Source organism: Athene noctua, unplaced genomic scaffold (assembly GCF_965140245.1).
Source record: "Athene noctua unplaced genomic scaffold, bAthNoc1.hap1.1 HAP1_HAP1_scaffold_194, whole genome shotgun sequence".
NCBI lineage: Eukaryota > Metazoa > Chordata > Aves > Strigiformes > Strigidae > Athene > Athene noctua.
This window is the reverse complement of record NW_027437664.1, coordinates 114,840-237,197: the sequence shown is the minus strand read 5'-3', so window position 1 is coordinate 237,197 and position 122,358 is coordinate 114,840. Positions and strand designations below refer to the sequence as shown.

At 48.6% G+C, this 122,358-nt stretch overlaps 1 protein-coding gene across 1 annotated transcript; it reads right to left on the bottom strand.

Annotated features, from left to right (window-relative positions):
* Positions 1-674: 674 nt before the first annotated feature.
* Positions 675-76,672, bottom strand: LOC141955380 (hydrocephalus-inducing protein homolog; the record flags this gene model as incomplete). Its single annotated transcript, XM_074895213.1, has 24 exons — positions 76,535-76,672; positions 71,748-71,879; positions 70,455-70,580; positions 69,420-69,539; positions 65,290-65,424; positions 59,804-60,003; positions 53,831-53,955; positions 44,592-44,793; positions 41,730-41,901; positions 37,167-37,266; positions 34,592-34,710; positions 32,408-32,631; positions 28,116-28,183; positions 25,927-26,162; positions 25,018-25,118; positions 23,631-23,766; positions 22,966-23,130; positions 20,560-20,712; positions 12,644-12,882; positions 10,254-10,509; positions 5,216-5,349; positions 3,583-3,775; positions 1,578-1,694; positions 675-884 (listed from the first exon to the last, which is right to left on the bottom strand). Coding segments are annotated over exons 1-24 (3,801 nt in total), but the record flags the coding sequence as incomplete, so codon positions are not given.
* Positions 76,673-122,358: the final 45,686 nt, after the last annotated feature.

Here is a 122,358-nt window from a genome sequence, read left to right as displayed (position 1 = left end):
GCCCTACGCAGGAACAGACACTGATGGTGGCACGCAGAGGGGCAATGCCAACCACAGAGATCAGTCATAAGGAAAGCAAAGAGGAGACAAGCTCTCTGCACCTCATGGTGTGTCATCTCACACCCAGCTGGGACAAAGGAGGTGCCATCAAGACACTGCAGAAGAAAAAGCACCTGCAGTGACAGCAAAATGGGAGACAGGGCCAACAGCTGGAAATATCTGTGGGGTTTTTGACCGAAAAGAAGTGGGGATTATTCTAGGACATTCTCTCCAGCTACAGTGACTGGGAAGCCCAAGTTAACTTCCTCCCTGGTTTATTTTGCTGATTAATCAAGAACATTAAAAGAGAGCACCTCCTGGGACCTCAGGCTTTAGGAGCAGATCAGCAGATGGACGTCTTGGGGCATGTCCCTCTGGAGATCACCACTGGGACCCTGCCTGCCCCAGGAGGCGGCGTTAGTTACCTTGAGGAGGAGGAATTACCAGATGGAGGGGGGCGGACATGGTTATTAAAAACCAGATTGGATGCAGAACATATCACTCCAAGGTTGTACTTCCAAGCCATAGAGCCAACAAAGTAGTTGGGAAGGGGAGAGAGCCCCAGCCCTAGGTGGCAGCAACACGCCGGTGATGGTTTCACGGCAAGGACCTCTGCCAAGAGAAGCGTGCGGTACCTGCAGCCCGCAGTCGATCTCCGTGACATCTAGGAGGTAGTTGATGAGCGAAGCCTCCCCGCTCAGCGCGATCTCATAGGTCGGGCCTCCTTCCACCCTGCACAGCGCCGTGACGTGGGCGACGATATTTGTGTGGCCAAAGAAGGTGAACATGACCCGCTGGCTCTTGCCTGGCTGCAGCACACCGCAAAGCGGCAGGACATCGAAAACCTGGAGGTAGGCGAGGAGAGATCAAGATGTCAAGCATGGAAATTGATGCAGAAGAGCAGCCACGGCTTGGAGCAAAGTACAGATGTGGCTGGAGGGGGCTCTTCCTCAAACACAGGCAAAATCATCCTAATCTCATCCTGTACCCATTCCACTTACCAGTGGAGGGGCCACGGGGAAAACCTTCTCCCATGCTCCCTCATTAATTAATACACTACATATTAAAAGTAATTTGGGATGTCGCCTGGCAGCAAGAAATTCTCTCCACTGCAGAACTTGCCTTTAAAAGCACCTTTTACTGCCCTAAGCAAAACACCGTATTCAGAGGTGAAAGCTCTCAGAGCTGGGGGGAGGATTCCAGCCCAGCTCATCTGACTCCTGATGCTTTCCACTCTCTCCAATTCGCATGCTGCGCGCTCTCAAGATGCTACAGCAAAAGCTACCGCAGAAATTTCCTGTTGACCACTTGATTAGCAACAAGATGAAGAATGCCCTCCATAGCTGCTGCACAGGTCAGCCCTACGACACGTCCTGCGTGGCCTCTCCAGTGACCGGTTGCTTCAGCAGCGCTGTGCGATGGGCTTGGAGGGACGCGAGGCCACTCTGCGAGCAGCATCGAGGGCCACCAGTGGGGAGGGGGGGCTACAGAACTGCTTGCCACACCGGAAACGTGGCACAAGATGGATTCCCACTTACCTCCTCCATTCCCAAGCTGACGGGCTCTGCCTCCACAGACTGCATCAGTCTGTTGATCCCCACCAGGCCCTGTGTCTCCACAGCCCCTTCCAGCTCCTCAGCAGGGGATGGCAGCACCTGCAAAACAAGCACCATGGGCTGCAGCGAGCACCTGGCTGGTCTGGGCGAGAGCACTCTGCTGCAGGCTCCGCCACCTCACCCAGCCAGGAGCAGCTGAGATGGGACCTGGGTGCAAATCAAGTACGGGTATGTCCGTGCCATCCGTTGAGTGGGTCCAGCCCACCCACAGGTGAGACACGGGCTCCGCCTGCGCTTCCTACGCGCAAGCGTGCATGGGGAAGCTGAGTGCACCCAGCCCTCAGTCCTGGCAGAGACCTCAAGGGCATTTTGCACCCTTGTGCCAGACCAGCTTCGCTCACTCCTGCCCAGGGAACGTGCCCAGAACCCCATGCCTCGACAGGTTAGGTTCTTCAGGACAAAAGCAGGAGCACAGCTGCAAGCGAGAAGTATCAAAACAGGAAAATAAGGGCTTGGCACAAGTATCCCATTTCAGAGAGTGCTTAGGTTTCATCTCGCGCACCCATCAGTGCTGGAGAGCTGAGGATCTCCACCAAGTCACTCTCTTGAATGACACCTTCCTGAAGAAGGCGGCAGAGATATTCTTCTGTCTCCCAGCAGCTGAGAGCTGGTGTTTGACCTCAGCGGTGCCATCTTTCAAAAGGAACCTCATCCCCTATTTAATAAGCGAGGGCTTTGTGAGTGCTTTTGAAGTGTGGCAATACCTGCTTCTTCAGTAACGTGAAGAAGGGCTTTGTGCTGGGGCCTTGGCATCAGCAGAATCTGCAAGAATTTTTATGGGACATCTTTACACCTAATCAGAGGCTACATCTCCCCGGTAGATGAAGCTCAGAATCAGAAGATTCAATGCTCTTTCTCTCATCTCCACATTTTCAAGCCTAGCAAAGCTTTGCCAAGTGCCTATTCCCAAAGATTCTAACCCGCACCTTTCCTAGGCCTACGGTCTCCCGCCTCCCCAGGGAGGTTATGTGGGTATTGCCTTGACACAGTCACACAAGCAGAAGGGGAAGCTGCAATCCAGGCGTATCCTTTGAAGCCTTTTGGATCCTACTTAGCCACACCTACTGGATTTTCCCTGGTTTGTTTCTGCATACATGGCAACAAAGCAGGAAATAAAGAAGATTCCACGCTTCTATCCAAAAACATTCAGCCACGCTATTCTTTACGTCTACGGGGTATCATTTCTCCTGATCCAGAAAAAATGTGCCGTTATAATGTTAAAATGACCGAAGTTTGGATGTGAGCAGGTGCAACCCCTCTCCTTGACCTTAATGTCAATGCCAGTGCTTTCAGAACTTCCCATGCTTTCTTGCATCCTCTTTTATTGCCCCAGGAGCAGCCTCTGTCCCACACGATGCAGAACAAGGCGCCAGTTCCCACTAGCACGGACATCAAGCTCCAAAGCACCGAGGTTCACCAGGAAGGTCAGCAGACCAAAGGCCATTTTTCATGCCAGGAGGAAGAGACAATGACCTTGAAAAGTCTCATTTTATCAAAGATGGCTCTGTGGCCATCCCTGTGATACTGCAGGTCTCGGGTGAAGGCAGAGACATAAAAACATGCAGCTCCAGCTGGGGGTGAGAAGGTGGTACCTGGAGATCACAGTACTTGGCACAGCTTGATACAGGAAGGAAACTGGAAGCCTTCACATCATGATGCAGATAAAAGGCTCATTTTACAGTGTAAAAACGAGCTAAAAAACCCCAAACTCAGCATAGGTCTGTAGGATCTCAGTGGGCTTCTCCAAGCAAAACTACCCGATTTCTCCCTCCCCAGAAGCCCCATGTCCAGCCGCTGGCCCTGCTGCCCAGCCCACCCTCAGGGCACATGACAGCAGGGCAGCAAAAAGGGGGACTGGCACAAGTACGGCTTTTCAGTGGCAAGATGGGGGAGGCAACGCAAGCGGTAGGTGTACAAGAAAATCTACCTTTGCTTCCAGGGAGTCATCTGCACCTGCTGGCTCTTGGGCAGGATCCCCTGCGGCTCCCAGGGCTTCAGCTGGCTCCTCCACACCTCCATCCCTGCAGCTGCTCCCTGCAGACACCGAGCGCTCCGACCAGGCTCCCTCCTTTTTTGGTGGTTGGGGTTTGGTGAAAAATTTCGGCACCGGAGGGCTGAACCTGGAAAATAACATGACTTTGATTGTGGACCTGCAGTGGGAGGGAGGGAAGCCTGCACGAGCAGCTCCTCGGCAGGATGCGGCCCCCGGCTGGGCACTGCGGGTGTGAATTCAGTAACGGGTCTGAGCCAGCAGCTCCCAAACCAGGATGGAGCAGGTCAGCATACGGGGCTGCCTAGGGATGACGCTGGTGTAGCGGCGGCACAGGCAGCTGGCAACCGGTTGCAAGGAGAAATGGAAGAGGACACGGGTGAAAACCTTGTAGGGAGGTAAAAATCACAGCAGGAAAGGAAGAGACACACAGACTGTGCAAAAAGGTGAGCCTGAGACACAAAGGGGCAGATCCGGAGAGCAACAAGCCAGTGCAGAGCCGCCAGTGCCCTCCTGAAAGCACCCACAGCTGCAGACTGGGCCTCCCCCACCCAGAGGGCCAAGGCGAGAACTTCTGCAGCTCCACCAGGTGCTAACCCGGAATATTTCCCCTGACACCACCCGCAGCTGCAGGGCAGCACAAGCAAGCAGCAACGCCCGAGGCTTTCTCCAAGCACGTAAGGCAGGAGCAGGGATAGAGCCCGGAGCCTGCTGCGCCCTAACCCCGACAGAGCCCAGCGCCGTGCGGGGCACCCACGGAGCCCGGCACGGGACACCCCACACACGCGGGGCAGCGTGGAAAGACCCGCTGAGAAACTCCGGCAGAGACACGGCTGAACAGCCCGTTGATCCCTGAGGAGCGCCGAAGCAGCAGCGATCGGTGCTCCGGGGAAGGGAGCTGGTAAACCACAGCCCAGCGCTGGCTGGCCCTGCTTCCCAGGACGTTCAGACAAGTGCTCCCACCAACGCCTACAGCTGCACCCACAGCTGCAGCAGAACCTGCCCTTTCCCTGTAAGACACTAAATGGCTGTTTGGGGAATGTGATGTGCAGTTCAACAGATGAAAACTCACTGCACCAGTGTGGTGTTCGCCTCAGGCCACAAAGGTCTGAGAAAGCAGCTTTCCAACCCCAGCCTTCCTTCCCAGGGGAACCAGTATGGGGGCTACAGTAAAGCAGCAGCAAGAGACTGTGTAGGTTCTTAGTGTAAAATGACAACACATAGGGTTGGCAGGGAAGAAAAATCATGTATCTGCTTGTCCCAGTGCCTAGGTATGGGTTTGTAGCTCCAGAAATAAAGCAGGACTCTAGGTTATGGACAATGCAGGAAGTGTTGGTAGCATCTCACAGCCCCAGCTTGGCTGGAGAACGTTGTTTCCTTCCCAGCGTCAAACTGGTGATCACTTATTCCCTGAGCACCTAAGCCCGACCACGGCTGGGAGGTGTTACTCCCCCAGGGAAAGTTGAAAGCAATTTGTCAGATCACAGGCAAACAGCCTTGGTCTTTGCAAAGCACAAACAGGACACGAGGAAGGAGAAGAGCTTCAAGGAGAGAGCAAAGGGGCACATACCTCATCTGGCTCACGCAGCTGTCCATCAGGAAGGACCAGTGGTACTGGACAAGAAGCGGGCTGCAGTTGGTCAGCTCGATGTAACGCACATCTTTGGTGTCGTTCAAGATGCAGCCGAAGTCCAGGGCCGTGGGCTGGATATGGAGATTTGGGAAGTAGACTTCTCCCCGAATGGTGACCTGCTCCTCATGAGGATGCTCCAGAAACTGTATCTTTAGAACCTTCTCCACTACCCGGCTACACAAATCCTCTTTATAAGCAGGGTTAAATCTGATGGAGAGAAGAAGTTCCTCCCCTATCTCCAGCTTCATGGGCTGCAAGGAAATGAAGAGTATTAATCACCAGTGTGATGAAGTCCCAAGGTCTGGCAGCACGAAACGTGGAAATGTTCAACGTCTGACCCCAGCATAGGCTTCTCAGTTCATCCTGTGTTTTCTTCACAGTGTGTGCCTGACTGCAAGCCCCACCACGCTCTGTCTGAGACTATCTCAGGCTCATCTCACTGTGCTCTGCATCAATACACGAGGAAAATAAATATTCTACTGCTGAATTCGGGACCCCCAGGAGCGATGTGCTAAATACACAACTAAATCAGCATTTGGCACACCAGGGCCTTTTGCCCCAGCTCTAGAGGAACTGCTTTGCCCTCCCAGCACAAGCAGCATGGCACTGCAGCCTCGCCCTTGCAGGGGCTAGTCACTGGCACAGCACAGAAGCGGTGGCCGTGCCTACAACGTTTAGCAGAGCCCATGTCCAACCCCTTCCTCCAACAACAGGGCAGGGGCCAGGCAGCGGCTGGAGGAGCCTCCTCAGCCTTCCTGGAGGCAGGGCTGCCCCTGAGGAAAGCCAGCTGCTCTGGAGGGTGTCTGAGAATGGCTGCTGGAGAGCTCAGTGACTTCCAAGAGACACCGTTATACACGGCTTGCCCAGGCCTAGCTGCCTGCTCCCCTCTCCTCACGTCTTAGAGCCAGGATGTATTTCCCCAGTTCAGATGATATTTCGTTTCCTTCAGCAGCTTGCTTCAAATCTGACTTAGTTCAGGCCAGTCTACTGCTGAGTCTAAAGAATAAACTTCTCTGCTAGAGGACCTCCCAACAGAAACGTACCACCACACCCCCCTCTTCAAACCCCACAGCGGGAGGGCCCACGGCTGCTCACCTGAGCGTCTGCAGAGAGGGGCTGCCGCTCCGCGTCACAGATTAAGAAGGGCTGCTCTAAGGCCAGGACGACGCTGAGTGGCAGGGCCGAGGCGTTTCTTAAAGACAGAGGCTGGTGCTGCAGAGTTAGGACATCACCAGGTTGCTACAGAAACAGGACACAAGGGGAAAAAACAACATGAAGTAGCCACGGAAGTCCTTCCCTTTCTGATGCATTTCAAGTTTTTCAACCCCAGAAGTGCATACACCTCTATTTACTATTTTTGTTAGTTTCTATCCTTCTAGGTGGTTTTTCTCTAAGTATATCAGATCCTTCCATGTTTAGAAACCACAGCATCCCCCGGGGACAGGGAAACACTCTGGCACACAGAGGAGGGAATAGGACCCTGAGAGGAGGCAGCTGCATGAACAAGACCAATAGCAGAAAGTGAACCCAGAGCACTTGTCTCCATTTTCTATCCTCTCGAGAAGAACGGCACAAGATGATTTTCACTCACATAGTCATTTCTTACAACCTTGTCAGCTCTAGTAGCCTCATAAGAGCAGTGATGCTGGTCAGAGGAGAAAAGCGAGCAGGATTTGGCCCATAGCAGAGAGCCTGCAGCAGCCTAAGGTTGGCTTTGAGCATCTACAGGCACACACAGCCAGGAGAAACCTCAACAGTCGGGCTGCAACGGGTGTCCTGCTGCCCCTGCTCCAGTGACAAGCTGTCTGTAGCCTCAAAGCTCGGCTCTGCCTAAGCTATTTCTTCCTGTTTATGCATTGCTCTGGGCTTCCTGCATGGTTTATATAAACTAGACAGTGTTTGGGCAACTTGTTCTGGATGTATTGATATCAAACAGCTGCAGTGTCATAACACTCAATAAATCCGAGCACATGGCATCAAGCAGACCACAGGCAGACATCAGGGATAGCTGAAAAGCTTCTAATTAAACCTGAACTGCCTGCTCACAGGATTTTGTGCTTCTCTGGAAGCCTGGGAACCAGAGGAGAGGCCTGAAAACACAGAAACTAAATAATGAAGTATCTTCTCTTTTTCAGACACCTCAAGGGAGAAGGAAAGGTGATGCAGGAGTCAGGATCCAGAGGCTAAGGGGCACCTGCTTTGCGCTGGCGCTATCATCACTGCAGGTGAAGGATGTCTGCGGGTCCTTTGAAGAAGGTGAAGCTTGGGGAATTGCAAAGGGCTACCATCCATGCCAAGAGCAGAGAAGGCAAACAGACAAAATGACAGGTTTTTCTCATCAGCCTGAAGAGCTGACAGGAATCTCAGTTCTTCTCAGCTTCCCTACAGGATCGGTGTTCAGACATCACCGTGCCTTGGAGGATCCCCAGAAGCCTCCCTTCACCCCGAGTACAGGAACTGGTGTCTCTCTAGAAGTAGCCATGATCCCCCTCGGCAGAGCAGCTGTTCTCTCTGTTTTACTTGGGTGAAGTTAAAAACCAGTCCCATCTCTGAAAACACCCTCGCTTACTTTACGAAGCCCCTCAGGAAGGGTGAGGAGGGGGTTTAGCATCGCTCAGCTGCAGCACTCTGCTCGCCCACCTCAGCCCCAGCACACGAGGTGGCTGTGCAAAGCCCACGCTGTTCTCGTGGGTCCCACACATCTCGCCCTGTGCCCTTGGCTCAGCAGCTCAACTCTGTCTCCACATCAAAAAGGCAGAATACAGCTGGTGGGACTGCTCCCGATCCCAGAGGGGCGAAATATTGATCTCAGTGTTAATGGCAAAATCTTGGTCCCGCTCAGCCCAATAGTCAAAGCCCCAGGGACTTGGAGAAGCCATTTAACTTCCTCCTTCGAACACAAGCACACGCCCCACCAGGCTTTCAGTCACCAGCCATGCTCTTCAGTGCCAGGATGAAATCCAGAGACTTACCTTCTCCACCCGGAAAGTGATTTCCCTGGAGGACATTTTCAGGACGGGAGCGATGAACTCGCAGGTGACATCCACTTCCATTATCGGAGCCTTCTCTGCCTTGCTCCCCACGACGGCGTGGCACAGCAGCCGCTCCTTCACCACCTGCACGGAGGAGTCACCCGTCACCCAGCGGGGCCCAGCAGGGCGTCCCCAAAACGCACTGTATTTGCTGCCCACCCAACCACAGACCCTGTTACCGCCATCAAGTTACAGCCACTGGGCTCCTCAACAGCCCCCTTTTCTTTTTATGCTGCATCCCATTTATTCTGCTCTCAAACGTCCGTAATGCCACACCCCACTATCCACAAAAAGCCCTCGTGAGTCATGTGCTGCCTACAATTGTAACAGTCCCTGCCCCAAATTATTACTGTTTTGATTTGTCCCACTGCCAGGCATAATACTTACAGAAAGCTGTAGGAATTAAAAAAAATTTTTTTAAATGCAACTATATTAAGGGAAACAGGTGACAGAAGGGCCAATGCTAGCAAACCCTCCCTCGGAAGCTTAGAGGACAGGATCCATGTGAAAAACCCAAATAGGCAGACTGCCTTCAGGTAAAGAGGGGGCCACTCATTCCTAGCAGGTACTGTGCCCTCCTAGAGCTGGTTTTAAAAGAAACCTCCCCAGGAAAGAAAGGTCTTGCAGTTTACATGAAAACCCTCTGCTTAAGCTGGATGCTCTTAAGACTTTTTCCTGATTTCTCATGGTTTCAGTTCCCCAAAATCCTCCCTTCATTTCTCACTCTTCCCTCTGCTACAACACCACAACTCCTCCTCAGAGCCTACAGACTCAAAACCATCTGTGCTGCATGTGCGATGCAGGGAGTTGGGCTTCTGACCGACATCAAGAGTATTAAGTTCTCAAGACCCGAGGAAGGTGGAAAGCCCACTCCCAGGGTCTTGGCTTTGACTGCAGGAGCCAGGTAGCCACAGCTCAGCTCACAGATCCTCTTTCGGCTTTCCCGGCAGGACAGCCTCTCCAGCACCCTGATCACTTTATTTCCTTTCTTTTCCCTGCTTCAACAAAACCTTTGGGCTCCGAACTGCACAGGGACAGTCCCATTGCAGTCAGTTAGGTGAGTAATCAAGTATTCCTCAAGCTACCTACCAAGGCAGCCCTTTAAAACACCTTTCAAAACACAAGTATCAGCAGGAGCTTGATGCAGATTTATTCCACATTCGCCTAAACATCTGTGCCCAGCAGTCTTGGAGAGAGGGAATGCACACCAGGGTTAGCTGGAAGTTTCTCTGCAGAGTAGGATTTCCCCTGGAAATAAGAGTCCAGGGAGGAGAACACCCCGTGACCCTGCTGAAATCTCCCCCTGAGCTGCCATCCAAGGGTGCTGCGAGACCTGGCTGCCCTTGGGACCCTGGGACTGGCTGAGAGACTGAGGTGAGCCGTTATGGAAATACTGACAAAGTCAAGCTGTCAATTGTAACGATCCCTGCAAACAGTTTCCCACGTGGATGAACATCACCCGATCACTACAGCTGACACACTGTGTTCATTTTTCTGCTCCAGGACTCAGTGCTAGATGAGCCCTCTGCCCATGCTTGTCTACGGAGGAAAAATGATGCTACTCCCAGACACTCCCTCCCTTCACAGGTGTTCTGTTTTACTCACTGCTTCCCCCAAATACATTACTTTGCACTTTGTTATTTACTTTCTGCCTGTGCTCCTAGTCTAAGCGTAACTTATTTTCTCTGCCCTTCCTTTCTGCCTCAGCACATGACACCTTGTAACCTGCCATTTGCCCCTGAAGTAGCAATATCTCCTTCAGTCCGTGTTTTGGTATCAGCAGGTTGGGTTTACAGTAGCCATGGAAACATGAAAAAGCCTTAGGAACTGACAGTGGCCAGCAAGGAAAGCTGGTGCTGCCATGGTAGCTTGTGCTGTTAGAACAGTTTCTTGAAAGCACTTGCTCCTGATGGGGAAGGCTCAGCCCTCGGCGGGGACCTCACCTGAGGAGTGCTGGAGAAGCATTCCAGCACCATCTCCGTAGTCTTGCCCGGCATCAGCTCCACCCTCAGTGGCTGAACCTTAAACCCAGGGCAGGCAGGTCTGGGGCTCTGGGAGGAACCTTGGCCCTCGGTGGTGCTGACAGCAGGGACACGATGACGCCGGCGGAACGAGCCAGAACCTGCTGTTGACCAGTAGAGCCAACGGGTGCGCCGTCCTTTGTTTGTTACCTTGAAGCGGTAACAGCAGGGATCCAGGCTGGAAGGGAAAAGAGATGGAAAAAGTCACGGGAGCTGCTATCTCCCAGTGGTCACCCGGCTTCAGCACCCTGATGGCGTTACCCGACTGCACACGCAGCAATAAAAGCACCTCCAAAAAGGCTGACCTAGCTCAAAGCTTCAGCAAAAGCCAGACCTTGGTTGCCCCTAAGTTTATCAGCATCCAGCAGCTGCTCTGTTTGCGTACAGCAAGGAAGAGCTGCATGAAGATCATCATCTCAGCTGCTGCAGACAGAGCATCACCAGCCTAGAGACCCTCCGGTGACCTGGGCACCCCCTGCCTCGCTGACGGGGCCCCTGCCCTGGCACCCCCAGCCCCTTAGGGAGCATCCAACCTCATCACCCCCAACACATCGTCCTTTGCCTGAACAGTGCAGCTGCTGTTGTGGTTTAGGAAGATAATGCACTGTGAGAACACAGGATCAACAGAAGTTTCCCCAAATCAAACATGGCAGCAAGACCAGGTCTGGCTGCTGAGGGGATGGAGCAACGATGAGAGATGAATAACTAGAGCTAGATATAAACCAAAATGAATATTCAAGGGAAATTGATTTCTTCATGTAAGGAAACACTAACTGCAGGCTCATCTGGAGTAATTATTTTACCCTCTATAAATCTGAGCATGACCAGGACGTGAATTGTTCCTGGAACAGTTACTGGTTTTTTGAAAAGGACAGAATACACGGCTTACAAAATGCATGCCTGCCCCAGGCAGCTAAATGCACAGACCTGAGCCAAGAATAGAACAAACCAGCCGCTGAAACAGACTGTTAAAACATGATGCGTACAAGCTTAGTGTGAAATGGTTTCTGTGGTGGACAGCACAGACGAAAGCCTGGAGAAGCTCTGCGTGGATGCAGAATCTGTGGCTCTGGGAAAGCCCAACTCATCTGAGATGTTACCTGGGTCCTGTCTCAGCTCACCTGGGGCAGCTCTGCAGCCGACAGCAAAGGCAACAACTCCAGAGTCTGCAGAGCAAGACGTGAAGGGGGGCAGAGGACCATGACACAAATCACACTGACATCGCCCACTCCGTTGGGTAGCCAGTCTGTGGCTGCACAGAGCACAGGACACGCTGGACAAGCACCAACCCCCTGCAATGTCCCTGCGTATGTGGGTGGCTTGTGCATGCATATTTAACCCCCCAAAATCTATACTAAAGAGTAGGATCAACCTGCTTTTTCTACCCCCAAATTTAGGGATTGGACCGCTGTGGACACTCTGCAGCCAGGGAAAGGAACAGGTACCTCAAAAAGACTATTCTTCTCATCCTAAGAGGTGTCCAACACAAAGCAGGCAGCACTTTGAAAAGGCTTATTTTTCTCCCATTTACAGGAACAGGCCTGGTCAGATAGACGCGTTAGGACCAGCGAACCCCCTCCTTTGAGCCAAGCTCTTTAATTAACACCTTCCATTTATCCTGCCCAAACTCAGTGGACTTCTCCTCCTCTCCCTTCCAGAGCTGGTCCAGTGCCACCCTCGCCTGCCCGCACCTCAGGCTCCGCTGCGGCGGTGACGCCGAGGAAAGCCGGTGGGAGAGACGAGGGAAGAGCGACTACGTCTGATGAAGAGCAGCCCGGCAGGGGAGACGGGGAAGGCGAGCAAATGAGGGATGACACGGGGCAAAGAAGTTCTGCTGCTCCTCAGGACCGCTGGGCAGAGGGCATACAAAACAGCACCATTAATTTAGTCAAGGACCTGCTAACAAGCTACCACAAAGGTGTTCCGCTGTTGCGAGATGATACTCCACAGGGAAGGGAAAAACAATCAACATGATTGCAAAGGGAAATGTGTTTATACTTGTAATGTAGCATCTTCCACCCAGAGGCTTCCAGGACCTGCTGTTTTCCTCCAAATCTCTTTTTGTTCAAGTGAGGAAATAGATGTATTATAACTAAAGACAAGTCAGTGACAATTTAACAACTGGTTTCCATTTTGGTGGCTTTTGAGGGTATCTAACAACTTTCAAATGGCCACAGAAGGTTTCTAAAGGAAGCCCTGGGGCTTCAGGAAAACAGAGCCAGGACCTTGAGCGCTGAAGAACAACCAGCCTGAAGGACTACAGCAAAACTGCCCCTTGCTGAGCCCACGGCAGAAGCTGAGAGATACCCTACCTGAAGTGGGGTCCCAAGTTGAGCTCCGGCGCAAAGAGTTTGTCAGTGACAATCGTGGTGCCAGTGCCAACAGCCCGGACGGGGATCACGTAGGTGTGGCTGTTCTCGATGAACAGGTTCACCTCGTCCTTTAATTTCTCCGTGTCATCCAAGCTTGCTACGACAGCTACTGACACCTCTGTCTCAGGAGGAATCACTCCTTCACTGGGTTCAATCCTCCAGCACGAGCATTCACGAGCCTGTAAGACAAGCCGAACACTAACTTAGCATGGAAACCACGGACCCTGGGCTCTTGTGAGGTGCAGGAAAAGGAAGGACTGAAGATACGAGGATAAAAACCAGAGAGGCTCCATTTCCTTAAATCCAAGCTGGAAACAACAACTATGCAGGAGCTTCTACAACCTGTATTTTACCTTCCTTTAACAGACTCACTTCATTAACCCAGTGTTGCCCAACCCAAGGGATGCTCATCCTCAGGAGGAGGTTATTCCTCCTCCAGTCTCTCTTTCGGAGCGCACGCCAAGGGAAGCTACTTCACCTCTCCTGGCTTCCTGACAATGGTGGCTGGGCTGGCATAAAGGCTCAAGGCCAGAGGAAGCCAGGACTGCTCAAATCCCACCGCAGCAGCCACACGGCTGGGGAATACTGCTGAGAGCCTGAAGAGTAACTCTGCAAAACCGGCTGATCAAAACCCTGACACCAACGTCTTCTTTCCCAAGAGTTACTCAGTGCTTCTCAACAGCCCCCGAAGAACTGAAGCACTCGGTTCCCACTGATCACCAGCTGCAGTGAGGTGCCCCAGTGCCTTCTGCTTTGGAAAATTCAGCTATAAATGTTCATAGCAGGGCACTAAAGCAATAAGCAGAAAGCAAACTGGAAGGCACGTGCCCTGTAGGCATGGCCCGAGCTTCCAAGCACTCTCTTCCCTCTGGTTTCTCATGGACTTCCCTCCACAGCTGCGGCAGTGAAGGTGCTGGACCCCAGCCCCTCTAAAACCACGTTCCCAGGGAGCAAGCCTGCAGAGAGGAAACACACACCGTGCTCCTTGGCCAGCGGGAAATGCACAGGGAGGCAGATGTACAGCTTCCAAGTGTCCATCACGGTGGTGGTGGTGCCTGCACCCCACACTTCAGTGCCGTGTTTGGGGTGACAGGCACTACTCACCCAAAACCCTGCAGTATTGTAAGAGAAGAGGTTTCCCCCCGCCTTTTTTATTTTTTAATGGAAAGCAACAGTGTGCTTGGAGGCCTGACACGATCCAAGCAAATGCTCGATCCAGATGAGGTTAGCTCGAGTTCCCATCCATCAGGCTGGCAGCACTCAGCTCTAACAGGACACCAGCCAGCCCAAGGGAGAAGAGTGTCAGAAAACCAAGCAGCACTTTGAAGTCCTGGGAAGCATTTTAAATAACCCCCCAAAGCGACCTCTGCTAGCAAGGGTAAGACTTTCTGCGGCCAGGGAAGCAAAAACTTGCTGACAGGCAGCGTCCCAGCAGCGTGTGTAGGATGCCCCAGCTAGGATAGCTCCTTAGGCTGGCTGTGCCCTGCATGGAGAGCAGGTCGGGTCTGCACGCCTGCGTCCCAGGTGGAGCATGCCAAAGGCATCAACATTATTCCAAGTGCTGGCAAAATCAATCAACTCTGCTCCATTTAATTTGTCCTCTAGAGCTGCAAAAGAAAGTCTTTAAAAAAGCAAGATGAGAATGGGATGAAGGAAGGTTGTTGGCACAGGGTAAACTCTGGGGCCTCACACAGGATCCCACCACCCCTCCTCTGCTGCCCCTGCATCCCGTGCGCAGCCCATCACTAGCCTCAGAGGATCCACTGCGCTGCCACCAGCCGAGGGCTACCCAGCCAAGGCGTTCACACCAAGCCGGTGGCTGTTAGCTTTTCTTTGCCCTCTGATTCATGGTAGCTCACTGGAAAAGGAGACCTGATAGCTCCACCCCAGAGGTGAACCTGCATGTCTGCTATCTGGCAAAGCTCATTTATCAAAGCTTGGCAACAAGCCAGGCAGTAAACTGTACCCAAGAAACTATGACTGAGGAATAATGACAGGCTGTCTCGATGGAGCCAGACTTTGAATTTCCCAGGGTGAGCCAGGGCCAACAGCCCACTCCAGAGGAGCAGGAATGGCATCGTGTCCTCATTCTTTCCGTTAGCATTTGGTGTGGGTCCAAGGGGCAGCACGGGGCAGCACAGTGCACCACTGAACAGGAGACCTGCCGGGACCAAAAGGCTCTGCCGGGCCAGACTCACTCAGGCTTCCAGGTCAGCTTCTGCCTGCGTGGATCCAGGCTGCGTCCCAGAGACGCTAAAATTTAGCGTGGAGCCACGCTAAAAATTCCCCCCACTTTGAAGACCACGATCTAACTTCTGATAACGTCCCTGCTACTCGCTTATCCTTGAATGCTCCAGAACACAACCCAGCAGCCCTGTGCACTGGATAGACAAAAACAGTGGCTATTTCTGTCCCTGCAGGAGCTTGCACAGAGTCCCTGAGTGCTGGGCAAGGGTGGGGATCAATCACTTACTCAAGAAGCTCAATGCTGAGATCATTAGCTTCTCCCAGGACAGATTTCCACTGCGAATAAGAGCTGCCAGAATTTGGATATAAGACACCACTGTGCATCTAAGAGATGGATGGATGGATGGATGGATGGATGGATGGATGGATGGAATGGCATTGATGGCTGGGATGGGATGGATGCCCTAAGGGACGACTGAGGAGCCACCACACTCAGTTCTCTTGAAGCTGCATAAAGCTAGTTAATTAAGTGATCTGGTCATTCTGGCCTTGCACAAGTGAAAGAGGAAGTAGAACTCAGTATTAAAATGCAGCTGTACTTTACCAAGCCACAGCCCTAGCAAGGGAGCATTCACACCTTTGTCAGCCGACCCATCGCTCCTCACGGAGGCTGCACATGAAGGGGGAATAAAACCCCGTCCCACATCAGTTGTGCACAGAGCCTCCTCCCGGGTGTTTCAGCAGTCCTGAGGTGGGGGACCCCGCGTTCTTCATTTCAAAGCTACTCTTTATCCGCACAAACTGCCAGTGGCAGAAGAGAGCCCCAGACGGCCCCGAGCCCCAGCAGGAGGTGGAGGTCAGGGCACGAGGCTGGCTGGATGCTCCCACCAACCACCAGCCGCCTCCTGGCACCTCAGCACCAGCATCTCCTCGGCGAAAGCACGGATGGGGACCACTTTGGTTTAGCCTCTGCCCCAGAGCACCATCAAGGGGATGTTTTATGAAATCAAAAGGCAGAGCCTCTAAAAAAAAAAAGTAGTGTGGCACTCACTGCCACTGACAACAGAGCCTAACTTGTCAAGCTTGGTTCAGCCAATAGCAGACTGCTGAGCGAGCTAACTAAACTTGTCTCCATTTGTGTCCCTGGTCCAGAGCTCACCCCTCCAGATCCCATCTGCGCTTCCTCGCTGGGCTGGGGAGATCAGGGCCACCTGGTTTGATAACCAAACTCCTCCTGCTTTTCCTTTGGGAAAAGCACCCTCCTGAGTCACTCTTGCTTCTCGGAGCATAACTGCCTTGAAGATTCTACCCTTCTTTAATTCATTTAGCCAACAGGTACAGCATGATACGACAAGTTTAATTTCCCTAGACAAGCAGGATAATAATTTCTTCCATTACTAAAAACAGCAATTCTGAAAGGGCATGAACTCATAGAAGATACCTCACGTGATAAAAACCAAACTCCCCCCTGTGGCCAGGTTTCAGGCACCTTTTCCAAGGTCTCCTCCACACCTCTGCTCCCCTTTCTAAGAGCCACATGCTCTGGACTTAAGCCTGCTGGACCTAAGCCTGTGCGACACTGGGAGGGACGCAGCCTTCCACCTTCCTCAGGTTTTGGTACAACCTGTCACCAGGGCAAGACTGACGCTTCTGGCCATGACCCCTGCTCATGACTGATGCCGTGTGTTTCCAGGCACAGGTGGCTACAACGAATGGTTCCCTCCAGCTCTGGCAAGACCAAACTGGCTGGAAATCAGCAAATTGGTACTGCTGTATTAGCAAAACATGGCCTTTAAAACCTAAACTAAAAGGTGAGCTTTTGGAGCACCATGAGGCTCTGGTGAGACAGCTCTGGAAAGAGTTAAGCCTGTGCATCTGTTCCCGTGCTGGGCCTGGCTCATCCCCATCCCCCACTTTGCCAGCTGACATTCTGGTATATTTTGTTTTCTGTATCGGGGCGACTGACGCTGGCACTGCCTGGCTCTCTGGCCCAGTCGCTGTGCTGGTGGAGGCGACTGATACTGGTTCTGCCTGTTCCCCCGGCCCGGATACTGTACCAGTAACTTCACTCTCAGGTTCTGTAGACTTTTCTCCCCCCTGAGGGCAGTGGGTGGTATTAAAGAGGACACGGTAGGCATGGGCAAGTCCCCAACACATTGCAGCGATTTGTGTCTCCTGGGTTTTGCCAGTTTGGTAACACACCCTTTCTAAGCACTCCATCAGCTTCTCAGGGCTCTGCATTTGCTCAGGAGTGAAGTTCCGAAGCATTGGGGGTGCCCACCAACTCAGGCCTTCGCCCATCTTTTCCCACACCCCTTGCCACTCACTATCATCTGACCACAGGGCAGGTTTCCAGGCACTGCTATTGTTAGAGAAGTGCCGCATGGCCAAAACCAGATCTGGCAGGCATTCAGAAAGCATTGTGCTGCAATCACACTGCCCTGCAGGCTCCAAGGATAACTGAAACTCTCAAAAACCGAGAGGATCTCTTCCCCTGGCTCACCCACAGAGGGGGTGAGACCCCTAACAAAAGCCCAAACGGCAAACAGGTACCGGCCCGCCCCCCCCCCCCCCAGCAATACAAACACATTATAAGCAGTCAGGAGCCAGTACAGCAAAATAAGACCCTTTACACATTTTCCACTGATAACAAACACCAGCACTGGGAACACACAGTGGATATAAGGAATAATCCAGCTCCACCACGCAAGCAAGTGGGCCAGCATTGAAAACATTGTCTTATCAAACCGTACAAATACAAACAGAAAAATTGCACCCAACAGATTGCTCTAGCACACTCTGGTCAGGGTCTGTCCCTTTTTTGATTCTTATTTCAACCCTCTTGTGCCCCACGTTGGTGCGCCAAAAAGGCTGTGATGGTTTAGGCCCTGCCGGGACCGGAGACCACGTTGCTGTTGTCACTCCCCCACCCTTGGATACAAGTAGGGCACAAACCCCGGGTTGAGATAAGAAGAAATTTAATACAGCAGTGTAATAAACAATCTGAACAACAACAGTAGCTATGATAACAACAATAAACAGTAATAACAGTAAACAAGACAAAAGATATACAGAGAAATACCGCAATGGTTACAGACAGCCCCGTGCTCCCCGCGACCAAAGCCACAAAGGAAAAAGAATTCCCACGCTCCCGCGCCTGGACCTGAGGTCAGCATGGTATGAATAACCTGGCTGGAGATTCCTTCCCCCTCTCTGCTGGGGAAAACTTAACCCTATCCTAGCTGAACCAGGACAGCATCTTATCTTCAAAAGTTCTGCTCACCTTGGAAGAGACCCCATATTCAGGGCCAGTGTTGCCCATATCCTGGAAAGTTAATTCAACACTCATTTCTAAATAGCATTACAGATATCATTTGAAGGGCACAGCACTGTTACCCACAAAAAAAGCATCTTGCCTTGCTCAGATAATGCTCTTTTCTCCCATAGAGCAAGAAGAAATCTTGACTTGACAGGAACAGCAATTTGCATGTGATGGTTAATACCACCACCAAGGTGGCACCATGGCCATCTGCATTACAGCATTTTCCTTTCCTGTTTCGAACAAGATACTAAACTTATACTTGCCCTGTTGCTGTCCCTTTATTAATCTTGTTCGGTTTGTTGAGCTGCCAGTCAGTGTGCTGTAACATTGCTGATGCAATGCTGCTGTGAAAATTTCAATCACAGCTCCTTCCTTTGAGCAGGGACCGTGATCTCTAAGCCTAACTGCAAACAGCCACGGTTTTGAGATCAGCCATCAAACAGGAGACAGGGAAATCACAGCTCACCGTCCTGCAGCAATCTCCAGGCAGGAAATCAAAGCAGCAGCTTTTCTGTCTTAGAGAACACAAGACTTGGGCTCAGGGGCACAACTGGATGCAGGATGCCCAAGTCACCCACCAGCAAGGCTAAGGGACTGCCTCTGCTCTCAGAGGTACGTGTGCAGTTCACCCTGGCACCTGACTGCATCTCAGATCTTATCTCCAAAATTATTCAGTCCTCTCTTCTTCCCCTCAATAAACGGCCAGGCAGCCTAAGGCAGCAGCAAAGGGCGAAACTTCAACTGAGGCAGCAAAGCAGCACCAAAGGAGGCAGCTGCTGGGGGCAGGGAGCAGCTGGAGCACACCTCGCCTGCCGCAGTGCTGCTCCCCTGGAGCTCAGCATCGGGGGGATGAAGAGTCTGAAGAGCCTTTGCTGAAACGACTGATTGAGCAGGTTCTCAGGACCTGCTCCCTTGAACACCTCCGTGATAGCAGCAGCTGTCCTGAAAAGCCGAGATGCTCACCGTGGGGTAAGTCAAGCCTGTGGGGTCAGCAGGGGGGACTACGGAGCAGCAGAGCCCACCCTTACTGCAGGGCAAGAAACCATCCCTGACCCCCCTGCTATTATTGTTCTATTTATTGATTAGCCACAATATTTGCAGAGATGGCAGTGAAGCAGGATAGGACTCATTGCCCAGCCCCACGCCTTAGGGCCCTGAGGCAATGCAGAGGCAGAGACACCCTGCGAGCCCCCCGGGACACACAGGCTGCCCGGGGAGGGAGGGCAGGCGTGAGGCCGGACAGCAGTGCCGGAGCAGCTCTGCGGGTCAGGGCCTGCTATGAGCACGCAAACCCCGTCCTTCACACACCAGCACCACCCACCCCAGGTGGCTTGCTCTCTGCAGAGATGGAAAGCAGGTTTTCATTGTGGAATCAAAGCAAGCTGCCCTGGGAATCCCCCACTTTGAGGTTACGTTTATCCCCCAAACAGCTGGAAAAGCCGCGTGAGGGAAATTCAGCCCCATCCTTGGCCCAGGAGGCTGAGCCTGTACTCTCACACACTGCCTGATGCTCCATCCACAACACCCAGTCCACACTGCCAGGCCTGGGCTAACCAGCCCCAGGAGCCTGACCCACCTGGCACGGAGAAGAACAAACCCCCTCCGAACCCTGCTTTCAAGCCCCTCACAGATCCCCCCTCCAGTGGGGAGCACACCCCACCCGGCCTCAGCGCACGAGCCCGCGCTGGCTGCATCAGCCCTGCTCCCCCTGCCAGGAGCAACCCACCCTCCCTGGGCCGTGCAGCTTCTCACCCTACGCAGCCTCCAGGATTAAAGAGCCTTTCTCTGCAGCCAGTCTCCAGAGGTGCTCTGCAACGCGACGGACTCCACCGTAGGTACACCACCATTACACGTACGTTCTTGTGCAACAACCCAGCTGGTTTGACACCCAGCAGGTGTGAAACTCACCTCACTGCGAGCAGTTTGAGGCCAGACCTCACACCCTAGTCTCTGTCATTACCAGCAGTTCGGCACAAAGCAAATGCAGATCTAACAGGGAAACCGTGTGGAAACCCATGCCCTTTCAGGAGCAAAGGGCCACGGCGTTCTCTTGGTCTCAGAGCTCCAAACACATGAGTCTTAAGAGCTAAATACCTTCCACAAAATAAAGGGAGAACTTGCAACACTGATCCAGACTCATTTCTGCTCAAGCACCTATGCAAATTTTCTGTTTTACTCAGGGGTCCCCCAGCTAAAACTGCCCCCAGACCAGGCTCCTCTTGCTGCATTGTGATGGAATACATTGCTTTCTCAATCATCTAGTGATATGCAAATGTTGCATATAATAATTAAGTCACAGGTTGCTTGTCAGTCATTTTTGTTGGAAAATAGCTCCACAGACACTTACCATCGTTGCCCTGAAGGATGCAGGGATGACACTCTGATTGGAGAGGTGGAGAGTTCGGGAGGCATCTTGCAGAACTTGGATACTGCCAAAATTTATTTTGCTTGGATGCACGTAGACAACTGGTCCTTCTCCAGTGCTCACTAGATGGATTTTCTGCTCCAGAAAGCAGGTAGGAAAGATCAAAAAAAAGAAGAGAGAAAGTTTAAAATGATTAAACGGCTCTAAGGGTACTCCTAGACTGGGGGATAATTACGGCTGTTTGAAGTTTTCAGTGTTGTAAAACTGAAACCAAAGGCCTGGAGCCAGTGTGGGACCGGGACTGATCCCATCTGAAAGACACAAGCTCCCGTTATCAGGGGATAAAGAAACCCTGTTTCCCATGCTTGCTTTTTCACACCTCCTCCGCACTGGTAACTCTCCTTCCTCTACCTTGTGCCTGCTCCCACTCCTTCTACTGCTCAGTCTTGCCCCAGAGCACCCTCCCTGACTCCTGCTGCTGCACAGCACACTGGGACAGTGGCTTTAGTCCCAAAGCTACGCCTGTGAAAGCCAGCACCAGCCAGAGGCAAAGCAGGCCCTTCAGAGTAGAGATCACGCAAGTTAGTTGCTCTGATTTGCACTTACGTCTATTCCTGGTATTATACGGATAATGGGCATTAATTATTAATAATACAAGCAGTATTTTTTCCTTTTGACAGTCTGAGACCCAAAAGTTCTGTTCTTGAAGAACTGTCACAGACTACTGGGGAAGGAATGTGGATCCCTTTGCTAAACCACCTCCTCACATCAGTAAAAACATTCAGGAGGCATTCAGGAGATTTAGCAGCATCATTTCCACTTGTTTCATTAAAAGTTTAAATCCCTGTAACTACTTCCAAAATGTCAGCCTTTCTTTCTGTTACAGAAAGCTTAAGGCTCACAGGAACCCTCTGACATCCTCTTTCATGCTCAGAGATGAGAAGACATTTTAAAACAGCTGCTTCAAAAGTTGATATCCTTTTAAATTAAAGCTTAATTAACTGTATTTGATCTTGATTTCAGCTAGATGAAGCCAGGACACTACAGACAACATTCTCTTGCCTACATTTTGTGGTCATTGCTGCTGTTGTGCATGCCTGACTGTGAACATCAGCCTTCAGGAAGCTTTAGTCCAGGAATGCTTTGCCTCATCCATTTCCAAGCTTGGCAGAAAAAAAAGTGTCTCTGTGCTCCAGGTGCAAGCGGCGTGGAGACTCATGAGTCTTTGGCTGGGGCTCTCTGCAAAGTGCTATGACGGGCGTTCCTCAGACGCGATGGGCCTGACTTTCAGCACGGCCTCTTACACAGCGCTTGCGTTAGCAGGATTCAGGGATGTCCCTGTGTGCTCCTGAACAAAAGGCCTAACGAAGCACCAGAGCTCTTCATCTAATCGCACAGCAGAGTACGAGACCCAGGGGTTGTTCTGGGCTTCAGACTGGCCTTCTTATCCTGTCTGACCTAGCTGTAATTAAATGCTGTGTCAGACACTTAGATTACCACCTGGGATGATACCATCCTTCCTCTTCTCTAGGTGAAGGGGAGTGGCTGCAAGTCTACTTGAGATTACAAGACTCCTGACCTTGTTAATGGATAGGAACCAGTAAAGTAGGATGCTTAGTTTTAACGTTAACCATCACTTGTGTTTCACTAGCTTTTATTTTTCCTGTATTGTACTGCAGTGTATACTATTTCATTTATACTCTTTTCCTAACTACCCTCTGACATCTCACCCACTTGTAAAACATCTTGAAACCTGTAAACCCTTGCCTAGTGGAGACAAAACAGGCCTTAGACAGCCTGGTAAACTCCCTGAGTACCTCCCTGATAACAGGGACCTAAGAACGCAAGACAAGCGCCTGAGAAGACGCCAGTGTCACGAAAAGCGACTGGGAGCGGGTTTACACCAACCCCCTCGGAACAAACAGGAGCTGAAGGATGGTGAGGTCACTCCACGACCATGCATGGACACGGGAAACCTCAAGTTCAGCCAGCGGGCAGTGTGAGGAAGACGATGTGGACCACCAGGGGGGAGAAGACCCTCAGTCTATTTTTACAATGCACGCTCATTTACTACGTAAATGAATTCTGTATATTAGTCAGAGAGCTTTGCTAGTAGCTGTGGCACTTGTGGTGGAGCGATCCCCAGCGCTGCCCAGCGCTGCAAATAAAGAATCCCTGCTGAACAGTCATAATTCTGACTGTGAAGCTCTTTGTTTCACAGGCATTAGCTGTTGCGTATGCCACAAACCCCTTCTTTCCTTGTCCGCACCAGCATATATTACAAGTTCTTGTTTTCCCGGGAAGGATCCCCGGAGTTAGCAACCCTGCCTGAGGCTTCACACCCCACCAAGAGGAGTCGCACCAAGGCCCACGTCCCCCAGAACTCACCAGAGGGGATCCGTCACTCCCAAACACTGCAACATGAGCAACAGTGTCCTGCTCTCCCGTCACCTGGGCCTCCAGCGTCAACGGGACCTCCACGGAGCTGCGAGGCTGGACAATCCCCCACGGCACGGGGCTGGAGTACCACACAGAAGCGTCCTCCTTGTGCTCCTGTAAGGGACAGAGTCAAACGCAACACACAGGAGTGACCTTGGGGGAAACTATGAACTCCTCAACATCTACCACAATGGCAATTCACACACATTTTCAAAAACCCCTAGGAGAAAGCAGAAAAGTACAAAGCAAGATACAAGACTTGTATGGGCTTAGCATCCTCAGAGGGTCCAAAACCTGCTGCACCCACAAACACCCACTCCTGTGCTGGCAGCCTCCTTGCAGAAGCTTTTCACAACCCTCTAAGTTCTCCTGCATGAAAGCACCCCAAAGACTAGAATATAAACTGCTTCCTAAAAAGTTTAAACTGCTTCCTGACGTTTATATTCAGGTAGGTTCCTGTTTAAGTGCTTCCTGAAGTTTATATTCAGGTAGCTTCCTTTTCTCAGCAACCTTTAGGTTTCAATATAAACCAGCAAGGCCTTATCCAAAACCCTTTTTTTCCCTAATAAACCCTTGGTAACGTCTGAGGGCAGGAGGCGGATGCAATGCCAAACCTGAGGAAGAACCCTGTAGCAGCCTGGGAGATCGCTGTCATTCACAAGGGTCAGCATCTGCTGGTAAGGGTATTTTAGAGAGCACCGTCCGAACACCATGACAGGGTTGAGCACTCGCAGCGCAGGAACCACGCATCTAGGCAAAGAGAGGACCGAAAGGGAATTAGAGATACGAGAGAATGTGGAGTTCGTTTACTCCCCAAGTAGCATGAAACAGAGCATAGCACATTTGCCAAATAGACACTTAATACCCCTACAGCGATAAATGGCCTTTAACTGCTTCTGACTCCACCACCCCCTGTAAAGCTGGGGCAAACCCCGGCACTCGGCCTCGCAGAGGCTGCCAGGTGCCCGGGCAGCGCACGGTGCCCTGTGCCAGAGCTGCCTGATCAGCTCTGCCCGCTCTTTGCCCCAGGAGGCTTGCAAGGACCCTCCCAACAGTCCCGGCAAGGCGTGAGCTCTGGGGCAGCCTTCCCCCCGAGTGCTCACCAAGGCTCAAAGGGCACAAGACCCCAGTGTCTCAGTGAGAACGACTGCCTCCTCTCCCACACCGCTGTTGCCCTGCCTGAGAACTCAGCCCTTTGCCCGGCGATGGAGGGCACAAGCCACCCCCTGCCTCAGGCAGTGGGGGATCACCCTCTCCCAGCTCCTGCACCCCACGGCTCCGTGCACTCTCTGTCCCCATTTGCACTTGTTTTACAAAACTGCAGCCCAGGCACTGACTGGATGACTCTGCCTGGGAGAGGGAACAGCACAGTGAACTCATCCCTCTTGGAATTAAACCGACACCCACCGCAGCACAACAGGGCTGAATCTGGCGGCAGCAAGAACAACTTTCGGCTTAAGTCTGAGAACATTAATGCTCAAAAGAACCAGAGGGAAGCAGAGAAATCTGACCTCACCTTCCACATCAAGGACTATTTTCCCCTTCATAAGATCTTGCTTTGAGCTTCCCCTCACCAGTCCTGCCATAAGCCCCTTTCCCCTTCCCATGCGCCTTCGTTAAGTGACCCAGACACCAGCTCTCAGCAGGCTGCTCACTGCGGCCCAAATGGATGCTGTATTTTGGCTGCAACCCAGCACAAGTCCACCACTTGCAGGAAGGAGGAAAGATGGCCCTTTGGAAATTTGTTACACCTCAAGCACCAAAACCCAGGCCAATAATGAATAGAATGACTGTTCCCTTTGGAAAAAGGCTCAGGGCCACGCCTGTCCGTGGAGCACAGGTGCTGCTTTCAGAACACTGCCCATCTCACATCTAGCTGGGCAGAACTACCTCATTAAGCAACACTTGTCACTGGGAGATGGAGCCAGCAAACCACGTGCAAGGCAGCGTGGTGCTGGATGCACGAGGAGAGACGATGAGCTGCAAGGAAAGCGCCGATACCTGGCTGTGAGGAGCAGCGCCGACACCGCCCTGCCAACACCGCACACGTCCACCACCAGAGCCAGCTCGTAGCTCTGCAGAGTGTTGGAGCACAGGGTGACCTGGTGGAAGAGAAGAGCATCGAACACTTCATCACTCCCAAAAGCCACCGTCCACCTGTGCTGTCCTCCGGTTCTCGTTCCACGGGCAGGAAAGGGAGGATTTTGCCCTAACTCTTCTGCTGGTCCACAGACAGAGCACAGTTGCTGGGAGTAACAAAAGTCTTCTGACATATCTGCGTTGTTAAATACACCTTGCGCTTACCAGGGCACATGTAACCACGATTAGATTAATGCTCTACTCCCCACTGTATTAAAATAAAAGGACTAATTTTTAATCTCAACTACAACAGCACAAATGCAGAGGCAATCTGTTGAATTCAACAGATTCAGCTTTACACTGGGAAGCTGAGGGCAAAATGCAGCCCAGCAGGTGCTGTCAGTTCATGGCTGCCAGAGATTTTTCAGTCCCCACTGGAGATCACGGCAGTGAATACAACTCATTCTGCTCATCAGGAGGGGACAAATAGGACCAGGAAGAAAAGCAAAGTGCTTTATACAATGACATCTCTCTTTTTAACAGCCACCTTCTGTCCTCACCCTTCCTTCACCCACTTTAAATCAAAGAAACTGCTCCAAGCAGCTCTCAGAAACAGATGAATGGCTTCTGCACTTGACCATATGGGACATGATCTTCAGCTGACCATTCTGGGAACAAAGCAGTGGTCCTCCAGAAAAGCCCCAGAGTAACCCAGCTAACAAAAGCCCAACACCAGTGCAGATATCCTCCCCGCGTTACGCTCAGAGCTAGCGGTGCTAAAGCCCTCCCATCCCTCAGTGAAGCTCCAGCTCCACCCGCTTCTTCCCATACCTGGATATCCAGGAATCCCAGGGGGCGGATGGTCCCTCTGCGGGGCTTTATGCTGAATTCTCTTGGCCTGAGGTGACGGTGGGCTCCCTTTCTCTGGAGTAGGCGAGTGTTTTCTGTGATCTGAGCAAGACTGCTGACACTGGGCTCTCCCAAGCCGTCCCCAGGAATGCGAAGGTTGAAGGTGAGGGGCACCAAGGAGTTGTTGGTGAGGCGACATGACAAGGTGTGAGGAAAGCCTAGGAAAATAACACAAATATGAATTTATGCACCAACTGTCCCATGATTCCTGATGTGAATAGCCTGTTACGATAAAACCGGGCTTGGAGTTTAGCTCTTTTCAATCTGAAGTACAGCTAACTGAGAAGTTACGCCAGGAATTAATTGTCACTTGAGCTCCCTTTTACGCTGATCGCAGAGATTCCTTCCTTGGAAATGGCCACTCTTGGCGATGCTGAACCCCAGAAGTTTCTCTCTCTCTAGCTGTGAGGAGCTCTCTCGCCTGTCCCCAAACCTGCACCAATTAGTTCTCACTTACAAGTGTCCATCCAGATAGATCATTTATTCTCAAAATTCAATGCCCTGTTGACTCTGGGAACACTCCCACAGTTTTCAGTATATAAAAGCGGGTATTGTCATCGAGGAGAAGCTGCAGTAAAAGGAGGGAAGGATGAAACTGGGAACAACAGCATGACGCAAAGCACTCTAACGCAGTTTCTCGAGGCAGGACCCTTAAGGCATCTCCTGCCTGGGGCTACCAGACTGAGCACGTGACAACTCATGGCCCCGCACTGGAGGCAAACCTGATGCTTGCTCAGAAATCAGCAGGAGCCATGTTCCACCCCACCTAACAAACGGGACACGGCTTCCACACTGCACACTGCCCCGCACAGGTCGGCATCACTTGAGCTGTGATACTCGCCTTCCCTCATGGAAAAGCAGTGACACAGCCACACCTGGGGGGGTGTTCTGCAGAGACAGGACATCAGCCCACAGCCTGCTCTGGCCTGGACATCTGGCTCAGCTGGCCAGCTCTGCGAGAAGGAGACATCTCCCGTGGCCTGCTCACCAAGCGTTGTTTGAATACAGATGGGGAGGAAAACCAACTGCAGCCACAGCGGGGGGGTTCTCCGTGTCCAACAACAGTGACCACTGCCCACCTCCAGCAGTTACTCCAGCAGGGAGGCAGGAGGGGCACAAAAAGGACAAACACAGACTTCACAGTTCCAAATGAGACCAAAGTCACCAGATGCAGGTCAACAGTCAGCAGCACAATACAATAGCTGCCTTCAGCTGAAAAGCCCTTATTAATGAAATTACATTAGGGAGGATGAATCTCCTGTTACATATCCACATTTCTGTCTGGTGTGTTTCTTCTTGTTTTATTCAAAAGAAAATAAAGAAGTAGCAGAGTGGTGATGGAGGGAGGAGAGAAGCGGCTCAGGAAAGGCAATGAGTCTTCTTAAAAAGTCCATGAACAGCATGAAAACACAGAGGCATCCTGGGCACAGAATGATAATGGCCCTTCAATCAATCCACAATGGATTTCACATTTAAACTGTCGATCATCTCAGTCAAAAGCCTTTTGTGAGACTGAGATGGAGAACCAGAAGCTGCATTTCAACGGGGACGCTCTGGATGCTCAGCCCCAGGCTCTGTCAGCAGAGCTGGGCCTGTGGTGGGGAAGGAGGAGCCCGTGGTCCGAGGACATCAGTGCCTGATTCAGAGCTACTGCTTGGGCATGTTACCTGGTGGGTGACAACGAGGGGCCCTCACAGCGCTAATTAACATCTGGCACTAAAGGTCAGGGGGGTAAATGGTATCCCTGCCTTGAAACAGGAACATTGACCCAGAGCAGCTACAGGCCAGTATGTGCCTTAAACTCCCTTCTGCTGCAGTCCCGTCCCCTGGGCCCTCTGGGACAAGGACTTTCACAGTCATTCTGCTGTCAAGGATTGAGAGGTTGGGGCTGAACAGACTACAAGGACACCAAAAAATACTGACTTTCTATCCCTTTGGTCCTACTGATCTCACGATGGCACAGGACTGCCTCGGCAACCAGCAGCCCTGGCTTTAACACCCTGAAGGCTGCTATGGAGGAGCACAAGTGACAGATGGTCTTATGTTAAAATGCTCCATTTTGGTAATTCCCAGAGCTCTCAACCCGTGGACCAAGCCCAGGGCACACTCACCGAAGGAGACATCACCGAAGTGGAGGGCAGGGACGTCGAAATGAAAAGTCGGTCCAATGACGCAGCCCCTGCAAGGACAAAGACAGGCAGAGGAGATGTTGGCTCGGTTAGAGAGAATGGCAAAGCGCTCAGCTTTCCGTACCGCTCGGGTGGGTAAAAGCTGCTCTCAGAACCATGGTGGGTTTCAAATCAACCTGTCACCCCCGTGCTCAGCACAGCACCCATGGGGACAGCAGGCAGCCAAAGCAAAGTGGTCAGCACCCGACAGCTGCTGCTGAGGCTCAGGGCACCGCGGCAGGGTGTGCCCCCAGGCTGCCGCTGGCCCCAGGAAGGTCCCGGAACAAGCGATGGCTCTGTGCCTCGGTTTCCCCACCCGTGATGTGATGGACAGAGGTGTCCACACAAAAGGGGACTCACTGTAACGAGCCTTCCCAGCCACGGGTTCCCTGCTTTGGTATTTCTTAGCTGGAACTGGTGTTTCCACGGAGTATATGAACACCTTTCTCAGAAGACCTGACGCACACAATCATTACACATGCAGGACACATGAATCCAGGGGAGCCCCAAACATCCATTGAGAAGAGCAGCAACAGTTCTACGCAGAGGACAGTTTGATCTTGGAGGGAAGTATCAGCTTGTCACCAGTGCACCAGCTGACACACCCAAGGGCACCACCTCGCCCGTCCCTCAACTCAGCAGACAGGCTCCAAACTCCAAAACTCACTCACATCCACTGAAATCCGTACTCGAAGCTGCACAACAAACATTAATTGACTTCATGGTTGATGACAATCCATGCCAGCTCTGCCTCAGTTAAAAATCAAGGGCCACAGTGAACAGTGCCTTCTCATTTTACTCACAGGACTGCCACTGTCATTATCCACAGGTTCTGCACACAAACAGACCCCAGCAGCCCGCGGGAGGGACCTGCGTCCATCCCTGCTGTCCCATTTCCAGCATCCCTTTCCAAACACCAAGGAAACAAGCATCCAGCACCTCGTAAGGTTGGTTTCCATGTAACGAGTAATCACCTATGGTCTTGACGCCTTCTGACCGCATAGTCAAAGAGCACTCAAAAACTGACTTTCAGGAGTTTCAATCCAACGCTACTTCTAGATTCTTGCAGTTGAATCAGCTCCTAAGAATAAGCCTGGTACCAAACCCCTGCTGATGGTGAAGTTCCCTCTCCAGGGACCTCACATAACCAGACTTGACCTCCCAAGCCCTAACAGCTTACTCCAGACGGAGCAAAGGGAGCAGATATGCTTTCCATCACAGCATTTGCCAGGAGATGATGGAAAAATACCTCCAAACCAGCCACAACTGGGGATGACATAAGGAAACTGCCAAGGATGAGCCTTGCCAGGCAAGTGGGGAAATGACTGCCCCTTCTCCTGAGTGCACCGAATCTGTGCTCTGGGAAGTTAAACTGGAATGACCGCCCAGAAGGCTCAGGCAAGGAGCCAACCCAGAGCTGGTAACAGTACAGCTTGCAAGAGAAGGGGGGAATAGGCAGTGGTTTTGACAACAACTGTGTTTTACAGTAGCATTAAGTAATGCATGTGTGAAGGGAGATCAGGGTCCTGGCAGAGCAGGAAGAATAACTACACAAGGTGGGAATGGAACTGCTTGAACTCTCATCCCCGTTCCTTCCTTTGCATCCCAGTGTCCCACCAGCCAGCTTTCCTCTGTTCAAAACAACCAGGAGCTTTTCTCCATGGAGGATGAAATCCAGTGCACAAAACCTTCCGAAGAGGGAGGCTCAGCTGGACCTGGTGGGTGGACATCTCAAGGGCATCTGAAAACAAACAGTTTGAGCTGTGGGGCTGGAGAATGACAGAAGGGCTGGAGAGGGATCCTTGAAAAGCAAGACATTGCTCAAGGAGGCAGGTGCCATCTCAGGGAGGAGAGGACTGCAATGGGAATTGCTGCTGAGGGACAGCTGCATGGGAGCAGGCGGGTGTGCTGGGCTGCCATCAGATGGGCTGCATAGGAGCCACCATCCAGGGAGGAGGAGTACAAGGATGGGGAAGAAATAAATAAAAAAGGACCAGCAATCCTCTTTCACTGAGACAGAAGGTCTACACTGAGCCCAGGGGAGTGCTGGCCAAACAGGGCAGAGAGTGGCCACAGAGAAGGGGAGGGCATGATGGGCACTGAGAGTCAGGGCATCACTGGGCAAAAAAGGACCACTTCATTTGGCTGTGGGGAAGCCAAAACACAACCGTCCCTCTGACAGCTCCTTCCTTCCTTCCCCAGGAGCAAGGCCACTGTGAGGCAGAGGCAGCGGGCGCTGTCCAAGCAGTATCCAAGGGATAAATGCATCCTTACCAGCAAAACCTGCCCTGGCTCAAGGAGAAAGCTGCTCATGCAATAACACCCTGTGACCAGTTTGGGGGAGGAACAGAGGAGAATAAATTATTTGATTGTGAAATGTTCCCTTTTGATTTCCAAAAAAAAGCAGCACTTTCCCTCCAAACACAAAGCCAATGTAATTCTTTCTTTACTGAGCTCAACAGACCTATTCACCACTCTTCTCTTGCAAAGTAATAACCTTTCTGTTCTTTTTTATCCATTTCCCTCATTTTATTGGTAAAGTCGACGGCAGAGTCCTCCCATTGCTTTACTGCCTTCGTCTAGAGCCTCCCAGCAGCGGCAGCCCAGGAGGCTGGTTGCCGAGGAGGCACAGCCAGCCCCACAGCTCCAGGGCTCCCAGCACCAGCTTTCCTGCCTACACCACGTCATCCCACCAGCCCGCGGTTAAAGACCAGCTGGGACAAGTTTGCATGCTGCTGCGGTCCTGACAAGTGAGCTTTGCCTCTCCTATCATCAGCTTTCTTCCCCCTTCTCCCTTTTGCTTGGTGAGGATTATCTCTTGCCGTGGCACCAGCCGCAGAGCTCCCCGTCTGCCCCGTCAGCACTGCTCTGGCTGCAGAGAGGAGGCACCACCACAGCGCTGGCTGCACAAGAGGACAGCCTGTCCCAACCCATGAGCATGAGAGGTGATGCTGAGGCTGCTGCTGCCCATTTGGGATGGATTATTAACAGATTTTAAAAACACTGCCTCTGGCTGCAGCCACCCAGGCTGGCCCATCCCCAAAGCCCTGCTGGCCTTGCTGTGTGTTCAGGGGGGTGGCCCAGACCAGCTACTGCCCAAAGCTGATGCCATCCCGCTGTCTGACGTGGCCCAAGGGGGAATGAGCTACCTGTAGGAAGGAGTCACTCCAGCTCCTGGGTACCCGGACTGGGCAGCAGGCATCTCCACACCTTTCCTGTACAGCCTCCAGGCAAACTGTTTTCCAGCACAGGTAGTCACTTAAAGCCCCGGGGCTCTCACACAGACACGTGTTGGAACCTGCTGCTGCCAAATTCTGTGCAAACAGCGTCCTGCAAAGTCACAGAGCCACCCGCCCAAACCATGAAGGCAAAGCTGCTTCCCAGAGGAACCCAAGACTTTGAAAGATAAACGGGCACAGGAGGCATGGTCACAGGTGGCAGCAGCTCGAGGGAGCTGATCCTGCCCCTCTGCTCCACTCTGGTGAGACCCCCCTGCAGGGCTGTGTCCAGCTCTGGGCTCCTCAGCACACGGAAGACATGGACCTGTTGGAGCGGGGCCAGAGGAAGCCACCAGAGTGACCAGAGGGATGGCACGCCTTTCCTGCGAGGACAGGCCCAGAGAGTTGGGGTTGTTCAGCCTGGAGAAGGCTCCGGGGAGACCTTACTGTGGCCTTTCAGTACTTCAGGGGGGCTGGTAAGAAAGATTTTGACTGGGTTTTTAGTAGGGCCTGTCACGATAGGACAAGGGGTAATGGTTTCAAACTTAAAGAGGGAAGATTCAGACTAGATATAAAGGAAAAAATTTTTACAGTGAGGGTGGTGAGACACTGGCACAGGGTGCCCAGAGCAGTGGTAGATGCCCCATCCCTGGAAACATCCAAGGTCAGCCTGGACGGGGCTCTGAACAATCTGATCGAGATGATGATGTCCCTGCGCATTGCAGAGGCGTTGGACTAAATGATCTTTAAAGGTCCCTTCCAACACAAACTATTCTACAATTCTACGATTTCCTCTCGCAGATAATTACGCTTCATTTGCTGCTGCAACTGCAATGTTCAGACTGGAGTCAAGGTTAAAAAGCCTTGACTCTTAGCGTGAGGATGCTAGGATCCAAGCCAAGACTAAGACCTTAGACAACACCTTTTTTTCTCTGTTTCATCCTAAAATGAGGTAGGTGGGAGATGATTACCCAACAGCTACAGATGCATACACTAAGCTCCTATAACCCTCCTCACCTGATCGTCAAGGTCACAGGCTCAGGGGATCCAGTCACACTGAAGCTGAATTCTTCTGTGAACTTCCCCAGGACGGTGGAACTGAAGGAGATCCGGACGACCTGGAGCCCGTCTGGAGAAATGATGCCCTCCTGGGGGAGGAAGGTGAAGCAGGAGCCCAGAGCTGTAGCTGGAGGGACCAAGTTGAAGGCAGCGTCGATGGCTCCTTTGTTAAACAAGACCACCTGCAGCAGCAAGAAAGCAAAAGGGAAATACATAAGGAATCTTCCTTTCTTACAGAAGGCTGATTTGTTTTCTGATTAACCAATTAACATCTGTAAAATGCAGAAGATGCTGTGTCCTTCTGCTTGGCAGAAGCCAAAGAAAATGCAACAGGACAAGTTCTGCCTTTGGGTTTTTCATGCAAAGCAGTGACAGCTTCATAGACACAGTCACTCGGGATTTATTCCACTGACACAGAGCTGCCCACTTCGACTTGCAGCGCAGAGGAGCTGCTCAGCATCACCAAGCCGATTCAGACCTGTCCCTAAGAGCAACGAAGGGCACTTGCAGCTTTACTAGTGAATCATCACACAGCTGATTCTGCTCCCGACGAGTTCGATCCTGCCGAGGGCACAACACATTGCAGCCAACAAGTTTACTGCATGGAGAAGACACCTCAGGGCAGCACTATCACCAACTTCAGAAGCACTCCCCAGCTCTCCTACGGTATGTCATTTAGGATTCTTATTTTGTCTTTAATGGGATACTTTCTTAGTCTTTGCTCAGACAGACGTGTCAGGAAAGGATGAGCGTGCGGTGCACAGCAGCTCCGTCTACTCCAAAGAATTTCTCTTTCCTAAACATTCACAGCCACCACCTAAGACTTTACCATTATCAGAATAAACTACAAATTTAAAACTAAGCTGTATTTTGTTGAACACTCGAGAGATCTACTGCCTCAAACAAGTGACATAATCCCGCAGCACTTGTTGAGATTCAGCTCTTCTCACGTTGGGCGAGCAATGCCCACAGCTGCTGCCAGTCACCAACACACCCACCCAAAGCAAAGCAGTAAAGTTTCTGATTGCTGCAGGGTCAAATCCTGCCATTTCCATGGAATTAACTATCTGCTTTGGATTTCTTTTCCCTAAGTTTTGTCCTTGTAAAACCTGGTAGAAAAATTGAGACAGAAGCATTTTTTAATTTTGCAGCTGCTGTTAAAGATATTCACGTATTCAAGCTCTGCAAGGCTAACCTGGAAACTACTCTCTCCTCTCACGTCTTTTACACCTCAGTTACAAATTGCACTCAGGGATCCTGTGCTGAGCTGAGGTTTACCTTCAGTCAGCACAGCACTAGCAGTATCATCTACTCAGTCACATTTTCTCAAGTAATGAAAATAATAAAAAGATAATCAATAAAGTATCACCATTAAAAATGCATAGAGAGCACAATATTTTGGTAAGAAAACACCTTAATGCATCCTTCCCTGCCCAGTCAAGCTTTTGAAAGTATTGCCTCATTTCCTGCCTCTTTCAGTTGCCCTATCTCATTTTTTTGCAGAAGACACCATTGGCAGGGGAGGCAAATACGTAGAAAGTTCCTTTGCCTCATCTCCAGAAATGCTTTGCTCTTCACAGAGATGCAGCAAATCTGAAGAGTGGCAAGAGACTGGTCAGCAAGGGGAAGCACTCCCAGTTCCGCGGCCAGACCCAGCTCTGAGCCAGAGGCTGGACAGATTTCCTCCAGCTCCCAGGACCGGCAGCACGCACTGACCCGAAAACTGGCTGCAATGGCCTGGAGTTCAAACTCAGTACATTTGTTCCAGCTGCTTTTTAACAGCCCGAGTACAAAGGTGCATTGCATCCAGGGCTGAAACAAAAGCCTCTGAATATTTATCTTTTTATCCCAGTGTTGCTTTCATCTGTCAAGGGGGTATTTTTTCACATGAAGCCTCCCAGCTGATCCCCAAGGAAGGTTGCCAAAAAGCAGGGATTAAGACTTCACAAACAGCATAGGCACCTTTCAGATCCCATCAGAAGTATCCAGATTCTGGGAAAGCCCCCAGACTTGACTAGTATGTCAAACAGTCCCTGCTGACAATGACCCGAGTTGCCAGAAATCCCACAGACCCACGAGGCTCACTGCTGCCCCAGGAGCCATCAGGATCCCCCCCAGCCCCTCAGAATCCCGACTACTCACCTCATAGCTGTGGTTTAATCCAACAAACACCTTCCCAATGTCCAGCTGCTCACAGCTGAAGCGGAGCCGAGGCCCTATGCCTTCCCCTTCGATGCGCAGGGGCAGCCTGGTCTCGCGGCCTGCGGAGAGATTTCCACTTCAGTACAGTAATTGCCTCTGTTATCCCGGACTGTCCAGGCTGCCTCAGTGCTCCTCCCTGACTCTGGCCTGGATGGGAACAGCTCTAGGTGCTCCAGGAGGAGACACAGGACTCTTCCCTGCCCTCAGGAGATATGCCTTGGGGCTGGCTTCTAATTTCTAACCAACCCCTCGGGCTGGTTTCTCATTTAGCCATCATTTAGCGATGCTGAGTTTAAAACACAATCTGAATTTCTTCCCATGTTCTTAGATGAGCTCTGAAATCCATTCAGTGAAGGCACAAAGCTCATGAAACAGAACTGAAGATCTGCCATCTGTACTGATGCAATTGGAGACAAGAGCACAGGAGCCGACAAGTACGAGCCCAGGCAAGGCGAAGCTCCCTGCTAACGGCGCTGTGCACGTCTGAGAGCTGCCTAGAGCAGGCAGAGCATCCCAGCACTGACACACAGCTCCGTGCCCGGGGCTCCAGGGCTCACCTCCTGCAGCAGCACCTAAATACGACAGGGCTTTGTGATCTCCAGAGAGCAGCACTTGCCTGTGCCCACCATGATACCGAGAGCTCAGCTTTGTAAAGACACCTTACCTGAGGCATGCTGAACAGGTATGGAAAACCTCACTGCTGAGGTCAGAGAAGCCATGAACATACTGCTAATACACACAGCCCTTGCTGCAAAGGGAACCGAGATGGCAAGGCTTATAGCTAAACTCCAAGATGATCATTTTCTTCCATAAGAAGATGCTAAGATGACAGGGTGGGATCCTGCAGTCCGAAGGCTGTTCTGAACCACTGCAGCAGCCTCAAGTGCCTGAACCCTGGCTCCAATTTGGGCTTGGGTCTCCCTGCCATCCCATCCTACTCTGCACAGAAAGCAAGTAGCACAAGGGGAAAAGAAACGCCCAGAAGTTGTATCTAACCTTCAGTGTAGCTTTTGTGCAGAAATATTCCTCTCTCCTTTTGTGTAATGCTCACCATTCATTAAAAATTAGGGATTGAAGGTTGATTTTTTTTTTTTTTAATCTGCTGCATAGTTGTTCCAGAATGTCCAAAACTACTTCCTATTGCAAAGAGCAGCCCAGGTGGGACAACACAGTGACTCGATCACAACTTGAAAAAACTCTCCCTGGGAACAGCCCTTTCAGTGATTGCTGACTTTCTGATCTTGCAACCACGGAAGGAGGATGTTTGATAATGTCCAAGCCAGAAAGGAAGAGCGTGGGAGCTTTTGTCGAATTCAGCATTTTTTAAGTGGATCCAGACAAAGCCCAGCTGACAGCAGACATGACAGGTTGCACAGCTCAGGCATTAATTGGAAGGCTGTGTATTTCTATTTCCCAGACACCATAAGAGAGGCGGTACTGGGTGCTACCTGTCAGAAGATCACCTTGCATCACATGTGGCTTAATTTTCATTAAAAACTCTAGGTCTAAATAATCAAAGCTCTTAGGTAATGGCAAAGATTTCCAAGTGACAAGCTTTTGTCCATGATCATGCTGAGACACACACTCCCTGGCCACTGCAATCAAAAAATCAGTGGCGGTTCTTCCCCTTCTGCAGCAGGCCCTCACCCTCTCCAGGTGGTCTCTGGAAACCATCCTTTCTTCTACCCCTACGCTGAACTTAAAACTTTAGGAAATCCCAGAAATGTTGCTCTTCCTCCTTCCAGGTGAACCGCAGAGCGGGCTTTTCCCAAAGGAGGAGGAGCAGACTCAACTGCAGGCAGCATTCAGGAGAGCTGAGAGGGTAAAAGAGAGAGTATGTCCTCCTGCTCGCTGCGGCTTCCAGGAGCATCCAGCCTTTGCCCAAGGCCTGGCTACAGCTGGGCTGTGGCCCTGGGACGCTCCCACCGGAACACGTCCCCGAGCACACAGGCCAACGGCATGGAGGGGCTACAGCCTTGTCCTCAGTCCCAAACCCACCCCTGGTGCTGTGGAGCGAGCACTGGGATCTCAGCAGGAATAACGCAGCGGCGGGTCACAGTGTCGGGGTAGTGAGAGGGGATCCAGGCTCTGGAAGCACATTTGTAACTCAGCTCCTACCGCCTCAGGAGTCTGATGATGCATCCGTGTAATAAAGACTCCTCCTGGAGGCAATGCTCTACGGGGATGTGGTGCTCGCCCACTGAAGCTGTTTAGCTCTGGAGCTCTTTGGCCTCTACAGGTACCTGGCAGCAGAGCAAATGCTGGCAAACCCACGGCATGAGAACTTATCCCTTCACTGCCTTGGTTGTTCTGGGATCAGTGATCCAGGCTTGTAGCCACACATCCTGAGGGCTGGCCTTGGACAGGAGACCACCTGGAAACCGCAGGGGCAGTGGGCACGTGCCAGCACCCTGCTGACCACTGACCCTTCCTACCAACTAGACAAGAACCGAGGGGGCTGCAAGACTCTTGCGCCTCCACGGTGGGGAACAGAAGCAGGAGAAAGGAGCCGTACCTGAGATGTCACAGTAGACTGTTTGTTGATAGACTCTGGCTTCTCGGGGTCTAAAGATCACGTTAACTTCAGCTGAAGAATTTGGCCAGATATCTCCCTCCTGAAACAGAAGGAGACAGCAAACCACTTAGCTTCAAATGTCACATTTCTTGTTTTCAACCACAGCTCTATAGCCTTTATTTAGAGCATCAATGAAGAGCAGGGAACAAGCAACACTTACCAACAAAATTTAGGGGGGTTTGGAAGCAGCTTCAAAAGAACTTTCTAAGTCTCTTACCTTTACTGGCATCTGGTAGAGGCATTTTGTTAAATTAGGGCTATAATGAAGCCACCAAACTGGCTCACGCTCCAGTGAATCCAGTAGGATTTCTCCAGAGATGCCAGCCAGTTTAAGAAAAAGGTCCCTCTCGCCTCCAAACCTTCCCATGTATCTCTGTAGCACTATGGCTACATGACGACTTTTACTCAGGTCAGGAGAGATTTAACAAATCAAAGAGAATTTCCCATTCTTAGTTACAAAGGTGCTGCCTCTTATAGCCTTCACCTGTACATGCCCCTAAGTATTTAACGTACTGCGGTGAGTGGGGCACGCAGCACCAAGCAGAACGAGCCCTCCTGCCTGGGGATAGAAGAAGAACAGGCTCCTGCCCGCTGGTGGCTGCTTCTGCCCCGAGCCGTGAGCAGCCAGCCAGCACGCAGGCTCCTCCAGCTGACGGATGATCTGGGAAAGGAGTTGAGAGACAGATGCACCCTGTTTCTCTCTGCGAGGTGCACACGCTCCTGTGTCCCTGAACACAGGCTCAGAGAAGAAGAGATGGGATTTGCTTACAGCTCCACACCTCTTTCAACCAACAGGCTCTTTTCCGTGTCATGCTCTTGCTCAGGGATTTAAGTCTGGGCCATGCTACCAGTGTGTCTGCAGCTCTCTGCTGCTTCCTCGGGGTCTTCTCTCTCTGCTTCTCGCCCAGAGAGTCCTGGCACTGGCGCTCAGTCCCAGGGAGCCTTGTCGCACAGTTTCGGAGGCATGCCTGGGTTCTAAAGGCTCTCACTTCTTGCACGTGAGACACCACTTACATCCCCTGAACCCCTAGCATTACCAATGTACCTTGTGTGTTTTTTGACATAAATAGAGGCACCTCTGACAACTGTAATAACACTCGACAAAGGAAGGAAAATATCAGCTTATAGAAGGAGACGAACAGAGTTCTTTTTCTATCAGCAAAGCGAGGCTTTGATTCTGCATGCTGCTGGGTATCCTCGCTGCTTTGTCCAGAAGAGCCTTGAACGGAGTGGAGCCTCTGGCACTCCTGCAGCATAAATATTAAGTAACTATAATACTTCCCATCGAATTAGCCCTTATAGCTCAAAGGACAGCCCCCACAACAATTGAAGAGCTATGACATGGGGAGTTATTGGGCTGCAGCTGCAAAGAATTCCCTAAGGCACAGCCTGCTCAGAGTCAACAGAACAGAGGGAAGAACTGTGAAATAACTCACAGAAAATACTGTGAGTTATTTCTCCTGGGAAATTAAAATGGGCTGTTGAAGAGGTTCCTTGCATTCCTGCGACCCCACAGGGGAAAAAAGAACTGCTGCTTGGAAGGAAATGCTTCATTACCCACCCTTGCAGGCTACTGCTACACGCGTCCGAGCCTCGGGGCACCTCAGGAGCGAGCCCCGTGCCTGGGCGACGTGTTCTCTATAGGATGGCAGCGGAGTCAGAGCATGGAGAGCCACCGTGGATGGTAACCAGGACAGATGTAAAACTATGCAGTGCTGTGAACATGGTATTGCAACACTTCTGGCTGAAACACTTCTGGCCTCAGACAGGCTGCAACTGGCAGGTGGCATAAAATACAGACGGTGGATGTACGATGGTACAGCACCACCACTCCTGCTGTCCTACCCTGGCTTTGCTACAGCATAAAGCACGGTGATACAGGAGGGGATGGCACACCGGGACTCACAGCTACACAAGTGATCTCTCTGCAAGAGCCCAACCGTAAATACATGGCAGATCCTATCTCTCCTCCCTCAGCCCCTAAATAATGAGGATCTGCTAGATCTCCACCCATCGGAGTCAGAAAAAGCTGGTCTTGAAAAGCCAGGCACCACCAACTGCTGGTCAAATCACCTGCTTTGCTTTGCAGAGGGGGAAGGCAATCCATGGAAGGAAATCACACTCAAAGTAGTCAAAGAAAAAAAAGACAGAGCTGGCAACAGAAGTACTAAAATGACACTCAAAGTGCATCCTCTCAGCTCAGGGCACTTAGGAGAAAGGCAGTGCCACAGCTAACATCTGCCTCTTTCCATAAATAACAGAGCCCACAGGGAACTGTGGGATGGACCACAGCTCCACTGGAGATGGTGCCTTCCGCCAAAAACCAAAGTGCTCTGCAGTAGCTTCTCATGTGGATGGGGACCAGCTTGGTTCCCCAGCTGAGGTGCAGGTTTGCAGCAACAAACACCACTGTCACCTCCTGGTCCAACCTCTGGATCAACAGTAGCACCTTCGTAACCTGGACATGCTGTCGACCACCTCCATCAGCCCAGAGTTCACACGTGGCACTGAGGAGTCACTACCAGGCAAGGACAGGACAGTGAGGACTTGTCAAGGTCAGTGTAGCAGTAAGTCCTTGTCCTCCCTCTCCTCTGGTTGCCATTTCCAAGGAGTCAGCTCCCACAGGCCTCCAATGGGACTTACAGACAAGCTGGGGCAGGGAGGATGCAGCAAACAGCAAGGACTTTGTCCCTTGGGAGCCACCTGGGCCTCTATCACATCTGCCCCTGCTGACACATCATGTGTAGATGCAAAAATAAACCAAATTTGAGATGTGCTCAGAAAGTCAGAGCTGCATATCAGCTTGTTTCCCACAGGCTTGGGCAACTGCTCAGAATGTTCTCATCCACATGGTAATTCCAAAATCACACCTCCTCTTTTCCGTTGTTATTTCCATCAGCGAGTAAACCCTATACAGACTGAAGTGACCTGCTGCAGCTTCTACAGATTGCAGCACCTGAAAATACTGGCAGCTAACGGTCCACTGACATAAGGTCCCATCTCTGGGGGGCCTCTCCAGCACATTTTACATGGCAGTGCACGAAGGGTGTCTGTCCAGGCTAAAAGTTACAGGGCTGTCACCGCAAAGAAGGTTGTGGAAGCCAGCAGCAGTAGAGTTTTAGATTCTACATTTAATAAAAGTAGAAAATACTTACTACCATTTGATGTAAAGACACCCATATGCCATGGGGAAAGACAGGCATGAGCAAAAGTGAATGTGAAATTGATTGTTCCATCAATAATGGAATTCATGGAAATCAAAAGGTTGATAATGCTGGACAAAACAGAAGGGGAGAGACTCATGTGGTAGCCCACTTATAGTCAGTCCTAGAGCAACCTGTGTAATATTCCATTCAGGAAAGGTTTCCCCTCGAGACTTGAGGCCAGGCTACACTTTATGTCCGTATGTCACTACATGGAGCGCCAGGACTCGGCGCTGTGGGCAGCCAGACTTCTGGACCTCACCTCAAAGCATTCAGGAGCTTAAGAGCAGGTTAAGCTACTTGTAGAGACAGTCTGACTGTAAAGCAGCAGGAGCCCTGAGGCACACTCCAAAATCAGCTCTGACACACCACAGGCTGGTCTTAATGCTCAGCTGATCAGCTCCCTCTCTCTACAACATTCCCACTGCTCCGACACAATCTCTTGGTCACATCTTGCTGCTGTCAGCTACAGTGGTGTGAAACTGCAGCTGTGCCAACATTGGTGGCTCTCAGCCTTATATGGGATATAGGAACAACTAAGAAGAGGAGATGATCCCCTTCCTTGAAAAAAAAAAAAAAAAATTAGTTTTACCTATTTTAAAAGGAAGAAGAGGTTGAGATTATCCTAGGATTTACTCCAAGATGAAAAGGTATTTTACATTGCTCGGACAGTGGGCATTCTTCATCTCAGACCATGCAAATACTCAGAACCAGGGATCTGGCCGATTGCAGGATATGGGGTTTTGCTTGCATAAACAGAAGAGGCAATAAAATGTCTGTACCTATGCGCCATGAAATTCAGGAAGTCCGTTTAAACCTGCCAGCCTTGTGTCCAGGCTCACAGATGACACTGGAAGGGATATTGAGCCGTGGTACCCGTCCAGATTATATGAAGAGATTGGTATCTCTCTGATCAAACTTGGGTTGAACTTGGCCTCCTTTCCACAGAGGACCATTTCATTCCTCAGGTCAATATATGAACTGAGAGCGCTCTAATGTCCTTTGTTAATCCCCACACACTATGTGTAAGCTGTGCCCTCACTCATCGTTATCGATGGCTCTCAACAGTGTAAGGACACTTACCAAGCGCCCTTAATTTATAGCCCTTGCAGCAGAGCTCAGCTTTAGGCAGCCTCTCGCTCTGCCAGGAGCCCACAGAGATGCTTTTTCCAACAAGCTCTCGCAGCCTCCCTAGAAACCTGGTGTTATCTCTTGGCCCATCAAGCCAGCTGACACAGGGACCTGCCAAGTGACCTCAGCCAGGGAGGAGAAGGAAGGGAGGTTCTCAGCTATCGCTTACCATTGGCTCAAGGCTGAACACATCGTCGGAGAAAAGCATGGAGTCTCCTTGCACCTTTGCCCGCTGGTTCTGGAAGGGGCAGGAGAGAAGGGGAAGGCGTTCTCCAAGAGCAGAGTCCACCCTGCACTCCCTCAGACAACGGTCCATCTTGCCCCCTTTCCGCCTCTGCAGCCTGCAGCCAGGGGGAGAGACAAACCAAGCAGATAATTTAATGAGCAACATATTTGCAGAGACTCGTGTGAGCGCAGGGGCAGCAAAGCGCTCGGGGAGGATCAGCAGCAGCTCAGCGAGGGGCTGACCCCAAGCCACGGGGTCCCACACGGGTCAGATTATCACTTGCTGGCCGCCACCACGGCATGCAGGTTTACTCCATGCTTACAAGCTCAGAAGAGGTTTCTGAAAGCCGGCAGCCCTCCAGAGCCTCCTGGCTCAAAGCCTCTGCCACAACTGATGGAGAATCCACCAACCACCCCAACTGGCTTTTCCTACCACAGAGCTGCCTGGGGGAGCCAGATCAAGATGAAGGAGCACCCACTGCAGGGCTTCACTGGCAAGGGGAGACGCAGCTGGGTTTCAGCTGCAGGCCACTGGCATCACTCCTTTTTCCTTCCCCTTTGGACCTGCAGGGGTAAGCAAGCTAAATGTGCTCTCTGTGCCCTATACCACTTCTCACCAGAGGATCCCAGAGCACTGTAAAAGCAAACCAATGAATTCAGGCATTGCATCACTTCGGTGAGACCAATGTCTATATGTGCATGGAAACAGAGGCCCTGAGAGGGGAAGGCACTTTTCCTGGTATCACCCACTAAAGAAGTCTGGACCAGCATCTCTGAATCCAAACCCTTACGTCTGGCCTTGAACCACCTTATCTTTTTCCTCTTTTTGGCCATCTCTGTAGGGCTATGACGCAGTTCATCTCTCCCTTACTTGGCAGCTGTAGCAGAAATCATTCTAGAGTTTAAAGATCACAACCAAGAGATAAGGGAGCACTGCTACAGAGCAGTTGCTTCCTAGCTGGCATATCGCTGTCCCCTCTGCACACTCCAGTCCCCGGCCATGAAGAACCAGCAGGTGACAACTCTGAGGGGATGAGTGGAAGGCTCCATGTGTAGCAGCAGATCAAGGCAATGTAGTAAAACCAGGATAGCAATCATCACCCAGCTAAATTCAAATACAGTTCCAACGGAAATACGGTCACGGATGTTACTAGCTGTACACAGACAGAGCCTGGGGCAAAGGCTGGCACCAGCACCAAAAGCACTTGCTTTGGCTCGCCCCCCCTGGAGTGCAGTGGGGAATGTTTCTCCACGGCTGACCTACAGCCCTGCGCGTGAGGAGGGCTTCCCGCCACCGATGAGCAACCCCCAGCTCAACCTCCATCAGCGGACAATAATTCCACCATTACATCCCAGAAAGTCCTACAGGAGGGAGACACAGCAAACCCCTGGATACACCACCTAAGGATCCAGGTCTTCTGGGGTCACAGCCCAGAGCAGGGTCCTGCACTGCCTCCTCTCATGGAAAAAGTCCTCTCTGCTCTGAGATCTCTAAAGCTTCTCTGGCAGCAGGACAGTGGCCTTGGAGCTATGACCATCCCTGGGATTGCAAGGAGGAAGAACAGAACGTCCTGGTCAGACTCAGGACATAAACTGGCATGAGATCAAATGTAATTGGAAATGAATCAGGTTGAAGTGAACTGTGGGGAAGCCCGGTTGCTTCTGAGGGGAAAGAGGATCACTCAGGGTCCAATCTGAGACAGGCAGGTGAGGAGAGAGCGGTAAAGGAATGGTCCAGGCAAGTACCCAGATAAGGCAATGAGGTTTTCTTTCAACACATTCAGCTTGCATGGAAGGCACACACTGTGTAATTAAAAATAGAGAACAGTGGAAAACTAGTTTTGGCCTTCAAGGCATTTCTGACCTAATTATGTTGAACTTTATTGGCTCAGAAGCCCTTAGAAAGTGCTCCAGTTTAAGGCACTTTCCTGATCAGCTGTGAGCTAACTCCTACACACCTACATCCATGCAAGTCTGGAAAGTCCCACAAGGATTCCCTTAATCACCCAAACTTTTAAGTGTCATTTCCAATTCATCCCCCCGGGCTATAAGTGTGTCTCTGCTGCCTGAAAGGGGAATGTCAAAGCTTCACCACAGACACCCTTGGAAGAACCTGCCCCATCTCTCAGCACCATGAAGACACAGGCTGCTGCAGCCCAAACGCGCTCTGTCCCGTGCTGCCCTACCTTCCCTGCGGAACCCTTCACCTCCAAATTCTCCCCAGTCTCTGAGGAAGGGTAGAAATACCTCGTTGTGCTGGAAACCGGGACAGTGCAAGGCAATTCAACATCCTACAGCAGGACGGCCTCAACTTGCTGGGCCAACACAGCACCTGACCCTGCACATTCCTGGAGAAGGAGCCTGCCACCTTATCAAAGCTGGAGTGGAAGAAGCTGCAGTGAATATCACAACAGTTATGCTACCTGCAGCTATGTTAAGTGCTGCTACTCAGTGCAGTCCCAGGGAACGAGTGCTGACACTTTCCTCAGCCTCATGGACGCCCCATAACCCAGGGGTCTCTGGATATCAGTGGTTTGGGGCTCCCTAAAATGCAAATTTGCTCTCTGAGGGAATCCAGTCACTGCAATCAACCTTTCCTCCACAAAACACCATCCTCAGCTGGACTATGGATGGAGCTGGAACGCGAGGCACTGAGCTCCATTACCCTAAAGCCCAGGGACACCTAACCTGATGGCATAGATGGTTTACTTGCCCTAAACCATTCAATGCACCACACCTCTTGAGGCCACATGTTAGTTTTACCCTTGGGCAGTGTATCTTACTGAAATGAATCTTTCAAACGAACCTCAGCCTCTGATGATCCTCCTCTTCCTGAGTTGAAAAAGCCTTCCACTGGAAGTGGACCTTGATTTCACTCCGATTGTGGATGACTACAGATCTGTGGTTTGACAGTGTGAGGTAAGTCTTCTCAACTGTCAGGGAGCTCCTGGCCAGACCGATGTTGACATCTACAGCTGCTCCAGAGAGGCTTGTGTGAGTATCTTCACCTGGAAAAAAGCACAGGGGAGTCTTCGCTCATCTCACTTGCTGATGGAAGTACAAGGAACAAAGCAAACCACCAGTAACAGAATAAACTCTTACAGCTTTTAGCTGTATTGGCAGTTCCACAGATCAGCACATTCATCACATCCTGACAGCTGCCCGTGTACAGAATGAGGATGGCACCACCGTCAGCACCTTATTTCTGGGTGCATTTGTAGAGATCTATCCCCAAGGTGACAGTATTTACAGTGAGATTTTTCCGATGTGCCCAGGTGGCCTTTGGGTTGCCATCCCACTCGAGTCATAGAGAATTCTGCATCCAAGTCGTTCAGGTGACTCCGAGGAGTCCCACCTCAGTCAGGGCTTGCCCAGCGTTGTGTCTCTCCTGATCCCTTGTTGCTGACACCCAAAGATGCCTGGGGGCACGCAGGCAGGAAAGGGAGATTCAGAGGAACAAGTGACAGCCCAGGGCAGGATGGGACACAGAATAGAGAGCTTCACTGTGTTGCAGAAGCAGCGCCCTCACTTGCTGTGGGTTTGTGAACACGTGTCAAGAAGAGACTGGTGGGGCACGGCCCACCCCGACCTGCCCATTACAGCCCTGCAAGCCCATTTCCTCAGCCGGGACCCTGCTGCTTATGCCCGAGTCTGCAAGTCTACACTGCGTCTTCCCAAGCCGTTCAACGACCAGAGCGAGGGCATCTTTGCTTTCCACCTCAGAGCCCGCTGAAGAGGAGAGTGTCCCTGGCTGTGCACATCAACTGACCAACGACTGGGGCCTTGCTGGAGGACCTGCCAGCACGTCACCCTCCCAAACAGACTCCCACCAAAGGCTCCCTCCTTTCCAGAGTTTTCAAACCTTCCTTCTTCCCAGCCAAGTAACTCCTGGCAGTCAACTGAGATCAAACTTCAGTACCGAGCTCACTCTTCCTCTTGCAGGCAAGTGTTTCCCAGGTGAGACTCAGCAAACAGCAAACATCAGACATGCTCTCTAGAAACGGCATTTCTGTGGAGTGGCGCTTAAAGCCTCAGAGCCAGCCCCAACGGACAAGTGCAGCAGCCTGGCCGTAGCCTGGAGAGCATCCCTCTGCAAAGGCAGAGCCTCCTCCTCCCTGCACAGGTCACAGCAAGGCAGCCAGCCAACGGACCTGCCTTTAAAGCGCTACTGTGCAACAACACAGGGAGAGCACTGGATCTGTGCTGGGTGCACTCCTGAAATCCTAAGCCAGACACAACACAGCAGAATCACACTCATTCCAGGGGGAAAAAAAAAAAAAAAAAAAAAAAAGGAGCCCCCTCTTTTGGGGGGGCACTGGGGATTGACTCACCCTTAAAACACTAGTTCTCCAGAGTCATTCACTCATCTCCACACACAGAGAACCCAGCCTTCATGCCTGTATAGCCTCAATTTCTCCGCTCTTAAGGGAGTATGGAGTGGTAGGGATTTGTGGTCAGAGAGTTATGCTGCAAGGACAGCAGCAATGTTTACAGTGACTTGACAATCTGCTTTCTATAATGGACAACTTGGCATACAGAAATGACTGATGTTCAGGAGAGTTACAGAGGCGGGTATGCTTTATGAGCACTGCCTCTCCCTCCACTGAATCCTTGGCATATATTGGCAAGCAAAGGAGCCAAGAAATGGGAGACATGCACAGTGCCTCGAGCCTGGGTTTATGGAAACACGAGCCAGCGCTCTACAACGATCAAGATGACAAACTACTGCAAAATAAACACCATGAAAATTATCATCGTCTCCCTGCCTAAACCCATGGCCACGTGCGTCTCAAAATACTGGGTATAGTTCTGATCTCAAAAAAACAAGCTGAAGCATCTCAAGCTAAATAGAGAAGGACAGAAAGAACAATTTAAAGTATGAAGCAGCTTTTATAAGAAGATTGACTACGACTCCTCATCCTAGAAATCATACGGGCAATAGATGGGAGAGGTTTGTAAAAGCATGGATGGCCTGGGAAATGTGAATAAGGAAAAAATTGTCCCTATTTGTCATAAAACAGGAACCTGAGGGCCTGAAATAATGTTATTAGACAGAAATTACACAAAAGTGGCAGTCCTTTTCCAGGGAGTATTCCTTCCTTTGGAACACACTGCCACAGGAGGCTGTAGAGGCTAACAGCTGCAAATCCAGGGAGAAACCGGACAAATTCTTAGAAGATAAAGGCATCAGAAGCTATTCAACAGAGATGAGAATAAAGCCTCCAGCACAGAAAAATGCTAACTCCAGAGCCCGCGAGGGAGAAAGCATACGCACTGCCTGTTTCTACACAATTTGCTAAACATCCCCTACTGCTGCTCTCGCGGGGAGTTGCTGGGGATGCAGTCACCCTTGCGCTCCTGGCTGCAGGCACTGAGGACTCTTCTGAAGGCTGGAGGGTTTGCCGGAGCACCTTCTACCACAGAGAGCATTTGGCATCGTGCTGAATACAGACACCCACAAATCGCCGGGTCCAGGAGAGTGCGCACAGCTGCCAGCGAGTCAGGAGGAAGCCACGGATCTGTCTGCCAGGCCCATGAGCCGACACGGAGAGCGGACCGGCCAGGGTTGGCTACGGGTGGCTGCAGGCTTCATGTCTTGGGTGTCAAATCAGATGTGACGTTTCATTTAAGACTCTTGGCTGTTTTTCAATAAACGCCTCTGTACTGTAACAGCGACATAGCACTAGGCATTTCACTTGGCAGGGCAGTGTCCATGGCGTGTGGTTTGGGATGCTTGGCTGCCATGAAAGCGCATTTACTGAATCTAGATGTGTCCGCCCTATCATTACTTACACAACGTGATCTTATTGCAGACTGTCAACTCTCTCATTCTTACATGCTTCTGATACATTTCCTACAGGTGGCAGGACACAGCTTTCACTCTGCAACCTGAACAAAGCAATGCCTGAACTTGAAATTAAACGCTAGACTTTTTACAGAGCAGCAGAACAGATGCTTCAGGTTGTGCACTCCTGAGTGGTGCTCTTTGACACAGCAGAAACACCTCTGTGTTTTATCCCAGCATCCATCCACATGGCTACAGACACAGGTATCAGCACACCACGATAACTTTTCACTATCTTGAAGTGAGAGATCTGTGGGACTCCTGTTGTGCAGGAAAACAGACAAAGAGAGAATTTACAGAAGAGCTAAAGCATCTTTCTGAATTCTTCTAATACTACACAAGCATCCTGGTACAAGAGGGAGTAATTTTCAGAGCAGTACAAACTGATCTTAAACAGAAAGGATAGATGAGCAAGCCCTTGAACAAGATTTCGAAACAAATTTCAGGTTTGATGAAGAACACGTTCCTAGTATCCAAGAGCTGGTACTTTCCTTCATTGATACTGCTCTAAACATTAGGAAGCTGGTAGCCAGATCGATTAGACTGAAGAGAAACAAAACAGCACCCTGATGCATTTTGTCTTCACCACGACATATTCCTCCTCTATCCCTGGGTTTCTCTCTGAGATTCTCTCTCTGAATTTGGATTGTAAATCTTTTAGGAGTGAATGACAGTCACATTTGGAATATTTAGGTAGCATGGAAAGCAAGTGTAATTTCATTTGCCCAGTCTGTCAGAAGACAGTGCCTTCCTGCTGCTGCTTTTTCACTGAAAATACAAGCAAGCAATGAAAGGAGAGCTCTTCACTCAAAAGGATGTGACTGTACCCCCATATCGACCTATGAGAAGTAATTCTTTTGCTCCTGCTATCATACCCAGCTGCCTCCACTGCCGGCATATTCTTGTTTTTCAAGCAACGTGCAGAGGTCTCCGTTACCACTTCACCGCCGGAGAAGCGAGTCACCTCACCAGGCCGAGCGATCTCTGGAAAGCTGGAGAAGTCACCTACAGCCTGATCCAGCCGCCCCACCATGTGCCTTTTGCTGCGTCTCCCACAGAGCTACCACCAGATCAGAGTCAGGAGCGCTCCTCTGAGCTGTTTCGCTCTTGGGAAGCTGATGGCTTCACCTACAGGATGCGCCGAGTCTCCGCCGGCCTGAGAAAGGCGTCTGTCCGTCCCCACGCCTGTATCTCCAGCCCCAGAGCAAAGCATGGAGCAGCGACAGTCATTTGCAAGTGCTTCTCCGAGGCGGTGTTCAGGAGCTGCCTTCAGACGTCATTAAACCATCACGTTATTTACTCCAGACCTCCTTTATAAACCTCACCACTAAATAACTGCTGCTGGCAACACAGGTGTCTCTAAAGAACCACTCCCAGGCTACAACAAAGCTCAGAGCATCCTCCTCATGACCGTGCCCACAGTTGTTGCTGTAACGGCCAGAGTCCCCAGCGTGGCCCCGGCCTCAGCAAAGCACCCACTGAGCCCACGCAGCACAGTGAAAGCAGAGGGTCTCTACCCCAGAGGCCCTGCAAGGAGCCATAAGACAACAGATGGGGATGAAAAGGGAGGTGGAAAGCAGTGACCAGGCAGCAGTGCTCCACAGGACAGGCTGCAGGCTCTTCAGACAGCTCTCCTGCACGCTGAGCCATCTCCCTGCAGTCAGGCTCCCGCTGTGCATCCTTCTGTGACCGAGCACCCACCGCATTCCCCAGCACCCCTCTGCACTGTGCTTAGCAAGAACTGTTTGCCTGGTTCCAGGATGAAATACTCCGGCACAGGAATATCCAGAAGCCAGCACGGAGGCTTTGTCCTGCCCAGCATGAAGGAGCTTTGCAGAATGTTTTGAAAAGGACGATGAAACCGTCAGAGGATGGAAGACCACTGCCGCGTACCCAGGATGCCGCGGGCTATTTTTGATCGTTATTGCTACCACAGTAACGACACGCTGGGGTACCCGACTGGCTGAAACATTGCTTTTGGCCATGGGGAAAATGGTGCAGGAACTTTCATTCTGATTGCCTGGCAAAGACATGCTCAATAGACCACCTAATAAATCAGTCACCCTTCAAGCTGTGCTTCTGCTTCTCAGCAGATGCTGATCGATCCACAAGGAAAGGAGGCTAATGAATGTTCAGTTCTGTCCTGAAACACCTCCACCGGTAATGACACTTAGAACACGTCAGTGATTTCCACTGATGATAAGAGTAGACAAGCTGTGGTCAAGGATGACCTGCAGAGAGATGAAAACCACATTCTTCCAGAAATCTTTCACGTGCTAAAAATGGGGTATGCAGCGTCACGCAGATGTCTGTTTCTGTGCATGCCTGAGGATGAACAAAACAGCCAGAAGGAGATTTCTAACTTCCAAGCCACCCTCCTAGTACATACATCCCAGTCTGTGCTCACGCAGTCAGCTCCATGGGTTGCTGGAGCAGGGGTTTTCTTCAGAGGGGTGTTATGTAGTTGTGGAGCTACAAAGCTGTGCAAAGAAACCTCAAGCAAATGAAGCACAAACTTCATTCCCCTTCATCTACCCTCAAAGTGACAAATCAGCTCTCCTGAAACACAAGGCCCTGGAGAGGGGCCATACTCTGCAAGGAGCAGAACAACCTTACCAAAAACAGCATGAGAAAAATTCATTACTACAAGCAGCTCTAGGAAAGGGGAAACAAAGACAGGAAACAGTTGTTACCTATTACCTGTTTTGATAGAGACAAACACTCTGGAGACCAACTAGACTCACCCATCAATCTAAGTGATTTGAACTATAAGAGCATATAACCAATCGGCTGTATAAAGTATTAGTTACCAACCCTCCGTCTGTTGCAGTGCTGCTACTGTTAAGATGCAAAGTCAACATATAATTGCACAAACTCCTATTTACACCTTTTTTGCCTACAATATACGACTCCCTCCACTCCCTTTGAAGCAGATGTACGAGAACATAAAAGTCTGACAGAAACCAGCCATACTGCTGGGAATTCTCACAAGAGAAGGAAAAAAAAGCACAACATGCACTCACCACCTACGACAGGCGGAAAGAAAAATCCCCTTGCAAAGTTTTTTAATGCCTCATAGCCCAAGGAAAATCTAGAGAAGCCTCTTGTACAGCATCAGTCTGGCTTACACCTTAGGATCTAACACGGGAAACAAGATCTTCTTTAAAAACTCACAGAATAATGTCAGTTTCTAACCATCTGCCAGCACTAAACACAAAATAAAAAAGAATTGCAGCAGTTAGAGCACTACAGAGAAGCTTTGGATTCAAAAGGGGCTGTTGCTTAGGAAGCGGAAGATTTCCCCACCTCTTAGCACCTGTAAGCAGCTACCATAAATCTTCCTGGTGTGGAAGGAACGGAGAAGTGCATGAAGATGAACAGCTGCAGACTGGAGTGGCAGTGGCACACAGCGGTGGGCGTCAGAAGCTCACGGTCTGTTGCCATGAATTTAGCTCAACAGTAGCTTAACGCTACTCACAGAAGCACCAGAGCCCCTGTAAACACTGGCACAAGACTAAGATTAAAGCCAGAAACTGGTTTTAGTATTCCCACCCTGGTATCCTGCACAATACAGGGACGAGTCAAGTATGTACCGAGGTAGGGAGTTTGCTCAGGCAAGTACTGAGCCTCCTCCATTCCGGCTGAAGTCAGTTCAAATTGAGAACACTCAGCAACTTGTCTGAGCGATCTCAGGAACAGAAAATGCAGCACAACAAGGGCTAAACCTCAGTTAAACCCTGCTGCCTGTCCACATGCATCAGTGAATTTACAAAGGAGAAAAAAGAGGAAGGAAAAGACTTGGTCTACAGACTAAATCAATAGGATTTTCATTTCATTTTCAAACGAGTTCCTAGAACTCAGTGACTGCAATGCCAGCCTTGCAAGACAGATGACAAGACCCTTGGTCGAAAGGCGGTTCTTAGAGGAAAGAGAGCAGAGCTCTGCAAAGGTGGTTGCTTTCTCCAAAGCCAAACCACAGATGACTATCACAACAAGGCAGTGCTTTTCTCAGATGCTTTATCCTCGTGGTAGCTGAGATGTTCAGAGGTGCCGGCACGTCCACGCTACCATTACTTGTTCAGCCTCAAACAGCAATAAACAGCCAGGGCTGGGATTTCATGAGTGTCCTGCATGTGTACAGTGACCACTAACACACCGCCAAGCCCCTGCATGGGTGGCCTCGTTACCGAAGTAAGCCTGCTCAGCCAAGGAAAAGGATTCAGCATCCCAACACGTTTACGTTCCCAGATGGAGTATGAGCTGGGCTTTTTCACACCCAGACCCATGTACATGGGGGAAATGGAGGAGCTGGGACATGTAAAGCAGTGAAGATCAAATTTTCACTGTAAATCATTATGCTCTTAGCAGCGAAGACATTTTCTTCACACTCACCTGTAAAGTTTGTAGCAACACAATTACCACCACGCGGACAGCCTGTCCAGGGGACAGCACCTGCACTCCTAACCAGGACAGTGTAAAGGAGGCACAATTCTAATCAGCCAAATAGCAGGCAAAGGGAAGAGCTTCGTGTCTCCTTAAGCAATGCTAGGGACAGATTTGAATTAAAATTAAAGCCAGGCAACACGCACCTGATCCTGCATCAGTCACACTAAAACCAGTGGGATTCACTGAGAACTACTGCCACTTGTGAGCAAGTCCATACAGACACAGAGTAAAGCAAGGAAAACGCCTCCCAACACCCTACACTGATATTTTGCTCTTAGTGCCTCCGCTTCATAAGAAACAGTCTGTTGGCAGCTCTGAAAGAGCAGCCCAGCTGCTTTTTGTATGTGAGTCGCAGGGAGTCTGACAGCGCAGGACAAAGCAGCCAGGGCTCTCCCCGCCAGGCTGGGTAACACGGTCTGGTGCTCTGCACTACGCCTAAAACAAGCGGCTTTTAAGACTGATTGATAAATGCTTTGGTTTCACTTCAGCAATTAATCTCAGCAGCCTTTTACTTCTTTGTATGCTGCAAAGTGTGAGAAATAATCCCTTAATTATTCCTTGCTCTCCTTCTCAGTCTGTGGTTTATTAAAAAATTACTGCAGCGCCGTACTGACAGGCAGGAACAAATCCTGCCTTCATCTCCCAGGCAGCTGCACCATGTTACGGGGAGGTTGCCCATCCCAGAGCCAGCAGATAGTTTGGTCCCTGTGGCCTGTCCATGAAAATCACTTTGGCAAAGATTACCCATGGAGGGATCGGGTGTTAAGAACAAGGCTCAGGTTTTCCAAGCAAGCTGTGAAGATCCCGGCCCTGGATTCTTCAATTTCACTTTCCATTTCACACGGTATAAACCCCACCACCCTGTTAGCCCTCATCCAACCCAGGAAAAGATCTATCCCTCTGAAGTTTATCCTATAGGTTCCCTAAACGCATACAAATGAGGCACCTTTTGTCGTTCTCTGAAATGTCAGTTGTTCTGTCAAGAAAGTGTTACCCAAACCAATGAGCTTCTCTGAGTGAGCATAAATTTTCTGTGAATGTGTCACTGACTGAAAAATATTAAACAAAGCTGTGATAACTCAGAAGGCTGCAAAGAGCATTTGGAAGATATAAGAGAATTTACAGAACTTCTACAAACTCAAGACAATAAAATGCTCATTGCTGGGCTAAAGCATCGCAGTCGCACCTAGGTGAGGACATGACACTTCCCAGGAATGAAGTTCAGGAATAGGGACAAAACAAACCTCTCTTTCAGGCAAGAGAAAATGCACACCAAATGCATTCAGGCAACTGAAGAAGTGTCTTGATCAGCATCACGAGATACCTCTGCTGAATCAAGGCAGACAGAAGCCTTTTAACATCACACCTTTTCTTGAGTTTTTCCCACCTACTCTTAAAGTGACACTATTTGTCACTTTTTCCCCGAGGTAAAGGACAGGGGAGGTACACCTGGAGAGGGAATTAAGGTGGCTGCGACATCGGGCAATGATGGTAGATGACTGTCATGGGGCGTGCTGGGGGGAGAACACCGTGCTGACAGCAGGGATGGACCAGCACACAGCCACACAGGACACACAGAACAGGCTCAGCCTTTGCCCTTTAACTGCTCCCTTCTAAGCACTGAGACGTGCAGAGGTTTTGAAAGAAAAACTTTTAGAAGTAGTTTGCAAAGCAAGTTTAACGTTATTCTGCCTAGAAGGGGCTCTGTTCTGAAGGATGCAGAGAGCGTGCACCACGAAGTGCCCAGCACTTACCTGTGTCATAGTGAACTACCAGGGAACCGGAATGATCCCCGGTCTTCAGCGGGTGAAACTCCACTGTCACTTGCACGGCATCACCAATCCCAAGAGTCCCGATGGAGGGATCCACAGAGAAGGGGCTGCAACGCAGAGAAAGAGACACATCAGGGCTACTGTGGGCGATCCAGGGACTATACTCCTTTTGCAGCCTACTCCACTTCAGCTCACTGGGCAAGCAGGAAGCAAACAAACCACAGCCAGCAGAAAAAACAGAACATAGAGGATCAGAAATGGCGCTACAGACTCTCACTTCTGAAGAGATCCGGCTCTCCGAACATCCTGTGGTGTCAAACGACCTCACCTCCCCCATACTCTGCATCCCCATCTCTGCAGGGAGGCTCAGGAGTCCGACTGCTGGCAGCACAGCCAGAGGATGGGTTCTGAGGAGCACAGAGAGGGTGAGAGCGATCTGCCTGCACAACCTGACACTGACTTCCGCAGGAATCTCTCTTTTCCTGCCACCTATAAACTCCACCTCAGGAGATGCAAATGTCAGGGCACTACCTGTCCCAGTGAGACTGCAGCCTAGCAATCAGACAGGAGGGAGAATAAGTGTCTTTCTGAAGACCAGAGAACAAATATGATTTAATTTGCAGAATTCATTTTTTTACCTTGAAAACATCCTAGTTTAGCCTAAGAAAGGGTGCATTTCGTCAGCATTACAGTGAAAGCTGCTCTAAGAAAAGGAACAATCAGAAAAGGCTGAATAAGTGCAAACGCAGATTAGAGCGATACAAGGACGTGGAAACAAGACACGGCAGGAGGATCCCTTGTACAGCCTGAACCGTTAAACCCCCGGCTACATGAAGTGCCATTACCAGGAGCACATCAAGGCGGGTTTAACAGGGGTTTTTCTGTGTATTCACAAGCACTGCAATCTGGGACTCGGGGTTGTCATCCAAGCTCGGTAACTGTTTGCTTGGCCCACCAGGCAAGTTCTGTGCAATGCACTGGAAATAATTATGAAAATGTGTTGGGGTACTTTGGATTTAATATGAGCAATTATGATTTGTCACCAGGTAAACGGCTCTTGGCTGACAGACACAAAACTCAGTGCTTTAATGCAAAGGGACAAGCCAGGTGTAACATGCTTCTGCAGCTGGGCTTCATGGCTCTTCTACAGCCCCACTTAGAAAACAAAAGTTATTGCTTTTAATGCTTTGCTGGTGGTCAATTTGTCACCTTAAAAACATGCTCTGGAGAGTTTTACCATGATTAGAGAATGCAACACACACAAAAATACTGAGAACAACTGGAGCCATGCGCAAGCTGAACTTTGTTCATATAAGTAGTGACAGCTGATGAAATTGCTGGAGTTTCTGCTCATTAAGGAGATGTCACTGCAATTAGGGGCCTGACCTGCTCCCATTACAACCACGAGAGCATTGCCACCGAAGCACGGGGCCTGCAATGTTTGTGTGCTGGGCCTGAGACTCTGGAGAGAGGAGGAAAGACAAGGCACCACCAGCCTCAGAACTGGGCTGTTCTACACGGTCCTGCACCCGCACTGATGGTCACTGACAGGACTGCTGCAGGTCTCTGCCAGGGCTTGGGTGGGATCATTGCCTGGTGTGGGAAAGGCAGAGATTTTGGAGTTTCTTTGGTTTTGTTTTTTGTTTCTTTTTCTTTCAGAAATGTTGCCAGAACAGAAAAGCTGCCAGTTAAGGGGGATCCTGGACAACACTTCAGCACTACCTCCCATCCTATCACCTTCCTGCTCCTTCCCCATGTCTACATACTCCTGCCCTCAGATGGATGGGAATAACCCTCCCGAAGATACCTTCATCTTTTCAAATTGTCAGAAGAGGATCCAGCCAAGTTCAGGACTCAGTTCTCAGGGCTGAGAAATGGAGCACAAATCAGATACTGCCTGTCCTACATCCTACCCCACGCTGTACCCATGAGACAACTCTTCCTGCTGTAGTGGGAGCTCATTACCCCTCACATGGACCTGGTTCTCCAAGACCCAAAGATGCAAGCTCCATGGTTTAACTTAACTCCCCTGAATTTCAGTCACCATCACTAAGCTGTTGTCTGCAGCCTACAGACGAGATGCTAAGGAGACATCCCTGACACACTGTCACAGCCAAATGAAAACCACTGCTGAGAGATGGCACTAGCGGGATAGACACTGGCTTTTTACCCATTAAATGTGAGCTGTTCTTTGGGATAATTTGCATCCTGTTAGATCTACCCTTTTAATGAATCACTACTGCTCCTGAAAGACAGAAAAGGTAAGGTTTGGAGGCTTTTTAATAGCTCGTTTTCTTCTGACATGCTTTGTAACTATGTCCATTTGTAGGTTTGCTTTGTTGTACGACATCTAGACTTTCACATGTCCAGATCTCCCAATGGCACCTTGCAGTCCCTTATGCAGCTTGTATAAACATATCTAGCCACACCAACTTAGGAGAGACCTGCCCATCAGTACTTGCCGAGATCTTGCCTGTTATTGCCCTTCAGAAAGAAAGCAACACTAGATTCGTAAGCAATTTCATCATGATATGTTTTGGCATTTACATCTTGCTTACTTTCACCAGGCAACAGCTCCCCATCTTGACAGCTGGGCATCCCGTGATGATACCAAAGGCCAAATACTCCTGACAGAACTGAGAAATACAACTGACAAGTGAATAAAGCTGGCAGTTCTGTGGCCCAGGCTCTCAAACTACCATGCTGCCTGTTCTCCTGAACCACACCTTTGGCACACGCAGTGTGCAAGGAGGCTGCAATATACTTCAAGTGCCGTGGCATGTTTATCTCCTGCAGCCAACCTTTCTTTGGTCTACTGGGGCCTTATAAAATCATTTGAGTTTGGGAAAATAGATTTCATTACAAGCTACCTCCAAACCCAAGGAAGACAGTAAAATTACTGGTGATTGAACTGCCTCTTCTGTCCACTAAGATCTATTGCAGGGAAAAAAAAAAAAAAAAAAAAAAAAGGTAGTTTCATCTTGGCATATATTATTTTATAGTAACGGTATAACAACCAAACTCAAGCAATATATCTTTTCCAGTAAACCCAGTCTGCTACAGTCAAAGCATCCAAGACTCCATCTCTGTGCTAAAAAATCCTGTCAGCATCACACAAGGTCTGTATTTCCCTCTTTCACTGTACCTAGGCTCAATTTTCATGTCCTTGGATGGTCTTTGCACGTCCTACGGGAACTCGCCAGTCTCACGCCTCCATGTAGCGTATGGGTACTACAGGGAGGGATACAAGGGGGCTCGAGGCACTGTGCCTCGCAGGATAATTTCCTGAGCCTTCAGAGCTTGGTGGGGACATTCCTAAATGGATCTTATCTCAGACTGATCCCCTCTAGCCCCATAGCATGGCACAGCACAACGTCAGCAATGTCAGGAGAAGGCAGTGCTGCACTGAGATCTGCTTCCAGACACCCTTTTCAACTCGGATGTACTGGAATGACATTTATCTCTGTGAATGTCATGAAGCAGAAACTGGTTATCCTGCCTTAACAATGAGACAACAGGAAGAGACTTTCTCTATTTATACTATTATTACTTTTTATTACCATGCTATGCAGCTAAGAGCTGGGTATGGACACGCAGAGGGAGGAGAGGCACAAAGCCAGACTGCATAACAGGGAGTGCTTTGGTGGTTTTCTCCCTCCATGAAAAGTGATCAAATACGCGGCCATGCTTCTGGTAGAAACCATGGCAAGGGAGAGCTCCAAACGGGAACAGCAGAAGGATGCTGAATTGGCCCCATGGCTTCACTTAAGAGCTCTTCCCTGGAGGGAAATGCACAACAGAAAACATCAAAGCCTTTAGATAAATGAGTAACAGGCAGGGAAAGTCATCACGAAGTGACCAGATGCAAGAGCTGAGGGGAAAGGTTAGGACTGGAGATGGGCTGAAAAATGCACTGAAGGTGAAGGCAGACAGGTTATGCTTGATGCCACAGAGAAGGAAATCCAGAGAAAAGCTGCGAGGAAATGTGATATGAGCAGCACGATGGACTAGGAAATGGTGGCATCTGCAGCTGACTTGTGAATGGGCAAGAGCCTGAATATGCTCAGGCCAGAAAACACAAGTTTAAATTGTTTAGATAGAGAATAAAGGACACAGAGGTCACTTGATGGATCTATAAGCTTAGACAGATCTCTCACTCCCTTCTACTCCACTAATCCTCCTCCTCCTCCTCCTCCTCCTCTCACATGCATGTATTTTTAAATACTCTTTTAAGAGTATTTAAAAAGAAATCTGAATGAAAGTCAGGGCAACTTAATTAGAATAAAATGCTACTTATATTCAAAGATTTAAATCATCTGTTTGAAATTTCAAAGCAGCTTTCAAAAGTTTATCATGAAATGGAAGAGATGGCAGATGCCCTCAGCCGACAAGGGAAATCATATCAGCTTCCCATCCCTGTACACATGCAGTCCAGTTGTTCAGAACTTTTTTGTGTGTAGTTTGAAATAAAACATTTGCAATGCCTCCCATTTCTTTATTGCAAATCTGGGCGGAAATATTTGCTCAAGCTCAGAAACTCTTAAAATCCGTATCAAGGAGGACTCGACGTGCTGTATCACTCAATAGGAGAGTTGGAGAGTCCATTGCAAAAAGATGATTACTGAGATTTTACTGAGTATTTATTTTGGTGGCAACAGCTAGATCTGGAAATCCCAGAGAAAAACTGTGCAGTGATTTACAAGTTCCTGCCTACGTGTTTCCACAGGGAAAAGAAGCAGCGTCCTTAAACAGCATCCTAGAAGCCTGCTTAAATAGCCTTGCCAGGGTTTGGTGGAAGCTCCTCTTGAACCCTCATGTTTCACAAGAGAAAAGTAAAGACTGGCCTTTTGAGCCCTGTTTTCCTGGAGAAGAAGTTGAAGCAGCTCAGGTGCACCAAGTCAGACCGCTGGTCTTTGCTGCATTCTTGACCTCAGCTCCTACACCAAGACCTCCGGGACCAAGCAACTCACCACGAATTACCAGCCAACTGAACCAGTTTCCCTGCAGCTGCATCACCCTCTCCCATTCAGCCAACTGGGAAACCGGGGGCTGTCTTCTGAGACCAGAAGGAGCAGGACAGGCTGTCCACCACACAACTCATGTCAGGCATTTGATTCAGGACCACCGGAACACCACGTGCTCGCAGCCTCCCAGAGCATGGCTGTCTTTGGCCGACACTGGTATGGAACCACTTCAGAAGGCACTCGGGATCAGGAGGTTGCAAGCTGGATACTTACAGATTGGAGCACTCTCCAGGAAATCTGGGAGAGATAAAGCTCTAGAAGAAAAGGCCCCCAACCCATGCACCAGACACTGGCTGCATCATTTGCCTGTGCCCTCACTAGCATGCTGCTTTGGGGCTGTGGTGCAGTTTTTAAGCCAGTGTCTGCTCATCTCCACCTAAAAGCTCATTCTACTTAATATTTGGTCTCACGGACCAGATCAAACCCACTGGAAAACAAAGTTCCTGGCCTTTGTCAGGGCCTCAATACAAATTGCTTTGATCTACGATTTCTAATGGCACTTGCATATAAAGACACAGCTGCTGGTAAATTTGTAAACATCTCTCACCAGCTCACAGCTTGCCCATCTCTTAACACTGTGTTCGGCCTACAGGAACCGAGCTCCTAGAGCTGTCGCCTGCCACGCAGCACCTTACACAGCCCAAGGGCAGCCAGGTTGCCTTCTGTCATGTGCTCTTTCAGTCTAATGGAATCGGTCTTGCGAGATGCTCTGTTGGAGACACCACTGCAGTACAAAACCTCGCTGCAGCACGCAGAGTTTTATCACAGGTTCCATCATACTTAAAACACTACAAGCAACAGCAAAACCCACATGTCCTGCCCGTTTCCAGCTACAGCCGCAATACAGCAGCTCAGATGCTCTGGTTCCTTGTTGTTACCAACCATGTTATCATGCAACAGTGTTTTGCACAAAGAAGATGAGCTCCTTTACCTCTCAGTGCTGATGCGGTAGCGAGCCTCCCGGTTACCCACGTTGCGAACCAGCAGAGTTTTCTGGGAGCTGTACTTGACTGGACAGATGGAGAAGTTCAGCTGGTCAGGGAAGTCCAGGATAGCTCGGGCACCTACAGCTCGGATTGGCACAATAAACTTTTCCCTTTCTGTGATGCAGGTGAGCTGGTGGAAATAATCCTGCAGGGAAAGAAACAATCTCAGCACAGTGCATTTTGTACCATCCCATGGCAGAAGAAAAACTGCTGGTTTTATGACTCTAACAGTAGCATCCAGTAACGTCAAAGGGCTTTTTACCTTAAGGACCTTTCATTCCTGTAGTGTGAACAAGGCTGCTAACTTGCAAAGAAGAAACAATCCCATTGATTCGCCTGCTTTCACAGCAAGCTGGCAGAACCTGACGAAATTTTCTGATACTTTGATTCAGAGGCACCAACATAGAGCAATTTCATGGAAGGGATTACAGCAGTAACAAGAACCCGTGATCATCCCCACCGCAGATGATCAAAGGCTCCACTAAGCACCCAGCTGTGCCACAGTACTAGCTCCAATCCCAGCAACACAGTGACCTCACTGATGCTGGCCAGGGAGGGGATGCTCAGGTGCCTTTTCAAAAGGACTTTGCCACGTGCACGACCAACACTCAGTCTTTGGTGAAATATTTAACAAGCTGGACATGGGAATTGTTTTAATGTCAGGTGAGTTTAGGGTAAGTGTGTAATTCCTACCCTTTCCCAGAGCAATATAGGGACAAGGCTGGGGTCACACACCCTTAAAAAGCTAGCTGATCCATCTCCCAACCGCAGAACTGGCTCAGCTCTACACCCAATCTACTCCTGCAAGATGTCTGACAAGTACTTAAAAGCACTAACAATTCCACCCCTGCCCTCAGCAGCCTATTCCAGCTCTACACTCAACTTAAAGAGTTCTTCCTGTGCCTAATCTCAGGTACATGAAGGCAAGGCTAAAGCAACAAGGATTTGGCCTCAGAGACAACCATGACCTTGAGAGAGCAAACTGCCTCTCGCCATTCACGCACAGGCGTTGCGTGCCGAGCCCCCTCTCCAGGGACGCCCTGGGACGCTGCATCCCGTACAAGGCTGGACTCAGCTCTTCAGAGTGCCCTGACCTTCAGCCACGCCCCGTGACCCACCAGAATGGGACCTTGCACCAAGCTGAACAAAGCCTCAGGCCAAACCGGGGGAAAGCCAAGGGAAGAGGGGTGCCAGGCAGAAGCTGGCTGTGCAGGCTGCTGTGAACCCACAGTCCTGTGAGCATTTGCAAGCTGAATAACCCTCCCGTGGGAGGAGATGGGGGCTGCAGATCTCCACTGCAGCACTGCCCTGCCTTACCAGCTCTGCTAGGCATTTACTTACAGTCTACGGGTACAGCTGGAACCAATTCACAGCCTTGTTTTACCTTGCAACTGCAAACCCTTAGACGGTTTCAATCCAGGTTTCTAAACAAACATGCCTGGGTGAGAGAGGGGTTGCATCGCTTCCACACTTTAAAGTTTCTTTTTAGACCCACCAGCTTCAGTCTACAGATTTTCATGAAAATACAACTTCATCCTTCATACAACTCCTCTCCCAGTTTCAAGGAAAACACCTGTCACTGTACAATGGTTCCTCTTCTCCTATTCACCTTCGAGAAGCAATAAGTTACAAGCTCTGGCCTGCGAAGTATCACCACTGGCATTTGAATTCGCACCCAATGAAATTAAAGAACTGCTTGTGTCTCAGAGGTGTCAGTTCAGGCTCTTTGCAAGCTCAGGTTAACGTTAATTACTGTCACAGTGATAGCAACCTTCACTGCCCAGCACACCAGCAAACGCAGGGGGCGGTTTTGCTGTGAAACCAACCCTAAATACCTCACTGAACTCATTGCATCAGACAACTGCAAAGAAGAGATCCTTGTAGCACAAAGTAACGTAGCAAGTCCCGCAGGGAAAGCTCCCTGCTGAAACCAGGATATCATAAAGGCTGGAAAAGAAGGGCCATTAAGAGAGGAGAGACTGGAGGATGTAGACAGCTTCCCATGAGAAAGGGTGGCCCTTCTCCTGCCTTCCTCAGCCACCAATTCACAGCAGGCTTTGAAATCGGTCACTTGGCTCCAGGTTCATTTTGCACAGGGCCATTTGCCTTGATTTTCTGCCCCTTTCCTCCCCTCAAAAGTCATCTTAAAAGGATACTTGGAATAGCTTCAGTGTGCTACCAAACATCTAACAGCACCCGACTGAATTCTGATTTCAGTAATGCAATAACTCATCAGCCTGTCATAATTCACATTAACGAGCATTAATTCAGTCTCCACTGAGCAACAGTAGTGAATTTGGCAAACCTTACAGACTGAACGCGTATTGCTTGAATATATTGTATTGCTACAGCAAAAAGAGCGAGAGGACAAAACAGAATAAGCTGTGCTATGTATTCATATGCTTCTTGCTTCCTTCTTCCTTTAAGACAACCTATTAATAAGCCAAAGGACACACACAAAGGTAGGTATTCCTGTCTATTGCCAGTCAGTTCCATGATGGTTTCCAATCAGGCAGAGACTGTCAGACCATAACGCAAGGACACCCAAGCACAGGGTGGCACGAGAACACCCACACCATGCAGCTGAAGCCCTAAACCCGAAATGTGTACAACAGAAGCAGCAAGAGTAACTACCTGGAAACGCTGACCCACAGAAAGATTAGCATTTCTTATTTCTAAGGAGAGTGCCAATAAACAGAGACATGTCAGCTCTTTATTTACCTTCTGACAGTCCCATCCTGTGGCACATTCCCAAATGACTGCAAGACAATAGGAAATTGCTCATTTTTCAAGCAAGTGCTATATGGCACGTGGCATTTCAGCCACTAACAACTCACATGGTCCTTTTATTTAGGGCTTAGCTGCAATTTTACTCCCTTGAATCAGGAGTGACTTTGCTGAAGTCAGACTTACCCCAGGGAAGAACAGATTCAAACCAGCTCCACAGCAGGAGTGCCCAGCCCTGGCAGAGGGGTTTGTACCTGCGTCCCAGCTCACGGGGTTATCCACCCTCCCTGCAGGTGATGGAGCAGCAGAGGGGCAGAGCCTCTTCAAAGGCAGCGCTCCTCAGCCTTCCACAACTAACACACAGGTGTTCTGCGGGCAAGCCACTGCCAGCCCAACGCAGGCGGCTCTGCAGAACCATTTCCCAAAGCCTCTTTGCTGAGGGGTTTTCAAGGTGCCGTGCACCTCCTGGTTGCGCTGTTGATGAGTTTCTAGCTGAGCTACGGCACTCTGGTGCTTCGCTGGCCCCACACTCCATCAAGTATGAGACAAAATGCTTAATTCGTACAAAATTCTGATTCAGCTGTATAAATCCCCACGTGCTCCTCGCTGAGCAGCAGGCATCCCTCTCCCCATGCCCTGCACAACCCCCAGTGCACCAGAAACCACCGGAGTGTCGCTGAAGCTCTGCTGGCAGAGCTCCCTGCTCCATACACTCGCCAGTTCAAGGGCAAGACAAGGGACAAAGTATTGGACATGGGGGTTCTTGAGGGCTCTCTCACCCCACTTGTATTTGTGGTGATGTTCACGTGTTGCTCTGCTGCCTCTAAACTCGAAGAGCAGCACTTTGCCCTTCACGGGCACCAATATACCTCTGCCACCCCCCAAAAGTACACTAATTAATATGAATAAATCAGAGTTTGAAGACACCGGTGTACTTTGCAAAGCCTACCTCAATGAGATTAAGCTCTTGTGTCACTTGAGTAGTTTGGAGAACTGCCCTAGGACAACAGAATTTTAACCCTAAATATTAACGATGTGAAATAATTTCTCATCCCTCCAAAGGAACAGATTATTTCACAAGCATGGGGAGCTAGGGACCACAGGGCATTTTCTCTTCAGTTTTCTATATCTGTGCTGTTTGAGGATAGGACAAAGTGTTAAATTATATCTAAGTAGCAAGTGAAAGATGAAGAAGCAGGTACGCCCAAAGAGATCTTGCACCGCTGGCCCGGTGCAGAAACATCTGCTGGCTCAAAGCCGTCCCCTGGCCTCGTCTCTCCAACAAAGCCATGCGAAGGACAGTGCTAAGAGGTAGCAGGACGGTGGTGAAAGGACTCAGCCTGCCTGTCCTTGTTTCCCTGCAGTGCTTCCTCCCATCCATGCCAGGTATTAAATTCTTCTGCACTAACAAGCCTCCAGATAACAGTATTGACCCTTCACATCACAGCACTGACAATCAGACCTGCCAGGGCCACAGCACTGACGTGCAAACCTCTAAGCAAAGGCACGGCGTGTTTGGCATGGAAGAGGTGCCAGCTGACAGAGCAGCCACAGTAACACGCGTGACGGCCACAGCGCAGGCTCTGGGTAACGTGTCTGCCTGCAGCTTGTACCTGCCCATTTATTCCCCTATGTGCTCGTTCAGGCAGATGTCTCAAAGCCACCTGCAGCCCAACAGCCTCCTGCCGAGTTAGGGACATCTAGAGCTCAGTGTGCCTGTGCCCGGCTGGCTCCCTGCCACCTGCACAGCGCTCCCTCTGCCCCAGCCTCCCAGCTGCATCGCAGACAGACAAGTGTCCTCAGGGACAGCCCAGCTGCAAGGCTTGAAAACAGAGGGGATGGAAAAGCACCATCTTTGCTCCAGTCCAGGGTGAGGCAGGGAAGTGGTTGCCCGATGGGAAACAGAAAAGCTCTCTGGATCTATTTGTTCCTCTAGTATTTTCCACAATAATTAAACCCCTACTGTTGGGATGAGATGGTCAAACATCAATACCCCACCCTGCCATTTTCCTATAGTTCCACATGCATCTTCCCTCACGAACACTCAGGGAAGCGCAGGGAGGGAAAGCACAGCCCGTCAGTCCCTGCTGCAGCAGCTAACAGCATCCTAACAGACCAGCTGCAGACTGCCCGACCACAGCCTGGAGCAGACCTCACAGCAGGCTGTGGGCTATAACCAGTGCGTAAAATCCGCCATGACTTCAGACATAATGTTCTGCTGTCTCGCTACCGTGGCCAACACGCGAGGCATTAAGGTGACTCCAGTTTCCACGGGTGGCAGTCCTCCCTCTGATCAGGCTCACTTTAGGTCCTCCAAGTAACAAGTCACTTTTAAACACACCTCTGTATCTACCGTTAGTGGAGCAAACCCATAATCACACAGCAGTGGACAGATACCAGAAACCAACACCTCGGGAGGCCGCCCCACTACAGACGGCAGACTCTTATCTCTCAAACCAGCAGACATGACATTAAATGTTCCATCACTGAAGGACAAAAGTGATCTGAAACATGTAAGAGCCTCCAGCCTATGAGAGCATAATCTTCCCCATGGGGAAGGAGTTTCCCCTGGTTCTAGATCCAGGACAACCCCACTGGAACCAGGACAGTCCTCAAAACCCACAGCAGATGCCCTGTTCTGAATCCAGCCCAGCAGGTTCAGCTTACACTGAAGGCACCGACCTCTCTGGACCTCCAGTCTCACCTCGTTCTCCTCCGGGGTGAACAGGACGCGGAAAGTTGCACACAAGCCAGGTGCTACTTTACAGCACACACCACTGGGGCTGGTCAACTTGAAGTAAGGCGATGGCTCCAAGACAACCTTCACCAGCCGAGGAACCTGCAGGGAAGACAGGAAACTATGATTTTGCCACTTGTACGGAAACATGAGGAGAAAATACCTGGCCGTGCCCTGGGGACATCCCTCCTTAACCACTTTTCCAAAGCACTTCTAACTCTTGAGGTTGTCACAACCCAGACTGGAAGCCCAGAGAGTCGCAACAGTTCTGTGATCCCCTTGGGTTAAATTAAGGTGAAACGACACCAAGCGACCGGTTAAAATGTTTTACTTGCGGTAGAAAACAATTTAAACTTGGAAAAGGATAATAAGCAATGTGGTGTCTTACAAAGGGAGAGGGAGAGGGAGAGGGAGAGGGAGAGGGAGAGCAATCCGGATCAGCACCCCTGGATCCAGTGCTGTCTCAGGTCCGACCATCTTGGCTGGTGGGTGCAGACGCAACAAAGTTTCTGTCCCCTTTTCAGTTCATCTTATCAGCTGGTTAGCACACTTCTGCTTCTGGGGCAGAAATGCTCACCTCTTGTCAGGCCTTGCCGCCTCTTCAATGGCGACGGCACGAGGCCGTTAGCAAGGCCAGCATGGTGTCTGGCTGACACAATGGAGCCACACAGTACCGGGCTTACACAGTGCGGCCAGTGATGAGCGGTCTTGGTGCTCGAGGGGAAACTTTTGGTTTCACTCAGTTTCCCCCCCTCTGAGGTCCACATAAGGCATTTGTCAACACAACTACAAGGGAGTGGGGGGGTGCAGCCTTCCATACACTCCCGCTCCCTCAGGTGACATTCCTTAGACTAATCCAAAGGCCACAGCTGGTCCTGGAGGTTTTCTGTGTCGATGAATGTTTGAGGCATCAATGCCTTCAGTTCCTTACAGAGGAATACACCAGGATGGAATCCATTCTGCCAGGGCACAATAGCATATCAACCAGCCCAAAGAACCTGCGGGCTTCTGCCTGCACACACCCAAGCAGTCACGCCTCTGGAGGGGGATGAAATACCCGAAGGCAAAACATTACCTGTTATACTGGGGGGAGGAAGAAATTCACTTCTAACATACTGGGTTTGAGTGGGGCAGTCAAGCTGCACTGCTACAGTCACGCAGGCAGACCAGCAAGAGGAGACCACAGACACTGTGGCCTTACTGGGAATAAAAGGAAACCTGGAGAGCAAAAGGAGGAACATAGGAAGACAACGAGACAAGAAACAAGGAGATGGCTTAAGGGAACTTAGAGCGGGCTGTAAAGAAGCAAGGGAGAAGCCAAATACACTACAAGGAAAGGCTGATGCAGAAGATGAGAGCGGTCAACTTGCCAAAATGATGGAAAGCCACACAGCCCCCCAGGCTGGGCCTATCAATTATGGCCTTCAGAGGCATTTTCTGCCTTGAGATACGTGACCAGCACTGACTCACGGTGTGGTTTCGTTGTTAAAAGCCACTCTTGGCTCTCTGGAGGCTCTTGCTGCCTGGTGCCTGTAGCCAGGCAGCTGCCAGTGCAGGCAAGGCAGATTTCTGGGCACTCCTCCCCACAGCCAGGAGTCCAGGCAGGTACCCTGCTGCAGGTTTCTGCCCTCTGGGATACCACAAGCACAGACACAGCAAAGAGGTGTTTTCTAGCACACTGTCAACACCTGAACACCAAATCTCATCTCAGAAAGTCTAAAACAGGCAATTTTGACTGACAAGCAGCTTCACTGATAAATAACAAACCCACGTGAGGCCTGGGCAAAATGGAGGTTCATTCTTCACCACCCGCTCGAGCCTGATAACCCACGGCCAAGGCAGTCCTGACGTCTCCAAACACCCTTTGCTCCCAGCAGTGCCCTGGGACAGCAAGACCCAGGAGAACATTTTACACTGCAGACAAACGTTTTGGTCACCAAGACCCTTGGGAGATGAGCTAAGACCTTCAGCAAAAGCCACCGAGAACATCTCTGAGAGTGGTGAGGAGCAGCCTGAAGACAGAAAAGCAATTTTACAACACACAGGGAAGAGCAGTAACTATACAGCAGATCACTTCTCTATTTGAATGACTACAGAGCCTCTATCTGGAATATACACTTTGCTGTTAGCTGGATTTTTATGGATCAGACAACCTCAGGCAACCATGCAGTACAGGTCAGCGTGATTTGGAGGGATCTGTGAAACTGGTGAGAAAACTTTGAGACAGAGTACAGTGTTGCTGGACATCACCAAAAGCCAACAAAATTAGAATATAAGCACCTCTCTTGGGATTATCATCTCTATGTTTGTGTACTTCAATACGCCAAGGATTTCCCTTAAAGCTGATCTTGCTTTTCCACCAGAGCTCTCCAATGGCTGAGGACTTACTAGCTTCAAAACTAATTCCTTCTGGAAAAAATCAACAGCTCACACATTGCCTCCCCTTTACACGGCATACAAATCACAAGGTGCAGCTGCACAAGTTTATTATTTTTTACTGGGAATAGCAGAAATGCTGATGCAGATGTTGTTTTCCACTCAAGGAAGCATGAACAGAGCAAATTGACTGTTTGCCTGTTGGCTGGTACTTGGCAACGACAAATATTTTGAAGTGCCATCTGGATAACGGAGCAGCTGAAGCCCAAAAACTTAATGGGAACAAAGCAGAGCCATAGGAACCAAGAGAAACTGAGGCACATTTAAACTAGGAAAGAGGATACCTACAGCAAAGAGTGCCCAGAATCAGTGTGGCCCCCATGAAGGGTGTCCCTTGGACAGGGGCACCCACGCTGCTCTTTCCAGTACTCCCAAGCTAAACCAGGCCAGGAACGGGGCAGGACTCTCCAGGAATAACTGAGGGACCACCCTGAAACTGTCTTTGCCAAAGGGTCTTCCATTTTCAACCATGTCCCTGTCAAAACCCGTTACCTCAGAATATACTTTGACTTCTCTTGCTGTTCCCCCACCTGCAACATGCCCTGACAGATTTTTTTGTCCCCTTGTTTGTTTTCCAACAAGACTGGTAGATTTGGAGGGGGATTAATTCACGTGCTCTCACGTACACGTCCATCTGCCCATCCTGCCCTCCTCTCACATACACATCTTCTTCTTCATTACAGAACAGTATCTTTAATTACACCTTTCTTTTTCGGAACTTTCTCTGCTTCCAGCACACTTACTCTTACGTGTCAAGAGAAACCCTTGTGTGTACGATGCTCTCTCCCAGAGCACTTTCCCACTCAGCTCCTTTCCTCTCTCCTGTCTTTTCCCACTAGCTGCTCTTGGAACGTGCCTCATTCAAGCAAACATTTCCCCTGCTGAAATTCAAATTTTCCTCTTTATAGTGCAACAACATTGCTGACATTTTTCAACTTCTCCCTTCTCAACTTTTCTGGGAAATCTCAAAATGATCACAACTTTTTCAAGTAAAGGTGGAGACCTTCAAGAGAATATTACTCTGGATGTGCTGCGGTTCTCCAAAGGGAAAGCAGAGAGCCACGCTGCTAAGAGAAAACTGAGCAGAACTGCATTAAGCTTAGCAGGAGCCTCAAGTGGCACCGGAAGGCCTCCCACCGCTTCTGCTAGATCAGTCCGTTTCCCCTGCTGCTTCAAAACACCCTTCCTGGAGTGCTAATGCCACTAACCATAACCTCCTCCAGCATGAAGTGGAGAAGGCTCAAGCCCTGGGCTTTGACAGCGAGCTGCACAGAGGCAGCTGAACAGGCTGCGAGAGGCAGAGGTGCCCTGCCAGAAACCGAGACTAACCAGGGAGCCACCAGCACATGGTGCACACTCGAGGTAAAGCAGGAGAGAAGGTAACAACTGTACAACCCTCAACATCCCCATCAATCCAGGGCTTTCAAGGGGAAGGACGCTGACTAGAAAAGCTCCTTTGCGTTAGATACCACCAATGCGTGGCCAAAATCAGGGGGAGGATTCCCAGCATGGGAAGACTTCCACCGTCTTGCAAAATAAAGGTGGTGAGACATGCTATTCTGGATGTGTCGTGCTGCAGCAGATAACTTGTTATGCTGTAAACCACAGGAATTACACGGCTCTCCCAGCACAGTGTTAAACCTCCGCATCCCAGCACTTACCTTGTCAGTGTTCCTTAGAATCAGTGGCACTTCATAGACCTCGAAGGGGATGTAGTTCTGAAACACCACCTCTGAAGGAAAAGGCTGAAACAAGCTCTGGTCCAGGTCAACTGCTGAGAACTGGAGAGGCAAGATAGAGCAGTGAGAGGAGGGTCAGCTGCTGGCAGAAAGATTCACGACAGAATCCTACACCGATCTCCAGTGGAGTACAGTCTCTCGGTGAGTACATCCGCACAGCTCACGCTAGGGAAACAACCCCCCACCTCTGTTCTGAGCTGATCAAAAGTTTCTGGACCACACTAAGCAGGCTCAAGCTAAGAAGCTCTTTTGGTAGGTGTTCCTTCAGGTTTCCTTCTCCAGAAGGCAAGGCAGCGCTTACTGCCAGCAGAGCCCTGTGCTGACGTGGTCACACAGCTCCAGAGCCCTTCCTGAAGAGCCACCAGCACTCATGGAGCAAGCGAAACCCAAGAATTTACAGGAGATATCTGTATATCTGGCAGCCTGCAAAATCTCACACCCTGTAAAGGTCCCACACATTGTTCCAACCCAAAACATTAATGCACTTGGTTTTGTTAAATCTTTTTACAAAGCAAAACAAGTAATCACTATAGGCCCTCAGCCTTCAAAGGCCAATGCTGCCACCGTCAAAGGAGTCCCATGACCCCAAGCATTTGACAGTGACTACACCAAAGCACGAGGTGGCTATTTCACCAGGAGGATGGAAAATGGGAAGCTCGGGCCCTTGTGGCCTGCCCCTGCCTTCCCCCAGTATCAGCTAAACTCCAGCAAAACCCACCAACTTCAGCAGAGGTTATTTATATTGATTTAGCACAGATCAGGACTTCCAACCCCTCACCAGGGAAAAACGTTCTACCTTTCCCCAGCAGAAAGAACTCCACCACCACCAGCAGTTTGAAAAGACAACAGGCCCTAGGCGCTGAGGTATTCAGATGAGCCAGAGGCACGCCTGTCACAAACACACACCCTCTTCAAATGTCACATCAAACAGCACGGAAAAGGGCAGGAAAAGTTTACCTTGTGATGGGAGGCTTCTCCCATGTCTAGAAGCTGGGTAATCCGGGGCCGCCTCATCTCCCGGGTGCTGGCCAGCCTCTGCTGGGTGGTCAGAGACATCTCCTTCAGGAAGGCAGAGGGAGTCAGCTGAAACGCAAAACACCAGCAGAAAGGATTTACTTTTTTTTCTTTTCTGCAGAAAGGATTTTTGTGTTCAAGTACCACTGATCAATAATTTGTGATCACAGCCACTAGGATAGTCCTGGAAGTCCTGTAAACTACCTGCTGAAATATTTAACATCAGTAAGTTAATGATATAGAGCTGAATACACACGCTCCAAGCAAGTGGCTCTGTCCCTTTAGCATCTCCTTCATGAGGTGATGTGACACGTTCGGGGATTTCTGCTTTTTGGGTATTTGTCCCCTCTTGAGTTTTGCTGGATTGAGCCAGAGACCTTTGAAGAGAGCGGGGAGGAGTTACCAGAAATCCCCTAACTCCACCCTTGCACAGTGCTCACACCAACTCGCAGGTGGAGATGGCACTGCTGGGTGAGTCAGAGGAAAGCAGACGAGCAGTGTTGTGCCAAGACAGAGGTGGAGAGGAATGGGTCCAAGTTTTCTTTATTTCTTTTCCATCAGCACTTGCTTCCTCTCTGTTCTGGCCTCACAGACCCCTCCACAGGAGGATACAGAGATGTCTCCTTGACAGAGCCTCAGCACTGGGTCACCTCCAGTGAAGGGAGCTCCAGCCAGCAAACGGGACAGTTGTGGGTGGCAAGGAGGAATCGCCCTGAATCCCCACTGCTGTTTGCAGGGCTGCATCTGTGCTCCACACAGGACACGGGATGCCATAAAACAACTCTTTTGGAAGCTATTCTATCTGGGACAGCCGTGTCCTGTCAAGACTCCAGGCGGTTTGAGCAGCCCACCACATGCCCAGCAGCCCAGCGGTGTGGCCAGGGCAGCACTGGCAGGTATGCCCCTGTGACAGGAGATGTTACTGCCCACACAGCAAAGAGGAGGGAAGGCAGCACATTTGTGCTTCAGCTGTTCCCGTGCAAGGCCCAGTACATTCCTTTATCTCGGCTCCACTGGCACCTTCAGGCAAGACCCTGGACTTTCCCTGAAGCAACACAGCCCACCCCCCCGCACCATGACAGCCCCCTCCAACAGAAGTACGGCAGCAAAGAGGTGGGGAGTGGTGCCTGGCTCCACAGCGCCCTGACAACGCGAGGGGAAGGCAGAGGAGGGGCAGGGGCAGCTTCCCTAAGGAGCCTTAGCCCAGCTCCTACCCGGCCCCCAGCAGGTACTTACAGGCACACGCCGCTCTGCCTCTCTGACCAGCTTCGGATAACGGCGTACTGCCACCTTTCTCTGGAGTCCATCAGCCATTTTGGGGGATCCCATGGACTGATGAATCTTGCCAGTGGCCACGACTAGGAAAATCTGGAAGGAGTAACAGGGAGACTTTAAAAATCCAGAATCCCATTCACGGCAGACCCAAAGGATACACCTGTGTCTCCAGGCTCTGGCATCCTTCCTAAGTGGAGAACGTAAGGCTGCCTCACACTGTTTCGTGATTAGACCATATGTAAGTGGCAGAGTTAAGATTCATAGAAGTCAAACTCAATAAAAAAACTCCCTGAGCCAAAACAGACTTTAGCTGTGGGTGCAGTCCCAAGAGCCACAACTATTTGTTTTCATGAACTTCAGCTGTCAGCTGACAGTGAGATGCACCAAGGGTCCCTTCCAGGAGCCTGATGGAGAGTCCCCAGCTCCACATACTATCATTTACTGCTGTGGCTCCTGCCTTAAGTCTTTACAGTACCATTTTCCCCTTCCCAGCATCCGATCTCTGCTATTCTGGCTTGGCAACTTTGCATCTCCCTTTTTATTTACTCTTTTTCTGGCATCCGGACCACAGTTCAAAGAACCGTTTAAGCTGGAAAAGACCTTTAAGATCGTCGAGGGCAGCTGTAGACCCAGCACTGCCAAGCCCACCGGTCCTTTCCCTGGATGTACGCAGGAGCTGCTGCTCAGAAAATCACCTACGGATTTCAAATGCAGGACCGAGGGCCCCTGCCCCGGGCACTCCCCTGCCCCAGGTACCCCCCTCTCGCACAAGGGATGCCCCCAGCACCGCGGCGTGGGGCAGGGGGTGTCAGTGCCTCCCCGAGCTCCCCCGCAGCCCCGGTCCCTGCTCTGCCACACTCCCAAGCCGCCCCGCCCGCAGCTGAGCCACCCGGGCAGCACCGGCACCCAGAGCCACCCTCCGGCTTTTGGCCGTGGAGGGGACGCAGACATCGCCCCGCAGCATCCCTCACCTCTCTCACTCCGCGGGGGCTGTGGGGACACACTCACGGGAGGATCCCCACTGCCAGACTGGCTGGTATCCCCACTGCCAGACTGGCTGATGCCCCCGTTGCCAGGGCAACTGGGCATCACAGCCAGCCCTAACACCACCATGGCAACGGCAGGGATGGGGGGTGGGGGGGCAGCTCTGTGACATGGGGGCAGAGGGCACAGGGATGCTCAGTGCCCAAAGCCCCCAGTGAGCACAGCCAAGGCCCTGAGACCGCCTCCAGCACACCGCCCGGCTCCAGCACAGCCGCAGCCCCGGATGCGTCACCCCGGCTCGCAGCAGCGGCTACAGACAGTCCCGGCAGAACCCAAAGGGCTTCTCCCAGCTTGAAGAGAGTGAGCCCACGGGCAGTGTAGGGTTAATTAACTCTGCTGCGGAGAGAGCCATATACCACTGGGGAACACTCAGGGGGGCAAAAGCGCCTGCAAAGCCACTCACACACAACCCACAGCAGTGCCAGCACCCCCCTCCGTAGGGAGGAGCTGCTTCCCTCTCCCCACGCTTGCTCCTAACCCGGATCCCAGTTCCATCAGCTCAGCTGCTTTGCTGCCACCTCACAGCTCCCAGCCTGCCCCTAGCCCTGCCACAGGCAAACACCGATGCACAAACCAGCACAACCACCCCTGTCCCTCTCGGGGACGCCGTGTCATAAATTAACCCTGCGAAGCGCAGCCCGCAGGCACAGCACTAACTCCTGACTGGACCCCGGCTCCCCCCACGCCCTCACCCAGCAGCTCCAGCCCCCTGGGCTCTGCTCAGGCAGATGCACTGCACCCCAGTGCCTCTGCCCAGTGCCCTTGTGCAGGGGCTGGCTCGGGGATAAGAGGAGGTCAGGCCTTGCTGAGCTTGGCTCAAATCCCTTGTGTTCATTTCAAGGCCAGAGATGCTTCTGCAACCAGGAAAACAGGACGGCTTGGCTGCCTGGCAAGAGCACAGAGGAAAATGAGCCACGGTCGGGCCACAAACACACACCAGGGCCTGCTGGCACTTCTCACCTTCCCCCCACTTCCATGACTTTTGGAACCCCGTTTACAGGGATGATGAACTAAATCGCTATTAATAGCCAAACTCTCCTTTGTTACTCTTGACATTTTTTTGGTGGGAACAGAAGGAAGATAAACGTCACTCAGCTGCTTCACTTCACGAGAGCAGCTGACCCGACGTGACTTTGTGACGGACCTTACGAAGTGCTCAGAATATTATGAACAGCCTTAAACCCAGGGATCGCTGCTGTGCCCAGTGTTAACAAAATCAGACCACTTTCCTACTTTGCAAACCAACAAAAATCAGAGATAAACACGTACAACATTTAGTAAGCACTACTCTGGACTAGAAATCATTTTCCCTCCCTTTCTGGCTAACTGGATCAAGGAACAGATGGATTTTCCCACTTATTTTCTGGGATGTGAAAGTCCAGCACCCTCAAACACAGCTCTACAATTTTTTACATCCTGACATTGAGTAGAATCACAGATCATATTCCCTCCTGCTTCCTTCTGTTCCACACCACCTATGCAAAGATTAACATTCCCTTCCCCTCGAGTTTTACACACACCCTGCAAGCAAGGCAGCAACTTCACTCCTTTACTCCAGAACAGCTGCAGTGTTGCACATGTCCGAAGGACTGGGCCCTTTACAGTTCCAGGAAAGGACAAGGCTGCCAGTTCCTTTTGTGTTTGCAAGAAACCCCAGAGCACAGCCCTGTCCTATGGACACAAGGCCATGCTGCAGCAAGAGCTGGGATTAAAGGCCTTCAGGGCCCGAGGGGGCTTGGCAAAAAGCTGTGCTGAGGATGCAGCTGGTGTGAGCACTTTGATATGGCCCTAAGGCACCCAAATCCTTTGTGCATGTGTCTGACAGCTTCCCTTAGTACAATAAAACTGAACAGAGCTCTGATGAGACTGTGCTGACAGGGACGGGAAATTAAGAATAAACAGCAAAGTGCTTAAAGGACATGAAGAACAAAAAGGCCAGTTCCATGCGGAGGCACAGCTCCAGGCCTGGACAGACCCTGTGCCTCTCACTGTGCCACGTGCCAGAGCTCTCGTTTCAAGGGACCCCACGTCACTCGTGCCGGAGCAGCAGCGCCAGCCTCAGAGCTGTCTGGTACCAACTGATCGCCCTCCAGACTTAAAGGCTGGGGATAGATGGGCACACTCTGCCCTACAATACACTACACCCAGCTGCTCTAGTGGGGTCACAGACTGGGTGTGTCTGAATCTTGCTTCAGTATGCACAATCAATCCTCTGTCTTCTTCCTTCCACAAAGATCAACCATCTCCCTCTGGAGTAGTTGGTTAATTTGCCTTTCTACTACACTTTGCTGGAAGAGGAAGACACGAGATCTGTTACAAGTGAGACTCAGGATGTTGTTGAACAATTTTGTTCAGTTACATCATCTTGCCCTGTTCAGGATTAAGCAGAAAGGTCACATTTCTTGCCTAGGAATCCCCTGCTTAGCTATAATTACCATATAAACAGCATCTCAAGGGAGCCAGGAAAGGAGGAGAATTTCCAGGATGAATCTCTTGGCCCTCCAGCCCACTGCTAAGTGGCTGAGTGCTTTTCTAAATCAAATCTCGCTACCCAGGAAGCCTCACCTATCACCTTGATATTCCAGACCCTCTGAATTTTATCACTTTGGTACTGTCATCCTGCAATTTATTACAAAAGCTCTGCCATAGTTGAGAGGATGAATAGGAGCCCAGTGTTACACCTTCCTGTCATTTAATGAACTTCAGCTGTCAGCTGACAGTGAGATGCACCAAGGGTCCCTTCCAGGAGCCTGATGGAGATTCCCCAGCTCCACATACTATCATTTACTGCTGTGGCTCCTGCCTTAAGTCTTTACAGTACCATTTTCCCCTTCCCAGCATCCGATCTCTGCTATTCTGGCTTGGCAACTTTGCATCTCCCTTTTTATTTACTCTTTTTCTGGCATCCGGACCACAGTTCAAAGAACCGTTTAAGCTGGAAAAGACCTTTAAGATCGTCGAGGGCAGCTGTAGACCCAGCACTGCCAAGCCCACCGGTCCTTTCCCTGGATGTACGCAGGAGCTGCTGCTCAGAAAATCACCTACGGGTTTCAAATGCAGGACCGAGGGCCCCTGCCCCGGGCACTCCCCTGCCCCAGGTACCCCCCTCTCGCACAAGGGATGCCCCCAGCACCGCGGCGTGGGGCAGGGGGTGTCAGTGCCTCCCCGAGCTCCCCCGCAGCCCCGGTCCCTGCTCCGCCACGCTCCCAAGCCGCCCCACCCGCAGCTGAGCCACCCGGGCAGCACCGGCACCCAGAGCCACCCTCCGGCTTTTGGCCGTGGAGGGGACGCAGACATCGCCCCGCAGCATCCCTCACCTCTCTCACTCCGCGGGGGCTGTGGGGACACACTCACGGGAGGATCCCCACTGCCAGACTGGCTGGTATCCCCACTGCCAGACTGGCTGTTGCCCCCGTTGCCAGGGCAACTGGGCATCACAGCCAGCCCTAACACCACCATGGCAACGGCAGGGATGGGGGGTGGGGGCTGGGGGGGCAGCTCTGTGACATGGGGGCAGAGGGCACAGGGATGCTCAGTGCCCAAAGCCCCCAGTGAGCACAGCCAAGGCCCTGAGACCGCCTCCAGCACACCGCCCGGCTCCAGCACAGCCGCAGCCCCGGGTGCGTCACCCCGGCTCGCAGCAGCGGCTACAGACAGTCCCTCGCTGACCCCGTTCCACTCTCTGACCCACTCCTGGGCCTCACCATGCCTGGAGATGGAAAAGTCCTCAGATAGACCCCTCTCTCATGGAGCTCCCTGCCCAGGTACACGGGTGCAGCTGAGACAGGGAAGTGCAGGAGGACCAAGTCTCCTCCAGGCTCCTTCGCAGTGACTGGCCTCATCGGTTCCAAGAAGACTTTCAAGCCAGCCACAAAATGAAGCATCAGCCATCGCCCCCAGGGAACACCCACGCTTTCAAAAAGAGAACCCAGAAGCTGAAATTTCACCACTGTGGATGCTCAGGACCATGGAGTCAGAGGAGCTATGGGGTTTATATCGCTGCCCCCTCTCCATTCCTGGGCTGGGACATACCCACCTCTGCTCCCTCAGGGACCCACAAGCCCCTCTTCCCTTGCCAACACTCTCCCTGCCCCATGACCTCCCTCTGCTTTCCTGCACAATATCCAGCTGTCACCAGTAAGCTCAGCTTGGAGCCATCATTCCCAGGTCACACTTGGCTCTGCGGGCTGCCTGCGTTTCTGACTCCAAGAGGACACATGTGGGGCAGCCCAGGGCGTGGAGAGGAGATCACAAAGCCCCAGCACAGGCACTGCCAGCTTCTGGACACCAGGACCAGAGCCCTGGGGGTGACACAGGCACATCAGAAACATCGGTCCTGGCATCAAGTGCTGCACTCACCAGATCAAACCCACAGAGTAACTGGCCACAGCTGGGGTCTTGCAGGGGACACGGAGCTGCGGCAAAGGCAAAGACAAGGGCTGCAGTGAGGCCCCAGGGCGAGGAGGGCAGTGCTGGCACAGACACCTTACACCGTCCATGGGAGCGTTCCCTTCCCCCGTTTTAACCCATGAAGGAAGAACTCCAGCGTTCAGCAAAGGGACTGACTGCAACACTCAAAGCCTTTTAGATGCTGTCAAAAGGTTTCCTACCAAATAACTGCAGTGAGATCACTTACCCAGCTGCATCATCATGAAGTCCCAATCATGAATTCCCAAATAGGCTGCTCATAATCCTCTCTAATCCAAGCAGGATTAGATTACTTGTTTTCTTCTGAGAAAGAAGGGAATAAAGTTGGCTCAGTGGATACAGAGAAATGATTACTTGCTTTGAGACTTATTTACTTATAGCACAATGCTTAGCAGTTTATTTATTTACTTATAGCATGTTATAGTATTACTTATAGTATTTTTGAATATTACTAAGAATCCTGCTTGGCCTGACTGTTCTGTGGAATTTTCCCAAGGACTACTGTGTCCATCAAAACTGTGAAAATCTACCAAGAACTGCAGTGTTCAGCAAAATATTATGGTTTTGTTCTTGGGGAACAGGAGTGCTCTAAGTTGTCGAGTCCTGGTAATGAGTAAAGATAGCCATGTACGGACGACAGAAGTCCCACGGGTTCTCTTAGTTAAGACAGAATGAATAAACCAGCTGGAAAACACTAATTATTCAAGAAAATGGTCAAGAGAATCTGTGCATGCTCCGGGGGAAAGTACAAGGTGAGGAGGACTGTGAGCCTTCCTCCAACAGACCCCCAGAGACGCCCACCAGGAGGCAACGGGCAGGTGCAAAGAGAACATCAGCTGCTGACACCAGCCTCTAGACCTCACCCAGCCTCACTTATGCATACGGATGTTTGCGTTATGTAATCCAATGAATATGGATATCCACACTCCATAAGTTTCAGGTAAAATGTGCTGTTATGGTGCAAGCTTTGTGCAGAAATCCCCTTGCACCCCGGCGGCAGACTGGTGCTTTATAAATCTCTCTGAGTTGTAGAGTCTGTTTCTGCGAATCAGGTCAAACAGAAATTCTGGCATAAAACTGGGGAATTCTGTGGTCAAACATTGATCTGGAGACCAAGGGCCATTTTGGGGTGAAAAGAGGGGGTTTGGGATTGGGGGAACTCACCCTGCAGCACCCAGGTGAGGGTGGCCCCAGTGATGTGGAGGCACCGTCCCCCACCCCCACGGCGTCCCAGCACTGGTACTGGAGGGGGTCGGGGCTGAGGCTCTCGGGGTACCCCTGGGGCAGCAGCACCTGCAGGGGGAGGACAGGTACCCCTGGGACCCCCAGGAATCTCAGATCCCCCCTGCAACCCCTGCACTTCAGGCTGGGAAACCTAGGAGAAGCAAAGGTATGTAACTACTCAAAGTTTGAACTGAGTTTCTTGATCACCTAGAAGGTTGCCTTTAAGAATATTCTGGAGTGCTTTATTCCTTTTTTCTTTTTATACTTTAGAAATACTTTTTGGCGTTGCTGGATCGTGCAAAAGCAGAAGCTGAACATGATGAGCATTATTACAACGCTATCACTGTAACAGCGAACTATAACCTTGCCAGAATCTATGAGGCAATGTCTGAATTTCATGAAGCAGAAAATCTCTATAAAAACATTTTAAGAGACCATCCCAATTACGCTGATTGTAAGAAACATTTGGTACTTTAGTTTCACAGTCCTCCTTTTAATATCAAAAATTCTTCCCATTTACAGTGTCTTCGGGTCACCTTCTATCTGTCTTTGCTTCTTTTCAGAGTAGTTTTGGGGCTTACCTACATGCTATTTCCCTACCTTTTCCTTTTTTGAAGGCCTGCATCATCCTTATAGTCTAATATTCAGCTTTAAGCCTTCTAATTCTTGTTAAATCATACTGTACTCCAAAACTCTGGCAAAATTAGCTTATCTAGACTTGCATGCCTTTGCTTACTTGCGCCCCACCCCTAACAAAGCCTTAGTACCTCAGCCCTCGGGTGCAATCAAGGCCATCCACTTGATACACCCAGGCTTTGCAACCCTGCCTGTGTGGGTGGAAGTAGAGACCCTCTGGGAGAATCATTTTATCTTGGACCTTGGCCCTCCTCCAGGGAAGAAGAGCTGTTGAGGGTGTTAGCACAGCTTCTATGGCACATCCTGGTTTTCTTCCTCATTCTGCTGAGACAGGGAGTCTAAACAATCTTAAACTGATGGTGCAAGGCCTGCACAAAAACAAGGGGAGGCGTATGGGACTGTTCACAAAAGACATACCAGGTGCTGATAATGTTGCTAGGTGACTATCCCCTAGCCCAAAGAGAAGTTTCTTATGGTGCTTGAAGTTGTATGTTCCAGCAACAAATCATCCTAGATTCTAGCACAAACTGACCTGGCGGTTTGGCCAGGGCCCAGGGAAACAACTGAGACTGCGCAGAGCGACAGGGTGAAAAGTTCATCAGTGAGGAAGAGGAGATACTTCATCTATGTGACCCTCGCCCGTAAATCTGCGACCACCGAACAAGGCCAAAGGAGCTCACTGCGCAGGCGCAAGGGGAGGAGACCCGATTGCCATGAGGAGCGAGGGGGGCAGGGTAGACTCTGTGTATGTACAGGCGTTCTATGAACATGCACTGTTCTGTAACACACGAGCCGGACGGGAGCTGCAAACGGTGCGCATGCTGGTGGTGGAGCGATCCCCCATGCGCCCGGCGCTGAATAAACATACCTACTTTATAACTCCAAAAGTTATAGAGTGATTTCTCCGCAAAACATTGCTTTTCCTCTTGCCCTCAAGTAGCTGACCTGTGGTATTTGCTGCAAAGGCAGGGTGGTAGCCCTCGCTCAGCAAGCTGCAGCACACAGCATGCCCCAGCCTCATCTACAGCCTTTTCCCTGTTTGTTTTCTGCTGTTGCCTGCTAACTGATACTCTTCCTAAAGACTGTGGAGAGGGGAGAGCTGTTTGAAGTGATAAGAGAGAGTTCCTCCATTCTTTGAGGTTTCTCAGTCGTCTTTAAGTTATGAAACTAATGAAAAACATTCACATTACTTTAACTGTCAGAAATCTACAATTTCTGTATCAGCACTGTGGATGGACATTCCTCTTCACAGGGTGTGTCTCACGGTGAATAGGGTATGAATGGTGTCTCGATGTTTGCTGTCCTTGGCACACCAAGAAAAAGATTGCTTTTGAAATTCATGCATGGCCAATATTTTCTTTGTTTGAGATAACTTTAACCTGTTTCCTGATTTTTATTTTCTTTTCCATTTCTATTTTTAGGCTACTTGCGCTTGGGAGCTATGGCTAGGGATAAAGGAAATTTTTATGAGGCTTCTGAGTGGTTTAAAGAAGTACTTTGGTTAATCTGGTTTGTAACCCTTTAAGTGTTTACAGTTAAAACACTTGAAATACTACCTTCAAATTTTGTTTTCCTTTTGTTACGTTTTGATTTTGTTCACATAAACTAGGGGAAGAAGAAAAAACTACTGCAATCTGCTGTCTGTGTGTTTTGTTGTTCTTTTCTAAAATTCTAGTTAAGAAAACAGCATTTTATTCTTGAAAAAGTAACCTTGCAAGGGAAAATAATACTTTTGCAAATTGCATTTTTATTTAGGACCATCCAGATGCTTGGTCTCTCACTGGCAATCTTCATCTGGCTAAACAAGAATGGGGTCCAGTACAGAAGGAATTTGAAAGGATATTGAAACAGCCCTCCACACAAAATGATACTTACGCCATGCTGGCTCTTGGCAACATCTGGTTCCAGACGCTACATCAACCCACAAGGGACAGAGAAAAGGTAATGGGCGTCTGTCTGCCCTGTGTGTGTTTTATTTATTTAACTTTTGCAGGCTCTTAGCTACTCAGAGCCTTTCCTTGATGCCTGTTTGGCATCTTGTAGGCTGTCAAACTTCTGGGTAGATCTTTAATACCCCATTATAGACATGAGGGATCAACTGAGGTACTTCATTCTGCGGGAGAAGCGTCATCAAGATGGTGCATTAGAGATCTACACACAAGTACTCAGAAGTGATCCAACGAATGTGTATGCTGCTGATGGCATACGTGAATATTAGACTAATTTTCCTTCAGAGGTGATGATATTCTTATGTTTCATGCTTTAGTACAGAATTGTTTTTGCAGGGCCTGAATGCTATGTAGTGGAGCACAGAAAAAATGGCTTTCATGTGCAACTTATGCCACTTAGTTTTTAATGGGGAACTTCAGTCAATATTTTGTTTTCTTTGGTAAGAGTACATAGTACATGAACCTGGAAGCTTACACTGTAAATATTACTCTCCCCTTAGGAGCTGTCTTGGCACATAAAGGATATTTCTGTGAAGCTCATGAAGTTTTTGCCCAAGTGAGAGAGGCAACAGCAGATATCAGTGACGTGTGGCTGAATTTGGCACATATCTACGTAGAACAGAAACAGTGCTGTGTAGAACAGAAACAGTGCTGTGCAGATGGTAACATCTCTAAATTGAACTAAATAATATGTTGGGTTAGATGGTTAGATGACTTCTGGGTGTTTCTCTGCTGTCATAGCAGCTGTGAAAGTTTCTGAATAATATTTTAACGAGTTAGGTCTGTTTCTAGCATGCTGTTAGCTGTCAAGTCTAGATTTAAAACCAAACTGCCAAATGTGGGTAAGGGGTAACAAAGCAACTACCATCCTTACACTTTTTTTTTTTTTTTTTTGTTAGCAGAGTTAAAACATAACTGGGTTAGAATTTTGGTCTCAGAATTAATTTTCAGTGAGAGAGGTTTCAGTCAGCATAGTTAACTGTATGTGATTTACATTCAGATGTTACTGAAGAAAGTAAATGCAATTTGTTGCTGGGATTTTTTTTAATAGCAACAGTTCCTATTTTTGTTCTTGCAAATGACTGCATAAGTAATAATTGGAGCTGTCTGATAAGATGACTGGGCCATGATTTCTTTCACCAAAGTTAGTATCACAAGGTAATTCATGTTGGAAGAAATTGGTTGAGGTCATCTAGTTCAACCTGCTCAAGCAAACTAACTTCCAAGTATCAACCTATTCTAACTAGATTCCCTCAATTAGTTGATGAAAGGCATACAAGTAAGCTGAAACAAAAGCGTACGCTGAACAGGATAGAAGCTAAGAACAAAATGCTTTCACTGAGAGTGGGTCCACACTGAGGCTCAGAAATACTTTTATCAAAGGAATCTTGAAGCTTTTTGTGATGGTCATAAGGAGAGATACGGGGCCTTTCTTGTCTGATCAAGACCTCAGTAGTCCCTGTCCTCCAGTAAACTACTGTTAAAAAGCTTTGGTCACACAATCACATTTATTCTGTTGTGTTTGAATTACAGTGGGAAGCTGGGTATCATTTTCACCTTTTGATTTGTCAGAAAAACGTTGTACTCATTTGCCTGTATATTTCACTACAGCTGTTAGCAGAAATGTGTTTATTTCCTGCGGTGTTTTATCGATCCCTGGGTTGTGCTATGCAGTCAGCACAAGCCACAGTCTGAGACACATGGCACTGGACTCAAAGGGAGATGAACTGAATAGTCTAGCTTACTACAGCCACAACAGTTATTCTACTGTACTCTATCACAAAGCATACCCACCCAAGGCAGACATAAGCTAAATACAAAAACTTTGACTCTAAAGATGAGTGAAAATTGGGCGCTCACAACAGTGTGATCCAAGAGTAGTGGATCCAAGCATTACAGTTTGGGCAGTTCCTGTACTGAGCTGGAAATAAAAATGACTTTGTATTTCTTACTATTTTGGAGGTTTAGAAAGGGTGAATGATTCCTCGAGAAAAGAGTATGTCAAACAAAAGGTGCTTGTTACTGAAAAGGATACAAGTTTCGTAACTGAAGCTTTGATTCTAGACCCACAAAACCTCTAGTAACGAGTCTTCCTTTACACTCCAGAACAACTAGATAGCCCTTGGCATGCCAAGTTATTCAGCTAGGTGGACAAAACAAGTATGTTGCTGAGTTATCTGAAAGGTGTGGATTTTTTTTTAATTAATTGCATCAGATACATGGAATTACTACATTAAATATGTTTCAATTTATAAAATATCTTGTATGAATAAATAGATTTCATACCATCCAGCGGAGAATAATTGAGTGTACTTAAAAGAAGTCATGTCTGTTGGACTTACTTTGCAAGTACCACCTATTGTAACGATTCTATTCTATTTTAAGACCTAGAGAGCCTCCTGGACTGCTGTCAGTTTCCAGGAATACCAGGTACTGTTGGGATTCTAGAGAGCTTTCTGCGAGAGAATGGCCATGTGAGCAATCCTGCGTGAGAACAAGACTGATAAGAGCCTCAGCCGAGCAAGAATGCGATAAGGACGTAACCCTGAATGAGGGGGGAGAAACTCGACAAGACAAACAACCCCCGGCAGGGGTTGGGATGGAAGAGGAAGTTCCACAAGGCAGGCAGCCTGGCAAGGCTGATGTGGCACTTTTTATCCAGTTGTAAAAAGGTTTAAAGCACGGGCTAAGTTACCTGTCCAATCTCGAGGACTTGTACTGCATGTTACTCACATGTGCGGGAGAACGTTATAAAAGGGCTTTCTGAGTTGTAATAAACGGGCATTGCTTGATCCCATTGGTCGTGTGCGTGCTCAGCTCTCCTGCAAGTGGCGTCCCTGGGTGGGGGCCTCAAGATTGGCACAAAGTCTTCACTGAGGAGGACTCGTCGGAGTGCAGTCTGAGGGGGAGAAAGCCGGTCGACATATCCAGACACTGCCCCGGTGTCTGAAGGTGAGAAGCAGCACACTCTAACTTTAAAAGGGAGAGATAGAAGGAGAGATTGAAGATAACAGACCCGCGAAAGGCGGCGGCCGGGGAGCAATGGGGCTACCTTGCCAAGGACGAACAGGCAGTGGTGAAACTCCTCCAGTGTGTCCTCTCTATGAGGGGGAAAATATTCACTCTGGAAGGTTTAAGGTGGAGCCTAGAAAAGGGACTTGTATCTACTTGGGAATCTATAGGGAAACAGCTTTGGGATTCAATCAGTGATGGAGGAAGGTCAGCAAAAGCAGTGAGCAGCTACAGCACACTCTGGAAACAAATCCGAGAGACTTTAGGGATCGCAGCGGCATCTCATTCTGACAATCCGCCCCCGATGCCTGCGCCCCTAGCGGCTCCCGTCGCGTTAGCTCAGGAAAAGACCTGTTTACTTTGCCAGTCACGCCGCCGGGTCCGCGGCGGGCAGCGGGGGCTGAACCGAGAGCTGTGCGGCCAGAGCTGAGCACACCTGAAGGGCACCTGATGCCGTCAGAAGGGGAATGAGGCGGCATCGGAGGAGTCCGCGGGGTCTGGCAGTGGTCGGGGTGCGCAGTATAGAGTTGGTGGCGGCGGCCCGGGGCTCCCCCGAGCCCCCCCGCCGCGGAGTGACCGCCTGCGGCCCAGCCCGGCACCGCGCACTCGGCCCCCCCGCCCCCGACTAAAGCGGCAGTTTTTCCACAGAGAAGGTGCTGACGCTGTCATGCAGCAACGGCTTTAAATATTCTTAATGATGTTTTCAAGATTGTAGTACTTGTCATTTTATGTGTGTCAGTAATAAGTGTCAGGGGCCTCTTGGTGTGGTTGTGTAATTGTTCCGTGTGTGTGAGACGCGACCCAGCTGCAGAGAGTCATCGGTGCTGCTGTCTGTTCGGGCTCAGTGTTCTCAGTGTTACAGGTAAAATACCTCCTCTAGCAGGAGGCAGTCATTCCGTGTTAACTGTTGTCTTGAATTTAGGTGCGTGCTCTGCGGGGAGAGTGCACCTCTGAACCACCTGCCTGACGGAAATATTGTCAAAAGTTCATCTACAATCTTACATGGGTTGTAGATGCTGGTTATGAAGAGGAAAATCAGAATTATGGCCTGAACCCCTGTGTTCTGTAACAAAAGGGTCAAAAATTGTTCAGCTTGCTTACTTTACTGCAGCTCCCCCTAATAGTATGCCGAAAAGCCGCAATTACTCAGGATTTGGATCAGCAGCTATTCCTTAAATATTTTGGGCTCAGAAAGTGACACGATTGACTACTAGTAAAATGTACTCTAACTAAAGCTAAAGCATCTGTTAGAACAACAAAAAAGGGGAGATGCACAGTATCAATCTACACCTCACGAAAGGCTAAATAAGGCATTATATGTCATAAACCTTTTAAACATTCCCCTGTCTCACAGGTGCCACCAATATTGTGTCATTTCTCATCACAGATACCAGATCAACAAGAAGTCCAGAGCAAAGCTCAAGTGTTAACAAAAACCTAGAAAGGGGTAACTGGGAAGGACCATTTCCTTTAATAACCTGGGGAAGAGGTTATGCTTGTGTCTCCACAGGTCACAGTCCCTGGTGATTACTGACAAGGTGTGTGCAACCACACCTGAGGGTGAGAGGCAGCCAGCACTCAGGATCCAGCTGTGGGTGCTGTGGGTGCCCCTGTACCAACTGTTTGCAATCTCTTCGACTGATATTTAAGCAGAATGTCTGGGTAATGTTTGCTACAGAACAAACACTACAGTTGCCAATTCTTTTAAGAGAAAATGCTAACAGTAATTGCAACTCCTTAATGAAATATATAGGCTTACTAGTCACTAGTGAAAAATGTAGTTTAGATAAAATATAGTTATTAATAAGGATGAAATGCTGTAAGAATGTGTGTATTCAACTTTCTTTGTTTAGCAACATTAAGAATTAAGAGCTCAAGTATTTAATCTTATTTAGAAACTCCCTTGGTTTTCCCCCTGGAGTGCTGGCCAGGCTCTGGGTGGAACCCAACAGGAGGATGAAATCAGATGTTTCTGCTCAAAGAAAGTTGCCAGTTATTTTGGCCTGTTGATTTAGAGGCCGGACCTGCTTGCAGCGATGTTGGATGCCTCACCTACAGATGGGACCCATCGCATAGGTCTTCCAGTTTGTGAGGAAGGGCACTCTGAATTCTCACTGCATTCGGGGTTCCCTAGCAATTGCGGATCTGAATGTTAGTTCCGTATTTTCCTTACTGTTTATTTTGTAGTATTTAGTCATATCCCTTGCATGTGGATAGTATGGGATGCTTTGTACTTCATAGGGTACCTTTGACAATTTATTGCAGTGACTAGGAATAGTATTATTGATTGTAGTAATTAGTAAAATAGCATATAGTTGTATAATGAGAAATATTAATAAATTTATGCTTGTGCAGCCTGCACAAAAAGAAGAAGGAGGGAATTGTTGGAGAATGGCTTGCAGAACAAGGCCATGGGTCTGTGCAGGAGCTGACTGCAGCCATCTGAGGTAAACAAAGGAAAAAACTCAGGGTACAGTTATGCTAACAAAGGACTGTTATGTTAACAAAGGGAGAAACTGAGGTACAGAACGGCCTTGATTATGACGGTAAACAGCTTTGGGAAGGAAATAGGCCAGAAGAAGGAGGATGTTGTGAAATACCTGAAATGCCACAAGGGGCTGGGATATTATAATGTAACCTTTTAGAGGTATCCAATAGATTTATGATTAATGTGCATAGTTATAGTTAGTGCTTATATAAGGTGTGATTTCTTTCAATAGAATTGAAGCTTGCTCTATCATTCACATTGAACTGACTGCTTGCTTCCTCCGCCCACCGCAGCAGGCGGCATCGGCAGCATGGCCACTGTGCCAGGCTTCCAAGAGAAAATCCTGCTGCCCTGCGATAGCAGCAGTGCATCAGACAGATCTGGGGTGTGAGACACACAGCTATGGACAGAACGGTCCTAACACTGCCAGCTTGCAAAACGCTGTGCAAGGATCACATGCTGGGTTTTATCAGATAATAAATAACTGCGGAAGAGCCCACACTGACAAACATTGAGTTTTACCCATCCAGTTTACTGGCAAACTGGGAGAGGGAGTTTATACAGGTGTAATCTACACCTCTAATTCTTTTGCCAGCTCCGCAGATGGACCAGATGATACCAAAGGGGTCTTTCCTCCTTCCCCTTGCCAATATAATTATGTCCGTTTAAGAACTTCTACCAACACAGCTCTCTTCATTCATGATGTGGGAGGTTGTTTTGGTTTTTAGCATATTTCTAGCTGACAGCTAATCTACAAAACATTTTAAGCCCAGACCAAATCACAACATTTGCTAGAGATAAGGAACACCACACTTGCTTCATATTATTCAACTGTATTTACATTAGCCCCCAAGCAGAACTACTTTATGTGCATCTGCTCCTTGAATTTGCTAATGGTCCCCTCTCATTGGTGAAACCTGGGTGCAATCAAGTTTGCAGCAGTTCAAAGCGGGAGACGATTCTTATAAAGTTTGCAATAAACAGGCAGAACCAACACAAAGAGGAAGATGCAAGAAACCAGCCTCCTTGTCCATGACACTGACCATTTACACCAGTGTGGGTTAAATGCCTTTCCTCTGCAGCGACAGGAATCATTGCTCCATGTGCAAAGCATGGAAGAATGAGGACTTCAGGGTTTACTTGCAAAGTAAATGCTACAAAGTGAAGACAGTTGGTAGAAGTTCTGTAGGAATATATTCTATTAAACCAAAAATGAATTTAAAATTAGGGTGATGTAGGACCACAAACACGGAAAAATAGCTTTATCTTTGTACTTATCTTCACATGATGAAGAATTCATCACACCTTTACCACCTGGAGTTTTCCAGAAGCTTACAGTCTGATATTATCTGCACTGTTTTAACTGATGCCCAGGTTTCTCAAACTGTGAACTCCCCTGTGGCATCACAAATGAGGTATTCTGAAGTTCACATTTTTTCTGTTTCCTAAAATCACAAAATGACACAAAAGGACATTCTTACTGGAAACCGATTGCTCTCTTCACTACTAGTTTTTTAAAAAAATATAGGTCTGCTATTTCTACAGCACATGTAGTCACACAAGATACGACACAGTATCAAAGCAAACTGGAAATAAACACAGATCATAGTGTATGATTACAAATGACCCATCACTGACGTAAATCAACAGCTACCTGGCACTACAGAAACCTCAGAAGATACAGTAAATTCTTGCAACGTATTCACCCTAAACAAGATTATTCTTCATCTTACTGATGGTGGAAAGACCATGCAAAACCAAACAGGACTGCGGAAAACATCAATTTTCCCCCCATCTTTCCTTCCCTATGAAAGACCCTGGGATGCATTCTTCTGTGCCTCTGCCATTGATGTAAACTGTGTTTCAGCTGTTGTAAAGCAACTGAGTTTTTGAATGAAAGTACTGAAGAACTGATTCAGTCTGAACTGGTTTGTCTGAGCTATGATGTTAGTGATATCCTAGGTTTAGGTATTGAAAAAAATTAATGAGACAGGTTCCAGAATCAAGAGCTTCTTTAAACATAAATAGAACAAGGAGGGGGAGGGTTTTTTACTTGTCTTTCAATATTTTAAGAGTTCTGGACTACTTAATAGTTTAGCATATTAACAGGTAAATGAAATTGTGGAATAAAAGAGCTAGAAAACAGTCTTCCCCATTTAAATGAAATCCACGAAGGAGAGACAAAAGAAACGTGTATTTCAAAAGCTCTCAGATAACATATGAGGGTGAGCAACGTCTATCTGATGAAAAAAACCTGCTAATCATCCGGACAAATTACCTAATGATTGAGGGAAGAAGAGGTAATATGAAGACTGGTTTTTGAGTTAAGTCAGTAAGCAAACAAAAAGACCCCATACACATTTACATAGAGGACCTATAGCATGACTGATTTACTCCATTTGTATTCACCAGCACGCTATTATCGAGCCAGATTTTGCCTGTTTGAGGAGAACATACTACAGCAGACCATGTCCACCCATATTTGAGCATAATTTAACTAACAAAATTCCTCTTAGATGTATAGAGAGTTTAATACATGACCATCTCATTGTCACTGTTGCCTTGGATACAAGAACTGCTCTAAATCAATTTAATAATTAAGGATTTGATCTTGGAAGATTCTGTGCATTCTGGCTTCCATCCAGCAAAGCACTTATCCACCTGCGTACCTTTAATCACTCAAATGGTTTCAATAAAGTGGGACTACTTACATCCTTAAAGTTAAATTACATGCTTAAGTCTTGCTGGATGACAGCCAGAGCAATCAACACCTTGCAAGAACAAACCCCAAGCAAGAACGGTCATTACAAATGGGAGGATGTGGTACATTTTGTTAAGTTTTTGTAACAGAAAAAAAGGTGCATAAAGTGTTTACTACTTAATTTCCTGCAGATTTTTATCTGATTAGGAACTTTAATACATGATTATATATTTAATGCATAAAATCAAAGTTATTTCAGGGTCCAACAGCATACGGCGTGAATAATCTAACCTGAGCACATATCTGATTGCCACAGGACCCTCAAAAAGGGTAAGGCATTAACAGGAACAGACGCTGGCTGGGTTCTGCGGAGTCAATCTGTGGTCTTCAGCTTCACTGTGTCTTAAGGACTGCTGAGATTACCAACAAAGTTTATAAATGGAAAGTTCTGACTCTGACTGCAGAATTTAATACGAAGCAGGACCTTTCTCTCATCCATCCCCTTGTCTGCAGATTGTTTGACCCCATCCCTTACAGTGAAGCTAAACATAATGCACACAAACAAGCCATTGTTATCAACATAGAAGTCCCCAAGGTTGAGTTTACATATGGGGCTTTTTTACTAAACAGAATTAAAGTGTAAACTTGGCAATGAGGCAAGAAAAAAAAAAAAAAAATCAAATCTCAGTAGGAGAGGACTATTACTAGAAGCTCTTACATCTCTCTGGAGAAGAGCAAGCAGGTTAGGTTCTCCTGTGTTCATGCTACCCCTTTTCCTTGAACCCAGAGCTGACGTTCCCTTCCCAGCAGAAGTGCCTTACTCTGCGCAGGGCCCTCCACAGGTACAAAAGGAGTGAGTAACCAGCTGGAGGAGCTTGGGGCAGCACTGGGAATGAAACTCAAGGGTGCCAGCTGCTGAGTTTTCCAGTACGAACACTGTCTCTCCACCCTTCACAAGCAACAGGCCTGGATTCCCACCTAGGGTGGAGTATTAGGCTATGAAGGGGGGGTGTTAAGAGCCCTGGGGTTTCTCCCCAGCTGAGCTGGACACAGGCTAAAAGCAGAGCCAAGTGGAAGAAGGAATTAGGGTTTCATGACGTTTGCCACACCAGCATGGCAAATCCCCATACCATACTGTGTGCTCATGGCCAAGTGAGGAATATCCACTGCCCAGCCTCCTGCCTCTCCTCTTCCCCACTCCGTTAAATCACCGTTGAATTGGCCAGACAAGCTTTCTGGGTCTAATTCTTCTCTGTCTTGAACCATGTAATTGACTACCTGAAAGGGTTACTGACCTTTTTGAGAGCATTTAAAATCAAGAGACACAAGTGAAAAGGCTCTCCAACTCTCAGTGCAAAAATCCAAGCCTGGGTGGTACAGACCAGAGAGTCCGACATACAGCCCTTACCTGTACAAGAGGGATAACAGCGCTTTCCTGGCGCGGAGAAATGCTGAGAGTATTTGGAACGTGATCCAAGATCCCAGCAGGTACACACGTTTAAAAAAGGTATTTATAGACAAAGAGATAACCATATTTCCTCTCCCTTTTAATCTCAGTCAAATCAGGTTTCAAACAGAGTTCTCTTACTCTGTCCTTCTGTTTCTTATACTTTAACTTCAATGTTCTCTGCAGAGCATGGAAAACCCTGGCACATGGGAAAAACCAAGAAGATGTAAAGGTATGAAGTAGCCCATCTAGCTTCTCCCCGCCCTCATCATCTTCCATCCAAACTAAATAAAGCCAAGAGAATAACATCTATAGACAAATTAAACTCAATAGGTTGAAGCTGCTCACAAGGGAGTGATCACAGTCTAAGCAAACAAATCCTTTCCAACACTCTCGAGGACCATTAGCAAAAGGTCACTTTCAGGTTTCACCATTCTCTCTTCAGCTGTTTAATTGCAACACACCGAAATACCACTGCCCACTCGAAGAATTTTAGACAGAAGAAACCGGAATTACTAACTAATTTACAGATGGGGGATAGGGATGTTCAAAATGGGTGCCCGAAGTCAGAGGAGGAATCACCAGACCCTGCTCATCGCTAGAGAGGATATGGCCTGAACACTCAACCCTGCTGACCCCTCAGCCCTCCCCAAGACCAGGTGAGGTTAACTGAGAAAGTCTGAGTCGTCTTTGTGAGGTGTCTGAACACCTTTTAAACGCCCAGCCTCCCTCATCCACATCGCACAAGTTCAGTTATTCTCTCTTCTCAGGAAAAGGCCTCAACTTGCCTCTCTGACTTTCCCCAACACATTTTCCTCTCCTCCAGTGGGGTGCCAGGGCAGACATCCCTCCTCTCAGCAGCTGCCAGCCATGCTGTCACAGCTCCCCAGCTCAGACGGGAGCCAGCTTGTGCCCACAGAGAGGGGACAGCCCCAGCTTGTGCCCACGGAGAGGGGACAGCCCCAGCTCACGGCTGCTGACATGCCTGTGCAAGCACTCCCTCCTGCACCCGCTTCATCCCCAAGAACCAGCCACACTTGCCCTGCTTTTTATAAGCAGGCACAAATCTCCCCAGAGCAACAGGAGTCTACCAACAGGCTTTATGTACGCAAATAGTTCAAAAAAAATACGTAACATGGCAAGGGGGTGGAGGAGGAGGGGGAAATTCGACATTGATGAGGCTGCATGGAGAAACTTTTCAGTTTCTATCCTGTTCTCAGTCTCCTGCAATGTTAGTTTATCACTTCTCAGTGCTGAGGAATCTTCTTTAACCTTTTCATTACTTCATTTTGCACAATATCAAGAGAAAGAAAAGGGATAGCTGCCAGCAAGTAGAACTATGCAGAGCACCAGCTGTCCTGCAAGCACCTGACTTTCTTCATTAATGACTAATATATTCAGGTAGTAGCAAACAACAAGATTTTTGCCTTTCGCCAACAATATGGTTATTTAATATAGTAGGAAGTTTTGCCTGTTTATGAGCACCTATAGGAAGAAGAACATGGTAGAACAGCTGGTATTGGGGGAAAGAATTCATGATTTAATTACCTCAGTTTATTAATTTGATTATCAGTATTTTCAAAAAGAGGGGCCAACGACAGTGAATGGATGAGGGTGGGGGAAGGAAAACAGGAAAATGGTAGTTTAAGCCGTTCATATGATGGCTTCCCCTTGAAAACACATGCATCCGAGACAAGAGTGACAAACGCATCAGAGATTTCTACCAGTTATTACCTGGCCTGCGAGCTGCTACTAAAGAAAAGCCATGCTGTGAGGATTCATGCACTAGGACAAGGAAGGAATTAAGTAACTGACTTGGCTTTTACTTTAAAAGACTAAAGACCACTGCAGCCACAAGACCTGACACACCATTAAACAGCTGCCATCTGGAAAAGACATTCTGACTGATGAAACTGGGTAAGGGAGAGCCTCAGGATAAAGTAGTAGTAAAGAATCATGTGTTTAAGCAGAAGACATTTTTCAACAGACAACTATTTCCTGTTTAATAAAAGTCTGGGTCTGTCGTTCTTGTGCACTGCAGAGAGAAGTCTTGTGTGAGGCTATATTCTTCCCAACTAACCTTTTGCTAAAACAAAAAAGCTGAATTTGATACTACCAGGAGGTACAGCCTCTATTCATACAAGCCAACATGGACAAGACTGCAAGGTTTGGCCCTTTTTCCCCTGCCACGGCCCCCTTGATAACTAAGCATCTCCTGCTGCCAAAGAAACCAAACCAAAGCACAGTTTAAGCTTCAGCGCAGTATGCATAAACAAACAAGTTTTCCCTGCCACAACCAATGATCTCCCTGTGTCACTGTACTACGGTGAGACTGGGACTGATTCCCTCCTTGGTAAGACAATGTAATGTCAAAATAACTTCCCAGAAATCAGAATTAACTTCCATCCTGTTTAAATGGGTGTAAGAATCCTTCACTTCTGCTTGCCCTGCTCGGAAAGGGAAACAGTGTTTGAGGACAGCATAGCACAACTGCAGATAGGCAAATTCATTAGGATAATCCTCTCTGAGCACAGCGAGTGTGCGTACTTCTCTGTCGAGGCAAGGGGATGATCAGATACCTCAGACCTTGTAAGAATCAGTAAAGAATTAAGGTTTTTCTTTGTTGTTGTTGGGTTTGTGGAGGTTTTTTTAAACAGAAGGAGATGCTAAGGCAATACAAGTAGCAGCAACCTGCTGTACGTGACTGGATGCTGCAATGCCACGTAAACAAAGCATTCACAACTCCACACTCACCTGCTCTGTGAACGAATCACGTCATTGTACCGTGCTCACCATATTGCCAAGGAGACCTGAGACATCTTGGTTACTTCCACCTCTGGTCACATTGATAATAACCAACAGGACCGGCTTGCCTGAGACAAGAGGCAGTCACTGGGGAGGGAGAAGTAACAAGCAAAAATGAGTCAAATACGCTCCTGTTACAAAGACACCTGAATATCCAGTTATTGCTGCACAACAGAAAGAGCATGATGCTGCCCACGATACTTCATGGAGGTAAGGGTAGCAGGTGGTTCATTAATGCAAATGGTCCCCAGGGAGATTGATCTATTTGGTTATTACATATTATCCCCTGTAACCCCTCAAACCAAAGTTTTAAGAACAGTTTTATATCCTTTATATATCTATGCAGAGTGAACAAATCAAAAGTATTCTACACAGGAGTAAATCCACCTCATACTCTACTTCCTAAGGTCAAAATGACTGAAGCATCCAATTCCTTCTACTGCAAGCAACGGCTATTCTGAGTGCATTTTAAATCCCTATTCAGAACCTCTTCCTTTCCTCCTCCACAAAACCCGGGTAAAACAACCCCTTTTGGCATGCAGGAACCCACATTTCATTTCAGTCCAGGAACTAAGGACTTTGGAGACTGGAGGGGAAAAAATGGCTAAACGGCTCAACCTCAGTGTTCACCGTTTCCCTAGTTGTCAGGTGCAACCACGATGAGAGACCACTGAGATTCAACTGGCTCATCTGGAAAATCAGGGGATGAAGAAAAATATTCATACCTCAAGACAACACAGCTACTCTGAGTGCTATGACCTGGAGTTTCCTCAACAGTGGCTTCTGCACAGAAAAAAACCACCATGCCCTCGTATCAATGAAGGTTTGGTTTTGCTCCAGAATACTAGGACACCGTAGCATTAGGACTTGCACATAGCAGCATAAAAGAGACTGAAGCAACAAAGATGTTGCTCTCACTGCTTCCAGACAAAGCGGTGCTACAACAGCCCTGTTACAATCACATCTACTTCAGACACAACTGGATTTGCCACAGCATTGTCTGTAACCATCAGCAGAAATGTCAGATTTGGGCTTGTTCTCCTAGACTCCAGAAGCAAGTCAAGGTGGAAGACTCCGGGCTTGTTAGTTTTCAATAATGACAGCAAGCAATGACATGCCTGTGGAAGAGGCATGAATTAATTGAGGTTGGAGGGGACTCCTGGAGGTCATTTGGTTAAGCAGTTTCAGTATCTCCTTTCACCTTGCAGAGCTGGACCAATTTTGATGTTAGATCCAACTTCATAGTTCGATAAAGTTGGTCATGAACTTGCCCAGAGGAGTTCTGAATACCTGCAGTGATGGACATACCACAACTTCTGTAGGCCCTGGTTCTAGTGTTTGACCTCCCTCACAGTTAAAGAGTTTCTTACAACCAAATTGGCATTTTCCATGTTGCAGCTTCTGTCCATTGCCTCTCGTGATCGCCGTGCAGCTCCAAGAGGAGCTTGGCTCTGTCTTCTCTGTAACCTCTCATTAGGTAGTTGAAATCAGCTGTCAGACCCCACCTGAGCTTTCCGCTCTTTAGACTAAGCAAACCCAACTCCCAGAGCCTCTTCTCATGTCCCGTGCACCCCTGCCCCCATCATTGCGGTGGCTGGACTCACTCCAGTGCGTCAATAGTTTTCTGGTACTGAGGAGTCCAAGGCTGGACACGTTGCTACAAATATGGCCTCAGAAGTGCTGGAGAGAGGTGTGTAAACACTTCCTTCATGCCTGCTGGCTACACGCTTGATAACATCATCACCCAACAAGTGGTTAGTGCTGTTGCACGAAGAGCAAGCAGGGAAAACATCAGACTGTGGCCTGGCTTGAGGGATGCTCAGCCCAGGCTTGAGAAAATCTTGTGATCAAACCGACAGAGTAATTTGGAGAACTTTTACACTGGAGACATGTCATAATGTTTCCCCCAACAAGGTTTTACAAAAATAACAGAATCTTCCATTCCGAAAACACAGCCTCCCAACTGCTCCAAAAAGCACAGTTGTAGCTGTCTTGACAGGCCAAGTGAGTAGCTAGCAGAGAGTGCTGAAAGAAAGCATTAAGGAGGAGGGAAGAGTTTATGTTTTTCAAAATAGGTAATGCATGTGGGAAAGAAAACCTTATTCCACCTGTGCCCAGCTGTCTCACTATATGGACCATCTTGGTTCTGGTCATCTCTGGCTCTGCCTGCCTGCAGGCTGTGGGCGGGCGAGGTGTTAAAAGCGTGGGGTGAGCCTGTCCTCTCACAGCTCTACCGTGTTGCTACAAAATTTCTGAAGTCCAGATCTACTCAGATTTTACTTGTATTCCTGTGGAAGTTAGTCATGGGTTATTCTTTTACACAGAAGTGGAAGAAAACGCTTACTCGTTGTACCTTTTCTCTTCAGAAATCTTGGTAGAACTACTGGGGGATGTTTTAAAAGAAAGCAAGTTTCTAAAGAGTTTTTGTTGCAAAGCAACTTTTTTAACCTGTATGCAAATTTTCACATTCTACACTCATCTCCTCTCCTGTTTTCCCCTTCACATTCCTTTCTTCTCCCCAGCACCTCTAGAAACAACTATAGCATGTCAAAAGTTAGCCAAAAAACCCTTGGCTACTGTAGTCAAAACACATTTATAGAGTGATCAGTACTGTAAAATCATTCAATTTTTTCTGCTACACTATCATCTCTCACATAGTTATAGAAGCACTATTTCTTGTGATTAAAACAAATCAGGAGATGTGGTCTCCCTTTTGAAATTCAGAAGTCTAAATCCCATACAAAAGTTGGCTTAGCTAGTTCCTGTACCTTGTAATGCAAGTAAGAAGAGAAAAAATAAAGAATTAAGGACAGAAATGTACGTTTTACATGAGCACTTCATTTTATGTGAGAACAGCTTAAAGAAACAAAGTTCACAGATGTCATTTCATCAATGACAAAGATACGCTCACAATGTACAAACTACACACACACACACAGAGGGGGGTGTTCCTAATAATTTCTGTATTCGGAGGCTTTTGATCAGTGCCATCATTTTTCCTGTGTTACTGATGTAATTTAAGGTAGTGAGAACCACCTCCTGGTAATTCTGGCACACATCACCTACCAAAGACTGACAGAAATCTGTACAACACAGAACAAGTCTGTCATCCCAACCAAAGTCAAATCACGTGTGAGAACCTACTGCTGGTGCTCTCAAGCATGAACCCCAGATTTTTCTAGCACTTCTGCCCCACTGAATGCAATGAAACAATTCCTGAGAACAGGTTACTTCAGCGCAGGGTTTCTCTCCTCCTTTGATGCCTCTACTCCCTGTCCCTGTAGGAGGCGGCCTGTCAGTCTACAGAGCAGAGAGGAGGAAGGCAGCCTGCAGACTGCCCAGCCAACACAATGCCATTACATTCCTGTATCAAGACAAAGCAGACAGAGCCAGCAGTGGCTTTTATGTGCCATGAGGTGCCATCAGTAAGGACCTGTAATTTCACACTTGAAGCGTGAATTGTTTAATTATTGCTTCCCCCAAGTCTACTAATAAGTCTCCTGTTTTAAGCAGTTAGGGAAGGTTATCAAGCAAACCAAGAAAAAATAATACCAAAGCAAAAGGGACAAGCCTACGGAAGATTTCTTCCTAGGTCCTTCCATTACGGCGCTTCTCGGTCAATGGCACAAATATCTGAAGAAGTTACCGAAGGGTACCGAGAGATCACATAACCATTTATGCACTGCACATTTTACTTACGGAACTGTCTTGCATTTTTCACAGCAGAGAAGTTTACAAGGTCCCCTATTAATTGCAGACCAAATGATTTTTGTCCCTGAACGTTTTTGATTCCCTCATCCACATCTTGATATACCACAGAATTTTTGGTTTTTTGTTTGTCCAGGCCCTGGGGTTATGTTCATCGTGGATACTTACTTTCCTAACTACAGAAGATCTCCTCATCCATACAGATACATAACCACTGTGGTGTACTGTAGCAATGAGTTCTCTACCATAGCTATTCACAATGGCAAAATAAACTTTTCACAACAGTCAGGTAGGTTACAATACATTAGATTGCAAGAACATTGCACAGTGTTTAGTTACAGGTCACTCGGAGAGGATTTGGTCTGTAAAGCCCACGGCAGGAGTCTACTTCTTCCAAAACCCCAAGCTCCGTAGCACCGTAAAGCGTAAAGCAACAACTGGGAATCTAAAACTCCGGCACGTACATACATGCACACTGCTCTGGTGGGTATGTTAACCTCTGAAAATGCTGGCAGCCTTCTGACGAGACATCACCAGGACATTCTCTGAAGAGTATTTCCAGTCATTATTGATTCTCTTTTAATTAATTTAAACACTGAACTGTAGTGTTTATGATCCCACTGACTTTAGCAGGTTTAGGGACAATGTTCAACATCCCACAAATGCTACCGGTTTGCACTGCATGTGGTATGACAGGACACTGTCAGTCTGGATAAGAAAGAGGTGTACCAGGATCACTCATCTCTAAGCTTCCGCTTCATCATCCTGCCTTGCAGGCTGCCAGCTCATCATCAGCCTCCCACTGTCTCAGGAAAAGTACCCACCTGTGCCCTGCTTCCCCCCCTGCTTCCTCCAAGGGGAATACGGATGCTCCTTTGCTGCTCCTTTCCTCTCCCCCCCCCCCCCCCCCTACATACTTTTAATCCAAGGATGTCACAACAGTGTCCCATTTCAGTATCAGATCTGCTGTCAACCAAGCATGGCCCTAGCCACTCTAAATTAAAGTCAATTACACTTTTCCTCATTTGACTGCTCAAGACAATTTTCAGGTTTCCACAAATACGGTTCTTGAACATACTCAGCACTTTCTGCTACATAACTGCTTGCATCAATTCTTCTATAAACAATTCCATATTGCAGAGAGGAGATTTCATTCAAAATTACTATCTAGTATAATTTTTTAAATCTTCTCAAAGAATAAACAACTATTTATCTATGTGGGTTTTGTGCTGAAGATTTAAAGATCATCCTCTTCTATGGGAGACAAACATCAAGCTTTTTGCTGTTATGAAGATGAGTGCGAGCCACTGGATATTTGACAGACAGTAAAATTTGTTATTTCCAAAAAAATCATGTCTCCAGATATGGACCAATTTCCCTGTATGCATATGGAACCAAGACCACACATAAGGAAACAAATAGAAACTCTCCCAGCTCCTATGCTGCTCTGCAGTAACTCAGCCCACTGAGCCATGCAGGGAAGGATCCAAAAAAATCCAGCTACCTGTACTGGTTTGGGGAACCACAAAGGCAGAGGGTTCAGTAAGTAGAGAGCAATCCGAAGTTATCTGCCTGATGGTGCCAAGAAATGACATTTTGTAGGTTATATACACATCAGCAGTTTCTTGTTAAATAATCCAAGGGAAAGTATGCATGCATTTTCTGCCCAATGAAGTTGGTTTGAAAAACACCTAAGGACTGAAATACCCGGGGTATACAATTAGTTAGTGCAATGAAGGATAAAGCTACGGGGTACCTGAAGCTAAGAAAAATACACCTCTGTGATCCTGTTACCCTGACAGAAGGAAGAGCGGCAGCGCAGCTGTGGTGACACGGCTCCAGCGCAGGTTGGTGCCATTTAGCAGGGAGCCCAGAGAGCTGCCCCATGGACAACAGCACCTGCTCAGAGCTCCCTTCTCACACAGTGATGGATACACAGCCACCATTAACAACAGCATGAAGACACCCTGTTTGGTGAGGCCACACCTGGAGTATTGTGTCCAGTTCTGGGCACCTCAATATGAGAGAAATCTTGAGGGGCTGGAACGAGCGCAGAGGAGGGCAACGAGGCTGGTGAAGGGCCTGGAGAATAAATCCTGTGAGGAGCGACTGAAGGAGCTGGGACTGTTTACTTTGAGGAGGAGAAGGCTGAGGGCAGACCTCAGCACTCTCTGCAACTCCCTGAAAGGACACTGTACAGAGGCTGGTGCTGGTCCCTTCTCACTGGTCATGAGCCATAGAACAAGAGGGAATGGCTTTCAACTGCAACAGGGAGGTTTACACTGGACATTCGGAGAAAAGGTTTCCCAGAAAGAGTGCTCAGACAGTGGAAGAGGCTGCCCAGGGCAGGGCTGGAGTCACCATCCCTGGAGGGGTTGAAGGGTCGTTCCGATGAGACGCTGGGGGCTGTGGTGCAGGGGAGAACTTTGCACCATAGTGGGGCTGAGGGTTGGACTCGATGACCCCAAGGGGTTTTTTCAACCTGAATGATTCTGTGATTCTGTGAAGACAGAGTTTCTCCCAAAAAGCCACGTCCTTAGATCTGGGAGCATCAGTGCCAAGGACTGCAGGGCCCTTCTGGTCCCCTCTGCAGCTGCGCTCAAGTATCTGGGTCCTCAATGGTTCTGAGGTCTCAGAACAGGCCGAGACCAAAACTCGCTGCCGTGGGGGCGGCTGTGTCCAGAGCCCCTGAGCACACCGCAGTGGGGGCACCGCTGCTGGGCCTGTCCGAGCTGTGCGGGGGACAGGCGGCTGTTTCCAAAGAGACAGGTTGCTCCGTTTGACATTTCTGACGCGCTCAGCGAGGTGAAGGGAGACTCGTATCATGTCTCACATAGAATGTTCTGTCTGAGTCAAAGAATGACCCCAGCAACTCAGTTCACCAGAGGTAGCTCATGGTTGAAAATGAATCCTTCGCTCTCACAATTGTCATCTCCTGGAATAACAGATAATGATAGCAAGTATATTGAAAATGCAAGAGTCTCCAGCTGGTAGCTCAGGATGGGTGATCTTTGCAGGTTGAGCTGTTGCCGTGGAAGTAAAACAGCAGCAGAGAATGTTTTATTAGAGAGTTTGTTCTGCTACACCTGGAGTTATTGGGCTGATAAGTAACACAGCAACAATAGCAACATTTTTAAGTGTTGCATACATTAAGTTGAGTGTATATATAAAGCTGCATATTTACAGAGCTGCATGGGGTATTACTGCAGTATTCTATGAAATATAGTAAATATTTCTGTGTAGACTTTTCTGAAATAAAAATACACAAAGAAATCATTGCAGAGTGATGCCACAGAAACAGGTAAGCCACTGAGAAGATGCGCTGCAGGATCTGACAGAGAAGAGGAAAAATATCACCAAAAAAAAATAAAATCAAATGTCACAAAGTTTCATTAGAATGGAAAACAATGCACAATTTCAGTCTAAATTTCCGTTATATTTGTTTCCTAAGGAGTGTTTGTAGTACACAACAATTCTGCAACAGGGTGCCATTCTCTGGTCCACCTGCAATTAAGCCAGTTGTTTCCACATGGAGCAACTCTCTTGGAAATGAAAACATTCCAGAAAAGCAGAGGGTCTAACAAGCAACTAGAAACTTGCTTTAATAAACACTGAATCTAAGCATTAACTCCTTTAACAACAGAGCAAAGGAATACCCCGCTATTATTCATTACTAGACTGGAGTGATATGGTACTTTTCCCGTTTTGATTTTTTGTTAAAGTCTTACTGAGAACTTGTTTACTCCAGGAAATAACAGATATAATTATACTCCTAAAATTATGTAAAACATTTCTCAGTAATGGGTAAGCATACTCAAGAAGGGTAAGCTTTATCCATGCTCGCTTAGTTTGCTTCTAAGACAATTCACTGCAGAAAACTCAGCCACTGCTTTATAATTATTAATCCTTCCAAAGGTAAAGCCTCTTCTGTTTGCTTTTATAACACACGATTATTTTTACAAATTAACCTACTATGTTAACAATTTTGAATGACTGTCCCCTGCTGATGCAGGACACACATGCAGTACAGCATGCACAGTTGCCTACATCTGCTAGACAAATTCAGGTATCCCTGCTCAGATCCACGTGTGCCTGCTGGGTCAGCTAAATCTTGAATTCAGGACTGGAGCCAAATCAAATGGTTTGACCCCATTTACAACGTTGCCTAATCCAGTTTTCTACCAACAGGCATCTTGCATGCATGTAGTCAAGAAAAAAGGAAAGAGGAAAAGCAGCCTGAGTTTACAAACGCATAGCTACCGATTTTCCAAAGCTACAAGGGCCCCGCATGGGCCGGGTCACTCCTCTCTGCGGACGTCCATTTCTTACGCTCTTCTCTTTGCACCGGCCGGCGCTGGGGAAAGGCCACAGAGCACCGTGGGCCATCTCCTGCCCGACGGCCATGGCTCCCACATCCCCGAAATGCCGTGAGGGTGCGCAGCCACCCTAGAGAGCGGGGGCATGGATCTGGGATGGGGCCTCGGCGGGAGACAAGACAACAACGGCCCGAGGTCGGTTCCACCAACACCTCGGCGGGTTTCCCCGCAGGCAGGAGGCACAGACCCCTTCCTAGCACGGGAGGGGATGTCTGCGCCCAGTCGTTTCATCTGGGGGAGAGGAAAGCTGGCTCGTGTGCATCTGCAGAACTAGCTCTGTCAGTGCTAATGGAAAAATATATAATGAATATGTTGTTAATCAAACCTTTCTGATCTTTAGAAGTATGTAATGGGAAACGCACTACCACGGAACAGCCAGGGGTCTCAATCAGCTATAGAAGGCCCAAAAAACCTACATGTGCTGCTGGTAGAGTTGCTTTTATCTTTTGAATCTTCTTTTATTTTTTTCTTTCCTCTCACATTTGAAGCAGCAGAAGCTCACACCTGCACTGGGTAGCACAGACCGGCCAAGAGCAGAGACACAGCAAACCAGTGACACCAACCTGCCTGTGCAGCACCCTCCACCATAAGCCACAAACAGGAATAGGGAGCAACAACAGTAGTGCCACTGCAGTAGTGCAGAAATATGAATTCTAATGCAATTATTTTCAGGAAGAGAATAAACATCCCTAAACACTTGCTACAAATTTTTAATGGAAGAAAGTACATGCTGCAAAGCACAGCGCCATCACGAAGTGGTCTAGTTAAGAAAAAAGCCTCACATCTGTACAATTGCTCGATAACTGTCCTCAGAGGGGTTTTGTCCCCTTCTCAGAAACACAAGCTTCCAGTTACTCACAAATACAAAGTACTGATCCGAGTGAACCACAGTAATTCCCAAATAATTTCCCCAGGGAAAATGATACCGAGTAAGGAAGCTGCAGGTAATTTCCACAAATTACCAAGAAAGTTCCATCCTCCCTTTTGCTCATCACACCCAGCCACCTCATAAGGGAGAAGTGGCTTACCTGGGGCAGAGTAGCAAGGCTGTGCTTTTATTTTCTGACATGAACAAAACCGGCTTAGAGATGTAAACCCCTCCAATATCACCAACACAAGAACACCCCATCCTTCTCTTTCTCACACACTCTTGAGAAGCCTGTTGCAGAGACAAACCACTGCAGATTAGTGATGCCTCAGCTTCTCAAGGAGGAAGACGAGTTGCAGCAGTCTTGCCAACCACACCACTCGGCACATGCCTCCTAACAGCTCTTCAGACACCCCAGCAGAATTCCTACTTCTCATTTCTGACACAGCCATCCACAAAAGTCACCTCTGACTCCACTCATACATACACCATAACTTCTCTCACACGACTTGGGTCCAAAGAAGTGACTGCAGAAGCCGGGACCTTAAGCGCCGTGAGAAGAGGCTGAGTAGGGCATAAGTACACACCACCATTTCCATGTTCCATTTCAAATTTACAACAAATCCACAAGCAGAGATCTCTATTGTATTCAGTCCTTCCTTCCCCCTCCATCCAAGTTACAACAGCCGTCTGCTCTGATGTTCAGATGCTGGAAGTCTTCACTCCTGTGTTCCTAGAATAAAGGTCCAACTCATCTGAGGAAAATCGATTCTTCACTTCAAATAAATGCAACTGTAAAGACTCATAGCGGCTTAGAATCTCCCCGAGTCAAACACACACTTGTGAGAGAAAATGGGAACATGCACCAAAGAGCCATTTTAAAGAAATTTATAGGTAATTATTTGATAGAGAATGAACAGAACTTTGTTTCCAAGATTACAACACGGCTGTATATAGAGTCTGACAGCAGTGGATACTGTAAATTAGATGTGTTACACACCACCTTACAGTAGTTAAATGAAGTCCATCAAGAGTGCCAGCTTTCCCATCAGCAGAAATACATGGTATGACCCTTGCAGTGGACGTGGTCAGGTCAGTAAGAGTTTTGTATGCTTAGAGCTTGTGCTCGCTTCTTCCTAGATTAGGGTGGCTTTATATCAACAGCACTACTAGAGAACGAGAACATGACTTCAGGATAAAAACGCCTATTAATGAAAGTGGCACAATATCTGTATCACCTGCAGCTGTGATGCTTCCTTGTGGCTAACTCCACACCAGGTGTAACAGGCTTCAGTGAAGTCTTCCAGCCCCAAACTGGAACAGAAGAGACACACCAGCCTGCAGCTGTAGGGAAACACAGATATACATGACAAGAGACAGCTATCTGTCAAGCCGGCACCTGCCTGACCTAGGAACCTGCATGCAAAAACTCCTTTCACTTGGGTTTCTTGGCTGCCCTTGTGTGGTCTGTAACTGGCCGCTGTGTCCTGAGCAGCCTCTGCCCCAGACAACACTGTGGCTTGGAGCAGGCCATTTCACAGATCAGATGAGGCTTGCTGTGAGGTCAGTGACAGGCGCAGTTTATCTGGGTATGAGAAAAACCCCACAGCCAGGCAACAGACCCCTGAACGGGAATTACTTAAAACAGAGGCAGTGGCACGAACTCAGCCTCCTGCAAATGTACGAGATGGAATCCACAGAGATATCTGGGCTGTGGTTATGAGCATCAGTAGAATCCTCAGAAATATCCTGGTTCATCTGGTTTTGTATCTTCATGACTTCAATACACTTCATAGTCAAATATTTTGAGCCACGATCAATCACTACTTCAGAAAGACACACAAATGACTTTCAAAAGGATTCATTTCCCCTGTATCCTCCTAGGAGTATCAGGGTAGTACCGAGTTGTTGAGTTAGAGGCTCCTGATGTAGATTGGTCTGTAGTAAACACACAGACATTGTTTCTTGATGACAGCGGCAATGGCAGGGAAGACTCTCTGAGCCTGAGAGGCGAATTCAGTATGACGTTAGCTGAAGGACAATTGCAACCACCACCCTACCCCGAAAAGCCACCCCAACAAGCCAAAGCCCAAAGGAAATCATTTTCTAGCATCTTAACGTGCCGACATGCCCAGCACAGGATCGGGCTGCGCGAGAGGCCCAGCTCAAGGGAAAGACACCCGCCTTGGTGTCTGCAGAGCTGTTTCTCTCGCAGATTCTCGCTCCTCTCTCCGGCTGCTGCCGCCCAGCAGTTTTCCCCCCCTTCTCAAATATGTCATCCCAGAGGCGCTCCCACTGGCGCTGATGGGCTCAGCCCTGGCCAGCAGCGGGTCCATCCTGGAGCTGCCTGGCATTGCCTCTGCCGGACACCGGGGAAGCTTCTGGCCCCTTCTCACAGAAGCCGCCCCTGTAGCCCCTCCGCTACCAAAACCGTGTCACACAAACACCATACGCAGTTAATTCTTCCTGACCGTACCTTCTTCTGTGCCTCCTTCAGGCACAGCTGTCCAGCTACAAAGAGCCCTGTGTGGAAAGCTCTCGGCAGGGTTAACACATCCTGCCCGTGCCTGCTGCTGCTGCTGCCCACTGACAGTTCATCGTTCATGGCCATCACCTGCTTTCCCAAATTTTGCTTCGATGCTATGAACCACTAGTCTCTGTCTTGAATTCTCCCGTTTATCTCCCTCCCTTCTCTTGGGCTCCATCTCTATCCTATTACTCTTTAACCTCTCTTTGGAGGTTGTGGAGCCTTTCCCTTTCTGCCCTTGCTTTGACTTCTTACTCCTAAGTTACCAGGTTTCGCCCTAACAGTGCTCTCAAGCGTTCATCTCCCAGTCACGGATGGCAGTCAGTGGGGTAAACGGGACCCCACGGCCTGAGGAGAACAGGATGCCTCACCCTGTTCCCACGCTAAAACTCCATTTCCCCCCCCCCGATACTTTTTGTGCAGGCGCAACCTAGGACCTGAACGGGACCACGGGTGTTCGTTAGGGACACAGGTGTACGCTCTTCTTTCTGCTTTAGCCCTGCCAGTGGACATCGCAGAAGCAAGAAGCAGCTCTGCACCCCAACAGTGGAAGCAGCTAACAGCTAACCCTGTACTAACAGGGAACAGCAACATTCTCAATCCAAAGAGAGAGGGAGGGAGAGTAAGAGAAACACTGGGTGCAAGGATTTGGGTTAAAAAAAGAGACAAATAATACATGTAATAATAATACTTTGTGGTATCAAAGATTTGTTTCCAAGACACTGTGAGTTCCTACAGCAAGAAGTGGGGCACTATTTAAGCCCCGCCAAATGGGTTTGTTCCCTTTGACGTTAAAGAAACACCAGAACGGGAGACTCTCTGAAAGGCTCTGATTTTGCGACTTTACTGGGGAGCAAGGGAGAAAAAGGAAGGGATTCAAGCTGGACAGGTTACAGAGGGCCATGGTGCTAACGGCACACGCTGGAGGTGCCCTTGGCAACCGCTGGAGGGTAACATTCTAAAGCCCCTAGCAACTGCCTTGGCTGGTTCCACAAGCCTGCAGAGGGTACCACCTCCTCCCTTCAAGCCTCTTTCACTGCTGGCTGGAGTTTCTGTTTCAAGAAAGAAGCAGAGACCAGCTTCCAAAGGTCCAGTTTTTGAGAGGAACTACTGATTTCAGGATAAGATTGCCTGCCGTTAGCAGCACAGAGGAGAAGCAGCCTAAGAGGTGAAAATGGGAGCACTTGGGAATGACCCCTACTTCCGTTTTCATCCCCCCTACGCACAGGTAAATGCTGGAGATTTTACAGGGCTTTGTAACCTTGATTCTCTTGATAGACCGTGCTGAAAGGGAGCCTTACTATCTCAAGTCTGAAGTTGGTATGTCCCTCTCTCTGGGTCACGGCAGCACCTGTAGATCAAACTGCTGATTTTTGCAAGTGCTAAGAGCTAAGATAACCTAAACTACAGACAATTCCTCCTGTGAGCTGGGTTCAGATACTCAAGGAAGACGTAAAAGTTAAAAATCGTGCATAAAGATCACCCAGCGCTTTCTTAACGAAGTGACATGACACTGATTCTGAAAAAAACCTGGCATGGTTATAGCTTCTGCTCACAGCAACTGCCTGGATCCCTGTAAAGTAACTTCCTTAAAAGAAAGACCTTCAAAACGGGTCCGTCCTCCAAAGACATACTGTTCTATTCCACCGAGTAAAAACCCAAGGGTGGGTGTAGGGCTCTTGGTTATTACATCCGCTTCAGCATCAGGGATTGGGGCGTTCAGGCCTGGGAGACGGGCTTTGGCCCCAGACCCCAGCCTGTCTCAGGGCATGGCCCGCTTGTGCTGGCTACAGTCCAAAAGTGGCCGGATTTGGAGATGCTGCTCCTAGACCCAGTGTTAATGCCTGCACCCGAGTGAAACTTACCTTCAAATACACAAGGATCTTCAAGGGGGACTTTGCTTTCCTTCAAAAAACGACACAGAAACGCATTCAGAATTAACCCTCAACCTGGCATTTTCAGCTCTCAGCTGGGATGAAGCTCAGTACACCACGTACTAAACCATTTAGGCCATTTTTATTGTGCCATTTACAACACCTGAAAACTCCCTTTCTCCTGCAGCAAAAGTACCACAACATCTCCTGTTTCTGGGAAAAACAACCCCGAGGCTGCCTGAGGATCAGCTGTGCTTTCCATCACAGCAAACCTCGATGTATCAATGGACTTTTTTTGCCACCCACTAACAGTGAGTAAAAATATCTTACCAACCATTTGTTCACTCGACTAAGGAAAAATACGCAAAAATGTCCTTCCAGTGCTTCCATAACCTAGAGTAAGGTCAAGAAATGCACCCTGGCAAATCAGTCAGGTAAGATCTGCTATCGCAGCAAGGCCAAGGCAAGGCAGGGAATTGCCCTGGCGTTTGAATGGGGTCGCCACATTGGGTTTTTTAGCTGCCACGTTACGAATCTTCATAGCTGCCAGTTACGTGAAAGGTGAAGGGGCACTTTAGGTTGCTGAGATCCACGCAGTAAAAACGTTGCTTTACTGGGGCATTGGCTAGATGAAATCTCTCCAGCAGTGAAAATGGCCAGTAGGCAGGTAATCGTTTGAGAGAAACGAAAAGTAGCGTGTGTGGCGGGGGGGGGAGGTTGGCAGGGCCACCAGTAGCAATAGCTGTGGATGGAGCACAACACATCACACGGATGAGACACCCCTTGTATAGATAACGTCAGATGACAGTCCTCTGTGTGCAGACGGATGTCCAGTTCAGCGCTCTGAAAGCGTTTTTCAGGCTTGAACACTGGACGCGGGCTACTGAAATACAGTCACAGTTTGCAAGGCAGTACCAATGTCATCAGAGTAGTGATGGAAAAGAACACCCTCACAAGTTTCCCTCAGTCTCTTCTAAGAGGAGCTCTTACCTACTGGCAGTCCTGGTAGGCAGCTGGAACATGGAACAGGGGAAGAGTCCAGGGCGGGGAACCAAGACAGATGTCAGAAACTGGGCGGGAGCAGGCCTGAAGGCAAGTCAGCATGATTTGCCACAGAAGCACAAACAAGCAGACTAAAAGAGAGTTGTTCTGGGACCTCCTCTCCAGAGCTGGAGACAGGTGTCGGAAGAGAAGCCCAGAAAGACCTCCAGTCAGAAGCAGGCGCCTTGTACTCCTGTAATCTCCTTCAACTCAGTCAAGGTGGATTTGCCTTACAGTCCCCGGAGCTAATGATACCCTAGCCTGGACACCCACAAAGGCTCCATCAAGTCAAAGTGCTCTATCTTACCTTCTCTTGCATGAGATACTCCTGCAGATCAGATTGGTTGTGTTAGGAAAATGGGTTGCATCTCACCCACACGCTGCTGCCAACATCACGGGTAGACAGACATTTCTAAGGAAAAGAGTATCTTTGATGAGTTTCCTCTGATTCAGTGTAAATTACCTTCAGGAACTTCATGGTCTTTCTCAAAATCAACATGTTGTACTCAGGAAAGAGAGGTGTGATTCAGAAAATGCTGATAGAAAGGAAAGGTCTCCAAGCTACAAATGGGTAAACCTGTGCTTAGCGCTGCTAAATGCTTCAGAACTGATGCCACGGGCAGGGAGACAGGCCTGCCTGTTCTTCAGCCTGTTTCAAATATTCTCACAGGTGGGGTCCTAAACTCACGGACTCCCTGCAGCCCAGGTACCACTAATCACAGGGTTCCCTGGTTGTCAATAACTGCAAAGGCACTGGAAGAAAGAAGGTTACTGACAGAAATTCATCCCTCCCCCAGCTGGAAGAGATACCCAGCCTTTCTCAGAGACTGCAGAATGATCCAAACGTTCCTCTTCTCAAAAGCCTTCGTTCAGCAGGGCCTCATCCCTCCGTTCGCAGGAGCCGGCACCTGTGTTTTTCCCTGCTTCCTGCAGCTGGAAGATGCTCTTTTGCCAACCTCTGCAGAAGGCTTTTCCCTAGAAGGCACAACCTCTCTGTGTAATGAGGCCTTCAGTGTCAGAAGGGTTTCAGAACTGTACCTGCTGCTCTCAACCCTCATTTGATATCCTAGTTCCCTCCTAACAAAAGAAACACCATGTTCTTTTCTGCAGATGCCCCACTGCAACAGGCTGCCCACCAAGGGATTCTGCATCCAGGCCCTCGTCAGCAACCTCACAGAAATCAACACAACACTCGACTGCCAATTCACCCACCGCTCATCATAAACCTCCAGGATGACGAAGATGACGAGGAAGAGGAGGAGAACTGTAAGCAAGTTTTTTCTTTCTTTTACAAGGAAGTAGAAGGGGGGGGTGGGGGGGGTGGGGTTGACACCTCCCAGCTCATTTACTTGAATAACCGTTACAATTGTAGAAAAAAGTTGTTGACAGGTTTTTGAAATAGTTTCCAGCTAATCCCCAAGTTATTGGAACCGGTAGTCACCAGGTGGGAGCGAGGCAACATTCCCTAACTCCCAGGCAATGCCTGGCTGTACAGTTCAACAGCAGGATAATTCCTCTTTTTCCCATTAAATAGAGCTGAAGTCACAGGTTTGTTCACAAAAGACAGTGCTCTGACTTCCACTTAAATAATTCCTTCAACTGCTTTCCTCAACTCTGTAGGCAGCCTCATGTTATTGCAGAAAGTTATCCTTAAATCCAGCAAAGAGAATCCATACAACACTCTCCACAGAAACTGAATGTCTGTGTCTATGTTTCTATACGCACAGAGAGAGATTTAGTTTTTCGGTTTTTAAAATGTAGTTAAACTGTTGGATGTATCTCACTCAGAGATGCCAGATTCACAGGGAAGGGACGAATTGCACGTTCCCAGAGAGCGGGAGCACGACCTACTCTCACGTGCGCGCTCCGCAAACCGCTGTGCTCCTTCTCAGGCAGCCCCAAGCTGCTCTTCACTTTCCCCTGCCCTGCAGGCTGCCTGGCAGGGCTGCCTGCTCATGCTTCCTAACTCGCGTTCAGTCCCAGGAACCCACAGGAACCTCAACAATACAAGACGCGGGGCTTTGCGCATCTTAGCAGCCTTACCTGAGACAGCCAAGGAGCACGCCCTTCGCCAGCTCCGCTGGCAGACACTGCAGGAGAGGAACTCTGCGCAGAGGGTTTCTGACAGGCACTCCCCGCTGACATGTTTCATCACAACATTTCCTTTGGGGGGGGGAAAAGAAGGATCATGAGTACTGAAGATGGCTTTGAATCAGTTTACATCAACAAACGCTTCTTAATAGGTGTCGTGACTGCAAGTCCACTGCGCTTGCAAATACCTCATAGCAAGGAATCCATTTTCTGGCCAGAAGCAGAGCCTGCAGTCAGGAAGAAAGAAGGGCTCTGACCAAAGTGAAATTCCTTATGGTGGCTGGTTATTACCAATTGCCAAAGGTCTTTGTAGAGCTGTCTAGTAACCCTTGGAAAATATTTCCTACAGATGTTCCTGACTGGGTGCCCAAGACTGCTGAAGAGATCGAAGAGGAAAGGGCAATAAAGGAAATATGCTATAAATCTGGTAAATACAAACTTAGTCACTCTTGCCTAAACAGCACTTCTGACAAGAGTGAACTTTGTTGGTTTTTTTTTTTTCCCTCCTGGGCTGTGTTTAGGAGAGTATTACAGGATTCAGCCCCCTCACGAACACCCCTCAACAACAGCCGTGTCTTCGCCTCAGGAAAAAGAGCTGTCCCCCGTGGAAGCCACCCACCCAGACTTGCAGAAAGGCAAGTACTTTTCAACTTCTTGCACAATAGTTACCACTTTTTAAATTACTGTTACAGGGAGAAGCTATCACAGAGTTTGCCCCTCCTCCCCACTTTTTAGATTTAGTGTCGATAAAAGACAGGAATTTCCCCCCCCATCTCTCTCTCTCTCCTGTCACTGTATGGAGTGTAGGTGGAAAAGGTAGAAATGGGCTATTAACCCTATGTGTACTTTCCGGAGATACACTACTTAGGTCTTGCATCGAGTTTTTCTTCAGGATCAAGATTTGTGTAGCCTAGTTTTAGCCGCCCTAAGGTAGGAAGGCCGTTTCCATTCCCCATCAGGCCGTGCAAGCACTCTTACGGGGCTCTTTATTGCATCGTCAGACAGTACCAAAGAAAGGGCAGACGAGACCCTTTCCCAGAGGTGCTCTGTGCTCTCTGCTGGATGTCTTGGGTCTCTAGATGCTGAAACGCAGCCACACATCAAGCTTTTCTCTAACTAAACTCAGATTAAATAAATCCCCCCTTCAAGTGCCTTCTAAGAGATAGTAAGAAATGAGTTCCATTTTGGTTGGAAGGCTAGGCTTTATCCAACAGGAGGCAGGACAAAGAAATACCAATTCAGAAATATTTACCTCCTGTATTTTGTTTCTCCTTCATTCCTGAGCAAGTGGCATGACTGGAAAAAAAAAAAAATCTGTATTAGATCTTATACTGGAGTATAATTCCATTTGAGGAGGGAGCATTATGCTCTGACTATTAAAACACACCGGACTCACCAGTAGATCAGTCATCAGAAATTGCTGCACAGAAATATCACCTGCTACTTTCAATTGGGGGGGGGGCAAAAATCACATTAGTGTCAGGGACAAAATCTTCTTTTTTTGTATTTCTAATGAGATGCAGTCAGAGAAAAGGAGAGAGGTGCTTCCCCAGAGCATCTCTTCAAGTGAGTTCTCTTGAGGTTGTAGGTACAAGGATGACACACGCACCTTTCAATACACCACATATTCCATCGGGTAGGATGCATAAATACCATTCCTGAAAAGCGAGAAGCCAAAGAACCAACAGGTGGCTGAGGCTGGTGCCTTCCTTTGGAGCCACGGTCTTCTTTAACCTGGGCATGATGGTGTTTCATCAGAGAGCACGGCAGTCACGCGCCAGGTGCTCGAGTTACACTCGGCGGGATCCAAAGAACTAACCAAAGAGAAAGAAGCAGACAACATGAGAGGTTAAAGGCAATTGCACTAAACTAATCACGAGCTCCCAGAGCTGGGAGCCAGTGCCAAAGGAGATTCCCTCCATTTTCAAAGGCTCTGCTGTCTGTGCTGCCAATATTCTCAATCGCTGCTGTGTTTCCTGAAGGCCCTCCTTCTCTTTTTTCTATTCAGTGTGGTGGGAATTGTATTGCCATCACCTGGAAAGGCAAGAGAAAGAAGGGTTTACCTGCTTGTGGGTAAGCACAGGGAACGGCACTGCCATTCTCATTGCTGAGCATCATGGGGTAAATAACATAACAATGCTTTTGGACTGGGCTACCCACAAAGAACAATTTTTTCATCTTGTTTTCCAGCCAGGATGTCAGTTCTTGAAGAACAGTGCAACAGTTTTGTTTGCTTTTTCACTTTGAGGAATTCATGCTTCAAACCCCAGAGTAAAACCAAGTTACCAGCAAAGAGGTTAAAGGGAGGGCAGTCAAACTGATTCTTCTCATCTTTATGTCTGTACAGAAACGAGAAGAAAGTCTTCTTTCGACTCTGCAGGACCACCACTATCTGCGTACATCGTCTCCCCTGCCTTCGCTGCCAAGCCAGCGCCAAAGTTCAGTGAAGCTACAGGTGGGCTCCTGCTTACACTGATCTCTTAAAATGCCTCAAATGTGCCTGTCTGGATTGTGCTGCTTTCCATCGGTCCCTGCAGGTGAAAACTCACTTATTTATGCCTGAATATGGGCAGGAGTAAATTTGATCCGGCATCACGTTCACCAACAGATTGCCGCAGGATCCACAGACAGAAAGGTGAAGCTTTAGAAAGCTTTACAATTTGTCAGACACAATAGGCACGAACACTAATTTAGCACCTTCCGAGCAGAAAGCAGTCCTCTGCCCCACAAACAGCGTCAGATGCAGGGATGGGCCACGGGGCACAAATATACCGATCCCCACTTTTTACAGCCTCTTTTATCTCGTCAGCAAACTCCTGCTATCAATTTAAGGGTAGCATACATTTTTGCGATTCATGTTCACTTTGTTCACATGATTTATGCTGGACAGAGGATTGAATTCGTTCTTCCTGCCATTCATTCAGGGTGATCTTTCCCTTCACCTCTTTTCCACCTGTGAAACACTCGACTGTCCTCTTGATAGCACCTGCTAGGTCATAAACTTGACAAGAAGCCTACAGGGGGGATTCCCGGTCTTGTATCTTTCTGGCAATCTCTTTTGGATGGAACCCTGAATGTACGTCTTTTGCTTTCTCGATCAGCATTTTTGTCCTAAGAGCAACCATCAGCATTTTTGTTACCTTTCTCTTCAGCAGGGCCCGAGTCACATGGTCTAAAAGGCCCCGAGCAAAAGAATCAGCTCCACACAAAGACAAGACCTGGGAGCCAAGTGCAAAACTACGGTAATACTTACATGTAGCGTACACCCTGACAACTTTAGGATTACTGTGGAATCAACAGTTTGAATTAATGGAATTAAGATGGAATTAACACAACACCGGAGTATTAATGATATTCATTTTTAAGCCCCTTTTACAGAACAGGGTTAGTCCTTAGGCAGCGTACTCGGATGCAAAACCAACTGCCCGGCACAAAAACACAAAGCTGCCTTGCGCCTGGTGCTTCCATCACAAGCAGGGATAAAACAGGAGATTGGCTTAGGCACTCCTTTCATCTAAAAGCAATTGATGCCTTGGGGCAGATTTTCAACACAGGAACATCCCCTTTGTTCGGGTCAAGGATGTCCACAGCGGGATCGCCCCACTGGGGAGGTCCCGTGAGCCCCCTGGGAACGCCACGAGGTTACAGATGATCTTTAAACGACCACAGAGGGAGTCTGCATTGAATACTAGCTGCTATTTCAGAGGTGGTGTGGGATTCACCCCATGCACTCCTTGGTCCGTCAGCTCACCCCCTACTGAATTCACCTCTCAGGCTCAGAGAGTCTTTCCTGCCATTGCAGCTGTCATTAAGAAACAATGTCTGTGTGTTTTCTACAGACAAATCTGCATCAGGAGCCTCTAACTCAACAGCTGGGAGGAAAAGAAATCCCGATGGAAAAACGAGCTCTCCCTTGAAAACCACCCTTCAGGTAACTGCTTGATACAATTCCCTCCTTCCAGTAAAAGCACCAGGTCCCTGCCCACCTCTGTTTCAGACCCCCCCGGACGGCCCCGCTGTCAGCGCTGCCCCGAGCTGACCCAGGGCACTTCCACACGCAGCATTAGGCCATTCTGACTCCGGTCGGAGATGCAAATCCTGCTGAGGCACCACAGGGATGCAAAGCACCTCAACCCACCTTCGGGAATCCCTCGCCAGCCTTGCCACCATTTCTGCTTGCTTTGTGCAACCACCACACGCTTCTCAAGCTTCTGCTTGGGAAGGTTTTAGAGGAAAAAGAACGGAACCTTTGGAAACGAGGGTCAATTAGATTAGGATGAAATTATTTCCTTTCCTCTTGCTTCTACAAGTGTTGAAAGTGTCCTTCTGAAAAGGTTTCTGAGAGAGCATGTTGTTTTATTCTAGGAAATTACGCACATAATGTTCTGTCTCTCTCTTTTGACCGCAGAGCCAAGACGATGTGCAAGTCCATAGAAAAGGAGACCGCCAGCCTCCACACGGGAAAAAGAAGCAGCGAGGACTTCAATTTACAAGAACAAGGGAATTAGCAAGTAGAAAATCCGAAGATGATTATCTTACAAAGTCTGAAAAATCATGTGTACACAAGAACATTCCCAACAGCCTTCAATAGATGGACTACGTTTAAATTTGTTAGGAAAATCTGACAGATGACATTATTTTTACAGACTATGATAAGTAATAATAATGCATAATTCCTAAAACGAATAAATAAGTTGGCTTCACTTAGCAGTTTCAGAGAACTTTTCATGTAAACAACAAGAGCGATGCGTTCTACAAAGTAGCTGGTTTGGTGCCAAAGCCAGATTTCTAGACCCTTTAGCTCTCTGCCAGACGTTTGGGGGCTCAGTCTGAGTTTCCTCTTGAGATTCTGACATCTGAGCAGGGCAGCAGAACTGTGTTATGAACCAAACGAGCTTCACAACAAAACTCCCCGAATGAACTGAAAGAGGCTTTACACACATCTTGAACTAAAGGAGCAAAGATGGGGGAAAGACCAAGATCAAAGTGAGAGGAAGGCTGAGGAGGAGGATACTTTAATTTTGCCTTCTGAAGAAACCAACCTCACGCCCAGCTGTTACCTAGATGTGACGTCTAGCTTTGTCGCAGGCGTTTTCCCTTTTCGCGTTTACCGGACCTTTGGTCATTCTTAGAACATCATCAGTTTGGGGGGAGAGCCCTTCAGACTCCTTTCTGTAGCACTGGGATCCAGCACTTATCCGGGTGGCACTTGTAACTGGGAATGTCCAAGTGTTTTTCCTCCTTGGAGCTTCTTCTTCATTGTGACTGTTTAGAACATGGGCATTCCAGGGTGCCTTTGAGCTGAAATAATTCTATCCTTCTCCCAGAAATACAGCTCTCATACAGCTCTCTACCCTACTTTACAGAGAATATCTTGCAGAAACCTCAGGGGGTCATGATGTCCTTTTTTTTCTATTTAGTAATTTAATGGGGACTGTTTACTTTGAGGAGGAGAAGGCTGAGGGCAGACCTCAGCACTCTCTGCAACTCCCTGAAAGGACACTGTACAGAGGCTGGTGCTGGTCCCTTCTCACTGGTCATGAGCCATAGAACAAGAGGGAATGGCTTTCAACTGCAACAGGGAGGTTTACACTGGACGTTTGGAGAACAGGTTTCCCAGAAAGAGTGCTCAGACAGTGGAAGAGGCTGCCCAGGGCAGGGCTGGAGTCACCATCCCTGGAGGGGTTGAAGGGTCGTTCCGATGAGACGCTGGGGGCTGTGGTGCAGGGGAGAACTTTGCACCATAGTGGGGCTGAGGGTTGGACTCGATGACCCCAAGGGGTTTTTTCAACCTGAATGATTCTGGGATCCTGTGAAATTTATAGAGCCTATAGTGATTGTAAACATGCATGCAGTTAGGTCTCACTTTCCTTATCTGAGAGAAGAATAGAAAAATCTAGAGCATCTGGGTTAGCTGAGAGTTAGAACATGTCAAAAAACAGACAAGAAACACTTTTTGGAAATCAAGGACTAAGCATCTTGAAAATGTTTCCTCCCCTCTAATTAGACATCGCCGTTTCCAACTGCAGGACCCGACGCCTCACGGCAACACCTTCTACGCTGTCTGCCTGAGGCAATTTAAAATCTCACGCAGAGGGATACTGTGCCCAGTTAGACAAGGCCTGGCCCAGCCCTTATCTATGAGAGCAGCAACAAGTTCTCAGGTGAACATCCCTTTTGTCTGACAGTGGAAGTGAGGAAATTGAGCTGGCTTCTTTGGGAAAACCCTCTAAGAGCTCAAAGGACCAAAATGGGGTGACTTTTCCACCGACGGGAGGTGCAGGGGCTGCTGGGCCAGAGTCGCAGGCCCATTCGCTGCCGCACAACTTGGGGCTCCCAGCGTCTGAATGGCTGTAGCATGAGCTACACTGTCCTCCTTTCCTTTTAAATGGCATCTCAGAAAACCAGCATCTGAAAAGACGCTTTATACAAGCCCAGTGCCTTTCCAAACCGAGATCATGAAGAACTAGCGCCTCCTGATGCAATTGCACCCACCACCCTACCCCGAAAAGCCACCCCAACAAGCCAAAGCCCAAAGGAAATAACTTTCCAGCATCTTTACGTGCCAACATGCCCAGCACAGGATCGGGCTGCGCGAGAGGCCCAGCTAAGAGAGAGAAAAGCAGCAGGAGAAGGACATGGCCATGGGGCACGATACTTGGCTCGTCCTGGGTTGTGGAATCACAACCTCAGTACATTATCTCCTGCCTCTGCACTAGAGCTTCCTGGAGAGAAATTACAAATCCTGTTCTCTTGAGTCATCAATTGCTCAGTCCAGGAAGTCATAGGTACTAACCAATACCTCACCACTGGACAATCAATACATTGGTCAATGAGATATTAGCAGTTCCTGTGAGGTGTTAACTACTCTTGACTGAAATCAGAGGAACAGACATGGATCGTTGTGTCATCAAATCCTTATCTAAGATTTCGTTTTGTCAGCCTCAACAGCACTAAGATCCACAAAAATATTCAAGACACGTGCATGGTTTCCAGATCATGGGTGCATCCCCTATTATATTTCTTAATGCTCTTCTGTCTGATTGTCTCTGTCATTAGAGCCCCAAAGAGGAGTCAAAGAAAATTTAAGATATCGTACATTTCATGCAGTGGGGCCCTAACGATTGTGTATCTGTTTTTTCACATACTCACTGCATGACAAATCCCTCACACTCGTTGAAACTCACACTACTTGAAAATGAGTCCTGAGATAACAATCCAAACATCAGAGGCAGAGGGCTACTGAAGAAGAGCTGAACTTGCCTTGGCATTACATATGCATGTACATCGTCGGCTGCTGAGCTGAAAGGCCCAAGGGAAAGAAATGATTTCTTGTTCTCCCCTTACACCTGTTAAAATATACTAATGTTTTCCAGATGGTCATCAGACATCTGCTGTAGGTGCATCATATCAGATCGCAAACAAATTAACAGTGGTATCACCTGTACTGTACTACACGTTTGCAAAGCTTCCAGCCTGAGATCCAGCATTCCTGAACAAACTTACACGGCTAAATTTAAACCATTAACCCCCAGCATCTTAGCAGCACTGATATTTTAATGAAGCTATTTATTAAGGTAGCACAACCCATCTCAAGTCAACACCCAAATGAGAAAAAAATTGGTTGTTGTAAAATAAAAACTGGATAAAACTTCCCTGAGAATTTAGAGATTGCTTAAATAGAAAGATTTTGACAATTTCCTCCTAATGAAGACATTTGCTGATAAAAGCTCCCTTGTAAAGCAAGACGTTCTGTAAAGATATATATTTATTTTTTAAAACAACTGAATCTCTAAATTATTTGACTGTCTCTGCAGTCACTAGGGGTCAGTGCGGTCACAGGAACGGGCTCGAACAAGGCCTCAGAGCAAACCTTCAGTAGCCAGCGCTTTATTCCAGCTCTCCAGGGCCAAAGCCTCGCTGCAGGGTTCTGCAATGCCTTTAAATTAAGAGAAAAGGCTGCAGGAGGCTTGTTATGCTTCTTCATGTCCAACTCGGGGGAGAAGAACAACTTCTATTCAAAAATCGCTAAATAGTTATTTTTTGTCTCTTGAAATACAGTGATGATATCACCCTACTTCTCCCCTCATCCTACACCGTTTCCAAAAGGCATTTCTGTTCCCTCCTGCACCTTCTCCTCAAGGAAACAGTCTTTGAAAAGAGGTGTTCCCATGCTGGGAGTCTCCTTTCATCTTTCCAGTCTGGAAAGAGTTTAGATCATTTAAACTTCCTTTGCTTTTCCCAGTCTGTTTTTCTTACAGGTGAAAATAACGATAGAAACATGCTACTGTTGTATGTGGTATTTGAGGCACCTGAGAGTACAACTATTATGCTGCAGAGTAACAGTTCCAGATCCGTGTCTACGTTATCACTTTAGACCCAGCCTTTCAGAGGGACCTTCGCTCAGAAGCAGCATTCTACCTCGGACCATTACATGACAACAAGATTTGCACAGCACAGTTAGGAACCAAGTATTTGGCCAGTAGGTTCTTCCTGCAGGCACCACTAACTAGGGGTGCAGATCACACATCTCAAACATCTAAACGCCTAATCACATTATGTTTCAAAAAATTAATGTTACTTCCTGGGTTTTTTTCCTCAAGAAATTATGAGCATTGAAAAAACCCTAAAGCCAAAGCAGACAATTCATAGATACTGCTGCACACGTGGATGCCGCATCCAGAACAATTCTCACAGCAGCAAGATCACTGCAGTTTTGCTGCTACAAGATCACAGCCCTGAGCTTCAGAGCTGAGCTCTTCTCTTACTGTGCTCCTCAGGCAGCTGACCTCAAAATACATGGCATAGCCAGGAGGACCCCATGCAAAAGAAAGGTGAGAGAATATAGAATGACACAGCAGAGTCCACTTCATACAGGGTGGCACATGTAGAAAGATCTCGTGCCCACTAGAAAGCCCTGCATAAGCATCAAGTTTATACAAGAGCCTGCATTTCAGCAGCACCCCGCTGAAGCGACACAGACACAGTATACCTGTCACCAAAACCTAACTCAACCTGATGATGATGATTCACAAAATTTCTGCTCAACTGCACCCCCTGCTTTCTACGATCGTTGCAACAAATTGTGTTTCTCCAGACTGCAGAGCACATTCAGTGTCATTACCCATATACATTATGCAACAGTTCCCAGAAACATTAAGAACCTGCTGGTCATCCACCAAGGGAAGGAACCAGGAGTTTAACAAAAAGCATACTTGCAGTTATGGGGACTGCCTGGCAAATTCACAGGCACACATAGACCACCATTCCCTCCACTTCCTCCCAACAGTTGTAACTGGACGTGGGGTTTTTTTTCCTCAGCCGGTTTTCTGTTCTCTCAGTTATCTTAAGATGGCACACTATTTTCATGGCCATGTTGAAATGACCAGAATTCTTTTATTTCTCAAGATGTGTATGATTTTAGCTGTGTAACTATTTCACCTCTTTAAGTGCTGGTCATTTGCTCAGGTGATACAGCAAATCATGTAATACTGAGCCTTAAAGAAGGACTTTTTGAGCTCATGCTTGTCCCTGGTTTCACACTAGGATAAAATATTCCTGAAGTTTGGCAGATGAGAGCATAATTAAAAGCAACCTTGAAGAAAGTAGTATTATTTCCTAAATATCTGAAATAATTAAATATTCCCATACAAAATAGCTAAGAACACTGCCTAGAAACTTCTCTTCAAAGAGTGGACGGAGCCATCCCAGAAAGGGATTACCGTATCTAGTTATCATCGATTAAACAAGAGCTTCACAGATGGAAAACTTGTCTGGCAATAAATTCCTACTGCATCAATTTTCAATCATCTCAGAAGACAGTATCACAGTACATCTGAAATCTTCACAGCAGTCTTCCCTCTGAACACCTCCCTTTCATTACATTGCTGCAGACAGCAAGCAAAAGAAGATCTTTCAGACTAAAATGAAATTTATTAATAGAAAAAGACCAAATATACATTATTTAAGACAAACCAGGTGGGTGAAAGTACAATAAAGTCATAAATGTGACTGCTAGATATACAGTAAGAACTGTGATCTCCCACAGACTGTTGCTTATTTGCACTATTGACATTTTCTTCTTTTCTCACAGCATAAAGAAAACTTTAAAAAGGAGTAAATTACATTTATACCACCTGGAAGCCCTTTGTGTTTTAGTAGACTTGATGTACCTGAGAATAGACCCTGTATTCAGCCACTCAAAACCTGTCCGTGTTTCCCCACACCCTGGAACACCCACCCCAGGCAGTACATTCCCGAAGGCAGCCCCTCAACTGCCTGACTTACAAGCAGTTGCATGAACACCACGCTCGTCTTCTCCACTGTTCAGTTTTGTTGCTCTCACTCTTGCTTTCTATTCTCTCACTCAAGTTTTACCTGTAGCTGACAGAATACATCACAGATGCGTTAGAACAATTTTAACATCATTGGAAGCACTTTCGTATGGGATATTGATTCTGTCCCATACGTTTGTCTGCCAGTCGTCAAGGCAAAAATGGCTATGCATTACCACATGGACAAACACTGATAGGCGAGAAGGCCGAAAGGATACTCACATAAGCTACATAATTGTTCTGTAATGCTCATCTTTTCCAAAGTTTTCAGCCCATTACTTGTCATTCTCCTATGCTTCATCTTCTCTTTTAGTTAGGTGGGTTTTTTTAAGAAAGAAAAACAACAAAAACACAAAACCAAACGACTTGTTTATGAGAAAGTCAGCACTATTCCTTGCTTACCTTGCACATGCCAATTCCCTGACTGGGCAACTGTTCAAACAGAAAAGAACAATTATTTATGGCTTACTTTATCAACTACAACAAAGAAGCCCCATGAACAACACACCAGGCTGGGTACAGGTGTCAAAAATCACAAAGCTCTCTAAAAGAAGATGAGATCAGGCAATGACTGTACTCTTCTTTTACAGCTCCTTTCCAACTACTCTAAATTACATTGTTGCTTCAGAATATGGGGGTAGGCTTTAGTTAATTTTAAGCATTTTTTCCTCTAAATTTGAAGATATAGATACAGTGGAAAAGCCAAAACAGTCTTTATGTCACACTGTATCATATTTCAAAGCTCTCATCCCCTTTGTCATTCTGTAATAGAGCTCATGTATCCCCTGCGAGTTGCCCCTTCATAGTTACCCAGGAAGAACAGCACAAATATAGAAATATCAGATGGGAAGACCAGAATGGAAGCAAGCATACAGAGAACATCAGGAGAGTGTCTTTACCTTTCGATTTCTTCCTCCCCTTTTCAGTGTAAGGACTATGGGAACACACAGACTATGGGAAAATAGTGACTGTGAACAAACAGACAGCAGGTCTCCACAAGAGCTCCACCCAGACAATGCTTATCCATGTTGGGATGCACTGCCTAGCCACACGGCCATCAAAGGAACAATTATTAAAAGGATCAGGATCTTTCACTTGTGTTTTATGTTAGAGCAGAATTATTTGTTTTATTTTGTTTCCCTTCAAACAATGGGCACTATCAAGAACAGGTTAAAAACAAGCACACCTACACAACCTCCCTAGCGCCTTGCCAGCTGAAGGGGTGAGCCTCTGCCTCCTCAAGCACAGGAGACCAGCTACATAAAGCTGGCCAGCTGAGAGCTCCCTGCCCTGGGCCCAAGTTGACAATTCAAACTGACTGTTTTTTGACAGATGTTAAGTTTCTGCATGAAGCTGAGCATCGTGCTGTCGTGTAAAAAGGCGAGCAAAAACTTCAGCAAGGTCTTACTACAAAGTCAATGGATAGGAACACTTCTCCCAGCTCTCACACAGCATTGAGGTGTTCCAGCAATTATCAGTATCCATTCCTCTCTTTAAAGTTTCCCTGCAAGCAATAGAACTAGACGCAGTCTCTGCACAAAATCAATCAATTAATGGCAAAGACTCCTCAGCATGAGAAGAGAGCGCGCATCGGGGGTATTAGGATCAGGCTTTAATGCCCACAACCAGTCTTACAGCCACTTTCAAACCAGAACAAATATCAGCACTACACAACAGCAGCTGTCCAAGGAGTTGGGTCCACACCCAAAATAAAACTAAACAGGTTAATTCTCTTCCTCTATCAAGAAAAAAGTAATCGTTTCTGCTCTCTGTTTAAAGCTATTCATAAAAAAAGATACAACATATTCATCTGTAGAAACTACCATTCAGGTCAGAGAAAAACCGTTTTTAAACATTAACAAGTTCCCCCTCTTCAACACTTCCTATAAAACAAATATTACCAAAAAAAAAAAAAAAAAGAACTACTACAGGAGGCATATCCCATTAAATTTGGGCAATACCTTCCCGGCAACTATTTCTGACCCAAGAGACTTCTAAACCAACACCTACCACAAAAGG